Source organism: Poecile atricapillus, chromosome Z, assembly GCF_030490865.1.
Source record: "Poecile atricapillus isolate bPoeAtr1 chromosome Z, bPoeAtr1.hap1, whole genome shotgun sequence".
Classification (NCBI taxonomy): domain Eukaryota; kingdom Metazoa; phylum Chordata; class Aves; order Passeriformes; family Paridae; genus Poecile; species Poecile atricapillus.
The window spans coordinates 67,158,547-67,302,725 of record NC_081289.1 but is presented as its reverse complement, the minus strand read 5'-3'; the positions used below and the strand labels follow the sequence as shown (position 1 = coordinate 67,302,725).

General features: G+C 42.6%; 1 protein-coding gene across 1 annotated transcript; it reads right to left on the bottom strand.

Annotated features, from left to right (window-relative positions):
- Positions 1 to 37,135: 37,135 nt before the first annotated feature.
- VCAN (versican) lies at positions 37,136 to 128,774 on the bottom strand. Its single transcript, XM_058864095.1, has 14 exons — positions 128,692 to 128,774; positions 123,581 to 123,952; positions 113,212 to 113,386; positions 112,544 to 112,671; positions 102,964 to 103,257; positions 89,485 to 92,427; positions 65,231 to 70,768; positions 62,992 to 63,105; positions 61,451 to 61,564; positions 54,256 to 54,414; positions 52,955 to 53,037; positions 40,484 to 40,628; positions 39,811 to 39,993; positions 37,136 to 38,956 (listed from the first exon to the last, which is right to left on the bottom strand). The coding sequence occupies exons 1-14, from the start codon at positions 128,759 to 128,761 to the stop codon at positions 38,826 to 38,828; spliced, it is 10,449 nt and encodes a 3,482-aa protein (XP_058720078.1). The 5' UTR covers positions 128,762 to 128,774; the 3' UTR covers positions 37,136 to 38,825.
- Positions 128,775 to 144,179: the final 15,405 nt, after the last annotated feature.

Here is a 144,179-nt window from a genome sequence, read left to right as displayed (position 1 = left end):
TGAAAGTGGACCATGATCAAGAGGAATATTTGTTATTCCTCCATCCAACCTTCAGAAAATTTGAAAAAAAATCTGTTCTACAGATTTTCTTCTGAAGTTTGGACAGGGAGGTTGTGGGATGGGGAAAGCTGTAGAGAATATCCAAGTAATTACCACAGCTAGATCCAGAGCTGCTGTAAAGAGGGGAGCCTTATGCAACTGGCTCTACCCTCCCCAAAGATCTGCTACACCTGGAGGAGGCTGCATGGTTTTCTTATTGCACAGAGGTGAAGAGACCCTCATGAATTTTTTTTTTTTTTTTGTACCTCTCCAAAGAAACCCCGACAGGGTTTCACCCAGACTCATTTTTATTTCTTTTTAATTTTTATTTTTTTTTGCAGGAATGGGGATTATATTTTGCCTGCATTAAAAAAATAAAATAAAATAAATGAATAAAAATGTACACATCCAACCCACTCGTGGGGCTGGCTGAAGTGCCCTCACTGCTAGACCAAAGGCACTGCGGGAAAGGCCAAGTTCAGCCTTTCACCAACTTCTGCAACGCTCTGGAGATGGCTGGTCAGGTCCTAAATCACAGCAATCTCAGGCTTGCTCTTGTTTTTTGCCTTCTGTGTCCACATCTTCCCCGGGCCGGCCGTGGTCTGGGCGTAACATCCCCTGACCCTCCCCTGCCTCCAGCATCCCCCAAATCCCAGCCCAAGCCCAGGTGGGTGGCTGAGCAGGCTCTGCACCACCCGCCCAGGGGAGAACCCCTGGCTTGGCAGCACCAGGAGGGCAAGGAGGGTGTCCAGAGGGATGCTGGCCACAGGCGTCCCAATTGGGTTTTGCCGCCTGTGAGTTGGCGCTGGAGACGTCGCTTGCTGTTGTAGGGGGTCGGGGGTGGTAATTTTGTTAATTTCGTGTGTGGAGTCGCAGGGTGTGGGCTCACACCCGCCGTGTTGCTCACCAGGAGCTCGGTAGTCTAACCTGGGATTAGGTTTAGGTCTGTGTACTGTGCTATTGTAACAGCTCATCGATTATAGTCCGGTGAAAATGTGTTCGTGTGGGGAAAAAACACAAATAAGTGTGTGTAAAAAAAAAAAAAAATAGTTCTAATGTAAACAGGTATAAAAACCATAAGAAATGTGTATGATTACCTGAGAAGTGGGCACAAATAGACAAAAAGACACGAATTGTATTTATTTTTACAGCTAACGACTCCATTTCCTTTTGTAATGTCAAATGTCAGGATGTTTTTCTTATTTTCAACTAAGCTAGCTAGGTGCTTGAATAAAAACTTCAAAAAGCAGCTTAATAACTGGATTAAAGCCTGTGCTATTTTCTGTTCATGAGAGAATATTGTTAGCGTCGTGTTCTCTGTCATTATCTTCTATTTCACAATGTATCAGAATTTTAATGCCCATGAATTAACAACAATTAAATTGTGTTGTTCTTTCCAATATGATAACTTCTCCTTATTGACTGACTGTTCCACTTCTGTCACAGAAAACACAAATAGGGAAAGGAATAGATCAAAATATGAAAATACTTAGCTTGCCATAGTAAACAACATGATTATAAAACTAAGGGGTGGAAGGGGAAAGATTACACTGTGAATATGATTCACAAATAAAATAAAGAGAACTGTGTTCCAAATCCTTTGGTTTATGCTTCTTTGAAGCATTTTTAAAGTAGAAGTGCAAGTACTAATTTCTTCTTTCTGCTTTCTGCCATCTTCTGAAATAAAATAAGCCATAAATAAAGAAGGTGCTTTTAAAATTAATTTAAAGTTATGGTTGATATGGCACTGTACATCCGTCTCAAGAAATCAGATGTAGGACAGTGTTTCATGTATGAGAAAATTTATTAAACTATTTATATAATCCTCCAGCCTTATGAATTAAAACACAACAAAAAAACCTCTCTTTGTAAAGTGAAACAAGAAAAATTTCCAGCGTCAAACAAGAATTAATTATTCAAAGCACTTGGCCAGCTTTTCAGCTTCTGTAATCACTGTTTCTGCATTCTCTTATTGATCTGTGCCAGAAAAGTTAACCCTGAAACTTGCCTGCACTGCACCACTTTGCTGGGAAATACTAATATTCCATAAAGTTTCAGTACATTGGCCATGTTTAGAAATAGGACAAAGAGAGCAAACAGGACAAAAATTTGGAAAATTTGTCACTCAGAACCAGGGAAATCTGTGCTATCTTGAGTACACAATTGAGAAAAACATCCTTTTGCTTCTAACAATTCTAACAATTTTGTTTCTAACAATTAAGGTTAAAAAAGTAAGTTTAAAAAATTTAAAACTTGCAGCATTTTCACTTCACAACATTATTAAAATTGCCTTTTGTAGGAACAATCACTCAGTGATAAGGATTTTAATTCCCTGCAACGATATCTAGCTGTTCAAAACAGAGTCACTGTCTTCATGCTTGGAAGTGGCTGGATTTAAGACTTGGTGGAAGAACCTCAAAGCCAGAAATGTGAGGATTTTCACCCAAACTCTCAGAAAATTAAAAACACTGCCATGGTGTTTAGCCCTTCTCTCATTTCCCCAGGAATGATACCAGTGCTTTTCTGTTCAACAACAGCCAGACATCCTTCTTGAATGTTTCAAGAAGATGAATTTTACCCATTTTAGCCATTTTTAGCCATTTTTAGCCATTTTCAGCCATTTTGTCCCTTTTTCAAAAGCAGTTACAACAGATTAACAAATACATTGCGGAGCAGAAAAATCTTAATGCCAGATAATTTGTTATATAAAGAGATAAGATTCCTCTGGCTTTCAAGTTATAAGAGAATTAAAACAAAAAATCATTAAAAAAAACAAAACAAACCCAGAAAAAAAAAACCCAAACCAACCAAACAAAAAAGAAACAAAAACATTAGAAAAAAAAAAAGAATGAACACCCACCACTGCTGGAAATTATGTAATGATAACAACTGAAAAATAATTTCTTCTCTTCCTGTGCCATGAACAGTGAAGGTCCCTTTAAAACATGCAGGTTGTTGAATAAAAAGGAAAGAAAACAGAAAGCAATAATTTAGTTCCGGATCTTTCACACAGAATATGTTATATATTGGCTAATAGTAATTATTAGGCTTCATGTTTAACCATATAATTTAAAAAACCCCAACCAGATCAATAGCAAACCAAGAGTTTGGAAGGGATTTTTAATTTTTCTTTGCAAAGCCTCAGTCTGGTGGATTTTTTTTTGAGGGGGGTGTCTAAGAATGTCTCAATCCATAAAGACACAACATTGTAAATTGTAAAGCCCATCTATTTCTTCAATATTTTGCCAGAGGCAAGCACTTGCTTGACAAATGAAAACAGCCCTAACAGAGGCCTCAGCTAATGAATTATTCACTGGTATATTTTCCAGTGCACCCAGTGGGTATTTCATGGATTAATTTTTTTAAATGCCAGCAAACAGACCCAAAATGGTATTTTTTGGTACTGAATAAGGACAGTTTGGGGCTTGTTCTTTGCCTAAAAAGATACATTGTGAGGCATTTCAGCTCAATACTTCCTACACGGATGTTCACTGTACTTATATACATGATGCTGTTTTCTTGCTACTTTCATCCTGATTTCTTTAATAGCTGGGAGAAAATTGAGTTCCTTGTTTGCAGAAAAAGGTCACGTTTAAAAATTTTGGCTTTCCAGCTCAAACACAAGAGAGACAAATTGAGAAACCCTCTTTGCAGCAAAACTGGGCCTGCTTCTTACAATTAACTAGGATAAAAAAATAAAAACAGCGTGAAATGAATTTACATTCTGTGCTAGAAACATGAGCCATCGGTGGCTCTACACTTCCCTCACTTTCAAGGATGCTTTCCATGAGATTTTAGCTCTTTTTTAGTTTGGAATATTTCATTTTCACCAGGAACAAGAAAACCACACCTCAGAAACCAGCGGGAAGGATGTCAGGAGGAAGCCAACATAATTTCTGTCCTGTAGACACTCACACTTATGTTATTAATTAGTGGGAGAAGTACTTAGACTCATTACATGACCCTGCTTAGCCCTTCCTTGGACTTAAACGTCTGCTAGCTAAGGGTTTCTAAATTTTTGATTGTAACAGAAATAGCAGCAATTCCTCTGGTTAGCTGACAATTTAAGTGCTGTGCACACAGGTTGAGGTCAGCTACATTAAATAAAAATCACTGCAATTAACTGAGGGCAGCCATGAGGTTTTGAAGTGCAGCTCCCAATGACCTCCACCTTTTTGCCCTTGGCCTCCTTTTATACAATTTCTGTGATTTAGGTTCTCTTTGGAGGAAAGTAAATATGAAGCTCGGAATGAGGGGGAACATCAAATCCCATCCATAACAGGGGCCGAAAGCAATCCCTGAGCCCTGGGACATCTTCAAAACACATCTACAGGGTGGGTTTGTGTCTCAGGGCCTGAACTAAAATACAACCTGGTGAAAAAAAGCCCTAAAACTCAGCATTGTGCAGATGCAGACATGTCTGGCTGTGGTCAGTGCTGAAGATCCAGTGGCTCCAGTTTGGAGGGCAGCCACGGGACCATTCCCCAGATCCTGCTCTCCCTTTCCAAGCCCTCCCATGGAATTGTGTTGGGGCTGGGGGATGATGGCAGTGCTCAGACACTGAGTGCACCTCAAGGCATTTAGCCATCCACCAGGGCTCCCAAGAAAAATTACATTTTAAAACCAGGGTTTGGTTTGTTTTTTGGTTTTTTTGTTTTGTTTGGTTGGTTTTTGGTTTTTTTTTGCAGCCTGCCAAGAGAATGATACAAAAAAAAACCCCAAAGTTTGAGAGTGACTTTTGGGCTCTCAAAAGTGTCTCAAGCTGGCAGCACTAAACTGCAATCATACCACTTTAATCAAGCCTCCATACCCTAACCAGCTCCAAAGAAAACCCAAGTAATCTGGTTTCTGTCCATTCTTTTGGGGGAAACCAACAAAACATTTCTTTGTTTAGAGACCAATGCAGCAGAGTGTGATTATCATGCACCCAGCGTTGTTTTTGTGCAAAGCCAGTTAAAATAAGATTTTATGCTGTTACTGACTGCAATCAAGTGTAGCTCAGCTTTACTGCATCAGCTTGTCTCAGGGGAGCTTCTTGGGATATTTAGTTCTGGAAAATAGAGTGCTCAGCACAAAACTAACATTTGGGGTATTTTTAACCCCTTTTTTTTTTTAACATTTCTCTGCATCTCAGTCCCACAGCAACACCTTCACCTTTATTACCCCAAGAGGTGGCATCCAAATGCAGAAGAATATCCCCAAAACTCAGAGCTACGGAAAAGGCCTCCAGTTCTCACAGCTTCTGCAAACACTTCTCAAGTTATCTCAGAGACAGTTATCATAAAAGGGCTGCATCAAGGATGGCGCCAGGAAAAACTGCCTTTCCCATTTTTAAAACATGACCTTCAAGGCTGAACACTTCCAGAAAAGTTGAAACCTACGCTTACAAATTTCTAAAGATAGCATATAAGTCTCAATCTTCTCCGTGAAAGGGGATATAAATTGTAAGTAAAAAACTAAAAAGCTAAAGAAAAAAAAAACCACAAAAGACAGACTTAAAAAAATATATATGCCCTGAGAAATAAGCACACTCATAGCACTTCTTTGTGATAATTCTTAATCACAATTAACATTATTTATAGACATGTTCATCTTTCCAATGCATTTTTCAGGGCTAAAGTTTCTGCACTGATCCACAATACAGATGAATTTGGTAATTTCAGCCAGTCCTGTGACAAATTCTTTAAAAAGGCTTTTATTGGGTATGTCTAAGCTGCAGTAGCAAAGCATTCAAGCAATGCAGTAATCATTCAAGCAAGGTTAACTGTGCATGGAATTCAGCAGGGCTACTCACAGATTAGAAGATTTTTTATTTTATCTATATTGTATTTAATTTAGAAATTTCAATAACAAGGGGTTGCTAATGTGTATAATATATAATATTAAAATGTATTACATAATGTATAATATATTATATATTACATAGTATACATTATATATTATATATTATATATTATATATTATATATTATATATTATATATTATATATTATATATTATATATTATATATTATATATTATATATTATATATTATATGTTATATGTTATATATTATGAATATTATATATAGTATAATTGCTCATGTGAATTTTCATTTGGATTGTCTTCTCTTTTAAAACACAATTAGGGCTTAAAATAATTAAGAGCTGATAAACTTGTCATGGAGAGTCACATGGGAACTTCTGCTGCCCCAGGTGGGGCAGTAACAAAAAAAAAAAAAAAAATAAAATAACTGATATGACTCTATGTGTTAGCTTTGGATGCAGATAGAGGATGGTTTTGTTTAAAAGACAACTCAAGCAGGAGGAGTTGCAATGAGCAGTGTGGATTAAGTATTTCCCCACCCGATAGTTTTTTCAATCTCTGATGGCCAATGGAGATTAAATTATAAAAACCTTGTATGAGAGACAGTCATCAAGGCAGTCCACAGCTCCAACACCTGATTTGGTGCTAAGAGGGAACTTAATTTTCTGTCTTTTATTCCTAAAGATCCCATGGAAAAGAGTCAGGGGCAGTCACTCCATCACAAGGGGATGAGGATGGAGATGGCTGAACACAGTCCTGCATGCACATATCGGTAGTGCTCCCTGCCCAGACATTGGACCTGGCCAAAAGACCTTGTTTAAGGCTTGATGGAACTACCTCAAAGCCAGAAATGTGAGGATTTTCGCCCAAACTCTCAGAAAATTAAGAACAATGCCATGGTGTTTAGCCCTTCTCTCATTTCCCCAGCAGCTTTCTGTTCAACAGCAGCCAGTCATCCTTCTTGAATGTTTCAAGAAGATGAATTTCACCCATTTTTAGCCATTTTCTCCCTTTTTCAGAAGCAGCTACAACAGGTTAATGACCTTTCCAAGGTCTTAAGTCAGGGCTCTGTGGCTGCCCCTGGATCCCTGGAAATGACCAAGGCCAGGCTGGACAGGGCTTGGAACAGGCTGGGATCAGGGACAGTCTCCCTGCCCATGGCAGGGGGTGGGCTGGATAAAGGTGCCTTTCAAGCCAAACTCTTGTCTGATTTCAAGAAAAAACCATGAAGAAGATTTTGGGTCAGAGCTGGGCTTGTCAAGCTTCATCCATGGCACCCAAGAGCCGTCCAGGACCTTCCTGACTGCAGCCCCTTCCTCCTGAGTGCAGCCTCCTGCCTGCACGTGGGCTGCAAAACCCTCTGCCCAGAGGGCTCTTTTGGCAAAATTTGTGAGGCCTTGCACCCCACAATCACCACAGAACTGTGATTTGTGAGTATCCCTCACAATGAAATTCAGGCCTGTCAGTGGGAAGAGGAGGCCGTGACCGACCAGCAGCTCATATCTGCTCTTGCATAGCTTTTTAAACTTCATTTCCATTGCAAATTAAGCCATCATTTCGGTCCAGCTTTCACACAGGAGTCCATCTAGAGCCGTATCCTAAAACATAAACACTTTTATCAAAGCCTTTGCCTAAACCTTATTTAGCAGGTTAAAAAATGATATCCAGGAAACGTGACTTAAATTTATGAAGGAGAACTCCGAGATCAAGAATCTGAAGAGCAGTGTGGAATATTTCCATTGTGGCAGGGATTAAAAGTCCACATTAATAAACCCACCACACTTCCTAAATGCAAAGAAACGGTTTATTAATCAGAACTCTTCAGCAAAAACTTGCTGCAATGATTTGTCCTAAAGTTGTAACATTTGCTCTGCTGCTCGAGGATTCCCCATCCATTTGGTAAATGCCTGTCTATAAGCACTAAAAATGCAAAGCAGGGTGCATATTTAATTTAGTGGGGTTTTTTTTGTTGTTGTTTTCTCTGAAGTTGTGGCCCAACTCACTGAGTGAAAGAAAACAAACTCAAGGATAAGGACTCTGAGGTCTTTCCACTCCAGCAGACTATTCCTGCACAAATTACACTTTTAGCAGCCTGTCCAGGCTGGAGAAAGCCATCAGGTGAACCTGCAAGGGTCACATTTCACAGCCCACTTGTTCAGCAGCAGCCCCAGAGTGACACTTTTGTCCCAAATCACTCCCCCCCGGAGCCTTCTTCAGCTCCTGGGTGGATCATTGAGATTTTCAGCCAGAAAATAAAGCATTCAAGGTTTAAGTCCTCAAAAAGTAATTTAAATTTAGCTACAATGAACTGAAGTAGCCTCCTTACACCTCTTCCAGGCTAACACTGCATTTAATCCTATTTCTAGGGGTCCTGATGAGGGATTTTGCTTCATTTCCCTGGATAATTGGCAGCAAGCCTTCACAAGCTGCACAGAGAAGATGATCACCAACCTCCAAACAAAATAAAAGGCGTTGCCTCCTTTTGGGATAACATTATGAACACCCAAGAATGGCTGCAGCTCACAGAGATCCCAGATAGGCAGAGATGATTTAGGGCTCGCTGACAGCTGCTAATTGGCTAATTACAGAGCAATTTAGGGCTGGCTGAAGCAGACAGGCACTCCGGGTTTCTGAAGGGAAGAGAGAATTGCAAAGTGGTGCTTCCCTGAAGATCAGCACATGCAGAGGGTTCAGAAAGGAACTGGTGCTGCCCAATCCTCCCCACTCATCCCAAACCAGCCCACTTTGGAGAAAAGTCCCAGACTGCTGGAAACGAGCACCTCTCATCTCATACTGCTGTGGGCTTTGTTAAAATTTCCCTAAATTTTCCTAAAATTTTCCTACAGTGTTGCAGTAATTATATAAGGCATTAAAATCCTTGGCATGGCACTAAACCTACTGAATTATATTAAAATTCAATTTGCTTACTGCCCAGTATTACAGATTTTTTATTATTATTATTATTATTATTATTATTATTATTATTATTATTTTAATTTTTTTTTTGTTTTTGGCCAAACCCCTCTGTGGGTTGTGTCCACCTCACAGGGCCACCATGAAAATGGTGGTGCCAGGATGAGAAGTGGTGCCTTCATTCCTTTGTTCCTGACTTTCTCAGGTACACAACCAGCAGCCAGAGGCCCTCTGGTAAATCAGCATGATGGGAGTGCAATGAAAAACAGGAGTTCCCTGCCAGAACAAAGCCAAAATTTACTGGTCTTAAAGGATGTCTCTGCCCACTTTCAGGTTTAGATTCAGCATTAGATTGGTGTCCCTGGTTTTAAGTTAGGACAAAATCAATTTGAGGAGGGGGCCAAGCAGTCGGTTGCCATAGCTTAGAAAACAAAACTGGAAGGTTTGTGCAGGACATTTCTTCTTTTGCAAAAATCAGTTTTTATTTTCTTGACTTTCTCTGTTTGTGGCAGTGGGGGCCACATCAAGGAGAGTGCAGGAGAGCCTCAAGGGTTTCCTGCAGCAGGAGAGCAGGAAAACCCTGGTCCAGAGATGTGCCTGACCCATCACACCACATTTCCCAGAGAGGGGAAAACATCACCAGTGCTGGTCCACAGGTGTGGACGTGCAAGAAGGACGAGCCCAGGGCAGGGAGGGATTGGCCTTGAGAGGAATGACAGGTTTGTCTTTACAAACAAGCTGTGGGTCAGTTGACAAAGTGTACTATCAGTGAGAGACGACAGAAACAATGGGATGGATTCCAGTAGAAGATCAAAGGGACTCTAAAAGAACACTATGAATTCTATAAAAGTTAAGAAGGGATTATGCATGGGGGGGGAGGGGAAAGGTATCACCGCCGGTATCAGGCGTTCCGGGAAGCCTGTACCTCTCAAGTACCTCAGCCTATGGGGAAAGAGAGAAGGGACAAGCGGCCGGGAATTAGGATAAAAAGGAGGCTGCGCCCTCCAAGAATTTGAGAGACCCCAGGGGAATGCCCCATGGCCTCTCCCTTTATTCGAATAAAGAAAAAGGACTCCTCTGTCTCCTTTTTGGACATAAACCTCTGGTGTTTGTGGATTAATTTTCCTGACAATTTTTGGGGGCTCGTCCGGGAGATTTCCACCGTCCGGGGCGGCAGGCAGCGAGCGGAGCTGAAGGCGCGCCTCACCCAGTTTCGGTGATCAGCTCCCCTTGGTGGCGGCTGGCACCGGGCGATCGATTGGGTTCCCGAGACTGTCCAGGAGACAGACGAGTGGCGGACCAGGGGGGTCCGTGAAGAGTCCACAGGGAAGGACCACTGAAAATCTCACCGGTGAGTAAAATGGGATCTTCGGGGAGCAAGCCTGGGAGGGCACCCAGGGAGGGTAGCACAGGCAAGCCTGGGAGGGCACCCATGGAGGGTAGCACAGGCTAAACAGGGCACCCAGGGAGGGTTGCAAGGGTACAGCCGGGAAGGGGTCTCGGCAAAAGGGATGACGATCCCACAATACCCCCGGAGAGTCCCTTGGGGAGAATGCTGAGATCTTGGGACAGATTATGCATTCACACAGAAGTAACTATAGAGATGATGGTGAAATATTGTTATTATGTATGGCCAGAGTATAAGTTGCCAAATGGACTTATATGGCCACCTTAGAAAACAGAATTCATTTGTGTTGAGTTCTGTGAAGGTGTCTAGAGGAGAGCTGGAAAAGATGGATTGAAAGAGAATGTGGATTAATGTGGTTTGTACGGGCAGCAGGAGATGGATGGATTGTGTTAGTGTGCTGGAACAGAATTGGTTAATGAAGAGTGTGGAGAGATGTGGTTGAAGCAGGAACCAGGAGTGGAGGAGTGGGACCAGGAGCACAGGCTGGGGGCCTGTGAGGCTGCTGGGACTCAGCACTGGGCAGTGCCTGACCCCACCGGCCCCGGGCAGGGGCAGCAGCAGCTGCCGGCCCTTTGAGGCTGCAGGACGCCCTGGCCGCCTGTGGTGCTGCCGGCCGTGCCCACCGGGAACACTGGAGTGGGGAGGAGCTGTTTGGACAATGTGGCAGGACAGGAACTGGCTCTGGTATTTGGTGTGTGGTAAATAGAGTGAGCACAAGGAGGAAAGGCGAAGGTGATGGCCTTTTTCAGGCCAAAGAGGGAAAAACCGCAAGGTCCAAGGGGTCCCTCGGGACAGAGAGGACGGGATCAGGCACAAGGAAGTAGCAGAAGCTTTCTCTCCCCAGCAGGGGAGACCCAAGCCAAACAGCGGCTGGGAAAAGATCAGTGTGCTGTCTTCAGGGCGTAAGACACTGAAAACGGCAATGTCTGCAAAAAAGCCAAAAACAGCTGGATTGTGAGAAAGTCCAGAAGATAAGATAAATGGATTGTTAAGAGTTTCAAAGGCTCTCATTATATCCACCAACCTAGAGCCGTTGTCAACTTTTAAAGTGAGTCTGGATCGAGGAGAGGTGTGTGTCTTAGTAAAAACAAAGACCTCTCGATTCACCTTAATTTTTATCCCCGAGGGGGAAAATTGTCTAAAGAATTTTTTTGATCGTTCAAAAGAGTTGTGAGAATTGTGGTTTCTTCTGTGTGCTCAGAAGTTTGAACACATCTTTCTCTGAAAGAATTGTAAAAATTGTAGTAAATTAATTTGAAGATTTAATTAATTTGTCTACATGAAGTTTTGTGCGGAATGGCTCCAGTTTGGAGGGGACCACACCCCTCTGCTTTTTGTATGTTTTGTTGTAAAAAGCCAGAATTGGCAAATTTCAGTTATAAAGCCAATGCTGCAAGTCATACCTTGTGGAGAACACGCCCACCACTCTGTAGTTTCTTGTAGCCTTAAAGCAAATTCTGTAGCTACAACCTTGTGAAAATAGTGTCCTATGGAAGGCCTGGGTATTTGTCATGCACTTCCTCTGTGGAAGTTATGGGAAAACTTCAAAGGAAAGTATCTTGTTTCTTTCCTTAATAAAAGTTTTAAATGTTAAAAGTTATAAAATGTTATAAATATTAAAGTTTCCTTAATAGAAGTTAATTTGTTAGTCACCTCCATACACCTAGGATGGACTTGATGCAAAAAATTGAGATGGAGAGTGGTTAGTTACTAAAAAATAGAGAAATGTAATGCAATTAGCTTAAAGCAGTAGCATTACTTGCTGCTGAACTAAATCATGTTTATACAAAGTCACCTGTTTTGTTTAAGCAAACTTCACAAAAGAAAAATGTTAAGAGAGTTTGCTCCACCCTCAGAAGTTAAGTTGTTGCAGTATGTGGATGATTTGCTGTTATCAAGAGAGCAGGAGGAGAAGTCATGCAAAAGGAATTTTAGTTCAAGAGCATGGGGGAACACAAAGACCTGTTGCCTATTTTTCAAAAATGTTAGACCCGTGGCCAGAGGCTGGCCCCATTGTTTGCAAAACTGTGCAGCCACAGCTCTGATGGTGGCTAGGGCTCGAAAGCTGACAAGGGGGGGTTACCTGATTGTTAAAGTTTCACACCAGATTAAAGCTTTGTTAACTGAGAGAGCCTCTAAGTGGATGACCAGCTCTCGGTTGTTACAATATGAGATGTGTCTATTAGAACAGGAGGATTTAAAATTTAAAAGCAAAGAAGGTTTTAACCCAGCCTCCTGTTTGAATGGCCCCGAGGAGGAGAGCCAAGGCAAAGTCCATGATTGTATTCAAGTAATAGATCTGCAGACTAGGGCAAAGATAATTTGCGAGACATTCCATGGCCTGAAGGAGAAAACGTGTTTATTGATGAGTCTTCAAGAGTAATAGAAGGAAGATGGTTTACAGAGTACTCTGTTGTGAATGAAAAGCAATTAAAAGAAGGGGGGAGGTTACCGCCCACCTGGTCAGCTCAGACAGCCGAGCTCTATGCACTCTTGAGAGCCTGTGAGTTATACCGAGACAAGATAGTAAATGTTTTTACTGATTCTAAATATGCATATGGTGTGATACATGCATTTAGGAAACTGTGGGAAGAGAGAGGTTTATTAACCTGCAGAGGAAAAACGTTAGCTCATAAGAACTTAATTTCCCGCCTATTGGAGGTGGTGAATTTACCAAAAAAAGGTAGCAATAATACACATCAAGGGACACCAGGCAGGGTGCTCGGAAGAGGCAATAGGAAACAGACTGGCTGATGAAGAAGCTCGAAAAGCTGCACTGTTGCCAGAAATCTCTAAGTTACTTCCCTTGCTCCCAGTAATTACCCCCTTGCCAGAAAAACTGTCTTTTCCACCAGAAGAACTTGAGATAGTTAAAAAGAGTGGGGCAGAAGAAAGAGGGGGTAATTGGTTTACAAGAGATGGTAAGCAGTGGATACCGAAAGCTTTAGCCTTACAACTGCTAAAACAGCTCCACGAAGGGAGTCATTGGGGCTCCCGAGAGATAGCAGAAACCTTCCTCAAGATGTATGTTGCTGTGGGTCTTTTTGTTCTAGCAAAACGAGCTGTTGATGGTTGTTTAATTTGTGCTAAGACAAATAACAAAGCTACAAAGAAACTGGCCAGGGGTAGAAGGCCTTGGGCCGTACGTCCCTTCCAAAGATGCCAGGTAAATTTTACTGAGATGCCCCGGGTGGGGAAATTTAAATATCTTTTAGTAATAATATAATATGTCAATTAACAGGATGGCCAGAAGCCTTCCCTGCTGTTTCAGCAGCCACAGGGTCAGTTATTAAAGTATTCTTAGAACAAATAATTCCAAGGTATGGGATGGTAGAAGCAATAGACTCAGATAGAGGAACTCATTTTACTGGAAAAATTCTTAAAGGAGTAATGACTGCTTTAGGGATACAATGGAACCTCCACACTCCCTGGCATCCCCAAAGCTCAGGCCAAGTTGAAAGGATGAATGGAGAGATAAAAAAACATCTTCTGAAGCTAGTGATAGAAACCAAAATGCCATGGCTGCGGCTCTTACCACTGGCTTTAGCAAGAATAAGAGCCAGACCCAGGGAAGATATTCAACTATCTCCCTTTGAATTGATATTTGGAATTCCTTATCCTTGTAATTCTCAGCCTGGGGCGGGAGTAGAGATAAGTGATGTATATCTAAAACAGTATGTGGCTCGGATACTGTCTCTTGTGAAATCTCTTCGACAGGAAGCTCAGCTGACACAGACCCTGCCTTTGGACTTTGCTGTGCATAATATCCAGCCAGGAGACTGGATCCTAGTTAAGGAGTAGAAAGAAGCACCCCTGGTGGCTAAGTGGCGTGGACCTTTCCAGGTGTTACTGACTACAGAAACAGCCGTCAAGACAGCTGAACACGGGTAGACACATCACACTCGAGTCAAGGTCTCTAAAGCTCCAGAGATCTGGACATCTCAGCTGGAAGAGAAGGATGGGAAGCCGTGACTGACACTCCGCAGGAGTGGCCTGGAGCAGTAGCTGGTGCGTCGACATCGGGGGAAGCCCTGAGTGCCTACCCACAGACTGCCTGCTGAAATAGTCTGTATGGGCATCCCTACTCTCAAATCTCCAGACACTGAGAGCCAATCCATGCTGTCACTGCTTTCTTTATGCTAAACTGTTTCTGTGCTTTCACTTGCCACAGGTGGTGTAGAAGACAACGTGAAATTGAAAATTAGAAATTAGATTGTAACACTATTAGAATGTTTCTCTTAATAATTTTACCTTTATATTTTCAGCTGGGCAATCTGCAGCAAACCCAAACCTCCAATCCTCTTACAAAAGACCCTTTTACTTTTAAAACAAGTGCTTGTCCTATGATCCCTTATACATCCCCTTTGTGTCTGTGGTGCGGTGCAATTTTTTCCCCCCTTGGATAGGGTATCCTTTCACAATTCTTCTGCTTTCCAGTGAGGAGCTAGGCAAGGACAGCAGGCTTATTTAAAGTGCTCTCCCAAGGCAGTGCAGCGTTTCCTCCTCTCCTTTTCCAGTGGCTGGTGGATAACAGAGACAGTTTGTGAAGATGTAGTCAAAAAAAACCTCAGGGTTTTCTGTGGGGCCGTTTGTTCGATGCAAAACCCACGGCGTGTGCCAAGCCCACGACATGGTGCTCAGAGCCAGAAATTTAATGGAAATTGTTTTAAGTTTTTATTTCCTGCCACAGGCTTTCTGAAGCACTCTCAGAATTTTCCTTTCAGGTTAAGCTAGAGCTGTTCTGTATAAATATTTATGTTAGGGTGTGAAGGGGGAATCACCTTCCGCGCTCCACCCAACAAAAATGTTGGAAAAAATGATGCATTTTTGGTAGTCCATTTCAAACATGTGGACAAGGGCACTCTTTGACTGTACTTTACTTACTTTCTGGCTGGCATACACTGCAGCCTTTGCCAAAATCAAAAAATACAGAAAATATTATATTTTTTTTAGAAGCTAAGGGAGAAAATATTTTTCCCTGATCCCCACACTCCCCCCGCCTTTTTTTTTTTTTTTTTTTTTTTTTAACTAAGTTTAAATGAGCAGCATTCTGTAAAAGCATGTCTTCTGCTCAGGAAGTCAGATGTAGACATGAGGAAAACACTAGCCCAATCAATTGACAGAAAAATGTCTTTCAATGATGTTTCCACACCTGAAAAATAAAATGGGCTGATTCTGTAATGTGCTTTAGCAGCCAGAGATTCCTTTTTTGCCTATTACTCGCTGATTTCTCGGAACATAGGGAGGAAGAACTCATCCTTAGGGGCCACAGGGCCAAGCAGATATATTTTCAGGTAGGGAAGGAGGGACCAGAGGCCAGTTTTGCTTTTTTTTTTTGAGCTTGGGGTCTGGGGAGTTCAGGATCCTTGCATTTCTGTCTCCGTGCTTGATTCTTAACCTGTTTTACCTCTTACTTTCTTTAGGCTGGAAGCATCAACAAAATCATGGTGTTGACTTCACCTGGTGCTTCTTCACCCAACCAGCCAAAAGATTTGGGTCACAGGAGTTCCCACTGGATAAACAAAACTCATGGAACCACAGAGCAGTTTGGGTTGGAAGGGACATTGAATCTTATCCATTCCCACCCCAGCCATGGCAGGGCCAGCTCCCAGTGTCCCAGGAGCTCCCAGCCCCAATGTCCAGCCTGGCCTTGGGCACTGCCAGGGATCCAGAGGCAGCCCCAGCTGCTCTGGGCACCCTTAAAGAAAGGCCACTACTGACCCCAGCTCTGTGACACCCTCTAAAGTAGCCTTGAAATTGCTTTATTTTATTTATAGCAGGGGAATTAGGGAAGAAAACTGTGATAGTTGTGACGGCCAGATGACAGCACCCAGGTGGCTTTGAAGCCCTGTGGTTTTTGTTACCACATTTACCCCGCAACAGGATGAGTTTGAGTTACTGATGTTCAGAATCTGTGGCTGAAACATAAATTTGGTGAGGCACAGGATCTGGCACAGTCAGATTCTGACTGAGCAGAGCTGTGATTTAGTCCTGTGACCTTCCTGAAGGACAGCAGAGTCACAACTGCTGCTCTGACTTTTCCTACCAGACCTGCCCAACATTTTTCCCTCGCAGAGAGAGGGGGGAACACATGTACTGAGGCTAATGAGCAAAAGAATGAATGAAAACTGAGCCAGGATGTGCCATTTAATTCCCACACTTCATTTATTGGCTTAATTTATTTTTGAACTTACACAGCTAAAGCTCTATGCCAGTTCATGCTTGTAATGAGTTTAGATCACTGTTTAAGAACTCACTTTGGACATATTTGAAACTCCTGTTATGTTAAGTTTATATTGAATTAGTGACCAACTTGCAACATAAAAAGTAATTATAATGAAAACCTGGCAGTACACCACCAGTTTCAGGGCAAGACTTCACAAAAGAGGCCATTCATTCTTCCCTAACTTATCCATAAAAACAAATATTAGGCCAAAAAAATTCTGAAGTATTGTTTCAATCAGGTTGAAACCGATGAGTTTGATGGAGTTTGTCATTTGTGGAAGTCCTCCATCAGTTTCAATTAATTTCCTAGCCTTTAAATAAAGACCAGATGACTTCTTAACAAACAGCACTTTACAGATAATTGGGACAGAACTGAAAGCCACTGGGTGAAATTTGCAGTTTTGTGGAGTCCAAGTTCTGCATGAAAGGTAATGGAAATTGTCCACTCTGAATTGCAAAGAGCCCTGTTGCCCTAATGAAATTTATGAAGGCATTCCTCATCTGGCATTTTTCAGCTCTGGGGTTCTCCAGCTCTATCAGGTACTCACAAGGACTAAGTGAAAAATACACTGGAAATCTGCCAGGGCTGGGACACAAGAAAGGCCCTCAGGGACAAGTAAAGTCTGCAGGGAACATTTGCCTTATTAGAACAGGCAATGTAGCTGCTTTCCTGCCCTAAAAGATCCAAAATAAAAGCTTAATTCATTCAGTCTGGATCCATGCTGCCACACCTAGTACAGGCAATTGGAGAATAGGTATTTCTTTGCAATGACTTTTTTTTTTTTTTCCAACCTGCTTCACACATCCTGCAGCACAGAGAACACCTGAGCTGGCACAGTCCAAAAGGGGGAAAATAAAAAAGAGACCATGCAGGGATGAAGGCTCATGAGTCAGCTTGTTTGTTTTTTCGTTTGTTGGGGTTTTCTTAAAAAAAAATAGGAAAAAAGTCATGAAGCCGTTCTTGTTTCCAGGAACAACTGAACTTTTCAGACTCCAAATTTCCCACTGCCTTCCTCCCCACTTAGGGAATTCATCCTAAGGGGGAGAAAGGCTGCCCATAACCTTTTTTTCCAGTCTATTTAGGAGGGTACAAGTTTGCTACAAGCTCATCTGCTCGATGGTGTCTCCAGATTTGTTGTGCTGGCTCTCGCACGGTCCCAGGGCGTGCGCGCATCCTTATCTCTCCAGGGCTGCAGATGATTCCCTCCACTGCCTGCTCCTGCAGAGGTTTGTGCTCCAGACAGCTCCAGGCCTTGAGCAATCCCCATCCCTGTGCCAAGGAAAAGAGGCAGGAGGGAAGGGGCAGGATTTCACATCACATTTTGCAGGTTTTACATCCCTGGCAGGCTGGCTCTTACGTCTGAACCCACTGTTTTACCGGGATGTGGGGGCAAACACAGGTAGATTTTTCCACGTGGCTCTTTCCTGCACCTTTTTTTTGTGAAGGAACAGCCTTGTGAAGCAGCAAAATCTCCTGCTAAGCAGGCTGGTCCTGGAGGGAGAAAGGGAGGGATTCTTGGCCCTAATGAAGAGTGATCCCAAAATGAGCTGTGTCCTCCTGGCTCTAAAGGCCCACCACTCTCAATCCTTGGTGCCTTGCACCCCAAAAAACAGTGCTGCAGGGTACAGCCAGGCTTTGGCATCTCTGCTGATGTGCACCAGCCTGTCTGGCCTCTCCTTCTTCCATGCACAGTGAAAAAAAACCAACACAAAACCTTAAGCTAAACAGTCCAGGATAACTTGTCAGCAGTTTGCAGAATGGCAACACCCTTAAGAGCAAATCCAGCAGAGGAAAGCAGAGTTTTCCAATGCATCCACCCCACAAACTTCATTTTCCTCTTGAATGAATAGAAGTCCTTCCCAGATTCTGCTCTTGGCTGGTTGGGATCTCTGCTGGGGTTTGGGGATGCGCCTCCTGCATCCCAAATCCCTTCCTGAGTGCCTGGACCCTCAAGCCCAGCTGCCTTAAACATGCCAGGCCCAGTTCTGCTGGCTGCACCATCCTTGCTGTGGTCCCCCAAAGCCTCTCAGGCAGCACATGCTCATATTTTACCCTGTCTGTATTTCCAGGGCAGGCTCATGAAGGCTCCAGCTGCACACAGCAGACTCAGGCTACAAAAGCAGCACCAAAAACCTGCGTGTATTTGGGTTTATTTCCTACAGAGCAGGGAGAGGTCCTCTAAATATTTCCATTTAGATGTGGAGTGCCACACGGATCCCTGTCAGGCGCCTGACACAGGGTGTGAGGACCCCTGAGCACAGTCAACAGCAGAAAAACATGTCACTGTGTGGGACACCCGGACGTGTGCCAAGGCCTCAGCTGAGCCCCAAGTGATTCATTGCTCCGTGTGTGTGACTCAGTTTTCGTTGGCACCTGCGCCTGGCTCAGTCATGTTTTGGCTTGGTAGATCTTTTAATGAAAAAGAACAGTGGCAAGTCGCCTCACAGGCTGATTGGGACGAAGAAAATGAGGAGGGAAAGCCAAGGAGAGCAGCACTTTCCGCATCCTTTTGTTAAAAGCCACAGAGACCTCGATTCGGAAGGAACAGCTGCTGAGATGCCACCCACAAAAATGTGGCAGCGTTCAGGAATGGGGCTTCTCTCCAAGGAAGATAACAAAGGCCACCCATGGGTGGAGGAAAACTTGGAAGGACAGCAAATTCCTATTACTCACACCATCAGATCTGGGGCCTGCAGGTGTCTTATCCTCCATCAAGTGACGGCAGAACGAAACAAAGACATCAGTGCTCTTCTGATCCACACAGCACCGAGGGTTTGGGAGATAAAGCCACCACCATGGCGGGGGTGGAATCTGTTTTTAAAGTGTTGCTGCTTGACACTGTGTCAGCCCTGGATAAATTTACTCCAGCAAACTGAATTTGAGACCTCTGGGGCAGAATGTGGGATTTGTTTTGAGCAAACCCCCAGCCAGTCCTCTTCCACAGTACAGAAATGGGCACGTCCAGCTGATGGGCAGGGGACAAGGGACACCAGGTTCCTGCCACAACCCCTAGGTTTGTCCTGATGCACAAAAACAAGATGTTTTTCTTTTTGCCTAAGTCCCTCAAACTCTTTAGGAGCCACAGCTCAGAGTTTCCAGCTGTGTTAATTACAAATATGCCCAAGATTCAAAGGTGTTTGGCCAAGGACTCTCTGAAAGCCACACAGTCCTGGGTTTGTCTGGTATTTTATGGATTTTAGAGGACTCTAGGTCCTACCCATGTCAGACACCTCACCTCACCCATGGGGAAGACACAGAGACCCAGAAAGGTTCATCACAAAGTCCTCACGTAGCATCACATAGAATTTACTGAAAGAATATTTTCCCTGCCTTGACCTGAAATTCAAAACTCAGGGAAAAGACCTCTTTAGGGAGCTGGGGGATGTCTCAAACACAGCACTGCCATGGCATCCCCTTCCCCCCTGCCAAAAACACCAGGCTCCATTGCTCAGCTGCCAAACATTTACATGCTAGCTCACAGCACCGTGCTCCAATCTGCAGAAAGACAGTGGAAGAAATAGTGAGGACCAATATGCAACAAAAACACAGCAAATACCCCCAAAACAGACCACAATTCCCCCTGCCAAATTCCAAACACCACCAATTTCCCTCAAGCTTTGAACATCCTGAAGGAACCTGTCAGGAGGATGACAAGCAGTAAATTTCACTGGAAGCCACCGAAGGAGCACTTCACTTTGGATTGATTTTTTTTGTGATTGCCTCTCACTCAACCAGGAAATCTTCCTCCTTCTTGCCATGAGGCCTCTCCTAGGATGCAGGGAAGGGATTAGTGCAGGCTGGGTTCTGTGCAGGCATTTTGCTGATCACAAAACATCTCACCCAGCTCATTTCTGTGGCTTTGGCGTATGCCACATTAAACGGAGATAATTTTGCTCCCTGTGGGCTGCTATCAGACGTGTGACAATAATCCACAGCCACTCTCCTCTGCTGACACAGATGGGGATAGGATGGAAGGGTGCTAGTCACAAAATATCCCCTAGGATCTTGAAGATTTGTTGTATTTTTTTTTTTAATTTTTCCACTTGAGTGTGAAGGAGAAGCTTCTGGAGGGCCCTTTGGATCTCAGATTTCAGAGGGAGGATCAGGGGCCATTTGGAAACCAGCAGGAACTCGTAAATCAGACAGGAGAGGACCTTGGGCCTGCAGAGGGGAGAAAAGGGAGATCACTAACCCCTTCATCTTGAATGTTGACTTAGCCTCATTGACTGGACACCTCAAGATAAACTGCCAGGCATCTTTTGAAGAGACAGTCCTGCTGCTTACTGCTTCTCGCCAAGAAATTGGCGAGTGTTGTCTGCATCTCAGCTGGAGCTCGCAGCTGTGGTCACAGGAGTGCTGGAAATGTCTAATCCAAATTCTTGTCTCATAATTCAGCACTTTGTGCAGCACTTGATGGCCCCATTTGCTGCCAAGCCTGTGCAGCTACGGCTCCTCTGCCTCACGCCATTGCCATGAGGTGCCCAGGGTTGTCTTCCAGCAAATTCTCTGCTTGTTCAACCCTGTGAGCCACCAGTGCATTTCAAATTGTTCTGTTCTGCCTGGTGGCACTGGACATCACTGCCCTCCCTCGCTTCTTCATGAGAAATGCCCAGTGCTCCTCATTACTTTGGCTTTCTTTCACAAGTACCTGCACAATAACACTCATTTTGAGCAATCATCAATGCACCTCTTTGCTGTCTGAGCCCTGCTGAAGTTTGCCTGTTTCACCCACCCAGTCCCATGACTGAATAAGAAATTGAGCTCATGTTAATCAAATTACGAAAGAAAACAAAAACAACTAGCAAAGGACACACACACACACACAAAAAAAAAAAAAAAAGAAAAAAGAAAAGGCAAGAATCTAATGAAAATAGCTTCCAGGCATTTCACAGTAAACAAAGTTTAGATAAACAAATTTCACTCTGGAGGAGATTTTAGCTAGCAAAAGTAACCTTTGTCTCCAGGAGAGACTGATGCATTTGGCACGCCCAGCTGTTGGGTTTGATCCTCAGCTCTATTTCAACCCTTCAGTCAATGAAAAATAGATGCAAAGCTGACTTGGGTTGCACTAAAGGCATTCCTCTTGCAGGCAGTGTGCAAATAATTGCACATTTCCCATTCTCTGTCAATTTGACGAGTTTTGAGTGGAGGTTACAAGGATGCTGCACTGTGGAAATGAAGCACAGATTCACAATCTTCTTTCTCTTGCAGGTTAAAACTCCAAAAATCCAGCTTTAACAGCAGCCCCATTATTAAGGGAAGAACACTGAATCACCTTCCACAGAAATCCTTTGTTCTACACAAGTGCTGCCTTTTGGAGATTTTTTTTGGAGACGTGTTTTTAGAAGAAATAAGAACCCATGTGAAAGTTGCAGAGGTCTGTGTCACTGACAGAAGAAACTGCACAGATGCCATTGTTGGTATTTTTTATTCTAAGCTGCCTGCATGCCACCTTACTTGGGTAAAATATTGCATTATTTCTAAAATTAGGGTTTGTATCCAACTTGGCTGGTTGGGTGACACACTAAGAAAAAAAGGCAGTATCAAGGTTTCAATAAAGTCTGGGGCAAAGATGAGGGGTGAGTGTGCAAAGAAAGCATGAGGAGAACAGGAAAGAAAAAAAAAACATCTTTCAAACAAAAAAAAATCTGTAAATGAAAGTAAAGAAAAATAATGGAAACATAATGGTGGAGAAGAAGGAGAAGGAGAAGGGGAAGGGGAAGGGGAAGGAGAAGGAGAAGGAGAAGGAGAAGGAGAAGGAGAAGGAGAAGGAGAAGGAGAAGGAGAAGGAGAAGGAGAAGGAGAAGGAGAAGGAGAAGGAGAAGGAGAAGGAGAAGGAGAAGGAGAAGGAGAAGGAGAAGGAGAAGGAGAAGGAGAAGGAGAAGGAGAAGGAGAAGGAGAAGGAGAAGGAGAAGGAGAAGGAGAAGGAGAAGGAGAAGGAGAAGGAGAAGGAGAAGGAGAAGGAGAAGGAGAAGGAGAAGGAGGAGAAGAGGGAGAAGAGGAAGAAGAGGAAGAAGAAGAGGAAGAAGAAGAGGAAGAGGAAGAAGAAGAGGAAGAAGAAGAGGAAGAAGAGAAAATAATTGCTGTTTTTCCTGATGTTAGGCAATTTTTTGTTGCTCATTAATAGTAGGTTGTATTCAAGCTGCAGTGGCTTGAGTGTCTGTCATGTGACCAGACAATTCCCCAAACCAACAAGAGCATTCAGTATTGTTTTTTGTCTTTCTTTCCATTTTACTTTTTTTTTTTTTTGTAAATTCTAGACACAAGGAAAGAGTTTCTACCAAAAAAAAGTGTTCCTTCCCCCTTAATAAATAAATAAATAAATAGAAAGATCCATTTTATTCCTTTAAAATGGAAAAAAAAAGACCCATCTGACTGAAAGTTAGATTTGCTGAGCGATGGGTTTTCAAGCTGGCGCTCAGCTGATCCCACACAGGCACGGGCAAATGCAAACACCCGGAGCTGATCAGAGCTCTGGCCAGCTGACAGCAGCCCATGAAAAGGCTGTTTCTCTCCTCTCTCCGCAGTGGGCCCTCGTTCTGTGACCGTGCTGGGATTCTTGTTGGGACCACAGCAGAAAACAGCCCTGTCCTGGCTGGCATTTGCCCTCGGCCACCGCCGCGGCGCGGCTCTGCGGGGTGTGGGGTTCCAGGAGGGAAGATGCTCATCCCCAGCTGCCTCAGGAGGAGCAGCTCAGGGCACCAGCAAGGTCTGATCCCAGTATTTGGGTGAGGAATAACTGGGAAATCCAGCGGAAGGTCGCGAGTAGCCAGAACCACCATTTGCCCCAAGGGCGTTTTCCAGCAGTGGCTGAGCGCTGGTTGTACATGAATTTCAGTGTTGCACATCCACTCAAACCAAACACATTTGAAATGTCACTGAATCCACTAAAAGGAGTGAATTTGCCACTTAGCTAAAATAAAGATAACGCTCAGGTTACGCAAAAGGCCTCAAATCTTGGCTGATCTTGGAGGAAGACAACCGCCGGAGTACAGCTCTGAAAAATTAGACCTTCCTAAAAAGATCACTCAGTTATAAACCAAATAGAAATGTTCTCCTGCTTCCATTGATCCATGCTGGGCTCTAACGCTGCCCTTTTGCGCCGACAGCTTTATTTCACTCCGAGCAGCGCGCAGCTCCCCGGCGCTGGGATCATCACACGCCGGCCATGAATTTTTTATTTGATTAAAAGGCTGACATTTCTTGGCAGATAAACACATCTGCAGGGCACTCAGGCAAAAGACATTACTGCCTGGCCCCTTCCACAAGACATCACAACTTAGGAGTGACCTTTGTAATGCCTGGTTGTGGAGTCCTGGAGTGAAGGAAGCAGAGCCCAGCTCCTCTCAGTGATGCTCACTGAGGAGGGGAAGCAAAGGGCACAAGCTCAGCACAATAAAATATTTAATTTAACTTTTCAATTATTTTTTTAATTTCTAATATTTAATTTTAATATTTTAATATTTATTATTTTTATTATTTAATTGTGAGGGTGGTCAAACACTGGGAAAAGGTGTGCAGGGAGGTTATAAAGTCTCCATGAATGGAGACTTTATATATAAATATAATATAATAATATATAATAGAACCATAATTGCCAGTCAGCTTGGTCTGGCTGACCCGTCTTCAAGCAAGGAAGTTTGCACAGGCTGACTCCAGAGGTGGTTTCCACCCTCAGCTGTGATTCCAACTAAATGAAGGTGTGACAGTGTCACATCTCCAGTGAGACACTGCAATAATGTCACGAAAAATCTGAGCACAAACTGCTCAGTTTTGCTTTTTATCCTCACACCTTTTTCCCTGAGTAATTAAACCACGCTCTCTGTAAGCTAAAAACCTCCTCCTCCCCCACCAGCACCCAGTTGGCTGTGAAAAGTCACAATCACTTAAGGTTTCAACTACTCCAGTCACCATTTTCTACATAATTTGTGACCATCGGGGGGATGAAAGTGAAGCCAGCCCTGGTGGATACTGACATTCTGCTGCCCTGAGAAAGCCAAACTTCACCAGGTACCGCTCACTCCTGCCCAGTATTTCTGCTCCAGAAGGGTGTCCAGGTCTGCCTTGGCCACAGAAAGACCAGAAGTTCCCAGTGGTAATTGCAGAAATTGTGAAAAACATGTTTTCTTTGTTCTTTCTCTTAGTCCTGCACTCTTTTTTGGTCGTTCCTTCCCACAGTGACCAAACCAGAACACCTGGAGCTTTTTTCCCCCCCTTCCTGGTTTATTTCACCATTTCCAAAAACACTGTAAACTTGCATTTTTCACGTGCTGACCCACAGACCTGGATTGGGGACAGTGGCAGGGAAAGAAGCACACAGGCTGCTGCAGAGGTCTGAGGAACAAAAGAAGATTTAACTCCCTGGAGGAAACCACAAAGATTTTAGAAGCCTGAAGATGGGGAGGACTGGCTGATTTTACACTGTAAGATATTTTCCTTTACACTTTCAAGTTAGCAAAATCTACATTTCTTTGGATCAGATTCTTCCACATCACTGATGTATCTCTCTGTGGACGAGTCAAGTAACAAAAATACACAAAACTTGAGTTAGAGGTTCTGTGTTCCAGGCATCAATTAACCATTTTAAATGATTACTCAGTGATAAAAGCAACCAGTCTGCAAATGGAACTGTAGTGGGAACTGGGCAACAGTGGCGATATTAATAAGAGAATAATATATATATTCTCTTATTATAAGATATATATATATATATACACACACATATATATATATTATGTATGTATATATATAATATTATATATGTATATATTATATTATACTATAATATAATATATATAATATTTATCTATAAATATTATGTCTATATATAATATTATAATAATATATATATTATTATATATATAATATATAGTATATATATAATATTATGTATGTATGTATATAAAATAATATTATATATATACATACATACATTATACATACATTATAATTATATGTATATATTATATACATATAATTATGTATAATTTTATATGGACTATATATTATAATATATATTATAATGAGAGAATAAGAGAATACATATATTGTAATAAGAGAAATAAGAGACTCTGTTGATAGACATTATAAGACAAAACTGTCCCCCTACCCCAGAGTCCTCAAGTAATGAAAGGATTTCAAATAAGATTTGTGAAATTCTGCATGATTTGGGGAAGATTTGAGGCTCATACTTTAAAGTCCAGACTTTAACTAATAAAACTACTGAACTTTACAACCAGGAAGAAAAAAAACAATAAACCTTTTCAAAAGTGCAGTATAAAGCCAACATTTCGTTATTCTTGTCATTCCATAAGATTAAAAGTGAGGGTACTAATAAAAAGATGAACTACCCAAAGTTAGCTGGGGAAACACTCTGTGTGCAGAGGATATTTGTGGTTTATCTGAAGCATCCAGGGCCGGTTTGGGTTCATTTGAATTTCCCACATTGTCACCAAGACAAGCAAGAGCTGGAATTTCTGTAGAAACTTCCACCAGCAATCCTCCAGTATCTGAAAACAAAATTTTAAGTAATATTCACCTTCAAATGGCAGCCTCCCATCTTCAAGAGAAATTAAGCAAGGCTTAATTAGAGGAGAGTGATGCTGAAGCCCAGAGGTCTGGGGACAAAGAGCCCAGAGTTCAGCTGTTGGTCCTGTGGCAGGAGCAAGGGATTATTTTCTCCTTTGGATAACTCGTGGAATGCATCAGTTGTTTTTTGGGGTTTTTGGGGTTTTTTCTGTAGGAACCAGGCTTCATGGAGCTGCTGGTTAATCATGAGCTAACTGTTGTTTTTTGGGGTTTTTTGGGGTTTTCCTGTAGCAACCAAGGTCTATTGGGGCTGATGGTTTATCACGAGTTAACCCACAGGTGTGGCGGAAAGAAGCGAAGACAAAATAAAACATAAAAAGAATTGAAATAAAATAAAATAAAATATAAAATAAAATAAAATAAAAACTAAAAATAAAATAAAATATAAAATAAAATAAAATAAAATAAAATAAAATAATAATAAAATAAAGTAAAATAAAAAATAAAATTAAATTAAATTAAATTAAATTAAAAAATAAAAAATAAAATAAAATAAATAAAATAAAATAAAATAAAATAATTATATAAAAAGGAATAAAATAAAATAAAATAAAATAAAATAAAATAAAATAAAATAAAATAAAATAAAATAAAATAAAATAAAATAAAATAAAATAAAATAAAATAAAATAAAATAAAATAAAATAAAATAAAATAAAATCTCTTCTGGCAGGCTGTTTCCCCGTGCAATAACCCTCCTGTGTGTGACATCTAGCGTTGGCTTGCTCAAAGGACAGGGCTCTGCGAGCCCCGTGCATGCTGCTCCGCAGAAAAGAGGAGGCAGGAGGGGACACCTGGGGCCAGGAGGTGATGGCACTGCTGTCCCCATCAGTGCCACCCCTGGGTCACCCCCTGGGTGCTGAGGGGATCGACCCTGACCCATTTCCTAAAGGAAATAAGGGGGGAAAGAACCTGGAATTCCAGGGTTCATCCGGCTGATCCCAGCCACTCGGCAGTGGTGGGGGGAAAGTGCGTTGTTACGATGCAATTATTTGATAACAGGCTTGAAATTGCTTTATCCAGACGAGCAAGGCTATTACCTGTAATGAACCTGAAACAAATTAACCGAGTTTATTTCATTTGGGGAGCGAATAAAAGGAGGTTTCGCAGGTGCTCTCCGGGTAGTGCAGGAGGTCGGTTCATAACCAGAAATCAGTTAAGGAAAGGAACTTCACAGAGCGAGGTTTAGTGCTCTAATTTCCATACAAATTGCCAGGAGTGCCTGAGTTATATTTCAGATCCTTAATTGGATACGAATGTAATGACCACTGCCACGAGGAGGCATTGACATTTTCAATTCCAGCCCTTGTCAGTGGACAGGTCCAATAAAGTGCAGAGGAGAGGTTTTTTTCAGAGGATCCTGAAAGTATTATAAGGAAAAAAAAAAAAAAAAAGGAACTTGAACGGAAAGTGAACAATTCTTGTGTCCCTCAATCCTCTGGATACTATTGTAAACCCACCCTCAGCTCTGCAGCTTCTTTGGAATACCACTTTTATCACTTATATTGCCAAGGGAAAAATACAAAATCCTCAGGAGTTTTCTTGTTGACTGCCTGATAGGAAGAAGAAATATGCTTTTAAGCTTGTGGTTTTTAGTTTCCATTTGGAACGGTATTTCTGGCTTAAGAATAAATTCGCTATTTTAGCCAAGGCTGTCTAGTAATATTAAAAAAAGGGAAAGGTTATAGGCAGGTAGAGGATTTTTCATTCCTTTAACTGATCTAATTCAGAAAAGACATTTTTACAGGGCAGGGAAAATGAAACCATTTCAATCCTCTGTTTCAACAGAAAAACTAACAGCTGCTGGGAGTGCAGCCCTTTATTTTTTTTTCCCCCTCTCAATGAAGAAAATATTTAGGTCAAACTGCAGAGCTCTGACTTGAATCTGCACATCACCAAATTTTTGTGGCCCACCCATGCACACAGAGTGACCTGCAGCCCACTGTGGTGACACCCAAGGATATTCCTCCTCCTCCTCCATGCGGGACAAAACACATGGCACGTTTTCCTTGTTAAAAAAAAAAATAAATAAAATAAATCAGAATATACCATAAATTCATTGGCCACATGAGGTCACTTTTTCTCCTGAGCTGGGAACATCAGTGGATGGGGTTCCTGAGATTTCTGTTTTGGCCTCTCTGTGCCAGAAGCCAAATCAGATTCTGACAGAGACACCTCATATTGCAGGGGTCCACAACTAATCACAGAGCTAATAAAAATAACTCTGCCCACTCTCAGCTACTAACAGGAAATAAAACTCCAGGGGAGCAGCAGGGAATCAGATGCCTGGGAAACTAATTTAGAAAGTCTTGGCTTATAAAGCACTGATATTTAACTCAAAACCCCTATCACAGTCCTTAGCTGGTTGCACAGGATTAAAAACAAGCTCGCATAATAACCTCAAAGTCTGTGGACACTAATCCTTAGCTAGAATCTGTTAAATCACAAACCCCTGCTAAATCTCTCACAGGAATTTGGTTTTCCTCCTTCTCCCTCAATTCACCTGCACAGATCCTTAACCACACCCACATTTTTATGCTGAAGGGGGAGAGTTTTGTGTGTTCTCTCTGTGTGCCTGAGCTCTACCAGCTGGTCCTTAAACTGGCCTGGTGTTACTTCAGCAAAATGCACAGAGAGGAAGGAAAAATAACCTGAAATTTCAGTGTTGTTGTTGTGTGAGGACAGCCCGGGAGCTGAGAGCTTTACATGTGGCTGCTGAGGAGGAGGCAAACATTCTACCCCCCTGCTTCAAGGTTCAAGATGAAAACTGGTCCTGATCTGCTCAGAAATTCCAGTTTTCTCGTGGGGTAACAAATGTATGAGGATGAGGAAAAATCCAAGCAGCAGTTTCTCTGAAAGCAGACTTTTTAACACTCATCAGTGTGGTCTGCTTTAATAAGGGATGCACAGTGCCACTGTGAAGGCTCAAATAGTGCAGAGAATAATATAATTATAAATAATATTATGTATATAAATATGTATGCAAATATGGAATGTATACAAATAACATATGTAATATAATAATGTATTACATATCATATATATGTAATACAATGTATATTAATATGTAACAATATAATAATATATAATATATTAATATATAATTTATATATTATACATTATCACATAATATATTATTATATATTATATATAATAATGCATTATTATATACTATATAATATAATATAATATAATATATTGCTATATATTATACATTATTCAATTTTGTTATTAATCTGTTATATTATATTATATTATATTATATTATATTATATTATATTATATTATATTATATTATATTATATTATATTATATTATATTATATTATATTATATTATATTATATTATATTATATTATATTATATTATATTATATTAAATTATATTATATTATATTATATTATATTATATTATATTATATTATATTATATTATATCATATCATATCATATCATATCATATCATATCATATCATATTATATCATATTATATCATATTATATCATATTATATCATATTATATTATATTATATTATATTATATTATATTATATTATATTATATTATATTATATTATATTATATTATATTATATTATATTATATTATATTATATTATATTATATTATATCATATTATATCATATTATATCATATCATATCATATCATATCATATCATATCATATCATATCATATCATATCATATCATATCATATTATATCATATTATATCATATTATATCATATTATATTATATTATATTATATTATATTATATTATATTATATTATATTATATTATATTATATTATATTATATTATATTATATTATATTATATTATATTATATTATATTATATTATATTATATTATATTATATTATATTATATTATATTATATTATATTATATTATATTATATTATATTTTTTTCCCTTTCAGTTCAAGAAACTTTAACAGGGGTCACAATGAAAAAAAAATAAATTAAAAGGCACTGGAAATTCCCAAGTCAGTTCAAAATAAAATTATTAACAAAATTCACACTGCAGCCATTGGTGCAAACCTTTATGTTGATTTTTGAATGTGTCTGTGTCTGCCTATCACCAGAGAAGCTCTTTTTTTCCAGTGTACCATGAAGGCATCAGATTCAGCTCCTACACCACAGGCCCTGCAATCTTTGTGGGGTTTTTTGATTTTCCAAATCACTCAGCTATGCAGATTTTTTTGAGAGGCAGGAGTGTTCAGCCCAGCAATTTCCTAGCAAAACCTTAAAAAAAAAAAAAAAATTAAATTAAAACCCAGTAACATTGCAGCATTTCCTTGTGTTAGCAGATTAAAGGAGTGGTTACCATGGGAGGAGAATTGGGAAAAGCCTGAGCTGCAGCCATGAGGGCAGGGAGAATCTCAAGATGCTCCCTGGTGGGGGCTGAAAGAAAAGGATGGGCACAGGAGCCTCCAAGGCCATTTTTACAGACTTAAAAGGAAGCTTTAAAAACTAAAAACTGGTCTGTGCTGATGGCAAACATTTTCCTCATGATGCATTTCCTGCCTGGGTGTTTGATCTTGCTGATGGTCGTGTCCAGAGCTCTGACCCTGTCACTCCAAGCTCCTGAGCACAACAGTAAGAAAGTCACGGAGGTCTCATCATTTGTTTTTGACTTTATATTGGTAAACGTTGCCTCTGGGCCCAGTGTTAACCACACTGCAAAATCACATCCTGTACCACAACCACGAGTTTTGGAGCAAAGCCTGAAATCTCAGGTGCGCTGAAACATTTTCTGTCGGAAATCTGTTTGCACAAGCCCGGATCTAAATGAGGAACAAGGGGTGTGGAGGTTTAAAGTCTTGTAAGACCAAGTTCTTTATGTTAATGCATCTCCCCAGGACCCTTGGGTGTAGGTATTTACCTGCAGGATGATGCTATAAAAAAATATTGCTTTTTGGCATTGCTTGTACACTGATTAGCAATTAGTACAGTCATTTTTTAATCTATTGTGTTTTTTCCTTCCCAGCCCTGATCCATGTCAGCTCAGATTACATAAATCTGGTAATGATATAAAACTGGCATTGTAGCCAGCCAAAGCAATCCTTTCAATAACAGAACAGTTATATTAATTATCAGTGAACAAAAATATATGCTACATGTTTGCAAGACATCTCAAAATTCCACCTCACCTTGATAACCTCCCAGGAATTAAAAGTCTCTTAGTCACTTGGGAATCTATCATCAACAAGGACAATATTTAGGGTAGCGAATTCTCCATAAAGATATCAAATATTTCCTCTGTTCATGTATTTTTCTTCCTCTTGAGGTTTCGGGTGGGGGGGACAAAAAAATCCTGACTAGTTTTCCCTTTTTTCCTGAGTTTTTTTGTCTCACTTTTAAGCTTTCAGTAAGTAATTTTATTTTTAAATAAATAATACAGGGAAGCAAATAAAGGTTTTTCACGTTTCACTCTGTGACTGAGGATATCTCAGATGTTAGGCAGCTGCAGGAAAAGTAAAAAAACAGAGGGGTACAGCCCCTTAAAATGCAAAAATTTCCATTTTGCTACTGTCACCCCACTGGCTGTTTTACCCAGAAATGTTTTGCCCTTGGGCACAGCTATGTGGGTTTAATTTTTCCACATGTGTGGAGTTGAAGGTGTTGTAATTGTGAATAAAATCCATGTAGTTCAATCTTTCCTGGAGTTTATCTCATTCTTGAGTGTGGAGAGGCTGATCTTGGAAGGACACTCACTAACATCCACCAAAACTTAGCCCCAGAAAATGAGCTTTTCATAATCTTTCTCTAGTCTCCAGCTCCTCCTCACCTACTCATGAATCAGATATGTGATATATTAATGGATTTGTATCATCTGATTCTAAAGCTTGTGATAAATGTGATGCTTTTCCCCATTTCAAGGAAAGGCTGCATAAACCACCTCCTTGTGCTTGAATTGCATGATTTCACAGAAAATAGATTTCACAGGACCACAGAGTTTGGGAAAACCCTCCAAGGCCACTGAGGCCAGGCTGTGGCCACCTTTCAGTGAATAAATTGTTCCTAAAATCCCATGCAAACCTTCTCTGGGTGGTGTAATGAGCAGAAAAAATGAGTTTCCCTCACCACAAAATGTCAGGGGTGGGTTTGAGGGAAAGGGGGTGAAGAGGTTTGAGTTTAGACCTTGGAGCTGCTGTGTCCCAAGGTTAATGAACACTGGAACAGCTCCCAGGGTGACCCCAAAACACTGAACAAGCCGGGCAGGCAGGTCAGACTCAGCTGTGGTTGCCATAAAACAGCTCAGAGGTGTGAAACCTGACATTTCACATCCAAAACCAAGTCACTTTTTGGGGCCAATCTAGCTAACCAGGATCCAGTATCTTGACAATCTCCAAAGACTTTTTTGTAGCCTAACCCCCAAATTTTTCCTTAACTTTCACATCTGGGATCTCTTCTTCGGGAAGGATCCCCCACTCCACTCCCAAGAGCAGCATCAAGTGATGCTGGATGTCCAAAGCTCTTATCTTTAGGAGACATTTCACTCCAGCAATATGTTAATGTCACTTCAACTTGAAAAATCCCTTGAAAAGTCCACATAGCCTGTCGTTTTAAACACAAATGTTTGGATTTACAAGTGCAAACAGCTGTTCCTAACAATTTTCAAGGACAGGAAGTGTAGCCCACTTGTGCAAACACGGGCTAAAAGGTCTTGTCCTAAAAAAAAAAAAAGGTCCTGAAGGACTGAAGTAGCTTTTTTTAAAAATAACACCTGTCACTGTAGAGTGCAAACAAAAGCTACCACTAAACCACAAACATGTTTAGGCCAGTTTATCAAAAACTAAAACAGCTGAAGTTTTTTATCATATACAGCTGCTCTACTGATGTGCATTTCCTGGGGGTGTCACTGTCCGGTTGGTCTAAATTTATTGGTATAAATTCAAATTCCTGCCTAACACAAAGCTAGCCCAGACTGATTTTCCATTTTCAAATGCATACCCACAGACTTCTCTGATGATTTTCACCCTTCTTACTCTGCCTCTGGAAAGATCAGCCTGGAAAGCTTTTCCACAGGGAGTGGAAATCCTCACAGGTTGAGGGCACGGGAAGGATGTGGGGGAGAAGGGATCAGAACATGAATATTCCAACTCGTATCTTTTCCCTTAAAGCCTCATCCACTGATCCGTGGGTGATGGCAAGGGGACAGAACTTTGCTCCAGATCCTCTTGCAGGGCTGAGGGAGATGGGTTCTGCCAGGTTTAAGGAAGGGAAATGTCTTTGGGACCATCAATGCCTCTGCCCTGGGTTCAGGATTCTCTTTAAAACCTGAAAGGGTGAGAAAACCGGCACGACCTGATCAGACTGCTGAGAGGAAAACATCTTTGTTTCCCCCAAAAGCAAAGGGGAAGATCTGGCAATTCAGCCTTTTGCCATCGTCTGTTTTCAAGCTGCAGTGATCAGCCTGGCTGCAGCATGGTTTAAATTCACAGAAATCCACACGTTTTATTTAATGTGTTCCTGTGGAAATGCCCTTTCAGGAGACACAGGGGATGCTACCCTGCCATGTACTGAAAAAAAAACCATGTATTTTGTAATTTTTGATCCTTGGTAAGGATTTTTGATCCTTGGTAATCCAAGATCCTTTCAATTCCTGGATTTTGAATCCTTTCTAAGGATTTGAGCACATCTGGAAGCTGTCTGGGTTTAAGCAGAGGTGGAAGAAGTTCTCTTCAGGGGAACCAAAGAGATCCCTCATTCAGCAAGCAAACAGCACCATCAGCAATATCTGGTGCTTTTTCCACCCTTCCCAAACTTATTAAGAATATTTATTTTGACAAAGACATGGTACTTGGCTGAGCCAAATGTTTGCTTAAACTCTGGTAAGAGTAAACTGGAATCCTGCCGCCCTTTGCAATTAAATCTTCCATCACCTGCTTAGAAAAGCCAGTTTTTTTCTTTTCCCTCTTTTGTTTTGTTTTTTTTCTCCAAACCTGTGAAAGCACAGGGCCTTTAGTGAACACCCAGGTCTGCTGCAGATCTCTTTGTGTGACCTCTGCCAAACCTCTGCTTTGCTCTTTTTCCCTACCAAGCAGGAACATTACGTGCAATTATCACCTCGAAGACTGTAAGAATCACACGACCCAAATTCCTGCCATTCTCCTGCTACCACAGACAACCACTCCATTTATTCCCTTCCTTGAAGTGATTGCCCTCCTGTTTCAAAAACGACTTTTACTGCCACCACTGCATGATGTAACTTCCAGAGCTTAATCCCAGCGCCTTGCTCCCTGCACTGCTGCATCCCTGCAGGACCACCAACAGTGTTTGTCTTTTCCTCTCTCCTCCAGCCACCACAGAAGGTGGCTTGGTGGGCCATTTTCAGCTTCATTTCATTTCTCCCAGCTTTTGGCAGCTGGAAATCTGGAGGAGTTTTGGTATTGTCATGAATCCATTCCTGCCCCAGCAATAAATTCCTCACTTGCAGAGCTCAGGGTTCTGCTTCTCTGTTTTTTCAACATTGACTGAGACTCTACAGCACTAACAGCTGATGGCTTCCCCACTTGGAAATATTTATTTGCTATGGAAGACAGGATTTGCCATCAAATGACACTGTACAAACCCTTTAGCTTCCTTAAGTCTGCTGCTGGAGGGCTGAAATGACACATCTTTTTCTGCATGATGTTTCTGTCCTTACTTATTGTCTCTGCCATGCTAACAGCTTTGTGTGGCCTCCAAGCCTCTGTCCATGTTTCCCCCAAGCGCTGTTTGCATCTTTTTCATCATTCACCAGGAAGAACAAAGAGCCCATGGAGTCCTGCACACGTCACTGCTTAAAATCAGTAACACAAGTTGTGTGTTTTCTCTGGAAAAGAATGGATTTGCCTTTTTGCACCAGCTGTTTCAACTCCCATGGCCCAGGGATGCTCTCTGCTTGTGCTCAGGGCAGAGATGTCACCTACAGGAATGAAGAATTTTCCCTTAGGAAAGGTATCACATTGACCTTAGCCATACCCACATGGTGAACTTCAGTGTTCCTCCAGCCACTGCCCTGCCAAAAGGGCAAAGATTTCTGATGCCAAAGCCCTCTTGGCAGCAAATCCTTTCCACTGGGCCCCAGAGGTTTGTGTTTTCTCCCACAGGACTCCTCCATTCCCAGCCTCTGACAAGTTGTGATGTCTCAGGCAGGAGATCCCATTAAACCAAAAGAGGTTCTGCCATCGTGGAGATGTCTCTAACTCCATGAAGTTGTGCATCTGTTAGGCTGTGGCTGGAAAACAGGAATGTGTGCCCCAAGCAGCACCTTCTCTTGCTGTTTGGGAAGGTCTCCCAAAGGAGGTGTCCTGGCTGATCCCTGCCCTGTGTGGGGTCAGACTCCGGGGTGCCCTCTGGGAATTCAAACCCTGTCGGTGCCTGAAGGGACAGGAGGATGTTCAGAGCAGCAGTGGGTACACTACAGACTGTCATGGGCACACAAAATGCAAAATCTGTATTCAGATCATAGAACCATAGAACAGCTGGGGTTGAAAAGGGTCTCGAAGCACCCCCAGTGCCACCCCAGCCACAGCAGGGCCAGCTCCCAGTGTCCCAGGAGCTCCCAGCCCCAATGTCCAGCCTGGCCTTGGGCACTGCCAGGGATCCAGGGGCAGCCCCAGCTGCTCTGGGCACCCTGTGCCAGGGCCTGCCCACCCTGCCAGGGAACAATTCCTGCCCAAGATCCCATCCAGCCCTGCCCTCTCGCAGTTTTGAAGCCATCACCCTTTGTCCTGGCACTTCAGCCCCTTGTGACATCTCTGGTTTTGTCCCCTGTCCATCCCTCCACTCCAACCCCAAGGCTGTTCCACAGGCTGGAGTTCAGGGATGCTCCAGGGGAAGGAATGATGGCATTTGTCACAGAAGCACCCTGGCTTCAAAGCAGAGCCAACCCTGTGACACCAGTGTGGGCATTTTGCAGGGTGCTGGTACAGAAACATTTCGGGGTTTACATCAGTATCAGAAAAATTCTCCAGAGCTGAATAACTTGCCATTCCCTGTCTAAATAAACAAGCATGGGTGACAGATTTTTTTTAGGGTTTTTTGTTGGTTTTTTTTTCTTTTAATAAGGAATGTTGTCAGTCCTACTTTATTATGCGTAATAGAAGGAGGTGAAAAAAAAAAATCAATATAAGCACTGCATCTAACCTAATTAAAACTACAATCACAATGTTATCTGAATGTCTTACAACATTGTTTAAATCCAACAAGTAGACAAGAAAACAACAAATCTATGCAGGGTTTTTTATACATATGGTGAGAAAGTTTGCAAAGTGTTAAAATATATTTTCTGTTCTGTGTGTTTCTGGTACAAGGAGGTGATGTGTAGATTAGTGTATATTTATGAACAGAGCCTTGACTTTTACAAGCAATAATCAACTTCAAAACATACAATGTATATCTTAAAATATCCCCTAAAGCTGCTCATATAAAGTCAAATCCAGCACCTACTAAAGTTCAGCCAGCTGACTCTTTGACTCCAGTGGGCACTTGACCAAGCCCATGGTAATTGTGAAGTACCTGACAGTCTAGTTGTATTCATATGAAAAAAATCACATTGCATAGATTTAAACAGGAAGACATGCAATAACAAGACAAGTCACAGTATAGCAAAACCTTGTTTCTTTGGTGAAACAGAAGCAGATATAAAAGTTACAAAGATTTTAGACTTTCATTCCCACCCCACCCCCCCAAAAAAAAACCAAAAACCAAAACCCAGACATTCACATTATACACTATACAAGATAATAATATAAATAGAGAAAAGTATTATGTGCATTGTTTGGGGGCGAGGGGTGGGGAATGGACCGGCCAACGCCACGAGGGTGGGGAGCAGCCTCTGCCATTCCTCAGGGCCAGGGGATGCTGTCTGAGCTCTGCTTTCAGCTCCCAGCCAGCTGTGGCAAGGTCACTCCATGGGCAGCTCTGCCCTGTTGGCTGGGTTTCCATTCTTCTCCTTTCCCTCTCAGATTTTTTCTCCCCCATTCGCAACCCCAGGCGAACACAAAGGCGTAAACCTGGCGCCTCTCTGTGTTTTTCATGTTGCTTTAAAAGGTACATCCTAAGGAGCTTACTTTATTTTCACTTTTTGTTTTTTTTAATCATCATTGTTTTTTCCTTTTTTAAACTTTTTTTTTCTCTTTTTTTTCTCTTTTTTTTTTTCTCTTTTTTTTTTTTTTCACTTTTTTTTTTTTTTTTTAGTGTTTTTTTGTCCTGTGCCCAAAGGTGTGCAAGGCACTTTTCAGGAATAACAATCCTTTCCGTGGAGAGGCCGTTTCAAACATCACCTCCTACCCTCACTGTACACATCTAGGCCAGTGGTGGCACTGACCAGGGCAAGAAACCATAACAGAAAACTCCTACGTACACACTGCACCAAACTACAACCTAGAACCAATCTGTGCACACACTTCTTCAGAGAAAGCCAAGATCCTGATTCTTCTGTTGGTCACACACAGCTCTCACCCATCTAGCCACAAACAAATGATCCTGCTCTAGCAGGAATTTTTGTCCTCTGGGGAAAAAGAGCAAGCTGAACTGAGAGGTGGTTCCAAAAGTGGAGCTCAGGGGCTAATACTGCACTTGGTGAGCTCTTTGAATCCTCTTTGTATGGGTAAAATAACATCCAATAAATTAAATCAGTATGGCTTACTTCATTTATTTATGTACGCTTCACAGCTGCAGCATTCATACACAAACATTCATTACTTTATAAAAAGATTAAAAAATGGTTATATATACAAAATTATTTATTTTTGCTTTTTGTTTGTTTTCTACAAAAAAAAAAAATCCCCCAAACACCAGGTCTACCTCCATTTTAGAATGCAGAGACCTGTAATATAGACCTTGTGGTTAATATTGTGAAAGTAATTTTTTTCCTTTTTTCCTTTTTTTTGCCTTCTTCCTAAAAAAAGAAAAAAAAAAAAAAAAAAAAAAAAGTGGCCCTGGCTGATAAAGTTAATGTATTAGCACTTGGAATTTTACAGGCTCTCTCTGTCATACACAACTCCTCCACGCAGTCCTTTCTCATGTGTGCTGAAGCCGGAATGGAGAGCAGGAAAAAACGTTCCATATTGCAGTCCCTCCTTCGTGCTTTGTGCCACTTTTATGTGCTCTGCCTAAACTTTTCATCTCATGGGACACAAACTGTACCTTGGGTGGGAATTGGCACAGTTCCCATTCAAAAAAAAAAAAAAAAATTAAAATAACATTAAAAAAAAAAAAAATCATGTCACTTGTGTGTTTCTCTTCACCTGATAACTGCAAATTTCAGTCAGTGAAGTCTTTATTTCAACCATTTCCAGCCTAGGTAAACAACACAGAAACAACGTCATAAACGACTGAAGACCTCTGAGGCCGTTCTAACCATAAATATGCCTGAAATTAGTGTGACTTTTCATTTTATATACACGATTTTAAAAACAACACACAGTCAAACAACATTAAAATCATCTTATTTACATTTTCATTGGTGCTAAAATTGAGCTGTTTAAATATTGCAGAAGGCTGGTACATATCATAAAATGGTCCACACCGATGGCATATAGAAAACTAATAATCTTTATAGGCTGGAAATGGTTTCCTTTTATCCCCATAAGCACTTCTCCTCTTTTTTATTTATTTCTTAAATTTTCTGATAAACACCGTAATTTTTCTTTTTTCCTTTTATTTCTTTTTTTTTAAATTTTTTTTTAAAGTTTTTTTTTTTTTTTTTTTTTTGCAAAACGCGCCGTGAATACTGCAGTCCCAAAAACGATTGGATAATACTCCTATAAGTGATAGAAAAAGGCACAGAAAGTTACGACTTTGGCTGAAATGGTGGAAATCCCCAATTCACCATTTAGCTCTCAGCGCCTGGAGTCCTGCCACGTCCTGATCCAGCGGTGGTAGTGCTTGGACGAGTTTAACGACGTCCCCTTGCCCGATGAGGAGTGTTTGTAGTAGTATTTCTTAGGGTAAGTCCTTTGGTATGTGGAGGCTGCAGAGAGAAGGGAGGAGAGAAGGGGAAAAAAAGGGAGAAAAAAAGGGAAATTCGTTTAAAATGGAACTGGAAATGGGCTGCTGCACTTTGCAGCACAGTTGCATTTATTCTTGGCTAATTAAGTTAAATGATTAACTGGAGCTGTGGAAGTGTTACAGGCACACACAGCTCCAGGAAGAATCACTGGCATTATTAGGAACCTGTTGATATGAGGAGCTTCTAACTTTAAAAAAATCTTCATGCCTTCTGTAGTGATGCCTCAGGATTTTAGCCTTTATATTTTTCAAATACCTGTATTGCATTGGTGCCCAGCTCTGAGCTGCATGCAGAGTGTCAGCCACTGTCCTCACACTTTGCTCACACACAACAATCCCTCTGGGCCCGGAGCTCAAGGACACCCCACAGCCTCAGGCCCCAAAAGCACAAACAAAAGTGACTTGGGGGGAGCAAACTGGGGCTAAATGACTTCATTAGGTGAAGCTGTAATTGCAGGGTTAACCCTGGTATGTGAATGGACCCAACTCAGAATTGTCTGAAAACCTCTCATCCATTTTGGGTGCAGCCCCTGGGAGGCTTCTGCCAGCCCATGGTTTATCTTTGAGGGCCTTTAGTAAAGGTTAAGTTCTTTCAACTCTGTCTAGCCTCTGTTTTAGGCAGCCACTCCAAGGCTACTCCAAGTAGAAACAAAAGAGGAAAATTTCCCATTATTTTTGGAGGCTTGGTGGTTTTTTTTTTGCCATAACCCGTCCCACCAGATTTGCTCCTCTCTACAGATACACATTCATGACTTCTCAATCTCAAATCAGCCCACAGTTTGTGATTTGTCAGTGGTTTGCATTCAGAGAACTCACGATTCATGCAAGTGATTTTGGGCATATCCCATCGTCCGTTCCCCTGGCAGCGGATGGTGGGGATGTGGCGCTGGATGAAACCGTCCTTGCAGTGGTATCTGATCAGCGAGTTGATCTCATAACGAGGCTTCATCTTCCCGAAGGTCTTTGCGTTTTCCACCACAGGAGGCTGGCCACAAGCCACTGGAAGGAGGAGAGAGCATCACCCAAAACTTCAGTTTGAACTGGGACTGGCCTCTCTCTGAGCCCTGGCTAAGGGAAGGTGACAAGGGACCTCAGCTGGACTCCCGAGTGGAACATCCAGACAAGGACAAGGGGATTGGTCAGCCCTGCAGATCTCCAGTCTTGTAAACCAAAACCAATACTGGTGGAAGTGGGAAAATAGCAGATATTGTGGTCAGCATTGCCTTTTTGGCTTAAATTCTAAGTGTAAATTCAATCTGCCAAAAATTTGGCATACCCACACAAAGAGGTTGTTTTTTAAAAACCTGAAAAGCAGTGACTACAAGCATTGAAGGAAAAAGTCCTTTTTCCAGGACTCTTCATGTCATCCTCAATGACAGGCTGTTCAAAGGGACTGAACACTGATGGATCCATCAAGGTCCAGGGAACAGGGAAGAAGTACTGAATGTCAATTTAGCAAATTATGCTTTTGTCACTGCCAAGTTTGTACCTGTTCCTTTCTTGCAGGTGTAAGTAAGGTGATAATTGCATGGGACATCATTCCACTGCCCGTTCTCATGCCAGATTATAACAACACAGTCTTCTCCAGCAGAAAAGAAGCTGTCTGGCTGGTTTGGTCTCCAGTTCTCATATTGCTGCAGAAAAGAGAAGCAAAACCATCATTCCCAGTGCCGGAGAATATTCACATTAACAAAAGAGCACATGGTATCACCGTGCAAGAGCACATGTGGTGAAAAGTAATCTCAACTGTTTGATGCAGGCTGCTAAGCAAAGGTAGATTTTATAATTTCCTCCCACTGTATTAAAGGTTATCTCAAGGGGAAAAATATTCTGGTCTAACTTCTCATTTACTGTAAACTGATGTCAGGTGAACAAAACAAACTTACACAAGGAAAACTGGGTCCCAAGGGTGTTGAAAACACTCTTTCCTACATAAATGCCATGAAGTATAATGCAAGAAAATAGAGTAAATAGTCCATGGCCCTGATCAGTGCACATCTACTAAGTGAGAAATTACAGACTAACTTCCCAGATTTGGATTATTTATGACATTGGATGACTTCATTCAGTTAATGAAGTCATTCCACAGGAGGATGTGCAGAATTAGGTGCAACATAAGCAAAAGAGTCAGAATGTGGCCCCCAAATCCACTGGAAATTGGTGTTTCCATTGAAAATGCTAGGTGGCAGACTGAGCCCAGACAACAGCCTCTCAGCTTTAGAAATGGTGATTCAAATTCTGCCCTCTGTCGAAAAAACCAGCCTCAAGCATCTGTGAAAAAAGATGAATAAAAGCAGAAAGTGCTTCTTCAAAATGCCCTTAATCTTCTGAAAGTAGAAATATGGTTTTTGGTATGTGCAAAACAAACAAAAAAACTCACAGAAAAATCCCCTTCAAATGGCTGTGAAATACCAGCACAATGTCATTTCTGGATGAAAGTTCAGGAGGATTCAGTCTGTTTTTACAATCAATCAGGAGGAAAAGTAGCAAGACTTTTGTCAGACTGACTGAAACTTGTGCAGCATTTCCTGTCAGGGGATATACAGCCTCCTGTCCTGGCAGCCAGCAGAGGTGGGATAATCCCTCACCTTGTTCCCAAAAAAAAGCACAAGATTCTGATATTTGCATAATGTTATGTGAAGAAAACTGAGAAAATATTTGGAAACCACTCCTAACGATTTTTTTTCTGGGATTTCTGTTGTGTCACTCCAGGAAGAATTTAAGGAAGGATAAAAATAGATATCTGTAAGAACTGGAATTCACATAAATGCCAGACACTACCCAGGCAAGCTAGCCCCTTGTATGGGCAAAATGACACCGTTTCTGCAGTGCTTATATTTTCCCCAGTGCTTACATCTTTCTGACTAGAGCTGGCCCATATAAATGTCATAAAAGTTTAGCTTTCTACTCTCTTAACTTTGTGAAATAACCCCTATTCACTGCCTGGGTGAACACATTTTAGAAATAAAGTTAACATACCCCACACAAGTAGTATTTACCTTACAATGAATCAAACTATGAAAGGAAAATGAGTTAAATACTTGACCTTTTCCTACCACGTGTCATCTTACCCATCATAGGTTTTAATTATCCAGGCAATTTAACCAGCACAGTCTGAATAAATTTCTTCTGCACTGAATTTATTACCTCCAATAAAACATCCCCCTTTTTGTCTGGAACTAAATTAATTCCATCTCAACTTTTCAGTGATTTACAGTCCTAAATTGCAGTGCACACCAACTCGTGTACCCAAGCCTAAGAATCCATTCGCTTTCAAGAGCGCGTGCATAGATACACACAAAAATTAAACAAAACTGTAAGGTTAGTGGCAGGAGGTTACATCAATAATGTCCTGAGAGAAGATTTCCACAAGCCTTGCAAGCCTGTTTCTTGTGGAAGTGATACTGCAGAGCTGCCTGCTTCCACAGGGATGGGAGTGTGGGAATGAAGGATATTTCGCGGCTACTGGGGGCGTGTGAGCTGGAGGTGCTCAGCAGCCTGCCAGCTCCCAGCCCCAGCACACAGACTCCACATGCTCCCACTTGCCTTGCCAAAATGACTCCAAAAATTTGTGTTTGCTTAGCTGGCAGGGCTGCAGTGTAGTGGCAGAGTACTACATCTCGGCACTGTGGTTTGTCCAAGAATGTCTGATATCCTCCAGCATGACTTGCTGTTACCTCACATCTGATATCGTCATTGCACAGATTTATTTTGGCTGAGGAGCTCTGATTTTGCCTGGCTCTGGTGCCAGAATTGCTTAGCAGAGGAAGTTCCAGACTGCTGAATTGCTTTCTTAGGTCTCCACCCAGCCCCTCTGTAGTTTTTCAATTCCTTATTTAGACACTGATAATGGGACAATGATACAAGGAGATTCTCACAGTTTGAGTGGAACAGGCTACTAGACAAATAAACTAATATTTTGCTTTTCTCTTGTCATGAACATAGGCATGAATCTGGTTTTCACTAATGTAGATCTGGGTGACTGCACCATCTGCAGTAAACCCATACCAGCAAGAAATTAATGGGAAAGTACCTTTGGCAATGCTCTTAGCTATATCATTCATAAGACAAAACCTAAATAGAATCAAACACTTAGTGAATACATGGAAGAAAAGTTGCAGTTAGGTTTTTAGTCCTTGTCAGCTCTATTGACACTGGGTGATTGCACAGAGTGACCTAAAAACTGTCACGACTCTGGTTTTTAAGCAGCATTAGCACAACAGACACGATTTTTTTTCCTCTGTATTAAAATGCAAAGCACTTCCAGAGTGTCCATTCCTGTACATATCATCTTAATTATGTACAAGACTCAAAATGCACCTCAGAGGAGGTCTGGCTGGCCATGCCTCTCCTCCAGCTGAGGTGGGTGTGCAGAGGAAAGTCCAGAGCAATCACAGAATCTCGGAATGCTTTGGGTTGAAGGGAAACCTTAAAATCAACCTAGCCCCAGGGACAAGAGTTTGGTCCCTGTACCTTCATTTGGTCCTTGAGGAGTCTGCCTGACCATCATTTCAGGATGAAAACTGGAGTTTACACTCTTTATTCTTTTAATAATACTGTAATAATCAGTTAATCTTGTACTTTTTTTGGTTTTATTGTTTAAATCACAGTCTTCTCTGTCACACTGGATTTCTTTGTCCTGGCTTTCTCTGCTAAAAGGCCCTGAAAATTTTCCTGCAGAGTGTGGATGATCCATGGCTTAGAGATGGAGCTGAGCTGGGGTTCAGCTCTTCAGGCTTCCTAGGAGGCACTAGATAATGCACTTAGCTGGCCATTCACAGCTCATAAAACAGGGAAAATGTATTCTCTTGCCTCACAGGAGGAGTTTGGGCATGATGGCTTCAAAAGCCCATGAGGATATTTTATAAGTTCCACATTTTCGGGGAGGATTTCCTTACATGGCACTGCATAAACTCACAGTCGTGTTGGGTGGCAGACTGACTTGTCACATAAAATCAGCTAAAAAATCCAGGCCTACAGCAAGAGCTGTAAAGCAGAAAACCTTATTAGCCTATTTATTAGTCACCACCTATTCTCATTCAGATGGCTGCTAATTAAACAGAAGGAGCATAATCTTCCCATCATGGACAAGATCCCACCTCGTGGGAGATTTGTTGTTTAAACTGTCAGATAAGCAGACTTTCTTAGGGCTCATTTCCTAACTCATGGGTAATCCACTCAGCTCTTCCAGGTGCTCACACTGCCCAGGTGAACCCAGGAGTATCTCAGCTTTGAGACACTCCTTTGGAAATTTCAGCCCTTCCTTTATTTCCCAAAGGCTCATGGAGAGCCTGAGATCAATCACTCGGATTTTGCATTCCAAAATAGCCAGCAAGCATTGTGTCTAAGGAAGCACAATAAAAAAACACTGCTGCCAACAAAACTTTACTGCCTGACCTCGGTATTGTGTAAAGGCCAGTAATCTTCTGCACAGGACTGAATCTAGGAAATCATTTACTTGAAATACATCTACTTAGATGTACAGGTTAAGGCTTTTCCTCCTGGGGAAAGGAAACATGTTTTCAGCATGTTTAAATAAGATGTCTTTACAAATGTGTCTTGGCACTTCTTGGAGCTTGTAGTTGTGATTTTTATTTTCTTTCATTCTGGCTACTTCCCTGTCTGATTCCTCCTTAATGCAAGACTGATGAGGCAAATTAAAGAAAAAACAACAGTGGTTGTTTTTTACCTCTTAAAAGAGGTAAGGACTGGCTGATTGGATACTTTCTGTGCCATTTCACCTGAAAGTGAAGCAACATTTCCTGCCTGGTATTTATCACTAAGCTAAAACCACCACAGCAAACCTTACTATCATCCTTTTTTCCTCCTGCCATAGCTCTGATAAGAACAGGAATACACTTTTTTTCTTTTTTGTTTCAACACAATAGCAGACAAAGTCTTAGAAACCTTTATCAGGAAAGGCCCTGAATGAGTCCCTCACTGTGGGGGTTGTTATAATTGGACAGCTTAAGTAAAAATTACATCTCACTTTCAGTGAGTCTCGGAATTACTCGGTGTCTGAACTTCAACGAGATCAGCACGAGGTTACAACGAGCACAAGCATCAGCCCAGGAAACCCTCATGTGTGACTCATGCTGCTGCACAGCACTGATGCTGTTGCAGGAGACACTTGGAAAGTTTAAACATGATTGGACTTCTTTTCCATAGGAAAAAAAAAAAATCAGATTTCTGTGAAGATTTGGCAATGTATGAAATATTTCCATTAAGGTCACCTAGTATTTAAATGCATTTTTATATGGGAAAGACAATAAGTTATCTTATAGTGCAGTCTGTAAATTCCCTCCAGTCCTGCAAGGGATTTTTCTGTTTAATTTTATGAATGGAAGCAGCTGACAGAAAACACCAAAAATGTTCTTGAGTTTAAAAACTCCATTCAATGAGAGCTTAAGCACACACCTTGATTTAAAGGCAGGGGTCATGCCTTACTGGGGACAATCACAGGAAGATCACATGCAGGATTCAGACAGATGCTAAAATAATTGCCTGAAGGAGAGACCAAGTGTGTGCATAAATCTTTGCTGGGAGAAACTCAAATCAAATTGAAGACAGCTCCTATATTTAAACCTATCTACAAGTACACACAAAAATCACATGTCGTGATCCTGACCTTTTTTTTAGGTTCTGGTTGAATGCCTTCCCTTTAGCTCCTAATCTGAGTTTTATTTGCCTAGGACTTGGGAAACTTGGTTTGGGCCAGGCAGGAACCCAACACTCCCCACGACTGAGTCACACTGTGAGCAAGACAAACTCCCAGGAGGAGTTTGCTAAGTATTTCTGCAAAAGATTTCACTAGCAGGGGTTGGGTTTTTTGGTAACAGAGAGATGGAATGTGTTGAAAAACTTTTTGTGTCCTGTGCAGCAGCTTGCAAAAGAAGAAAGGGCCTCTGGAAAACACACATTTCTGTGCATCTAAGGGTACCCACAAGAGGTGACTGCAGATTGAATAAGCAGGAAAACCTCTGCAAAAAGAAGTTATTTGGGAAAGAAACCTAATGAATTGAAATTCAAACAGTGGAAAAAAAGGCTACCTGACAAAATTGAGACATAAAAGCACCATCAGTCTTGTAGTTTTGGGAAGAAATGACTGTGTAGTGGAGAGGATGACTAGCTCTGGGGTGTTTTTTAAACACTGCCATAGAATGATGATTTTTCCCTTAGATGCAGAAAACTGCTAGTATGCCAGTGAAACCCACTAGGTGACGCTGTCTACTTGCTCCAGAGCTCAGAGTTGCTCCAAAATTACCATTATTCTGAAAAGACACCTCTTTCATTAACTCTTTCAGAGCTAAATGAAGCCATGGACTTTTACCTGCTCTTTACCGTGTTTTGTTTTCAGAATAATAGCTTTCATCACACAGTTCAGTTCTGAGGGTATGTTCTGGGTGATGGACCCTTAGAAGTCACTTCAGCAGCTGAGAAATCATCTTAAAAATAAGTGGCAAAGAAAGCAGGGTGGCAAGTGCTGGTTTGATGTAATTCCTGTTTGTTTTGGAGTCACACTGACATGAATATATATTAGCAGCGTGATGCAAATTGTGTGGGGTGAGATTTAATCTTTTTGTGCACGGCTACCAGGAGAACCACTGGGAAAGAAAAAAAAAATGGAAAATCCTGCACTTTGTCAACAATTACTGCAGCTTTGAAGCTGTCCAAGTATTTTAGCCCAGAGTAACTAGTAATTTCAGCCCAGCAGTAACTGCAGACCCCCCTGGTAAAAACAAGACAAAACCCCACTTTGTCCAAGAGCCCCTCGTTACGACATCCTGGACCAAAAATATACCTGTCATTAATAACATTATATAGTTCTCCTCCATTTAAACTCAGGTCAAATGAGCATCTTAAAAAGAGGCCGTAATGACTGACTGCAGCACAGAACCAAAACATTTGGTAGGTTTAAAATCTCCTTCTCCAAGGATTCTGTGGGACGTGGGCACAATGAGCTTTTTGTTTGCAGCTGACTACAGCACTTTTTTAGTTTGTTTGCTTTACTTAACCCTCAGAGGCAGGCTCCTTCACTACAATACTCCCTGCCTTTTGAAGGTTTTGGGTTTTTTTGTGTGTTGTGTGTGCTCAATGAAGTTACTCTTTCTGAGAGGGGTGCAGTTACAGATTTGCTCAAGTTAAAGCCTTCTGATTCACCGACCGATAAAGGAAGGAAAAGAGAGAGCTTTGCTTTCACCAGAATTAAGTTTCTGGGTTGTTTTCCTTTTTTTAAAATTTTTTTTTTTAATTTTTTTTTTTTTTTATAAATGTAGCTACCTAACACTGACAGCCCGAGGAACCAGCTTTGCACAACACAAAGCATTAAACACCCCTGTGCTGAAGGGGAGGAAAAACCAAGGCAGGGTCTCTGGACAGCTTTAAAAGTGGCAATATGCCCCGTCCCTTTCCTGGCTGGCAGCATTCTCCCAGTGACAGACAATCTGGCCACAGACGCTGGCCAGCTCCTTATTACAGCACTAATCTTATGTAATGGCAGTGAGCTCACCGCCCTACAAAGCACTAATTATCAGCAGCGTTTTCCAGGGGATGTGAATAACCCCCTTCGTGGGGCGGGGGGCCCTGGGCACAGCCCCAAGTTGCTGTATGTGCTTAATCCATAACATGAATAGCTCCAAAGGGCTCCTTGTCTGCCGTGCCTGCTCACAAGGGTCCTTAGCAATCACAAAGGGGGAGCTGCCAAAAGCAACACCAGATTTTTTGGCTTTTTTTTTTTTGGCTTTTTTTTTTTTTTTCTTTTTTTTTTCTGTTTGGATGGGTGTGCTTTACAGCTGTAAAAGTTACCATTCACAGAGCTAAGTGAATTATTTAAATTCGATTTCGCTGGCGTATTTTCAAGCGTCCCGTTGTGTCCTCTCTCCCTTTGATCAATTATTAAATGCCTCCTCTGATAATGCAAGTTTTGTTGTTCTGTAGTTTGTATTGCATCACATTTAAAGCATAAAAAGATCCAAGCAGGCAAATTCCTCTGCTCACACAGTTGTGTGAGTGTTTGGCCCTTGCTTCCTTCTCCTAGCATCACTGGGGTTTTTTCCCAAACCTGTTTGTTATTACTGCTTAGAGCTCTATAGATAATTGTGCGATGAAGATTGTCCTTAATAGATACTTTAAAAGAGCTGTTCACTGTTGGAGAAATGCTGGGAAAAAAGCCTTGCTTAGTGAAGTGCAAGAACAATTTAAGTTCTATAATTTTCTAAATGTAAATAAAGACTACATATAGCCATTTTCATTGCACTGTAGAATGTAAATCAGAGGGAAAATAATGTTCTCCCACACCAAAGCAAACAGAACAGCCCTATAACTACCCTGAACAGAAGAAAAGCAGAGCTATGCTCTAAAAAACTCTATATTACTCTCTCCTGCCTCTTGAATCAATCAATGTAATCATACCTGAAACCTCCTGAGCAGAAACTGGCTTGATTTTCAGGAAGTAATGAATAACAAAGCTCTAAAAGAGCTGGGGTGCTGCGAGTTCTCTGAACACACCTCAAGGCCTGCTCTCACCACCTTCACTTTTGGGACAAATTACCTGAAATCAGGGACCAAGCAGCTTTGCCAAAGTTTGCAGCTTCCTGCTCATGCACACAACCTCAGGTGATGCTCCCAGTCCCAGCCCAGCCTTGTTCCAGTGGCCCCTCATCTCCAGCTCCCACTGAAAATGTGAGGATCTGGGTTTCCTGAAAGGACATGTGCTTTTTCTGCTCCACCAACACAGATCCCAACAACTCCTTGCCCTTCATATAGGAAAAGGTGGCGTTGTTTTGCCCAAAAATTGTTTTTCTGTGTGGCTCATCAGCTCCAGAACATGAATTCCACCTCTCCCAACCAACAGAACCACTGAAAAGTTCTTTCTTTCAAAAAACAGAAAAATAACTAAATAAGTGGAATTAAAAAAAAATAGTAAAAAATTAAATAAGAAGAGCAGGGTCACACTGTAGATGAGAAAAGATTGTTCCCTGACACCCAGGTACAGCAAATCAGAAGAGAACAGACACATGTGAGCAGCCATTGGATCCCACAGCTTACTGCAATTATAGCCTATTTTATTCTGCTTGTTGGACAATGTGCCCTAAGCTTAGCCAAGGAGAGCTTGGAAGATAAGTTCTGGCCTTATCCAAGAAGATCCCAATTTGTTTTTTAAAGAAAATTTAAAAAAAAAAAAAGAAAGACAAATATAAGCAAATTCATCTGACCAAAAAAAAAAAAAATCCTGTAATGATAGGGCAGTTACCTGAAAAGCATTTTCTTTACGGAAAGTGTCACCTGAGCTGAAAATTAAACTTTAGGCCATGAGAGGTGGGACACAACCACTTTATCCAAGTAATTTTGGTCTTCTCTAGCCCAGTCTGTGTTTGGGTTGCAGTGGGTACAACAAGCTGAAAATGTGTGTTTTACCAGCAGATGGTGAGGCTTCATCTGCACAAGACTGTGACATTTATCCTGAAAGGCAGGAAACTGCTAACTAGTTCTGAATTAAAACCACTTTGCAGTTAAGAAATAAACTTGCCAAACCCCTGCTGAAATCTCAGAGATAATGATGTATCAGACATTTCAGTCAGGGAGATCAAAACACCTCCTCAGGAGGCTCTGCTCAGGAGCAGAACCTCCAATATTGTGATTTAGGAGTGGGCCTGTTTCTATTTCATAGGGAAAATTTTTCTTGTCCTAAAAGGTCGGTTTGTTGTTTTTTTTTTTTATGGAAAACAAGCAGACTCTGCAAATATGGACAAAAATCATGTAGGCAGAGAAATAAATACTATTTCTCGCTTTCTCATTGAATTTGATTGTACTCACTTCATTATTCAAGAATTGAGTTTTCCTCTGGGAATTCCGAGGGCCAGAGGGTGAATTTGCAAGATCATTCTTCATCTTTTCCAAAACCTGCTTACTGGCATTATTTTTCCAAGCTCAACATAAATTCCAGTTCAAGCACAAAAAATGTGCACAGGAACACAGGGGTTTTTGGGTTGTTGGTTTTTTTTGTCTGCTGCTGCTGGTTTTGATGAATTGTTAACAGATAATATTTTCTATAGGGGTGAAAAAGGAAGAATTCCAAGGTATCAAAAGTGGCTGACTGTACTTAGTCCACTAATCTTTTTCAGAAGGGCTGAAAGCCTGTCAAGGCTACTTAAGGTTCAGTGTAGGTTTCCCAGCAAGAACCTTAATTCTAGATTCTCATTTACATGCATTGCCCAAATATCATGTTTAATGGTGGCTGGCTCTTGGCCTCAGTTTAAAAAAATCTAGAAAAACACAACTTGTCAGGGGCTGAAAATGTAAAAAAAAATAACAATTTCCTTCCATTGAACCCATTGGTTGGAAAACATTTTAGGTACAAAGAAGAAAAAAGGAATTAAAATGGTATTTTATCCCTTTTCCCAAAATTGCCAATAAAATATCTGGCAACAGAGTTGCTTGCTGTCAGTGTGCTGCATATTTCTGTTGGTTTCCTTGTGTTGGTGGGAAATGAATACCCAAGTAATATAAACCTTTTTCTCTGTCTCCAGTAGTGGAGCTTGTGTTTCCAGCATTCCCAATTCCCAATTCTACGGGTTTGTTTTGGTTAGGAAAGAAAATGCATGTGAAAGAGAAGCTTGTCACCCACAACATGCCTTGATGTTGTAGTTGTTGTTATTTTTCTTTTTCTTTTAAGTCTACAGAGCATCAGAACTGTTAGGGGTTTCATTTTAATCCATAAAACCTCACAAAGTCCTGCAAGCATGATTTTTGGGATTGAACCAAGCTGTTATTGGAAAAAAATCAAAGAAGTATCAAGATAAAGATGAATGTGCACCACTTGTAGCTGCACAATCACTTTTCTGATGGTATCTCCAAGAAAACTGATATCAGGGGATGCCCAGCAGGCTTGACAAATTTTCCCCCATGCCAGAAGTGTTGACAAGAATTGTGGATAGATAATATTCTTTTGGAGAGTGCATAGAGTTGGGAAACAAATTTAGAAACAGCCGAATACAGATGCACCCTGATACACAAAACATGACAAGGCTATTTAAATTTTGGATATAAGAAAGATAAGCATCTCTAAACTCAGAGATTCAATAAGCACCTCTAAACTCAGAAATTCAATTTAGAAACCCAGGTGTTGGTGTAATAATGCTGATTTTTATGATCACAAATTATGCTAATGCATTCCCAGACATCATGAATTCTGCTTACTTGCACAGACATAAAAGAGGCAAATTTTCTACCTGCATAGTATTCAAATTCACTGCAATTTTAGGAGAACATCAGGAAAATAGATTGGATGCATATATTTAATTATGTTATCATTCCTATTAATTACTGGAGAAGTAATAAATCACTGCAACAACAAGAGTGGTTAGAAAGTATGAGAAATAAGTTAAAAGTCAGGGAAAAAGGAACAAATGAGGCAGCTGCTGAGAACCATGGGACCCAGAAACCATATGGAATAAGTTATGAGGAAAATCTATTGGAGCAATGAACATAAATGATTTCAAGAGACACCTAAATTGTTTCCGAAGGAAGAGGCAGAGGGAAGTTGTTAAAAATGAAAGAAAAATAAGGTGGGAGAAAAGATCAATCAAAACAGAAATCTGTTGGACAGATGGTACCACTCTTTTCCTAGAATATCTTAATTCCTTAAAATTGAAAATTACAGTAAAAATATAATGTCCCATTTAGTCAGTAGCTTGAATAAAAAAAATAATAAAAAAAATAGGATCTCAGCTCTAATTTTAATTTCCTCAGATTCATAGAATCGTAAAATGGTTTGGACTGGGAGGGACCATGGGCAGGAACACCTTCCACTAGACCAGAGTGATTCATCAGTGGCACAACAGCTCTGTCTTTGGAATATATAGGCATTTATCTTTTTTTACACTTGGTGTCTGGAATCACCAGTGGGTGCCTTGGTACCACCCCAGACGCCCTGAGCCACCAGTGAGAGAGCAGAAAGTTCCACAACCATTTCCCACCCCTCCTTTGCTCTCACCTGCCACACACAGCCATGTTCCCAAGAAATGTCTCATTTATAAACCATTCCAGAGCACTCCAAGGCTCTGGTTATTTACATGGAATGGCAATAAATGAAGCCTGCCTTGCCCCAGGTGTCTTTCTACACCCACTGCAGCCACATGGTCTGCAGCAGCAACAGGTGTGTCCTAATGCTCTCTGATTTAAAAGTTCACAACTGGAAGGGAAAATAATAACTGCTTTGGGATTCTTCTGCATGCAGGGCTCTTCACTGGGTGCTCAACAGCAAATACATCACCTGTTCCTCCTACAGAAGAGATTATTTTGAATGGGGAAGGGTTTGATCATTTCCTATGTCCGTCAGCTCTTTGATTTAGGTTTGCTGATGGCAGGTGAAGATGATTTCCTTCTCCTTTGGCTGGTAGTACTTCTGGTTTTAAGTCAGCAAGTGCTATCAACAGCATCTTAAAATTTTATGGGTGAATTATGGGTTCCAGGCCTCCTGAACCAGGCTAAGAGCTGCCACACAGGGAAGGTTGCAGAAATACTTGTGAGACTCCTCTGTGCACCCCAGAGACGCAGCAAAGGCATGAGCTTGAATGCCAGATCATCACCCAAAAATGCATCCTGAGTGAGTGAGAATTGCCACACATAGCCTTGCACAAGGCAAGAAGATCTCAAACCAGCTCCAGCAGAGACCCTTAAATTACCACAGTCTCAGATTTTTGAGTATTTCTGTTTGAAACCTTCAAGAGTTCCCACACATACAATAACAGGAACTAAGAACATGACCTTAGAGCTAAACCACAAAATATTAGGTGTTCCAAAATGAATTTACTGCCTGTTTGCTTGGGTCCATATTTAGTGACAGGGGGGTTTTTGGCTTTTTGGGGTTTTTTTTTCAGCTTCCCTCATTGCTAGTGGGAATTTGATAAGCCACCACAAAAAGAAATGAGTGAGTGATTTCAGCTTGAAGGCATCTTACCAGTGGGCTACCATCAGTCCAGCGGAAATCACGCTCAAACATCTTGTCATTGAGGCCAATCCACTGGTAGTCATGGCCAATACCTAGGGAACCAGAAGGGTATTTTTATTAACCTTCCCATAAATGGAAGAGATTTCACCAGAGAAAATAATTTTATGTGGAATGAATCAGACATCCTGTTCTTAAAATTGTCCTGCTCTTCGTGCTAATGACTGGTTTAGAGGCTCTTTTTCAGCTTTTTGGTTCTAATTTGGGATGTGTATAAAAATGCAGATTCTCATCTAACAGTTTTAAATGACCCCGTCTCTTTACTCCCTGTGATGTCTACCAAGGCAAAGAGAATTAATTTCCTACCTGAGAGCATATGAGGAGAAGAAAAGAAAAATATTAAAATCACATATTCTAATCCACATTTTTTTCAAGTTTTGGTTAGGTTGTGATCAGTGTTGTCTAAATTTCACAATACAACACAGTAGCTATTTCTTTATGCCTAACTAACACAATATATGGTGGTATTGGCTTGATGTCATATGCAGAAAATACCTTAAGTCTGTGGAAAAAAAGTGCTTCAAAAACTTAATGCCAAAGCGAAAGTTCCTCTTTTCATCCCTCCCCCACAAAAAGTATTTTCTACTTAACAAATAGTAACTTAATAGTGATAGAGAACTTGTATTAACTGCAGAAGCAAACATTTATAACACAAAGTGTGCCCTTTAAACATTCTAGAAGTATGTTTTACGTTGGAGATGTAAAAGCTGAGTGGTGAGGAGATCTCACCATCTCTGAACCCTCAGTGATCTGTCTTGTTTAGAGTCACAGAATATGCTGACTGGGAAGGGACCCACAGGGATCATCAGTGCAGCCCCTGGCCCTGCACAGACACCCCAAAACCCCACCCTGGCCATCCCTGGAGCGGTGTCCAAACGCTCCTGGAGCTGCAGCAGCCTCAGGGCTGTGCCCGTTCCCTGGGGAGCCTGGGCAGTGCCAGCACCCTCTGGGGGAAGAACCTCTCCCTAAAATCCAACCCAACCCTCCCCTGACACAACTTCAGGCCATTCCCTCAGGTTCTGTCCCTGCCACAGGGAGCAGAGATCAGAGATACCCCCCAGAGGATGTTGGGGACCACAACGAGGTGTGACCTCAGTCTCCTCTTCTCCAACTGAACCACCCAAGTGACCTCAGCTCCTGCCTAGAGCCTTCCCCATCTCCACTCCCTCCTCTGGACACTCCCTGACACCTCCAGATCTCCCTGGCGTTGTGGCAGCCGAGGTGTGGGGCAGAGGAAGGCCGTGGGTACGCACGGTTGACGAAGATCTGCTCCTCGTGGGACAGGATGCTGGTCAGGTGCGCTCCCTGCAGCCGGCACTCCCGCTCCGCCGTGTCCCACGTGCGCCGGTGCGCGAAGTACTTGTAGCACTGCCCCTGGAACTTGTGCCAGCCGTAGTCACAGGTCTCCGTGTCTGCAGCAGACAGACAAAGCACAGCGCTGTCAGTGCACCAGAAATGATGCCTTAAGTTTCACCTTTCATGGTTCCCAGGTTGTGCCCTGCCCTGGTGTGTGACTCTGAACTCCACACACAGTGACAGCAAGCTCTCCTCACAGCTCAGGCACACACAACAATCCTTTCCCAGCCCCACAACCAAGGGCAGCGCTGCAGCTTTGGGCCCAAAAAGCACAAGCAGCCCCGAGCTGAGGAGAGCGAGCTGGGAGGATGGGACTGCATCCCCTGCAGCTGCAATTGCACAATTCACCCCGAGCTGGGGATGGACCAAAGTGATCCAAGGGTGAAACTCCTGAGCCACCTTGGCTGGAGCCAGGGCCGGGCTCTTGGAAGGGCTTTTAATGAATCCCTGCTTTGTTCCTTTAACCCTGCCCAGCCCCTGCCCCTGGAGCCTCTCCAGGCATCAAACCCAGGCACATCTGATTAATCAACCAAAAATACACACGTTAGACTAGTGCACCAAAACCAGGTACATTCGGTAAGTGCACCGAAACCAAGCACATTTGGCCAGTGGACCAAAATCAGGCACATTTGGTCAATGAACTAAAACCAGGCACATTTGGTCAATGCACCAAACCCAGGCATGTCTGGTCTACACCAATGGTTTTTCTGTGGGACAAAGCTTTGAGAAAAACCCATCTGTAAAGGCATGCAAAATCAAGCACTCGTTGAAACCTCATTTTCAGGTACTTCTGCTTACCCAGTTTTAGTACACCCATCCTTGAGACCTCACTTTCAGGCAGCTCTGTTTACCCACTTACAGCACAAACTGCAAGAATATTACTTATCTAAGGCATATAATAGCCATTGGAAACTTTGTGGTTTTCTGCTGATTGAATTAACCTGAATCTGGGCAATTTCAGGGGGATGTCTTCATTCATACCCCTGGGTGGGTGACATGCCTGGATGTTGGACTGCAGTGAACCTACATTTCATCAGTTTTCTGCGCCTGTACGTGGGGATGGGGATTTTTACTTGCAAGGACAAATGGTTCTTCAAGTGACTGTACAAACTTAAGTTTGGAAGAAACTGATAACTGAAAATTATATGGAAATTATTGTGATTGTTCAGTCTGCAGAAGCAAAGCTGCAATATTATCTCTCTGAGCTCACACCTCCAAATCCTCCCCCAAAACACATCTTCCTCCATGAAGTCAACTTTAGGCATCAATTTGTTACGAGGTTTGCAAAGCTGAGCTACAAAGTAATGAAATTGCAGGTTGTCTGCGCTTGCATGAGGCAGGGTGCTGATAAGAATGCATCACAGAGAGAATTCACAGCAGCCACTATATCCTTTCAGCTCAAAGAGAAATAAATACAAGCCTTGGAACAGGAACAACCCATGGACTTGACGTTAATTATTCTGTCAAGGTTAGGCAGCTGTTAACAGAATAGATAGCAAAAAACAAGAGTTTCGCTTCCAAGTTTGCTTCTGCAGGGATGAATCACAGGAAAAAATCAGCGTTAATAAGATGGGAAAGAGAAGTGTGATGTCTGAATGTGTCTGGGCTGTGCTTGAGGACGGGAAGGACTTGCCAGTGATAAGAGGGAGTTTTAGGGAGGAGTGGGAGAAACAAGAGGGGAAAGGCAGAGTTTCGAGCCATGACAGATGCAATGGCACCATAAAGGACATTTCAGCACAAGATTACAGCCACAGCTATCTCAGCATGGGATGGCTCACCCTGAGGGGCCTCAGGATGCTGAGGAACAGAAACACAAGGCCTGGCCTCCCCCACCCCACCCACCCAACAGGAATCGCTCACTTCCCACCAAATTTTATCAGTCCCCTGAGCAAAACCGTGTCTGAAGCCAGCTGTTCCAGCTTTTCCAGAGTTATGGAAATGCTCTGGGCTGGAAACCGGATTTCCCATTTTCAGTTAGTCAGTGCAGTCAGTGGTCAATGACATGCTTTGGCCAAAAGGGCTCCTTCTGCCCGAGTACAGAAACAGCCAAATATTGCAGTATATGCCAAGGACTGATGGCCCTTAACTAAGGGATTACGTAGGTTTGAGCTGCTACCACCTAAAAAAACCCCAGTTTTTCACAGCACAGGTTCTTAATTCACAGCAGGAAGAGGCCATTTCCATCCTGACACACCAAATTGTCTATTTTTTTTTTAAAAAAGGGTTAAAATCTCCCACGGCACAAACTAGATTTCACATGTAGATAAATGGATTTCAAAGTGCAAACATGTCACATCAGAGGCTTATCAGAATTTCTCTGACACTAATAATGTAGTCATTATCTTAGTAGTCTGATATCAAAATAATTTCCCAAAAGTCAGCAGTATTGACATAAATGCACCAAATGCAAAGACATAATAAAGCTTACACTGATTATCTCCCTTCTATTTCCAGGAATTTGAACTGCAGAAAACTGCTTGTGCCTTGAGTCATCCCAGCTATGAGAAAAAGGAATGTAACCTACATAACCAAATTGTTAGTTTTTTATCTTTTCCCTCTTTGTATTCTGTGTGAGGTGCAGGCTGCAGGCACAGCTTTAATCTCTGTCATCTAGGTAATTTTTGAAGTTTAGTCTGCCTTGGGCTTTCTAGAACATTTGTTTAACCACATGAGGCTGACTAACAGACCTAGGTCCTTTGTGAAGGCACTTAAAGGTTTTATTATTTATCCTGTTCAGGGACTCCTTTGTCCCACAGGAAACAAGTCAGATAATAACAAGGAGCTGAGAAAAACATGGCCAGAGAGGATTTTCAGGCTATTCTAATCAAGCCTTCCCTGGCCTCTGCTAGGGAAGAAGTGAAGGATTTGAGAGAAGATCTGCTGAAAGGCACATTGGGGAGGCAAAGAGGATTGAAAATACAAAACTGAGAGGACTGTATTTACAAAGTTAGATATAATGGCCTGAGCATGAATTATAAACAACACAATTTCTCTTAAGGCAAAAGGTGCCAAAGGGAAAAGTAACTTCTGCACCTGCGTGTATTCCAAATCTAAAAAAAACCAAAACAAAACAAAACCAAACAAATAAACAAAAAAATACCAGAACTGATGGTTATAAAATGCATGATGTTTTTAGATGGCGGAAAAGAGGATTTTTTTGTTTGGGGCTTGGGGAGTGTTTAGGGATTCTGGAGTTTTTGATGAATTTAGATTTTGGTGCTTGCTGTTGTTGGCATTTTTGGGGGCTGGTTTAGGTTTTTTTCTTTAGAGGAGAGGTTGATGAGAGGAGGGAAAAAACAAATGGGGAGAGGAAGATTCAAGATGGTAGAAGATGAAAAATGCAAACCAGGCAAGTAAAACTGTGGGGGCAAGTTCATCTCTGCAGAGTTTTGTCCCCAGTGTGAAGCCCTTACTCAATGAAGAAAGCTGAAAGGGAGACAAAAAGGCAAAAGTGTTCCATATGGGTATAAATTTTTAGTGCCTTTACTGAACCAGTAGACACAAATTGCAGGTGGCTGTAAATTTTCTGACCCAGCCCCACTGAGCAGAGTAGGTGCAAGCACTTACTAAGAATGCAATACTTCACATCCATTGTGCACCCAGACACAGATTTCTGTAACCTTATTCCAGCATGTGATGGAAAGACTGAAGCACTGCTCACCCTATTTGTGGTGTTCTAAAACTCCTCTGGGGTTTATGACAATTTACAGGAGGTTTCAGTGGTGTGTGCAGGGAGTCGCTCTCCCAGCTTCTGTTCTCTGTAACCACAATTGAATATGTGTAACAACATCCCTAAGCACTGCCTTAAAAAAAGGGTTCTCTGTAGGTTTGATGCATAAATAGGGACTGCTTTTTTCTGTAGCTGCTGGCAATAGGTCCATTGTCTTTAAAGAAATTCCAGAAGAGGCTTAAAGCAAATAGAGTGACACAGGTACCAGAACATAATGAGAGTCTTAGCTGTGAATTTTATCAGTGACTCTCTGTCTTCAGCTAATGAGGAAATGCTAGAGGCCACTTAGCCCACACATCTTGAAGAGAAACCCATTTCTCTAGTAAATATCCAAAATAATCCCTTTTCAGCTGATAGACATCATTAAGAGACCATCTGTTTTCAGAAAGTTTCCCTGAGCCCTTCTCAACTACTTCAACACCAACCAAGCAAGCCCTGGGAACAAAGTGAATTAAATGAGACTGGAGTAATCACAGGCATTGAAACAATGAACAAAGAACACACGATTCCTGATAGGGTGGTTAAAACCCACAGTTGTTTTGCTTTCAGAACCTGGAAGAAAGCAGCTAGTTGTATTATCCCAAGGAGGCACATTCTGTTACAAACACACGTGCCATTTTTGCACTCATGTCCAGCTGCAAGCAGGCCAAACTCTAAGCTTAAAAACATTCCTTGAAAGCAGGTAGACACCAGCTAGAGCAGAAAAAGGAGAAAAATAAAAGGAAACTCTAGCCAGCCAAGGAAGGAAGAGGAAAATCCACAGAGGTGCTCATCCAGTTCTCATAAATTGAGGTTCAAATTGCAAGTCTCTACCATTTCCTGAGAGTTGTCATAGGGGCTTTTCACTGAGGGATGACAATGGAAAGACTAATGGATCTGCTAGAATAAAACTCACACTGAGATTTACTGCAGTCTCCTGTCAGTCTTTGGAAAAGTGTTTTGGGGATATTTATGAATTTTAATGGGTTATGTTAAAATGTCAGCAAGTGACAAAGGATATAGGTGGTGGGCAAAAGAGGATATTGTCCCTTTTAATCTCACCTGCACCAGAAGTCATGCTGCCTTAACTTAAGGCAAACTTTTCAAGGAGCTTTCAGCTGCACTATTTCTAACATCTGACAAATTCAGTTCTCTTCAGGAAGATGTTCCCGCGCTCAGATTGCTGAACTCTTTCCACCTGGCAAGAGGAAGGGCTGTCAGGGAGCCAGTTCCAGCTCCCTGAGTCTCAGGACTGATTTGTCTCAGCCTGGATTAGATCACCCAGAAGGTTCCTTTCACTTCACCACCTGCCAGAGCTCCCTGACATGCAGCTGTGCTGTCCTCTGGTCATGTCCCCTCCAAATGCTGACACAAGCATGACACCCCTGTCGAAGGTCCCTTAGTCCAGAGCAGTCCCACAGGCACATTTGGGTGAAATTCTGAGCTCTGCATTTTCCTCTGCACCAATGCAGTGGGTGTAGATGTGGTGACCTCCTACTCTGAGCTTCATTTCCAAGGGCAGTGCATGTTCCCTGCTCCCATTTCCTCCCACAGCATTTTGAATGCTCAGCACTGTGCCTAAGAAATCCCTTCAGCCTGATTTTTTTTTTTTAAGCTCTCTAAAATGAATAGTAAATTTGAAATCAAAAATTTAAAAAAAAAATTAAAAAAAAAAGAAACTAATGAGATATAATCTTGGTGTGCTGAGCTCCTCCTTTCCTGTGGCACCGAGGTGCACATTTTGTTGACCTGACTAGTCTTTAAATCTAGTGAGGTCAGGACTGATGCCTTGAAATAAAGCCTGCTTGCCAGACAACCATGTCTGAATTGCCAACACAGTTTTATTTTGTCTGGTGGAGTGGAAATTTGGCACTGAAACCTTTTCCCAAGTCCCAAACCACTGCAGGACTTTAAGTGGAGGAAATTTAAATTCCAAAGCTGAGAGAGCACAGCTCTGGTTCTGATTGACAAACTAGGAAATGTTCCCACTAACCACCTAAAATTCACTCTCAGGTTGGTCATAAAAAGCAGCTTAAAGCTACCATGGCACTCAGAGCCACTCACTGCTATGGATTTGCTGGAATGAAGGGGAGGAGGAAGGGAGTGAGAACATTTATTTCTTTTGGTGTGAAAACACTGCCAATTTTAAATTTGGGAGACAAGATTCAGAAAGCCTTCTCAAGTTACAAGGTTAGCCTGACTGCTGAAAAGGTTAAACAGTAAAAATGCTGGAGCTGATCAGCTCTGAAATTTTTCATCTCTAACAAACAGATCTCTACAGGTTGAGCTGGAGGAGTTTGCAAACTGCTCTTCACTGAAGCTGAGAAACAAACATGAAAATACACAATATTAATTAAACAACTCCAAAGGCTTAGTTCATTCACCTGTGACCAAAATCAGCTGAAGGAAAAGGGAAAAAATATCTTCATAAGTTTAGCAAGCACATTGTAATTCACCATTTCTTTAATTTCTTTTTCCCACGGAAATGCCTTCATTAATTTTATTGACAGAACAAATGTTGCTAACCTATCCCTCCTCCCACATATTGAGTAAGCATCTTGCTTAATGTTTCCTGTAAATGTTCCCTGTAAATGCAGTGGGGTTTCTTGCAGACAATCTTCTAACAACTACAGGCTTTGGACAGTCAATCTTATTTCAGCTGCCCAGCTTAGAAAGCCTTTTAAAATCTCCTTGTAGTGATAATCTTGCACCTACTCTTCCTAAAATAATCCCAGAACAAATAATTTAGAAAATTGTCGGATGAAATCACCAAAGCTGTGGTCCCCAGTGGATGAATATATAATCTGTCTTAGTTACTTATTTATATTCCTGCATCTCACTGATGCTTTTTGGATGTGATGGGTTCCGATACATCTTTCACACCACATGTAATTTTCTAAGAGAAACTCAGCCACAAAGTAGCTCTGCTGCCACTCATTAAGCATCACTGGAGTAATGAGAGAGCCTTGTCATCCCTCATCCCAGCAGTTTGCAAGCCTGCATAAGCAAGGAGGCTTGGAGCCACCTGAAAATTGTTGTTGAAAAGCAACACCTGAGAGCAACACCTGAGAGCTGTTGTTTTGACACAACTTTTAGAAATTACCCCATACATCAGTTTATATTTTGTACATGGCAACATGGCTTCCATTCAGGTTAGTGTATGGATAGGGCTTGTGCCAAGTGAGAGATGGGAAAAAACCCTGAACCACAAGTCAGGGAAGTCTAACAAAAATCAGGAGCTCTCCTCATCACCGGTGACTTCCCGCAGATTTCTGTCAGTTTCTTCCACCTTCTCATTTTCAGGAGGCTTTGCCCTGTTACTCCAGAAGGATTTTGGGCTGGAAATGGGTGTCCAGCAGCACAGGTGAGGGAACAGCCCTTACCTTGCTCACAGAGAGTCCCGATGTAGCTGGGCAGGCACAGGCAGGTGAAGGTGTTGAGGCCGTCAATGCACGTGGCTCCATTCCGGCACGGGTTGGACTGGCACTCATCGATATCTGCAGCAGAAAATAAAAGTGGTTTCATCACCCACCCAGCTCCCAGGAGGGAAATGTTCTGCAGCCTTAGTCAGGCTGCTGACTGGGACCAGCTCAGAGCAAAAGAATGAAGCATTGCAAAAGATCCCAGTGGTCCCTGTGTGGTTGAGAAAGAGGAATGCCATGCAGCGTGATCCTGGTGGAAAATCTGACTTGTGTGTGTGACCCTGGCAAAACAGAAATTCACATTAACCACCAAGGACCATGAATATCTTCACAAAACTCAACACTCATTAAACAGACTGCTAATTTCAGTCTGCAGAGCAGCAGGCTCTGGAATCTCATTGGTTTGCATTTCTCATTTCTTTCTCGTCCAATCTTATCGAGACAAGGACAGAACATCATATCACTCATGGTCTTGCACAGTAAAAAAATAACATCAGTCCCTGCCTCCTCTAGCTGCTAAAATACCTTGTCTTCACCATTGGAATTGGAGCACAAGTTCATTTTATATAATTAGTTTCAGCACAGGTTGCTTTTGCACAGGTTATAAGCTAGTGTGTCACTTTGCAAAGATCATCTGAAGTTTCCTAATGGGTGCTATTCCTCTGAAACAATCTGAGCATAAACTTCAATACAGATTTTGCAAACACCTCCATCCAAAAATGAACTGCTGGTTGTGGTTCATTCATTAAAATATAAGAGAGGAGCTGGACATATCTACAAAGCAACAAACAACCAGGAATAATTGCTGCATCATGTAGAAGGCTTAAAAAATATACATTTCTATTTTAAAATATGCTCTGGTCCAATTTTATGCTAGGTCTTACTTGTTCCAGTCATTTTATCATACTTTGGCTGGCTTTCTGGAAGGAAAATTGGTTATTCTGAACCACATAGGCGAGTCTCTTGAAATCTACAGTCACAGGAGGTACAGAGATGTCACAGGCAACTGGAAGAGGTTCCTCAGCTACAATTGTTACCAAAATATTTATTTGTATCAAACAAGCATATGATTATAATAATATTTTAAATTTCCTGCAAGAATTGTCAAGTTTGTGTTCAGTGCTCAGCTTCCCATTCACACTTGAGATCAGTTTATCTTACCAGCCCTTCAAATAACCATGGGAATCTCTTAGGGATATATCCCAAATACTAATCTCTGTTTTGTTTTATATGGTGTGGTTTTGAGTTCACTGCTGTGAATTCCAGCTCCTGCAGTTGGTTTACATCTCCCTCAAACCCTGTGTGTGTGCACAAATCTCTGCACTTCATGGGGAGAGGGAAAAGTCGGGAGAAAATGGGGAACTCTATATTTAATTGTCCCGAAGTAAGGCCTCGGTGTGGGATTTTTCAGATGTCCATTTTTTCGGCTTTGAAGCACACCAGATTTCATGTGCAAGAGCTTTAAACTTGACTTAATCAGCACCCAGATGGCACCAGTTTACCTAATTCACACTGCTCCCCGCTGAAACCTGGCAGGCAGGTACAGATGTAGAAGGAACCACGTGGGTAGCAGGTACCACCATTGAGGCAGGGGCTGCTCTTGCACGGATCTTGGCCTGTTAAACAAGTAGAAAAAGGAATTTTACTCCCTAGTTCGAAGGAAATGGTGCATTTTTGATTTTCAGGAGAAAAAAAAAAATCTTTCTTCATTGCTGCATTAGTGGTGCAGGCTTAACTGTAGTTACAGAAACTCTATTTAACATACTCAACTACTAAAAATAAGATTTATAAAACAGTAAAGCTGGTCTTCAAGCATTACTACTTTCAACTTTAACAACAATATGGAATTTACTACAAACCAGTGTAAATTACTCTTGGATTTATTTTTTTTTCCACAGCAATTTATACTATATTTGGCAGTCATGATACTCTGTTGAGGATTTAGTTTGCATGACATGGCAATTAATTATAGCTGAAAACAGTTAAACATATGCAAAATGAATGGAAAATGCTTTTTTCTTGAACAGGGTTAGTTTATGCAGAATGACAGGGTACACAGAACATACTGACTGGCTGCTTATATTTAATCAATCAATGCCCACAGAATCTTATTTCTTTTCTCACATGTGTGTTTCCCACCTGCCTTTCTTAAAAATGCATTTCAAAAATACAAACAAAGGCACTAAATACATTTGTAGCTGGACTGAACATTAAGATAAAAACTTACCTGCTGGGAAATCCTCAGTTGTTAATGGAGTTAGCGTTTAAACACCATTTCCTTGAAGAGCTTTATGCCTTCCAGTGATGTTTATTTCCACTGAGTTTAGATACCTGGGTATTTGCATTTGATTTCATGCCTAGGAGCACCCACTCACACAAACAAGTCCACACTAAACCATTTCTAAGAGTTAGTTTCTCACAGTGAGAGGGAAATCCTGAAGACAGTCCTTCTGATATGCAGAAATAAAGCCCTGGCTTTGAAAACTTACAAAATGGACAAGAGAGTTCTGTAAATCAGAAGCATGAGAAAAACTAAGATTTTTTGGTCGTGTTTTCCCAAAACAATCTGACTACAATTTATCACACCAAAAAAAAAAATTAAAAAAAAAAAAATCTATTTTATTCTTGCAAGTTAGATTCAAAGTCTTCTTACAGTACCAAGTTCCCTGTCTAGGCAGGGAAATGCAGAAGGTCCATCTGAAAACCTCCAGAAGAAAATCCTACGTAAAAAAGTTTAGGATTGTAATGAAGTAATTAAGGATTTCACCCTGGAGGTTTTGGAAAGGATCTAATCCCATCTATTCAACAGGGTGCTTGTTTTTGGACTGCTTCACTGAAAGTCACAAAGGAAGGGCTCCATTTAAGCACCTTAATGGTGTTTTTTGTGTGTTTGCTGTCTGTCCTTCTACAGCCTGGATATTTCCACTGTAAACATTTTCAGATTGTCAGCTACCTGGATTATTTGAGGAAAAATAATAGTAAACTTATAAAATCAAACAAGTCCAGTTCTTTCCTCGGCTGTGTCTGGACAAAATATGAATTGAAGTGACACTGCTGGTATCACCCATGTACTTGATGAAATGGTGCCCAACACTATAATGGGAAACAAAATACTGTGGCAAATGTTGTCTAAACAAAAAGGTCTGTAATTTTTAAGAGACTACACCGTATCAACCACTTAAAGCTACAGACAGGCTGAAAACAAGGTCTTGGTTTTCTCTTGTGTGGAAAGCTATCTTGTATGTCAAGAGAATTTCACTTTTATAAAAATGAACTAAAATGCACTAAAATGTGCGCTGTTGCTTTCTAAGCCAACTGCAAGATGATAAAAACAACCCTTTCATGGAAACCAATTGTATAAGAACTATCACCACACTCACAAGAAAAGCCATCAGGTAAAATCATCTGTTGTAAACTGGCAAATGAAATCAGCTGATTTCCCTACCACAACCAATGCTACCTTCCTGTCTTTTAGAACTGGCTGGTTACCTCCAGCCTGATCCAGAGCTCCACGATGCAAACACCAATGGAAAGCCACTGGGCTTGGGATTTTTTGGCACCCCCATCCTCCTCCACTTTGTAGGGGTCACAGCCAGGCTGATTTCTCAGCTGGAGGGTGACGAGGTCCGTTGTCATTTCCCACAGAGCTCAGATTGTCACACCTCTTACCAGAGCCCAGGCAACACCTTCACAAGTACCACAACACACAAAACACGACAGGGATCATATTTGGGAAGTTACCTGGAATTTGCACTGCTGTGCCTTCAACTGAACCCACACTGGTGCCAATCACAAAATCTGATCCGTTCGTGACTTCCGGAAGGGAAAATGACGAAGTTACGACTTCCACAGTGTTTGGCTCCTCAGAGCTCACTGTTGACGGCTCATTTTGGTCGGGGCTGTTTCCAGGGGCAATGCTGTTTGTTGCAATGTTAGAAGAGATGGTTGTGATCTCCCCCTGACCAAACAAAGCTGACTGTGTTTCTGTGCCTCCATCCAAAAGCTGGGAAGGTGAGGTTAGCATTGTAACTGCTTCCTGGCCAGGTTTAAATCCTTCACTTTCGATGCTGTTGGGTGAGTCTGAAACAGTTGTGGACAAGAGCCAGGGGTTCTGTCTCTCAGTATTCCTGTCTTCCTCTTGGAGGGGATTACTGACTCTCCCTGAGGAAGCTTTGACTTTTGTTGTGCTGACTTTTGGAACATCTGTGCTCACTCTTTCTCCAAAACTCAGAAAAGCAGTAGGCAAGACATGTATTGATGGAGAATCTCCAGAAACAGCAGCTTCTTCCTCACCAGCTAAATCAGTTACAGGGGTTTCTGTCTCCTCTACCCCAACTGTTAGAAGCCTACCAAAGTGGGGAGTGCTTTCTGTGCTTGTGCTGTCTGAAACAGGCTCAGGAGAAAGCTCCAGCAGAGAGGACTCTGTTGTGTCAAGAAGATCAGTAGTGGCTGGTTTATACGTTGCTGTAATATCAGAACTGACCTCTTTGAAGATCCCTCCTGATGAATGATTGGACTGATGTGAATCCTGTGATGATGATGATGATGATGATGATGATGATGATGATGACGACGATGATGATGATGATGATGTGCTTGTAATGATTACCTCAGGGTACTCAGATACTCTGTTTACTAAATGAACAGTTACTGAGGATTCAGGAGTTTGAGGAACAGAATAAAAACTCACTGGATCTGTTTCCTCATACTCTGCTGATGCTGATTTTGTGTTTGTGTACACCGTGGGACGATTCCCTGCGCTCTTGGTAGGTGACACAGTTGTCAGCTGGGATGTGGGCTGTGTGCTGACAGCACTTAACTCAAGCTTGCCAGTTGTCAAAGCCTTTTCTGGCTCACCAGTTACAACCGCTGCAAGAGAAGGAAACACAAGCTGATTATCAGCCAGTTCTTCTTGGCCCATCCCAGAAAAGCCAGAGATTGTTTCACTTTGATCTGCTATTACTTGATTGTTTGCTGAAGTACTTGGCTCATAGGTGTCTTCTGTGGGGAGGGTTACAACAGGTTTAGATTCATGAGGCACCTGAGGGCTTGCCAGAGACGACACTGTAGGAAGGAAAATGCTCAGTTCAGAGAGTTCAGTGGTGGTGAGAGATTCTGTTGCAAAATTCATGTCATTCCCAGAACCCAGTTCCATGTCATCTGAGGTTGGTGTGTGCCCAGAAGTCACCAACTCTCTACTTGGTGGACTGGAAGTAGTCAGAGGAAGATTATCACCAGATCCAAGTGTCATTTCTTTGGCTATGGAAAACTTGGGAGTGGAATAATATTTCTCCCCTTCAGCTGTCATGGTATCATCATAGCCATATGTTGACTGTGTAACAGGGTTTGGCATCGTCTGCACACTTATTATATCCTCAGGCATTGATTTTGAGTGATCCATGTCTATAATGGTTGTTTCTTCTGGTGGGGTTTGCAGTCGTTCTTCAATCAGGGTGATATCACCATAAACAGAAACATTCAATATAACACTTCTTCTGTCATCAATCATGGGAATAATTTTTTCATATAATCCAGTGTCGCTTGTTAGTTCTTCTGAAGAAGCTGTCTTTGGATGAACAGCAGATGGATTTGCCACAACCTCTGTTTCTTCTGTAAAAAGGGAGGCTGGTCTTGTGATTGCAGTCTGTGATCCATCTCTTGGTGCCTCTGTGGTCATAACTTTGGAATAAACATGTCCAGGAACGCTAGATGAGACATTTAGTTCTACTTTGGACACAGTGGGTATTGAGAAATGAGTAAACATATCAGGGGAAGATGAATCTGAAACACCAACCCAGCCAGATCCTTCCCCAGAACTCTCAGGTAATACTCTGCCTGGTGTTTTTACTGTTGATGTTACAAGAGATTCCTCTGTTTCAGGACTGGGAGTTCCACTCAGTATAACAGATACAGGAGTTGTGCCACCTTTCATCAGAAAATATGAATTTTCCTCTTGAGAAATAGCCTTAGAAGTGGGTGTTGTCTTATCTGTTTCATTTTCTCCTCTCCTATAGTCAGTTTCCTTTTCCTGAGGTTCTTCATTTGCAACAAAATAATGTGTGGTGTCTTCAATCTCTTTAGAGATGAAGCTCTTGGAGCTGTCTTCTGCTAGAGCTGGGGAACTGGGGAACGTGGAGGTGGGGAATGGGTCTCCAGTTTCTGGCAGCAGCTCAGCTACAGCACTTGTGACTTCTTCATTAACTTCAACATTTGCTGGAGTGCTTCCTCTTTCAAAGTCTTGTGTCATGTCAGTGGAAGGTTCAGGTTGTGTATTTGCAGGGGGAGAAGTCTGAGGACCTGAGGTACTCTTGACTTCCTTGACAATAAATGGCACTACAGAAGGATAAACAGCAAGGTCGTCTCCCGACCCCTGTCCTGAAAACAGCGGATCACCAATGAGATCATTACTTGACAGTTTCTCTTCCTTAGGTGTCAGGAATGTTCTGGGAATATCTCTTGTAGGGAAAATGTTTTGCACCAGCTCCTCCTCTTGCTCTGTAACTGGAGAGCTTATGTATTTCCTGTCAACTGTCACAGGCTCGATTACTCTGTCATCACTAAATGGCAAAAGTATTTTTTGAGCAGGTTCAGTTTCTAATTCCTTTTCTTCCAGATATGGACTGAGAGTCGGAACATTTAAAAATCCCAGATGCTCATGGCTAGTCTGTGTACCTTTAAAGAATGGGTCTGTTGTTGCTCCTTCAGAAGATTCCGTAGCTTTTGGTGAAATTTCACTTGGCCTCTCTTCCCCAGAGTGGATCTCTTCCATCAAAGGAACCTTTGTAGAAAAAGTTCTCACTGTCAGCTCATCAACTGTTTTCTCTTCAGTTCCCATGTCCTCTGCAGTTCCCATGGAGGTTACCTCGTGTTCAGAACTCGTGACCTGCTCATCAGGATCTGTAGTGAGGGCAAGATCCAGAGATGATGTGGTGATAGCTTGTCTGTCATCCTCTTCCCACGTTTCTGGGCTCCCACTAGGGGCAACTGCTGTTTTTGCAAACAATCCAGTGGATGTGTCTGGTTCTCCAGATCCCTGGTCAGTAATTGAGAAATGACCTCCAAATATTTCTTCTGTAGGCCCATTAGACATAAGTTTTGTGGCACTGCTGTCATCTTTGAATTCTTCTCCAGAGCCATGCTCAATCAGGAAAATCTTGCCCAACGAGACTGTTGAAGAGCCAACTTTTGCATCTTTGCTTTCTGTAGGTTCAGCTACTGCTTTTATACTGCCAGTACCATGTGTCACCACGTCCTCACGAGGGCTGTTACTGACCACTGATCCTGGAGATGATGTGGCCTCTTCACCCATTTCTGAATCTCCAGTTTCAATTCCCGGTGCAGTGTGAGATGTTACCTCTTTTATAGAGCCAGATTTTATGTCAGAAGGAGCTGTGTAGGTTGGTTTTGTTTCCACATTTGGTTCTCCTGGTTTTTTTGTACTAAACATATCCAGAGACATCTGACCTTCTACTCCAGACCCCTCTGTGAAGCTCTCTGGCCCAGTACTCAAAACTGTAACCGCAGATTCATCTGCTCTTGCATGTTTTTCATATTGTGTTGTCACATCCTTCGGTGGAGCATCATCTGTGCTGTAAACTGTTCCTTCATACCCTTCTGTTTGTGTTTCAGTGACAGGCCTTAACGGAACCGAAGTCAAAGTAGGAGACTCAAGGATAAAATCTATGTCTCCAGAACCTGGATCAATAAACGGGGAGCCAATACTTACCACTTTGCTTGTGGGACCCCCTGAAAATATGTCTGCTGGCTCTTCTGCTGATCCTTCAATTACAAAAAGCTTCTTCTCTCTCAAGAGAGGAATGGTGGTGACCTTTTTGATTTCAGAACTTATGGTACCTGGTACTGTTTTTCTGAGTGGCTCTTGACTCACAGTTCTGACTTCACTTGTAGTGCTCCCAAGTTCATTCAGATCCAAATTTCCCTCTGCAGCAGTAGCTGAATTTTGGTGACCTGAATAAACAGTGGTGTGTATTTCTTTTTCATCATCAATACTCTTTTCAGTCACAAGAGAACTGGCAAACACTTTTCCCTTAACAAGCTCAGACACAGAGCTGGTGGCAGCAGTTACTTCAGGACTTTGATCAAAAGGAAAATAAGCAGTACTTATAGCTCTGGGCAAAGCGGAGGTGATTCCTGAATCAGTTACAGAAGATTCTGTCAGCAGTGCTGTGTTGGAGCCCAAAGATATGTCTTGCACTGGAAGTGTTTCTGTTACTGCTATTTCCTCAGTCACAGCTGAAATTACAGTGATGCTATCTTTCACATCTCCAGAACCTTCCAGAACCATAAAAGAAGCAGCACTCATCTCGGGCTTTGCTGTATGACTTGTTTCCAGAATATTTTCAACAGGGGAGTTTGCATTAAGTTTAACAGTTGTTTTGTAATGGTCTCCTGGAGCAGGGGTTGCCTCTTCTGGAATAAGGTCAGTTACACCTTTGTCTACTGTAGTAGGAATAAAAACTGCCTCCAGAGAAGCAGTTATAGCAGAACTTTCCACAGTAAATGCATCAGGAGAAGATGTTATGCCAGAATTTTTTTCATCATCTTCCTTTCTTGACCCTGTCACAACCTCTAAGAACGAAGTGGACAGATCAGATTCAGTGGAGCCATCTCCAGAGGATTCACTAGAAATCAAAAGCAAGTTTTTGCTGTCTTTAGTAGAGTTTTCCTCAGTTCCCTGACATGTCGTGGTCTCTCTACGGTTTTGCAGAGACTGCCCCTGTGAAGAAGTGGTGGCTATTGATTTATCTGTTGTAACAACTTCAGACTCCCCACTATAGACAGGTTCTAACATTGCAGCCCCTGAAGTTGGTTGTGTAACCTCAAACGCCCCTATTACCTCTCCAGCTTTGCTTGGTTGCATGGTACCAGAAGCTTCGGGTTCATTTATTATAAATGTGTTTGTCTCATTGATTTGGGAAAAGGTAACGTTTTTGGAATGTGCAACGCTTTCGATTTGGTCACTCCTGGCTTCCTCAGCTTTTGTGCTCTTAGGAGCACTCGTGACTTGTTGCTTCCCATTGATGAACTGCAAAGCTGGGGGAGTTGTAACATCAGTAGTATTTTCACAGTCTTCATCTTCTTCAAACTCTGCATAGTGTGGAAAGAAAGGATCCAATATTATATATTCAGACGAATCCTGCACAGAGTCTGAAGTACAGGGTTCAGTCTGAGCTGAGTCTGCATCAATGTGGGTTTCATCTACTGCATGAGGAAGCATGTGGCGATTGAACAGATCCAAAAATTCATTCACCGGGTGATCTGCAAGAAAAAAAGAGCTTTTCATAATCCCTAAGTGACATAATCCCTAAGGCACATGAAGCACAAGCAATCCATCGGAGAAAAAAATAAACCGAAAGCAAAAAAAATACGAAATTCAACAACTTGTTGTAAATTCAGTGTGTTTCTCTTTGTTGATTGATGCATGCCCTTGGTGCCAAACCCATGCCTGAGCTACCTTCTCCTACATTTTCAGCAAATAGGAGTAATGGACAAGATGAAAACCATTTTTCAGACCAACCTGCTGCAACTGCTTCCACAGATTTAGACACTAATTAACCTTCACTAATAACTGAACCTAGACAAAGCTAAGCAAGGCGAAGTCTAAAACAAAATAAGACATGAAATAACTCCCTCTGCATCCCCATTTTCCTTTAGTACAGAGTAATTCAAATTACTAGGAACACCACAGCACCAACATCAATCACTCTTCAGTAGACTTGGACCCTAAGTCAGTGAATAAAGTCTTGCTTTACAAAGTTGTTGCTATTTGGAATTTTAAAGCATTATGCAGGAAATAAGAAAAAAATATCGCAGATTCAAAGGTCAGTTCTCACTCAGAGGGTATCATGACTGAAGTCCAGTAATTTTCTTCTGTTTACACTCACTCTGAATTATTTACACACTCCCACAGGTTGAAAACCTCTCAGTTTTCCCCTAGGTAGCCAGGCAGATAAAGAGGGGGAAAGAAGATCTAAGAAGGCAAGATTTTAGCTCCAGAAAGCCTCATGAATTCCTCCAAGATTTATGGCCCCAGATTCCATAGACACTTTTTAAACTTGTCCTTTCAGCACAAACATTACTTCAAACCTTCTGTTCCAGACAATGGAAGCTATCCTAATTAAAATTAAATTTAAAAAAAAAAATTGGAAAAGGATACAACAGACTGAGAAAAAAGCCCCATATTTCAAGCTTGGCCAACTGACTTGAAATTGGAAACCTTGTGCTGAAATACTATTCCGTGAGTGCTTCTTTCTTCTGGATCTATGTTTATAACAAGTTTGGCCAGAGAGGATTACTTTCTTGCTGGTACAAACTGGTATGGCCAATGGAGTTTTGACCAAATCTGCCAGGACAGGATCTGACCCAATTAAGAGGACTCCTGCCTTAAAGCACTGTCAGCAACCTGAAAAAATTGCTTCCTGAAAAATATCTGCGGTATGTGACACAGCTCAATTTATAAATCAAATCTTCCTCACTAAAACTATCTGAAAGTGACAAAACAAGGAGAACCTGAGGTGAAGCACTTCATCAATTTAAAGTAATTCCCCTACCTATGAAGATCATTTAACCTCTGTGACTACTGAGTCCTCAGAGTCATCAGGTGATCATTCTGGAGAAGAATGCTTTCAATCAAATTAAACCGACACAGAGCACTACGAAAGGATTGTGATTCCTTGGGCTGGCTTGTGTGTGCAAATTGACTTCAATTTGGTTTTGAAAAGGTCACTGCAACTCCATTGAGAATTAATGTTCTAACATCTCACACTGTGTTTACAGCTAAACTCATGAAGTATTACTGGATCTCAGCTTTGCTAAAGCTCCAGCTGAAGAATGCAGAGAATAAATCACCTTCAGCGTTGTTTATTTCAAATACAATGTCAAGTCTGTACAGCACTAAGCTCAGCGCTCCCTGTGCAACAAAAAAAAGGGTTTTTTTTAACTTTGTGCCTGTTTGGCTGTTGTACATTGCCTAGAGAAGCCTGGTGTTTACCCTGTGCTATGACAGCTCTGTTATATGGCTACAGAACTGAGATTTCTTCTCTCTCCCTCACGTGTGTTTGTTGGGAGTTATTTTATGCAATGCTTGCAAAGAATGAATACTCCTCCCCAGTAAATCAGAAATATTTACAAAGGCTGCCCAATGCTGCAGGAGAATAAATTTTCTGCAGCCATTTATTTAAGATTTCCCAGATTTCCCTTTCAAATTTTGTGAAAAGCAGGAATGTGGTAATCTCTCCAAGACTGACAGTATGACATTGAGGAGCATGTCTAATACACATCCTTTCAGAATCCGTGAATTTCAGCAAAAGGCCACCCTGGACATACTGAGCAACCACGTCTTCATAAAGGCAGAAGTTTCAATTGAGACAGAATTTCACAACTCCCTTTCAAATCTGTGCATGCAAAAATCCATGGGAATTCAGTCAGTGAGAGAGGAATGGCAAGACAAAGATAAGGAGCTCTGAGAGTTTCTGATTTTAGGTGAATTCACTATAAAATAACTGCACCCACACACAGAACCAGAGAACTACACACAGAAATTTGAATGGCCAGACAGGATGCCTTGTGCTGTGTGGACAGCTGAAGAAGGGACGTGCATGAACAACCCAGTGTATAGACTGGTGTGCCACAAAAATTAATTATGATTTCACACACAGCAATTAGGACTGTGAAAGAAAGAGCGCAGCTTTGCACAGAAATTGTACACTAAAAAAAAAAACATAAATAAAAAATTATAAAGCCTGGATAGGACTGGATGGGCTGTAGTTTGTAGGAGGGCACCGTGACTAACAAGTTCTGACCAACAGTGCAATATTTTTGCAGGAGTGCACACCTGGGAGTCCCTCAAATTAGTAGCTCATGCTAAGTCATTTATGGTAGACAATAAATTTAGTGAACATCATCTGTTCCAAATTCACCTAGAAGAAAAATACAAATTTTTACACATGCAGAGATCTCTATCAGACCCTACTTTTACTTTGTTAGCTTTTTCAAGATCTCACATGCCACAGCAATCCACATAAAAGAACCTTAGCAAAAGGTATGATATTCTGATAATATACTTTCAAGGGGCTCTTTCATTAAAAAATAAGTATCTTTGGGTTTTGGTGGGTTTTTGGGGTTTTTTTCTTTTTTTTTTTTTATGTTTTGTTTTTTCCAAAGAAAAAGTAACAAGCTTTTCAGGAGATAGTAAAGAATGCAATTGATGTTTTTATCTTTTTTTATTAGAAATTATTTTCCTTCCTACAGGTTTGATTATTCAGTGCTAGCATTCAGGTTTTTCAGGGTTAAGAGCTATGAAAAAGGCTCTTAAACTCCTGAGATGGCAAATAATCTGCATAATGATGTGGCTCATACATCCATGTCAACTGGGCATAAGACACTGGGATGAAAACCTACTATAAAATATGAATAAATAAAAAAAGGTATTTATCTGTTGAAGTGGATTGTTAGACCCTGAGGGCAGAAACACAGACACTTGAATTAGTTTTAAACAGTCCAGGTGTCACTGCCCCTGTTTATTTCACACCCATTCCTGCTGCAGGTAAACACATACAGACCAAAGATTACTGAAAAAGAGATTAAACCAGGACTTTAAAGGGAAGGAGTTTGGCTATCAAATCTGCTTATCAACAGCTCATGGGAAAGAAGCCAAAAAGAGCCCTTTTTCAAAGAGGTGCTTTGTTATTCTGGCTCCAGGAGGAGGAAAGTGAAAACAAGTAGCTAGGAAGGAGCAAAGCCACGATTTGTCAGCCCAGAGTGCCAACCCAAACAAGTCCTGGGAGAGATTTATCAGCAAAGCCTCTCTTGGAGGGAAGTGATGAGGTATGCACTGAAATGGAGATGGAAAGGACAGGTATATCCAGCCTAGAGTGTTTCTTAATCCATTTAATACATCTAGATATTCTAAATGACCTGCAAGGAACAACCATCTATCTCAGAAGGAGTTCTTACAAGTAAGAAATGGAAATCTCTTTGGCTACAGGGTGATTTTAGCCTGCTACTGCACATAACCACGGAGCCACGGACCAAGGTGTCATTAATTCCCATTACAACTCTTCCAATCCATCACAGCTGGTTCCAAACCCATGTCAGTTTTTCAGTGCATCAAACAGAAAAGTTGTTGCCTCCCTGTTTCTGCTGCACGAGATAACGTTTGCACACATCCAAAAATGTGTAAAGTGCAGCAATATTTCTTTTATTCAGAAGACTTTTAATATTCTACAAAGGGCTTTTCCCAGACCATCTCTGAGGGGGAAGGCAGTAAAAGGCATTTTCTCTCTCAAAATCCATTAGATAAGCATCTGAAGAAGAAATAACAGCGAATGAACCAGAAAGCATATTATGATGTTTTCCAAACTTCTGAAACACAAACTATTTCATTCAGAAGACTTATGGTTTTGTGAAGTCCCTTTCAACTCTTAACATCTAATCTGGCATCTTGCAGATAATGGAATTTCACACTCCTGCAATTTGTCCACTTACTTCTTCAGAGCCACATGCTGAGTTATTTGTGAGCAGTATTACATTTCAATCTTTTGTAGAAGACTAGAAATCTGACAAAGCCATGAAATTCACATAAAATGTTCTGTGGATTTTACATCAGGCCATGTATTTTGACTAGAATACAGGTAAATTGGAAACAAAAAAAGAGATTTTTAGATAGCAGACTAAAACCATTTTGGACTCAGTTTTGAAAGTACTTCATTGTATAATGTGAAACTAACACAAAATCCTTAATGTTCACCATCAAGAACTCACAACCACGAGAGTTTTGCGTGAAAAATCGAAAGAGTTTGTATTAGTCAAATGATTTCCTGCACTTGACAATCAGAATTTTTGAGGGTTGGCTTCAATAGAGTTATATCAATATCCAAATATTGTTACTGTTGGAGAGAGCCCAGAGGAAGCTCCAGGATGAGCAGAGGGACGGAGCAGCTCTGCTGCCAGGAAAGGCTGCCACAGCTGCCATTGCTCAGCCCGGACAGGAGAAGCTTTGGCCTCAGCTCCCTGTGGCCTCGCAGGGCCCAAAGGAGCTGCAGGAAAGGTGGAGAGAGACAATTGCCAAGGGCTGCAGGAATTGCCAGGAGCCAGGGAATGGCTGCCAGTGGCAGAGGGCAGGGCTGGATGGGATCTTGGGCAGGAATTGTTCCCTTGCAGGGTGGGCAGGCCCTGGCACAGGGTGCCCAGAGCAGCTGGGGCTGCCCCTGGATCCCTGGCAGTGCCCAAGGCCAGGCTGGACATTGGGGCTGGGAGCTCCTGGGACACTGGGAGCTGGCCCTGCCATGCCTGGGGTGGAATAGATGGGATCAAAGGTCAGTCCCAACCCGACCCACTCCATTTTCTATGGTTCTATGAAGACATTGATAAAACACATGTATGGATGTAAATGTTTTTAATGAGGTGTCTCAAAACCCCTGCACATTTTTGAGATGCTCATGGCGGGATCACAAAGGTTGTGATCCCATTCCAGAGAGAGCCTATGGACAGCTAAAATCCAGACTCTGCTTCACCTGGAAGACAACGAGGAGTCCTCAAAGCAGAAGAGAGGGGAGATGGTTCAAACCCTGAGAAAGACCAGTGAAGCCTCACACCCGGCCTTGGGAGAGGATCTAGGATGAGGAAAGACTTCACCTTTATTTGTGTCATGCACTGATTCCCCTGAACCTCAGCTCTGCCAGGAACCTGATCTGCAGTCTGAGTGGATTCAAGCAGCTTTATGACCGTGGCTTGCTGAAACTCTTACAGCAAGAAAAAAAAAAAACCAAAACCTCAACCAATTCCACAGGAATGTGTCAGTTTAATTGAATATATTCTGTTTTAAAAGCATAGAGAGGAAATAAAAAGGGGATTGGAAAAGCTGTCCCAAATACAAAAAAAAAAAAAAAAAAAATCAAAACCTTTCTATTAAGTAGGGTGTTCATTCCCCTTAAGATATTACATTCAAATTGGAACAAAACCATTCAATTTCACAGAAATAAATCAATCTGATAACATCTTTTGGGCTGTTTTGTTTCACAGAAGAGGTTTGGGGTTTTTTTAATGTATATTGCTCTTTTCATTTAATTTCAGAAAGAAAAAATAAAGGGAGATTTTGAAATACAGATATTTCCTGCTGAACCAAAATTACAAGTGTCAGTCTTTGGAATATGCAATTCCTCTAACTTGTGCCATCTTGTAGTATCATTATTCCACCTAAGCATGGTCAAAGTGCAACAGTGCTCCAGGCATATTCCTTCTCCTCTTCAGGAAAAAGTAGGAATACTGCCAAGGAGCTAGTCTAAGGCATTAAACAAACTGGCTACTATTATGCACAGCTAAGTCAAAAGATTTTAAAAAAACCCAACAAAAACTCCAGAAATAATTAAATTTTTGATGCTTTTAATCCTTCTACCTCACATCAACATGACTAGTACACATGATGAGGTCTAGTAAAATCCAGCTCTTGATTACTGTTCACTCTAAATAAACAAAAGGTTTTATTTAGTTCACTTTAAAATGTTTCCCAGCTGGACATATATATTTCTAAAATTTTGTTAACTTTGGCTCCCTTTACAAATCCTTAAGGATGTAGAGCAGGTTTCAGTAATTTGGGGTTTGGATTATTTCGGGTTTTTTTTTTTACCTTCTAAATTTTATCAAAATTTATGTTTTGTTATCACTCTGAGAGTCAAAAGAGATTATTACATTACACACATACATATAAATTTACCTTGCATAAAAGTCTCAACGACTCAAGTAAACTTCTGGAAGAAAGTAATTTTAAGGAGTGACTTTTGCACAGCTGGCTGGGCAGGAGTTGAAAGTAATTCAAGGTGGGTGGTCAGTCTTGCCTACTAAAATTCACTTATTCAGTCTGTCTACTTTACCATATTTGGGTGTTTTCATGCAAAATCCATGAGTATCAATTTCTGGCACGTTCCTGCCCTGCAGCCTTTTTGCAGCCATGCCAAGACCCCAGGCTGGAGCTGCTGGCCACAGCCAGAGGCACCTGTGGCAAGTGGATGTCACTTAGGTGGACATCTGTTCTGCACAGGGCTCACTCACCCCTGCCAAACTCCAACAGACAGGATGATGCAGAAACCATGTCAGAAAGAAAGGAACTGTTTTATTATAAAAGCATATCGTGGAACCCTCTGGCAAACCCCAGCGTTTCCTTTGTTCGTCTCCCCCACCCGACAATAAAAAATGTTAAAAAGAAGCAGACTGAGTGAAATGTCTAGTTGTTAAAAATGGCAGCTTTGCCATGTCAAGGCTGAGCCCCAGCACGGGCAGGATACAGCTCCCTGGGTAATGCCTGGATATTTGTCATGCAGTCATTCCCACTTCCTTTCTGCTCCAGTGTGTCACTAACAAAACACGACTCCAGCCCCTGGTGCCTCCTCCTGAGCAGTCCTGGGCGTGAGCATCCTTCCAATGACAACATTTCACTCTCTGCCTACAGAGAAGACAATTCTAAAGCTCTGCAGGGCTAAGCAACCCCAGCCCAAACAATTGCCACGCAATAAATCATTTTTCTGCAGATGGAACCCAAAACAAAGCAAGGAGTCAGACTATCTGACTTAGCTGGTGTGTCTGGGTGTGTGTAGAGGGGAAGTCCAACTCTGGAGGAAAAGTTGGTTGGGAAAGAGCAGCTGCGCACCAGAATGACTTCATCCATTATTTCATGTGTGATATTCCACGACTGAGGTGGAAACGCTGAGGTATCAGTGAATTTTGGGCTTCCTTTTCCCACTTCACCACCATTCCTTCGCTACATTTACATCCTGCTAAATGGGAGAACCTCAAATGCTTCTGCCATGATGCAGCTGGCACAAGAAAGAACCAGTTCTGGCCCTGCCAACAGGGAGACAGTGTCCCCTCCAAGAAGAATGAAAAACTGACACACCGCAACATAAATGAGGGCAAAAGTCAGAATACTACACTTAGAATCTCAAAGCGTATGTCCACCCTTTGTCTGCTCTTGTGACTGCTCAGGGCCTCTTCCTTTTCCCAGTAATGCCAAACCAGTTGGCTTCAGGAAAAAAAAAAACCTTACAGTATACTCCTTAATGTGGCAGTTTGATAAAAAAAATAGGTCGACCCCAGATTATTTTAGGAGTAATAAAGGCTGGTTTACACACTAGGCACGCACTAAAGTTTACTTTCTTGAATTGTCTAACAAGACAAACTTTATGTGGCAAAAATAAAGCCAGAAAATATTTTGCAGTTCAAGCTCTGATATAGACAGGAAGGAAGGAAGGAAACAAGGAAGGAAACAAGGAAACAAGGAAACAAGGAAGGAAACAAGGAGGGAAGGAAGGAAACAAGGAGGGAAACAAGGAGGGAAGGAAACAAGGAAACAAGGAAACAAGGAAACAAGGAAGGAAACAAGGAAACAAGGAAGGAAACAAAGAAAGAAGGAAAGAAGGAAGGAAGGAAACAAGGAAGGAAGGAAACAAGGAGGGAAGGAAACAAGGAGGGAAGGAAACAAGGAGGGAAGGAAGGAAACAAGGAGGGAAACAAGGAGGGAAGGAAGGAAGGAGGGAAGGAAACAAGGAAACAAGGAAGGAAACAAGGAAGGAAACAAGGAAACAAGGAAACAAGGAAGGAAAGAAAGAAGGAAGGAAAGAAGGAAGGAAAGAAGGAAAGAAGGAAACAAGGAAGGAAAGAAGGAAAGAAGGAAACAAGGAAGGAAACAAGGAAACAAGAAAACAAGGAAGGAAACAAGGAAACAAGGAAGGAAGGAAACAAGGAAGGAAACAAGGAAGGAAGGAAACAAGGAAGGAAACAAGGAAACAAGGAAGGAAACAAGGAAGGAAACAAGGAAGGAAGGAAACAAGGAAACAAGGAAGGAAACAAGGAAGAAACAAGGAAACAAGGAAACAAGGAAGGAAACAAGGAAGGAAGGAAACAAGGAAGGAAACAAACAAGGAAACAAGGAAACAAGGAAGGAAACAAGGAAGGAAGGAAAAAAGGAAGGAAGGAAACAAGGAAACAAGGAAGGAAGGAAGGAAGTGGCGGAAGGAAGTGGCGGAAGGAAGGAAGGAAGGAAGTGGTGGAAGGAAGGAAGTGGCGGAAGGAAGGAAGTGGCGGAAGGAAGGAAGTGGCGGAAGGAAGGAAGTGGCGGAAGGAAGGAAGGAAGGAAGGAAGGAAGGAAGGAAGGAAGGAAGGAAGGAAGGAAGGAAGGAAGGAAGGAAGGAAGGAAGGAAGGAAGGAAGGAAGGAAGGAAGGAAGGAAGGAAGGAAGGAAGGAAGGAAGGAAGGAAGGAAGGAAGGAAGGAAGGAAGGAAGGAAGGAAGGAAGGAAGGAAGGAAGGAAGGAAGGAAGGAAGGAAGGAAGGAAGGAAGGAAGGAAGGAAGGAAGTGGCGGAAGGAAGGAAGTGGCGGAAGGAAGGAAGGAAGTGGCGGAAGGAAGGAAGGAAGGAAGTGGCGGAAGGAAGTGGCGGAAGGAAGGAAGTGGCGGAAGGAAGTGGCGGAAGGAAGGAAGTGGCGGAAGGAAGGAAGTGGCGGAAGGAAGGAAGGAAGTGGCGGAAGGAAGTGGCGGAAGGAAGTGGCGGAAGGAAGTGGCGGAAGGAAGGAAGGAAGGAAGGAAGGAAGGAAGGAAGGAAGGAAGGAAGGAAGGAAGGAAGGAAGGAAGGAAGGAAGGAAGGAAGGAAGGAAGGAAGGAAGGAAGGAAGGAAGGAAGGAAGGAAGGAAGGAAGGAAGGAAGGAAGGAAGGAAGGAAGGAAGGAAGGAAGGAAGGAAGGAAGGAAGGAAGGAAGGAAGGAAGGAAGGAAGGAAGGAAGGAAGGAAGGAAGGAAGGAAGGAAGGAAGGAAGGAAGGAAGGAAGGAAGGAAGGAAGTGGCGGAAGGAAGGAAGGAAGGAAGTGGCGGAAGGAAGTGGCGGAAGGAAGTGGCGGAAGGAAGGAAGGAAGTGGCGGAAGGAAGTGGCGGAAGGAAGTGGCGGAAGGAAGTGGCGGAAGGAAGGAAGGAAGTGGCGGAAGGAAGGAAGGAAGGAAGGAAGGAAGGAAGGAAGGAAGGAAGGAAGGAAGGAAGGAAGGAAGGAAGGAAGGAAGGAAGGAAGGAAGGAAGGAAGGAAGGAAGGAAGGAAGGAAGGAAGGAAGGAAGGAAGGAAGGAAGGAAGGAAGGAAGGAAGGAAGGAAGGAAGGAAGGAAGGAAGGAAGGAAGGAAGGAAGGAAGGAAGGAAGGAAGGAAGGAAGGAAGGAAGGAAGGAAGGAAGGAAGGAAGGAAGGAAGGAAGGAAGGAAGGAAGGAAGGAAGGAAGGAAGGAAGGAAGGAAGGAAGGAAGGAAGGAAGGAAGGAAGGAAGGAAGGAAGGAAGGAAGGAAGGAAGGAAGGAAGGAAGGAAGGAAGGAAGGAAGGAAGGAAGGAAGGAAGGAAGGAAGGAAGGAAGGAAGGAAGGAAGGAAGGAAGGAAGGAAGGAAGGAAGGAAGGAAGGAAGGAAGGAAGGAAGGAAGGATAATGTTTTTTTACAGCTATCTGGAGAAGTTTATTTCAGTTATCATGATGATTTTCTGGCATTTTACTATTCCTGCTATTTCTCACGCATTTCTTAAGTCTGTAAGCTCCCCTCTCCTGCATCTGGAGTGACACAAATTTCTCTCCACCAGACACAATCTCAAACAGTGCATACAGATCAGGAGTGTTTGTTTAACCACAGAATCACACAATTTTTTTCTTTTAATAACTTTGTTCATCTCAGTTTTCTGCTGTGTTTTGTTTTTCCCTGACAAAACTGCAACAATTGTTCTGTAAAAATATTAATTTGTTTTTAGAAACACTCGGGGGTTTTTTGGAAAAGACATTTCTGTTGGACAATACTTGAGAACAGAGGTTTTGAACCAACTACAGCTAAAAACAGATGCCTTGCTGTGGTAATCTTACTGCACCACTAAAAATCAGCAGAGGGAGACATATTTTTGACTATAAACTACTGCCACAGACTCCAGCCTGTGCTAGTAAGGTGATATTGCTGCAGAATTAGTTCACACCTGACAGGTTCTGTAAATGGTCAGAATAAACTAAGAAAAAAATAATATATATATATACACACATATATATATATAGGTTAAGAAGTCAAACAATTCAATTAAGGTGTGAACAAATACTTGTCTGAAGAACATTATGGGTTAATCCTTGGTCCTGTCAGTTGGACCGAGTGTCCACAGCATTTCCCAAGGACTCATGAATTTTGCTTCTAATGTTCAATATTTAAGTAGACATGTGGCTGGAAACTCACTGCAACCCAGGGTAGTGAATATGTAAGAAAGCTGAGAGTCATTTTGATCACCCCTTTCAATAAAAGAAAAACAATGGTTTAGAAAAAAATCCCAAATGAAATGCAATCAAAAATCTCAGTGCTACTCTGTGTACATATAGGCACATTCCTTGCTGCTATTTTGGCAAAAATAGCAAAAAAAATTACATCAAATATGTGGAAATTCTTTTTCTAATGCCAAAAAACCTCCCACAGAAACTATGGGACTCCTGCTTGATGAGGTGCTACATGTAAAATCCAAGAGAGTGGTTTAAAGTTAAAAATTAATGTTTCTTGTGCACTCTTTGAGCTAATGAAGGGTATCAAAATGGTAATGAAGTGTAGCAGAGGTAATGCCTAGGCAGGCAGGGACTACTGGAAGACTCTCCTGACCAGGAATAAAATCCCAACTGCTTTTCTCTTCCCCAGGAAGTAGAAACTTTTCATACTGGATTCTCCTCATTTAAGAAAAGTGGTAATACAAGACTTGTCAGAAAAGTCCTAATGCACTGAGCAGCTTGGAAAACAAAAGAAATTAGTCTTTAAAGAAAGACCAATTGATAACTTCAGCAACATGTTCCCAAAGACAACACAAAATATGCAACAGCCACTCTGCACACACACATTGTGGCAGGAAAATATTCTGAAGGACACCAGTGGGTATTTTGTATATTATTGATCAAATTTATCACTTAATCACTTCAAAAAATGAGGAAGATTTTAAAAGACTGGCTGGATTGGCAAGGATTAATCCACTCATTAAATGACTAAAATGTGAAAATGTGCAAAAACAATTGCAAAAAGGGACCAATGCAAATTCCATACTAAGAAAGTTAACAGTCTAGTTAGATAGTTAGAAATCTGGACACATTCAGAAAACTTTGGTACAGAAAACCACTTTCCTCAAAAAAAAAATTAAGTCATATTGCATCACGTGTAAAAGACAGCTCATCTTTTCTGCATTAGGATTTCTTAAGGCTTTCTCCACATGTAAACAAAACCTCTAAAAGGATTCCTGTTTTTCACAACAGAAGTATGAAAAACTACATTGTACCTATGAATAAAATTCCTTCATTTCTCTCATGAATAAACAAAGAGCTATAAGAAAGCTGGAAATGTGTAATCCCTGTGTCTAGATCTGAGACGTCTCCTTGGATACAATGCAAAAACAGCAGGGAATGTGTAGGCATCCTCTGAACAGTATTTAATGTGAGGGCACTGTTCCTTGTATCTATGGAAGTCTAGAAAGGAACGTGGAAAAATAAATTATTGTTCTATAATAAGTCCTTCTTCAGGAAGAGCCAGCAATAGTGGCCTAAAGACCATTTGTTAATTCAGTTTTAGCTTCTTGTGAAACTTTCTAAGTATCAAGTTTCAGCTCTGTTGGATATGGGGCTGGTGGGGTTGGTTTGTTGGGTTTTTTTTTCCTTTGTTTTAAGAAAAGGAGAAGTACACAAAAAAGCTTGAATTTATTAAAATTACGTGGTTATTAGTTTTGCTTTCATACAGGCATCACTGCTGCTCCATTTTAAATACAATTTACATGGGATGGTGGACAACCTATTTTAAAAATCCTCCCACATCAACCATCAAAAAAATTTAAAAGGGTATTCCAATATAGAAAAAAACCCAACTGGTTTAATTAAACAACAGATCTACCACTTTGAATTGAACTCAAATGTGTTCTGAGGAAAAATAATCACCTAATTATACCATGACCCAGGAGCTACAAACTGTTATGAAGACATTGTGATACCTACTATCCCCACATGCCCACAACAGTTCTGCTCTCCATCACCTCATCGGAATTACTGTGGTGTAATCACACTGGGGAAGATGATATCAGGATCTGGCCACTTACTCAGCGTTTAACACTTCAGTTACTCCAGGCACAGGAAGGACGTGGCCATCTCCACTGCGGGTTTTACGAATAATACAGAGAGCTTGGTCATTCAGGATGTGAAAATTACTTCAGTCTGACCTGCTTCCCTGAGAGATCAACTTTAAAACATTACAATTATTAAGGAGACAAGCCCAGCCCTCCATTAAGGGAGGAAAGAGAAAAAAAAAATAAAATTCTGCATTTAATAAGGTGGGAAATTGGTCCTGCCCGTGTGAGGCCATTTTTGCTGTTGTTTCAAGATCCCACCAGAAATTAATTCAGGTCAGCCTAGCTGCAGGACAGCATCTTTCCTTACAGTAAACTTTGGTTTGAAATAGGTCCTATAAAGAAACCATAGCTCTCAGTAGCATATACCCTTCCTTTGGGGAAAAACAAACGGTGATTTCAGCACACAAAAGGCAAAGTCTCTTCCCCTTCAGCAGAAGTCTCTCTAACACAATAATTAGCAAAAAGGCCCACCAAAAATTGCACCTAGCACATGTGTGAATACCACAAATAATTGTGCCTAGAGAGGTTATTTGCCAGTGGGCACAAATCTTAAAGGAGAGCAGCATGGGTACAGATGAAGAGAGATGCAAACCTGGATGCTGCAGACTTTTAGGTTGTCTCTTGCAATGTCTGGAAGAGCCAGTGTGAGGCTTGCTGCTCCTGTCCCTCCTCTTCTCTGGTCATCCCAACACCCCCAGTGCCTGGGACAGGGCCAGCACCATTCCTCCCTGCACAGCACCAGCACATTCCCACTCTCCCATGCACACACCCCCCTCAGGAGCTACCTAAAACCAGAGCTGAAAAAGGGGACGTGGTCATTCTCTGTGACTGAGCAGAGAAATAAAAGTATCAAGGGATAAGTGTCAGGAAGAAAAAGGACCTATTCAGGCTAAAGACAATGCTGGCAAGAATGAACATGGTATAAACTGGCTGAGGAGAAAGTCAGGCTAGACATTAGAATCAGGCTTAAAGAGAGCCATGATGATCTTTGACAGCCCTCCAGAAGGAGCTGTGAAGACAAGAAGATTAAATGAATTTTAAGGCAAGGCCTAAGATGGACCTGAAAAGACTCTATTCTGCCTTCTTTGTTAAGGTTTATGACTATGACTCATTACCATTCTGCATTTCATTCAGACTTCACATGCCCTCTCACACTGCAAAGACAGAAATATGCATGTCAGAGAATTACATGTTGAAACACAAAGGTTTGTAACCTCTTTCCATGAAATTCCACATCTACAAAGCACAAGTTCTTGCAATTTCGTTCCCTTCAAAGCTGGAGGGGACAAGAAACCAGTCAGAGCTGGTGTGAGTCCCAGGGTCCAACAAGCATTTTGAAACATATTCACTAAGTAAAGACTTTTAAATGTCTCCAAAAAACGCAGGTGTGCAAATTACTCCTGATTCAGACAGGAGTTATGTTTCCAGCATCCCCTCAACCACTGTTAAACAACACCCCCACAAGCATTTTTCAGTCTCATAAAAGCTTTATGAGCTGAAAATTTCCTTCAGGTTTGGTTTTTCTTTTTTTTTCCTTTCCCAGCTGCTAATCCATGACCTTCCAGGACCAGCAGCAGCCCTCACCAGTACAAAACATGGGAGCTGTGAGGACACAACGGGGCACAAGGTGGCAAATTCTGCATCCTCACAGCAAAAGACAAAATCCTGTGCCCCATCAGGTGCCATATGCAGGTGGTAACACTGCAGGGGTATTTGGCTTCCTCACTCTCATGATTCCGAGGGAAAAGCTCCTGGTTCCACTCCAGTGGATGAAGGTCCCGGGCCCCTTCCATTCTGAAACATCTGCGTGGTCCTTTCTGCAGCATAAAGAGGGATGTTTCCTCAATGTGCAAGGATATTTTCCTCATAAATTGAAACACCCCCCCTAGATCTGCCCACATGGGAGTGTGTGGATTGTCTGTACATTTTTCTCAATGAAAACTCCTGTATTCCTACACAAATAAGCAGCTTTATCTGTTTAGCTCTGTGTTCTTTCTTAAAAGCCCTAGAACACATCCTCCGGAATTTAAATTGAGCTTGACCTTCCACCAGGCCTCCAAATTATTTCTGTTTCCATGCCTTGTTTTGTTTTGTTGTTTTTTTTTTAAATCTAAAAGTAAACTTCCTTTGCAAAGTTTTTCATTCACTGCAAGCATGCATTTTAAAAGCTAGGAGCAAAGCTATTTACCTCTAGGATGAGAAAAGAAGTCCACTAGGAGAACCTTTTTCTGATCTAATAAATGTAAAGTCTAAGAAATGATAATATTTATAGCACCTTCCAGTTATATATATTGTACTACTTCATATTAAGGGGGATGGGTGTATGAGACAGAATAGTATCCTTGCCACTTTATTTAACTGAGTTTAACTCAACACCCTTTGAGTGCAGCTTCAGCCTGCAATAATAATGAAGAATAATATCCTCAAATGCCATGCATCCATAACACATTCCATGTATCAACAGCACATTCCAGCCCAGAGAAAAGTTGGTGCCAGCCTGGTGAGGGTTTGAGAAAGAAGAGAAAGGGATAAGGAATCACTCCTACCTCTCCTTCCACCTGTGCTTGGCCACAGGTGAGCTCACCTGAGCCAGGGCTGCTCCCACCACCACCACAGGCTCTCTGCCCTGCTTGATGGAAACTGCTAAAAATATCTCAAAATCTCAAGAATTCACACATTTAGCACCACCTTTCTCTTCCACGTGGAATGTTAAAACACTGCTCCTGCCTAGCAAAGCCTAATGGCACCTCCATGGAGCATTTAAATACTATTGTGCCCACGCTGTGGATGGCAAATGGAGCTGCAGGGAGCAATATTCAGCTGTGTAATAGCAAGGTTTTTATTGTAATTGAGTGATAGGAAACAAAACATGGTGCTGAGTTTCTGCTGAGCCCTGCCTCCCTGTTAAACTGTTGCTTCTGGCAAAAGCTGCCTAACAAGGAGGTGAAGAATGAGGGGGAGAGAATAATCTCATAAATAGTTCCAGCACTTCTGCAAACACAAAAAGGAAAATATCTTCATTTATAGACAATGCCATTTATATATAACCTCTCATTATTATTCCTATTTGAAACAGTTATTTCTTGACGGGCTTCAGTAAGCAAGCTGTCCTTTCTTAGGGGGCACTTTTGGACTCTTGACTTGAAATTCAGTGAAGGCCTCGGTTTATAACCCTCACAGATTAACTTTATCTAAAAATGCTAAGCTGTATTACCTTGAAAACATGCCAAAGGAGGAAAAACCTTTGTTTTATCAGAGATGAAATGAGGTAAACTGGATTTATAGCTGCCAATCAGCTGAGACTAAAAAGCCAGAGGTTCAGTTTATGTAGTTCTTTATGCTAGTGGATCAATTCTCAAATAAGGAGTGATAGAGTAAGTTAAACTACATCTTAGTGAAAGACATATGTTGGTAATATTTGCCAAATTCATTCCTCTTCATTACTCCCTATACACATTTTCTTCAGCACAAAGAAAAGTTTATGGACTAAGGAACAATGAAGGGAAACTGGGCCTGACAGGATTTGTCAGATGCTGTCCCTCATTTCTGTAGCAATAAAAGAAACCAATCCAAACACTCAGAGAGAATAAATCTTTGGCAGTTCTAACTGAATTTGGGGCAAGCAGATAGAGGGTGCCTTTAGGATAGCTAAGTGGAAGAATTCCCACTGCCAGGGCCTGAAAACAGAAAAATTAAAACTCCTTCTTAACCTTGCACTAGACATATGATGAGGCTGTCTGTGTTTAAAGAGAACACAGAATTTAAAAATATACCAAGAAAATAAACTTCTTTCTCTCCTCACAGACTAGATAATTCTTAAAGGCAGATTTTTAAGGATTTATAACTTTAAGTCTGCTTATAAACACCCAGACACATATCCACATCTATACCATGCATGCACAGCTTTGAAAGTTTGTGAAGATGAAGAAGACAAACCATAAAAAGAGTTTGCCCTAAAGACATGATCACCCAAGACAGAGTAAGAGCAGCTGTGAAGAGCATCTGCACTCTGATCCACTGTCCTTTAGATAACTGACTTTGAACCAAATCCTAATTTTATGAATCACAGTACCCACATTATCCTGAAAAAAACCCCAAACAAAACCCAGAGAAACAGCAACAACTAAAAAAGGTGTAAAATAAGGCTCTTCTTGATGTATATGCAGAGAAATCTTACATCCACACCCTTTCAGACCTTCCTACTTCTTTCCATCACCTGGAACACACAGCTGCCCAGCACAACAAACTCTCCTGTATGGTATTAACTGCAGCATAACTCAAAAATCTAATAGGAAAAACAAGGTCACTATTACCTAGTCCAGCTACTCATTATTAAGTCAAATTATTTCCACAAAGGACTTAATAGATGGGTGAAGTCTTGTCTTCAGAAACTACCCTTCTGCTCTGACTTACTGGACTTGTATCATTTAATGGAGAATCTCAAGGCACTGGTAACATGTAAAGTCAAAATAATGATAATATACTACAGAAATGAAAGTTTCAGAACTACCATTTTCTGAAATAGAAGGCTAAGCTGCAGATTTGCATCCTGTAAATATGAAGTAGGCTAATAAGCATAACGTGAAGAAAGATACCAAGCCAAGGTATGAAATGTCCAGCCAGGATATGGTACATCTCAAGGGAAAAACCACCACTGATTTTTGATTTTTGGATAGAATCCTACTGAGAACAAACCTGACAAAACCATCCAAAAGACTCCCATAAATTATGAATTGTGCTGGATGAGTTCTTCAGAGGCATGGAAGCTACAGCCAAAAACCAAAGAGAAAACAGTTTCTGACACAACCACTCAAAAGCCATGCATGTAGTTAAGGTATATAAGACCAAAAAATATCCATTTTTTACTGTGTTCCTTAAAAAAAATAAAATAATTATTATACAACCACAAGACAATTAAACACAATAAAACATTGAACCTAATAGAAATTCTGTGCTTTGTATTGCGTGTCGCTTCCTTTACTTTTTGTTTCAAAATGTAATATTTTACCATGACATCTTAAATAACAGTCAGTTGACAAGCTTCTTTAATGTAAAACTGCACCCCCTTCAACATTTGCATTATGGAGACATATTTATCATCAACCCCAACAGTTCATTGCTACTTTAGAAGTTTCTGTTCTGGATACCCATGGAATTGAAGCTACATACACATGTACAGAACCATCAGCTAAAAAATGTGGCAGAATTAAATAGTGCATCAATTTGCACCACATATTCCCTAAGATGGATTTAACTATATATTATTAAATTATTTTATATTATTATAATGATATATTATTTTTTAAAAAAAAATTAAAAAACCCATTCCTCCAAATCACAGGAGGCAGTAGAGAGCTTTAACCATTTTTTAGCTGACTACACTGTACATGGCATTGTTAATTGCTACAGACCAATGGAATGTTAACATAATCTAGTGCTTCATTTAGGACTAGTAATGCATGGAATGGAAGCTGTGAAATTAAAATGTTTGTTTCACAGACAGCTGGAGTTAAATTGGTGACTTGACAACATTAAAAAAGAAAACTGGACTGTAGCCATCATGACTTTTAAAAAGAAATAAAACAGTTTCATATTCATTCTTGCATAGAAATCATTCTTACCACACAGCATATATAAAATACATTTCTGAGGGGCTTTTAACAGACAGAAAAATAGACCTACCAATATTCAGTAAGCTGCTGTCTAGGCAAAAGTGGTACTTTGCCTCCTTCAGAACCTTCAGGTCCTTCAGATCCAAGCAACATCTCCATCATATTCTAAAGCACACCTGTTTGTCATGACAAACTGTCCACTCTGATGGACTATGGGTCTAAAAGGCAAAATCTTACCTGTGTCATTGCCTGTGATTTGAATAACATACAATCTTATGTCATTATCAGGGTGTGAAGTAGAAGGAGACACCTCCTGAGGTTGCAAGGCCTCTGTGGCCTCCTTCACTTGGGGTGGAGCAGTAGGTCGTGCCACTGCCGTGGCGGTTGATGCTGTGAAATATTCCTTATCAATTTCTGGCTCTAGCATCTTTCCTGGCAGATCATCCTCAGCAGTGGCTTTGCTGGGAGAAACAGATTCATCAATTATTATGATGTCATGGCTTGTTACCTCCTCTTCCTCCTCAGGAATGATGCGTGGAGACTTTTGAGTGACAAAAGGCTTGGTTGCAGATGTAGGCTGAGTTTTGTCTACAACACCAGTGGAAGGTGTTGTCATGCTGCTGAGAATGGTTGCCTTATCTGTTGCAGTAGCTGCAAACACAGTTGGCATGGTTTCCTCAGGTTCTGTGGTCATTCCTGAACCCTCTGTAGCCTGGCTTGGAGAAGCTCCCAGAGTCAGGCCAGTAATGCTTTCCACAGTGGAATGTCCTGCTGGCATCGTATGGGAGGGTGGCACAGAATCCCAGCTCACTGCATCGTCTTCCTCCCTGGTGGGGACACCTGGGCTCTCCTGTGTCTCTGCTTCGGTTCCAGCAGTTATGGGCATCACCTCAGTGACCTCCTCATCCTGGTCAGGAGCAGTTTCAGCTGTTGGAGTCACTGTCAGGTGCAACCAGGTGCTGGTTTCCTCGGGTCCCAAGACTCCTCCGTGGTCCGTGAACGTCATGGCAGGCACAAGTACCTCTGTGGCTGGGAACATCTCATCATAAGCTGAGCCTGTCTCATCCTGTGTCTCCTGAACTGCTGTTTGAGGCCATTCAGATCCTGGTGACATCTCTGGTTCACGTGTGTGGGCAGATGTCTCAGCAAGCGTGGGCTCTGTGGCAGTTCTTGGTTCCAAACCATGGTCCAGTGTGGAGAGCTCTGGGAACACCTTGATATGTTTTGCAGTTGTTTCTGTTGCTTCTGTATGAAAGATATCATCAAAAGGAGTCTGATCAGTAATTGGCATATCTCTAGTGACCTCACTGTCTACAGTAACTGGAACTAGGGAAGCATCATACTCCTTCTGTGGAACTGCAGTATCTACCTTTGTTACCTCTGTAAATTTAACAGTTCCCTTTGTCCCTGATGTCTCATCTCCTCCATGCTCAGTTACCCCCACAGCTGTGGGCACAGCACTTGGCAATACAGTTACACTTGAGGAGCTAAAAGACCCTAAGGTGGCACTACTTTCTTCCACTGGTATTTTGGATACTGTGGTCATTTCCAAATCCAAGGAGCTGCTCGTGTGGGATACACTTGTAGTGTCTCTACTCTGACCAAAATCAGCTGATACCACTTCTTCATCCCTTGTGGTCTCTGCTGGCTCCCTGCTCGTCTCAGTTGCATCTGTAGCTGCTGAAATTGGAGCTCCTGGATGCCCTGTGGATTCCACAATGTGCCCTGGAAATGATGTAGGCTCCGTTCCAGAGAAGCCATCCTCTGTAGCGAACTCCATCACTCTCCCAGTGTGAGAAGACTCTTCTGTCATATACCCCTCCTCTCCATCTGTTGGCAGCCACGTGCCAGCACCTGGGGGGGCCTGTGTGATCTTCTCCCTTGCAGAACATCCCTCAGATTCTGCTGTAACACAAGGAGGAATGGTGACTGTGGAATGAGGGACCCCCACACCTGTTGTCCTCATTTCTGGTTGTTTTGTTTTCTCCTGCTCCTCTAAGACAGCTGATGTTTCTGTCTGGTGAGATGAGGGGATAAGAGACACGGTGCCTTCTCCAAAGCTTGGCAGGGAATCTGTGCTTCCTGAGATGGCCTCAGATTCTGTTTGATCAGCAGCTGACACAGAAAAGGATACAGGTGTCCCAGGTGCCACGGTGGGCTGCCCATCCCTCAGGTCCTCTCTGCTCCCTTGAGCTGAGGCCTCGTTGTCAAACGCTGTCGCAGAGCTAAATTTAACCCACGGTGTTGACTCTTTTGCTGCAGAAAACTGTCCAGTGGTTACTGCGTGCTCATCTAGGAGTGTCTCTGATGCAGCAGGCACTTCTGATCCTGGGGCATGACCAGCAGCCACCCCAGAATCTCTGCCCGGCACAGCGGTGTGCATGCTCTCACTGCCCTCCCTCTCTGCAGACTCATCAGGGAGCAAAGCTTTAGGGATTACAACAGTTGTAAGATTCTCGTCAGATTTTGCCTCCATGGATTTTAGTGTGGGTGCATTTGTGAGGTGGGCACTGTGAAACACATTCTCTTTTGCTGATGAATCTGAAGTCCCTGTCCTGGCAGCCTCTCTCCGAGAAGTCTGTAAGAAGCTATCTGTAGCTGTCCTCAGAGGACCCACTTCTATTTGCTCAGTCTGATTATCAGCATCATGCTTTTGTGCATCTCCCGTTTCAGCATCTTCCCAAAAACCAGTGGAACTCTTAGCTACAGCTGTGCTATCCTGAAAAATTACAGAGGTCAAGAAAGCGTCCTCAATGCTTTCAGACCTACCTTGTTCCTCGGGCAGCTCTGCTTCAGAGTAAGTGTGATCCAGTTCCAGATCTGGGGACGTGGTGTCTGTTAGCCTGGGTGAGACATCGTATTCAGTCCTTCCCAGTGTATCATAAGTGAATATTTCGCCGTCAGTGACAGTCTGAGGTAGAAGAGTGGTTAACGGAATGTTCTCCATGAGCACCTCCATCTCCCTTTTCTCCTCAGCCACATCAGTAGTCATTTCTGTCTCTTCTTCAGACTCCGGGGTTGTTTCCTCCAAAGAAACTGCTTGGGTGGCAGGCGCTTCAGTAAGTGGGGTCTCAGAGATGGGAGGTTCGAGGGGAACTCCAGCAGGTGACGATTTCACGCTCTCAGTTCTCAGGGATGTCACAGGCTCAACAGTCGTAGGCTCTGTTGTGACTTTTTTAGCTAAAAAAAAAAAAAAAAGCAAAACAAAAAAAAGGGCACAGTCAGTACAGAAGTCACTTTAATTCATTAGTTTGAATGTTCCAAACAAAAACTAAATGCCATGCTGAAAAATAAGTGTAAAAGTTCAAAGGCTTTAGGCAGTTCTTTAGAGCACTGAATGACATGCAGTAACACACTGTAAAGCTGCAGAACACCTAACCTGAAGTCAGATGAAGTGGAAAAAGCAACAATATTCTTCATATTTGTGGTCTACATAATTACCCCTAGAAGTCCTTGTGTTACATGGGTGACCATCAGCCAGCCAGGTATCTGATTTGGGGACATAAAAGTTTATTTCAAGATGTCACAAATGAGCAGAGGTGTGGGTTTTCTTCAAAGCTTGATGCAGCGTCCAACTCAGATGTATAAAGGGAGTGAAATAATGCTTTCGTTTATTTTCAGCCCATAATTACAAACTGCAAAAGGGAATCCTCACTGCAGTGAGAGTGTGCTCAAGCAGCAGGATCAAGCATGCCACTAGAAAATACTGCTGCTGCTGCCCTGCCTTTAAATTCTGCTGGGAGAAATTTATTGTGGGGAAAGGCGAGAACGTTGAACCATAAGATCATAAACTTAATGCTACTAAAATGATGTTGATCTTTGGAAAACACTTCAAAGATGCACGTCTGAAACTCCTCCACACAGAGAAATGCTTCCATGGGAGTGCTGAACATGCAAAGGCAAGGTGTTGAACCCTCTGGATGATGCGAGAGGTAAGGGAGTTGCTATCCTGGATGAACAGGAGGCACAAAGAAAGGTTCTTCCAGTGAACCAAGTTGTGATGTTTTAAACAACCTGGCAGCCTTGCTGTTTGTCTGCTCCATGTAGCCCACAATCCCATGCCATCTGAGGAGGAAATGTGTGCCAGCACTGCAAGGTGTGTCAGCAGATTCTGAATTCCTGGAAAAAGTGAGTGCTCAGAAGAGGTTTTCCTCAGGAAAAACCCAGGTTGGAAATCTTCCCTTCTGCCAGTTTTTCCAGGTCAGTAATCTTCTGAAGGGCAAGGAGCAGATGGGTGGAAGATGCAAATGTCTTAAACCAATGCTGTTAAACTGCTAAGTGACTGAGAATCAAAAGCCTTATAAGGATGCAAATAAAGAGCAAAATACAGCTTTTAAATCACACTAAGCATATGAAGAACGCATTAAGCAGTCTGTGCTTATGAGGACTCACTGTTTACCGGACAGATATGACTACATCTAGAACTTCTTGCAAAATAAAATCTTGCTTAGCTTGTAATAGATCAAATAAGTCTCTTCCCCTCACACACAGAAATCAAAACAGTTACATTATTTCACAGTTTATACTCAAGCATAAGCAGCATGCATGCACAAATCAGTTTTTTTCACACACCCATGGCTAATTAGGTGCCCCTTTGATAGCTGCAGATATGAATTCTGCATGTGCAAGCCAGGGTGACACAAATATTTGTTCAGTTTCACGCACTCAGCTTTGAAAATGCCACGTTTGCAAGAGCCCCGTTGATGCGCCCTGAAGCAGGAGGGACTGGTCAGAGGATGACAGCTCAAGATTTCTAGAAGAAGGTGTAGAATTACAGAGCAGCAACATGAGGTAAAATGATTGATATTTCAGCTTTCCTGAATGAGAAGTGAAAGTGAAAAGGAAATTGTGAGGGCAAGAAAGTATGACGTCGCTGTGTTTAGAAGGGGTGGCGTTCTTTGCCAGCAGAGAGAAAAAAAAAAAAGGGGGAAGCAGATTCTTCTCCCCACCACACGTTAAAACTTTTTGTGGTTTTACAAAGAAGACTTAGCTACATATTTATTTATTTGTTTGCTTCTTTATTTTAAGTTAAAACATTTGGTTGAGCAAGAAGGAGTAAAGTTCATGAAACCCCACTAAGAAAAGCATAGCCTGAACTTGAGAGATTTTTGTGTTTGGGGTTCCAGAGATTGGAGTGGATGTTTGTTGCTTTTTTCAATCTGTGAGACACGATCAAGAATCACTGAATTCCTGCCATTTCTTCCTCCCTTCTCTGCTTGTATGGGGATGGTTTAAACCACACAAGTTTGGCTGCACATCTTGGGAAATGAAGGATGCACACAAGTGGCGTTGTTGCTGCTGAGTGGTAGCTGTTAAATCTCTACCAAAGAATTCACCAATTTTCCTCAAAGGCTGTTTTTTAAAAAAAAAAAAATTGGCAAAATGGAAAGGAGGCAGAAAAATCTCGTTCTAATCACAGGATCAGTTTCCTGAATGTGGATGGAATTGGCTTTGCAGCCAACACAAACACTCACTCAGGCCACAGCTGCCATACTTCGAGTGACCATCAGGATCACCCTCTGAAAGAATATGAAAACGTTAATACCCTTTAAAAGAGCTAGACAAAAATGAAGGCAATGTGGATAAATTTTTAAAATCAGTGGAAAAAAAAGGTAACTTCATTTCATCACTGCTGGGAAATTGTGTACACTTACTCACAATCACTTACACAGCTTCCAAATTTCCAAGAAATGCTTGGAAGTCCCAGGAGTTCTCATATTTATGCTTGGGATGCAGATATTTATTATTCAAGACTTATTATCTGCTAATGACTTGACAGAATAGGTACACATTTATTATGCCAACCTGAAAAAACACCAAGCATATTTGGTTTGCTTATATGAATAACTGAATCAATAAATATTACCTTTATAGAGTGTTATAAGTAGAGCCCATATTTTTTAAGAGTTTATCAATAAACAGCCAGATTTTCTCCCATGGAAACTGTGTGCAATTCAGCTCTGGTTAAAATCAACAATAGTGTCTCTAAAGTCACTTTGTCAAAACAATTATATATGAGTTTTTTCACTCACATCACTCAGGATTGTAAACTTATTTGAGTGGATAAAAAAAAACCTGACAGCACTTCTTCAATGAGAAATCTATCCATGTTATACTTTTTTTTTTTTTCTGTGTGAAAAGGAAAAAAAAATAAACAAAGGGAAGGTTACTTTTTTAATAGACAACACCAGTTTGAGCTGTCCTCCACTCCACCCAGATGTTTTGCATTACTGTACTCCTTGCATCATGCATGCAATATGCTATCTCCTTTGTCCTCCTTCTGGTTCAAGACATGAGGCAGATTTTCCTAATAAAATTCATGAACATATTAGCAGCAAGAAAGCAAATTATCTCACCAACAGCTGCTCATATCAAAGACAATTTTTTTTTTTTAATCGATTCCTTCTACATTGAACAACATGCATGAAGTTTATTTTGGAAGGGCTGTATGACTTTGCAGAGATGCTACACTTTTTCACTCTCCATTTAATTATTTTATGCTTTTACTGCACAGCACTTTTTTCCTCTTCTTTTAAACAAGGATTCAAAATTATGGAGCAATATTGAAACTTACTATTTTTTTAAGGACATCAAACTACACAACTTCAGACACGGTTTAACTTTATAATTACCAGATAAGGATTTTAGTATGTGTAATTCTAATAATATGCAATAATTTAGCATGTGTAAAGTGTACTTGATGGAAGAGAAATGCTTATTATATAAATTATATAATTTATATACATGGTTTTTCAACATTACCAGATCTACCCATATACCTAACTTGAGCCACTTAAGCAATTTTTCTGCAGTCAGAAATACTGTTTATCTGCTTACATTTAGGTGTGTACCTAAGAAGCTGGAAGAACATAGACCCTATAGGCAGAGATTGTTTTCAGACACTGCTAACAGCCAAAACAACAGAAAATTGCTTTAAGTTGGAACAAAAGCTGGAAATAGTGAATTCTTTCTGTGAATTACAGCCAAAATAAATTATTACAAAATATAAGAAATGTTGAGACACTCAAAATTAATGTTTGACATCTTTGAGCCCAATTTGAGCATGATGACAATGCAGAGAGCTGCTCTGCTTAATTTTTACATATTTTTATATGTTAATTTGTTACGTTTCTTCTTGGTGTCTGTTCCTTCCCTGCTACCAACCCTGGCAGAGAGGACAGCCTTGAATGTTCCCCTGAGTCCAAAAGTTTTGCCAGCTGGAGTTTAAATTACTGGCAGAACCTTCCAAGATGAACAAGACTAAGATTAAGAACAGATTAAAAAAAAAAAATAAATAAAAAAAAAAAGAAACAAAAAAAGGGAAAAAAATATTGGTGCTCTGATTTAGAGACTGAGCAAGAAACCTCTGATCATGGCACTGATCCAGTACCTGCTCATTCACGCCTTTCCAGAAGCAGTGGTGCACAGGGGATGTGGGACTTTGTTCATAAATAATGAGACTTTTGGTAGCAGAATTAAAAATCTGACAGTGCAGCTGTAGGAATTTCTCTGTAACTCCAGGTGTACACTCCCACTCACCTACACTCTGTTTTGACATCAAAATCAAAAGGCAAATGTAATGAGAAAAATATGAAAATCTAAATGCAGGATTAGTGCCTGTTTACAAAGCATGTGCTGTATCAGAGAGAATCTTAAAAAAAATAAGAAATTCGAAAGCTATCAATCTGTCTTATTTGCATGAAAAACTTAAAATGAAAATTTTGCATCCTCCTCACACCACTGCCCAAGGTCTTTTCTTCCAGCTAACAAAACAGCAGAGGCAGCAACCCTCTTAGCTCTGTGAACACAAACACTCTTAAGTAAAACCACTTGCTATTTCAAAACTTCTAAAGTCAGTGGTTGAAGGGGGAAAGATATGTTACGTTATCTCCTGGTTTCCCCACATGCAAGTGTAGTTCTGTGAATGAATTATAACCTGCCAATCTATCCACAAAAGAACAATAGCAAACAGTATTTATCTTTCCACATTTTTTATTATGAAACTGCCAAAGAGGACAAAAAGAAAAAACCAAAACAGTAAGCCTCTTTAGACAGCTCTTCCTAATTAAATCTGTAACCCAGCACCAAATAAAAGCAATAATCTTTGCTTTGTGACCACAAAAAACAACTGAAGAACAAAAAGGACCAATGCTGTCACTTGGGTAAACCTGACAGCAGAATTCTTCATGCTCTGCTCCCCCCACCTGGTGTGAAAGGTGAAATCACCCCTGTGTGCCATGGGTGATACTCAGACCCCACGGCAGTAATGGAGCAAAGGTGACAGAGCAAAATCAATTAATGTTTTCTGCACTTGAACACTTAAAGGGGGGGGGCCTTCCACTTCTCACATTGTTGTTCCTGATCCCATCCTTGTTACCTGACCCATCCAGAGACCTGAGGCAATGAAAGGAAAATGCCTCCAGCTATGTCTTCTCTTTCCTCTCTCCCTCTGGCCACACTTAGAGGTTGTTCTTAAAGCAGCCAGTTTTGAATCACCCAGGTAAATGCAAGTTCCCTTGCTCAGGCAAAAGAAGCATCTCTTCCCCTGCACTCCATGGTGCTCCAAAGAGCTGCTCCTCATACATTAGTCAGGTTGATAAATCTCTGTTCCTACTTCATACACCATTTAAAAGGCTGAGCTGCACCACATCCTTCTCCTCCCTCTCGGGGTGAGATACTGCTGAGATGTACAGCACGGGCTGGTTTGGAGTGGATTGAGGTCCTCTTGCTGCTTCCAGCAGTCTGGCTGAGCTCTCAAACCCCAGAGGCAGAGTGGGGCAAGGAAGGAGCTGTGGTGGCCACCATGAGCCCAGCAGAGAGAGGTAGGGATTTACTACAGCCACACCTGGGCCAAGAAATTACTGAGGATCTCTGCAGCTGTGCAGGTCCTGATAAATGGCATATCTGAGAGAAGAACATAAATCTACTTTCCCAGGAAAATAATAAAAGGCTGGAGAACAGTTTTCTGGGGATAATCTCTTTGCACAGCTTCACTTTCCCAGGGAAGCAGCCTGAGCAGAGCCAGCAGCCCTGCACACCCTGTGGTCAGTGCCCTGACCTTGGGATCCTCACCTGCCCAAAAGCATCTGCCCATTCTGATACTGAACTCTGACATGCTGGAGCACACTGTCTTTATTATGGCCAGCACTATACTGTGCTTCTTCTGAGATAAATTTCTTTTTGGGTTGCTTTTTTTCCCCTTCAGATTGGCAATTTTGCTCCTCCTGTGTCACCACGCCCTATGTCTTCATTATTCTGCGTCCATCCCCAAACTGATCAGAAATCCACAGACCTCCAGTAACACAGCCCCTGACATCAGGCTGGAAATTATTCCCTCATCCAGGAAATAGCTGGGACACGCAGCTACTGACGGTTGCTGTGGAGAAGGACAGAGCTGCCCAGCTATTCAAGGTTTTCCAAGCTAAGTCACATGCAGCAGAAGGGGAAGACAACGTTTCTCCTGCCAGTTTTCGAGCTGTGCCTGAAAGTCTTTATCCTTCCTGCTGCTGGACAAGAGGAGCGGTGTGGGTCTTTCCTGAGGCTGAGCCTGCCATGGTGGCGGCTCGTGCCTCAAAACTCTGTGAAGGTCCTAATTTCCTATATTTCTTCTCCGAAATCGTGCTCTGATTTTGAGCTTTAGATGGATGAAGCATCAAAGCAAGAGGCCCTCAGTCCCAAGCAGTGGCAGACTTGGATCCGCTCTCGACGGGGCTGTATTGAAACAATCAAAGCAGCGTGGACTCCATTCCTGAAGGACACACATGGCAACACCATCCCAGAACTGGAATTTTCCAATCTCCAGCTGAAATTAAATCGCCATGCCAAACCAAAGTGGTATAACGAAAGAGAAGCAATAAAGGTGAATGAAACAAAGTCAAAAGGAGAGAGGAAAATGAGAAAGAGAATGGACAAATCCAGAGCGAAACAGTCAACACGTGTTTTGAGTCAAGGAAAAAATGTTTTGCTGAAAGATTCGCCAAAACCAATACAGGTCTATGAAAGAATTCAGCTTTAATAAATCAATGTTTTTCAGCAAAAAGGGGAATTATGTTTCAAAAAATTCAACCATCTTTGTGTATGAAGCACATCAAGTTCAGCTTTGTTGCAGGTACGTAAGTTAAAAACATGAATGCATTTTGATTAGTAGATTTATGGAGTGCAATTTGTTCTACAGGTGCTATGGGATAAAAAGGCCCATCCAAAGTCACCTGAAGTCTGTGACAAGATTTCAACAAAGTCCAGTGAATTGGGCCTGGAGAGACTGGGAGGCTGAAGCATAGGATTAAATAAATCCCCTATAGCTCTCTGAAAGAACTAATTGTTAAATATAGATAACTATTAAAAAGGATTTTCTTAATGATAAAATGTTTTCATCTCTTACAAATTAACCTAAGTGCTCAGCAACAGCTGTTTTTTGGTTTGTTTGTTTGTTTTTTTTTTTAATTTAAACATGTTAATATAAGTCCTATATGTTAACACTTGAAAAACTTTCCCTCTGATGATGGCCTCCAAGGAGCTGCAAGCACTTAATCATGTTCCTAACCTGAAACCTTTTCAGGCCCTATCAGATAACACCATTAGGTATCTCTCAGAGAAAAAAATAAATAAAAAAGAAAGTAAAGGTCTGGCAAAAGCCTTGGAGGCATGAAATGAAACACACAGATAATGTTTCAGAAATTTAGACCCATGTGGTTTTTGAAGAGTGAAAAGCACTTGTGATCAAAGGGGAGAAAGTTTCAGGGGTTTTTAACAAGACTTTTAGATTTTAAATCATGTATTATTAGTCTGGGCCACTCTTATTTTCATAAAGTCAAGACACTTCATACAATGTAATTCTGTACCCATAACACTGCTGAAGTTAAAATCCTGAACTTAACTGTACTTTAAAAGTTGTCCAGGTTGGCTGCTCTACTGAAACTAGTGAATATCGTTTTTAAATTGAATTTACTCCCTGTGTTTTTCATGCATTTCAATAAATACAATTCCTCTTTAAAAGCAAGCGAAATGCTCAAAATACGGATTGAGGTTTCTTAAAACCACAAATTAAAACTAATATTTTGAGATTTTTCACCAGAGAGACTCATAATCACGAAACAGGAGTGAGGAGCCTGGGCAGGGATGAGGAAGGAGACCTGCCCTTTCTCAAATGCACAGTTTGTCTTTGTGAGGACTGAAACAGCTGCCTGGTTTGGCACAGATGTGCAGTGTCCAGGTGAGGAGGGAGACTGAGAGCCCTGGTCCTGGGCAGGACAGTTTTGTTGTCAGGCACTGTGGGAATAGCTGGGTGAAATCTTCATGTCAACCCCAAAGCAGGGCAGAGCTGGGGGACAAGGGATTTTGTGATGGAACGAAACTTTGAAACTGAGATAATGGGAAATTTCAGAAGAAACTTCCAGACAAAAGATGATTTGAAACAAAGGGCTTAAATTCAAGCCTTCTGCTCTCATGCAGAGCCATTTATATTTTTTTTATCCTCTCCCTTTTTCTTCTCCAAAGAAGGAACTGGCTCCAAGGCCCCAGTGGGAGAGAGTGACTCACTCTAAAGCCACTGCACCAGGCAGCTGCTTGAGATGTGGAGGACCAAGATGCTGGGCAGGGAGTCTCATTACTCACCAATTGCATAAATCTTTTAGCAAAAGCAGTGAGGAGTCACAGCTGGTTCCTGTGGGATCCCAAGCACCTTCTGAGAGGGAGAGAGCTTGCAGTATCTTCTGAAATTTGTGGCATCCTGAAGGAGGGTGCAGCATGACATCCCTCCATTTCCCTACATAAAGCCAGATGTATCTAGAAGACCTGAGTCCCCTCGCCAGCAGTATTTAATTAATTCTGATGCTCTGTTGTTTGTAATTAAAAGTGCTAGAGAGCCGCTCAGTCTCTACCAAGTTGTTTTTGTTCTGTTTAGTCTTATTTTCTCTTGTAAAAAGTTTGATGGTCCTGAACTGTCTATTCCTGGGTTGCAAAGTGATGAAATATTTATTCTTTATATACCAAGGGCAAGACTTTGCAGGAAAAGCCTTTACATAAAAGGCAATAACCCAATACCTATCAAGGACACTCTTAGAACAAATGGTGTGTTACCACAAACGGTGCTAACTAAAACTTCTGGAAAGAACATTGTAAAGGCACATCTTGCTTGAAAGCGGCGAAACTCAGAAAAACAAACAGCAGGTTGGAATTCATCCTAACTAAAGATTAGATTACAGGCAAAATGTTCAGTTCTTATCCCAGTCTTTTAGAGGGACTTATGAAATACACCCTCATTAAAGTCTTTTTTATCCACAACACTTGAAACAGGTCATAAACAATTTGGAGTAGGAACAGAAGGAGTGATATGACAAAATGCTGCTCTGCAGACTAGAGCACAGACTCCTGAACTTGAGTCCTTTTTCCTGTAAGCAGTTCCATTAGGACTATTTCCACATGCAAAGTTTTGGAACATCATACCCACAAACTATAAAGGAAAATTAAAACAACAAACCAACAGTGTCTGAGTACAGCCAGACCATAATGTTGCAGCAGATGTCGGGATTTGTTCTCAAAGAGTAAGATTTGCTCATAAATGGGTCTTCAGTGCCTGAGCTGGAAAGATCTGCAGCTGCAGTAAGTTCATCATCCACGAAAATGAGGACAGTACAAACTGCCCATTTCAAGTAGTTCTGAGTTACAGTCACTGGACTGAGTCCAAAAAACCTAAATATTCATAGTTAATGACCAAGTTCTGAACTTTTAACTCAATAGAACGTTAATATCAGTCGTGGTATTTGCAACAGGGAACTTCCTTGGACAGAGAAGCCTGCAGGGAAATAGTTGAGCTGTCCAACCCCCCCTGTGCTGAGGCTGCAAGTCTCAGGGAAGCAGGACATTCAGCTGGGAAGCTGGTGAACCTTTTGGGACAACAGGAACTTATGCAAGGAGAGGCTGCACCATAACAGCAGAGCCAGGCAGCTGGCACTGAAGACAGATGAGGTTACAGGGCAATATTTGACCCCAAAAGAAAGCTGGCAGGTGTGGAGGACATCTGGTTTAGATTGGTGAAGTCTACCATGTGAATGTGGCAAGCACTTGAAGTGCCTGTGAAAATACCAAGAGGGAAACAAACTGCAGTAAGAAAGGAAATTTAGACCACCGACTGGCCCATGAAACACTGAGTTTCTAAGACAGAGAACGAATGTGATGGGACAACCTGCGTGGGATCCAGAGATACCCCTAAATAACTGGCATCTGAGAGACTTGAAAGTGACCAGCCCTGTGGAGAGCCCATGAACAGCTACTGCTGCTGACATCATTGGAGACAGAATATCCATTGTTCACCTTTGGGATATTTATCAGAACCACAGAATAGACGTGGTTGGAAAGGACCTCCAGAGATCATCCAGTCCAGCCCCTTGCCAAGGCAGAATCACCTGGAGAAGGTGACATGCCCAGGTGGGCTTTGAAAGTCTGTCTTGTGTCCATTGTCAAGATGCAAAAGCACCAAGGTGCGCTCAGGCAACAAAATGTGGAGCACCTACAGACTCACGGTCAAAACACTGCTCAGGCTGAAATCTTACCTTAAAACTCTGCCTGTCTTCACCTGCCAGTGTTACTTAAAGGCATTCATTTAGGTTTCCAAAAACCCGCAAGAACCGAAACAAAACGCGCGGTTAGAGAAACCGCTTCCCGCGGCAAAAGCATGCTGGAAATCGCGACCGAAAAGAAATAATAATAAATGCTTACGTTCATAGCAGTAGGCATCAAACTTGCTATCAGGGTAAGGGAAGCCTGTTTGGTTCTCATAGCGATACAGGGTTCTCACCCCAAGTAAACCCCCGCCGCACTGGGGCCGCGCCACGGAGGCCGGGTACCGGACGCTGCCGTCTGCCAGCCACCCGTAGTCACACTGGTCAAAGCCGTTCCTCCAGGCCACGTAGAGGTTCCCCACGGAAGCCAGGACACCACCTCGCTCCTCACACAGCTGCCTAGCTTCCTCAAAGGTGAACTTCTGGGGAGATGAGATGTGGACCACTTCATCTGGAGGAGGAAACAAAAGGGAAAAAACAAAAAAGAAAAGGCTGAGTAGCGCGTTCCACCGTCAGTCAATTCCCGCCCCTTCCTGCCCCAGAGTCCTGCGAGGTTGGGGCTTTTTCCCAAAACACAAGTATTTTTTTCCTTAAAAAGAAAAATAATCAGAGAGCTGTAAACCAAATGTTCCAGGCTTGAATTTGAAAGTTAAACTGCCACAAAGCATGAGCATTTATAAGCAAGCTTTATGCCATGAAGTACACTGCGGCTGGACACCGAGTCCCTTCCTTGACCTCCAGCAGAGGTAGCAGCAGCCCTGAGGCTCCACTTTGACCCCTGTTGGAGTAGATTTTGCAGCTCAACTGAGTTAATTAAATCCAGTCCATCAGAATTTATTTTTTCCATAAAGCAAATCTTCCTCTTCTGCAAGCCTCCTGCCTGGCCCTTTTAGCCATTGCTAGAATCTCACCCAAAACCAGGAAATATTCTTCACTGCCTGCTCTAGAGCAGCTTCTAATGTCAGATTTCCATCAGTCTTCATCTTGCCCCATGTGGAAACACAGGTGAGGAAATGCACAAGACATGCACAAAGCCCTCTTTGTGTGGAGAACCTGCATTAGTCTAGAATGTTGATAATGTAGTTCAGCTTCCAAGGAGTAACAGCTTATAAGTAATAGCCATCTAGTTGGAAACTGAAACAAAGCAAATAGCACATCTAATATTTTGCTTCCAAGGTAAATCTCCATTGTGCAGTTGTCTGGGTTGCCTCATTCACCCAAACACTCTAAAGTCAAGCCTCTCATGTTCATGTCCTGGGAATAAAACAGTGAACTGACCGTTTTCCAGGTTTTGCTTAGACTTCAGATAAAACCAACCAGACCTAAAATGAGTGTGTTCAAACCAGCAGCACAAATCAAGACAGCCATGCCCTCCCTCAGCCACAGCAGGCCAGGACACAACAGCCACTCTTGCAGGAATACACTGCTTTTCCACACTGGCCATGCAACCACCCTTACCCCTGCACAGGTCTGAAGGGAACACAGAAAAATGAGACAAAATCTGCATCACCCCGAGCAGTTTCATTCACATCAATATGACGCTTGTCTGGGGACTGAAAGGAATGCAAGTGTGAAAGGAGGCAAGGTGCCAGCTTTCTTTTTCCTGCTAGGTAGAGGCTCTGATTTGTTATTACAGCTGTAGCACCGAGCCCACAGTGTAACTTGCTTCATACACATTGTGTGCAGCTTCCAGCCTGGAGGTAGAGGGACAGAGCTTGTCTATTGAAGAAGGACAGATAAGGAAAGACAGGAACAATTCATTCTTAGAATGGTTCCTTCAGCTCTTCAGACCACACAGATAACGAGGAATTTTTTGTTACATCCTTCTGCATCTGCATGCCAGCTCTGGTGCCACGTGCAGCAGAGAGTGATGGATGCAGTTATCACACAACCCTGTCCCAAAAGCAGCATCATGAAACAGGGGAGCAAAGGAAGGCCTCTCCAGAGCAGCCTGCTCTGCTCTGAGGACTGTTCACTGATCCTCTCACAGCAGCTATGATGTATACGAAAATCAGTAGTTAAAATGCAATTCAATTGCAATTATGTAGCAGGTATTGGTCCAGTTAGATGAGGAAGTGAGAAAAGTGAAGAACAATGAATTGTCGTGACTTCTGTAAACAGAAGACTAATTGCAGAAAATCCTACAATATTCCTTCTGAGAGAAACTTATAGAATACCACAGGAAAATGGGTAGACAGTGCAAGATTGCTAGGAAAGCAGTTTTTCCATCAAGTGATTTGGATCACTGGCTCCAAATGGAGCTTGTACACAGCATCATTAAAGTCAGTGCTATTTATTCCTCTGAGCTGTCACCCAATTAAGGCAGAGAAACATAGTGAGGGGTTATGTCTTGGTGTAAGATTTCAAAATGTTTTTCTTTAAGAGAGGTCACTTTGCAGAGAACTGACTTACCCAAGCTGCACTTTCTGGGCAGAAGTCTGCCTCAAATTTGCCTTGGAGTATGCCTATATCTGCAATAGTGATATTCCTGCACACTTAAAAGATGGGTGTCACACCTTTCTCTGCACTGAATATATTCTACTGACCCCACATAGGCTTCTTTTGTTCATCTCTTAAAATCAGCTGCTGTCAAACAGGTCTTTGTTAAGGATTGTTTTACAAAAACCAAACCAAACCAATTAAAAAAAAAAAAAGAAAAAAAAAAGAAAGAAAAACCCAGAGAAACCTCCCACATATTTGAGAAAAAACACATCTTAACCGAAACAATCTAATAAGTGAAATCCAAAGTATTTGACACCTATTAGGTATATTCAATAATTTGTGACAATAACCTCACAAAAAAGGCAAAAAGGCAGCTGGGCAGTCTACAAAATTCCATCATATACCAAGTAAATGCACATTTATTTCAGGAATGCTAGTAATAAAGTACAGGGCAAAGATGTTAAAACATGTCATCTTGTCATTGCTCTAGTTAGCATTTTTCTATGCTCCATTTCTAGAGCATTTTCCTATGATTCCACAATTCTTATTTTTAAAAAAGTCAAGTAGTGGGCAAAAGTCATATTGCAAATATGTAGAGTAATTTACTCTAGGAGCTATGACTCCTCAATTTGTCTCTCCAGTTTGAAAACAGATTAAAATTCTCTATGATTACATGTACATTTATTGTGCTTAATAATTTTTGGGACAAAATGTGAAAAACAAAGGAAGAGTTTAATAAAGGCCTTGCTTGATATATGAATCCAGAAACACTTGAAAGTTTGTTCTGCTTCTGCAAACTTCTCAAACCACCTTACCAAAAAAAAAAAAGTGTAAAATATGGGGGTTTTCCTGGGGTTTCTTGATCTCATTAATTTCTGGCATGTGGCTAAAATATCCTGATTCCTTCAAAGTATCAAAGAGAAAAGGACTCAAGCCTTGCACAGAAACTTCTTCTAAAATGCAAGAAAAGTAATTCTGAAGTTAATTAAATGTATTTACTCCACGCAGTCTCTACAGCTTACTCCTGTTATTGAGAGCACAACAGCTTCCATATTTAACAAGAGGACTGATCCCACCACACTCTTACAGTGCTTTTATTAAGATTAATGGATGTTGTATTAAGATTAATGGCAGTTTCCCAGCCAAAACACCGAAAACAAGGAAATTAACAGGGAAAACTCATCTGCTCAACAAACAAAATGACATGGCCACCAACACCAGGCAGGGCAAATTCAATTCTGTGTGTGCTAAACAGCCATTTTTTATACATACAGTGCATTGTTTTTATAGCTGGAGCATTGCTGAGTAACTCAGCAATACTGTGCAGGCAAAGCCCAGGGCTTTTCCAGCAGATGAAGAAAAACTGGTTCTGCAGTACCAGGGGATGGGGTGGAGAACGTGACAGTGTTTAGGCTGCAGACAATAATGTAATGTGTGTTATTGCTGGCTCCTGTTCCAAACCAAGCTTCAGGATGAAGGAGCAGCCTCAGAGGCCACAGCACTCCAAGAATCCCCAGGATTTTCCTCTTACATGTGTTTGTTTTGCTTGGTCAAAAGAGATACCTGATGAAAGTCAGGTTTTTTCCATCTCTTTCCAAAATATTGGGGCAGACAGAGAAGTCAGATTTTTCTCCTGAAGGCAAAAGTTGATTCACCTACAAACCCTCAGGAAAAAGTTTAAGTTCCACAGGAATCAGTTCTACAAATCTTATCAGCTGATTTTATAGGAAGTTTCATTGCTTTGATTCGATTTCTCTCCTAAGGAGATGTCTTGGTGAACTGGGCATGTTGGTAGATGTGAATGTCATGAATCACACAACTTAAAAGCAAGGTGGGAAGAAGGGCAGGCTAGAACCAAAGCCAGGGATCAACACACAGCCTGTGTTGGCTGGGATAGTGGTGCTGGGTTGATGGCTGGACTTGATCTCAAAAGTCTTCTCACCCAGTCCTAATGATTCTGTGATTGTGATTATCACATCTGGAATTGGGTGCTCATGAGCTTTACCTTGTGGTCAGGTGCTCAGATTCTACAACCTCCACAGTAATCCAAAGACAGACATTAGAAAATGAAGAGGGATATTAATTATACAAACAGCTAATCATTCCCATAGGAGGAAATGCTTAACACTCACAATTTAAACAAAATAAAACAAAACAACCCGAAAACAAAACAAACAAACAAAAAAAACCAACAAAAAAACCCCAAAACAAAACCAGAGCTTTCCAGTACCTTAATTCACTTTAGTTCAGTGATAGTTTTGTTTGAGGAAAGGAAACACTATCTCCCACTAAGAATTTGAGAGCTCCCTTTTTTCTTTATTTTTTATAGCATAATGTTCCTGTGGTGAGCTCCAGACCTATTCATTTGTTTCTGAGGGCTGGAACCCACCAAGTTTATCAAACAGAGATGTCCTTTGGGAGTGTTAGAGCTCCTGGACTCTGTGACTACGGCTGCAGATCAGGGTGCCCTGGGTCAGAGACAAAAGCTGGCTAAGAGTGACAAAATTCCATCTTTTCTGATGTAATATAGAGCATTCTAAGGGCATTTTCTCACCTGCACCTGTAACCTGTGGTCACTGCTCCTCACCTGGACACAGCCAGCAGGTCAAAACACAGGCAGTCATAGGACACTGCCATCACAACTTTATTTTTCTCAAAAACATGGAATCTGTTCAAAACTTTGTTCCTGGGACATAGTAAAGTATGTAAAGAAGCAGGAATACCATGACCACTTGCAGGACTGAAACATTCACCCTTGTGCCTTCAGGACCAAGAGCTCCCATGTCCCCCTACTCTCTTTCTCTGCTGTTCAGGGCTGGTTCTCTACACACCAGAGTAATAAAGAGATGTCCTGAACAAATTCACTAATTACCAAAACCACTCTGCAGGGCTGGAAAACCACAAACATCTAAGCAGCTTGGTTCAACTTTAAAGCAGGAGGCTGGAGGAGATGAAGTGTTTTTCTCCTGCACGTCAGAACAAGTCAGTTGATTCCTTCTGATGCACAGCAGCAATGATTTAACTAAACTTTCCTGAGTCTATACTGTGCAGACCCATTGGCTGAACAGGAATCCTCTTGAGAACTTAACCCTTCATGATGTCACAGAATCCAAGGCTGGATAAGTGTCCAGAAAGGAAAGGCTCATAATTCTATCACAGACCCTGAACCAGAGAAAAAACATGCTTTTCTCTCTTTTTTTGTCCCAGTTTTGAAACCTAATCTAGCTGTTGCTCCAGACTCAGAATAGACTCCAGAGAAGATCCTTAGCTGCCCAAAACACAGAAGAAACTTCTCACCTGAGGCCACATTTTAGACCATGATTCCTTTAATTATGACTATCATTCTCACTGAAATTTCCATGACAACAGCAAAACCGCATGAGACTAGGTGGAAAGTATTCAAAGAACATCTGGTTTTGGTTTTTATCCTTCTTCCCTGCGCTCACTGTTGGGGGGAGATGGTGCATGGGAGTGAGGCTGTGCAATCTTCCCCACAGACACCCCAAAAATAACTCTGAGAGCCCCATCTGCACGTGGGGGAGGCTTCTCAGGCATACCTGGGTTCTGAGGGGGCCTGGCCAGGAGACAATCCTGAGGGGGTGGCTTGTGCTTTGGCTCAGCACAGCCCTCACTCCGCCAGTGGGCTTTGGTGGTGGTTCTATCTCCATCTCTGGCACGGCAGTGCTGCCAAATTAATCACACTGCTTCTCTAAGGAATTCAGTATCTTCCTCACCCATCACCCATCTCCATCCAAGGGATTATACCACAGGAGACACCCCTTCAGCTGGTGGTGTTAAGAGATCCTCACCCAGACCTTTGCAGCTCAATCATTTTAAGATTTTTAATCATAAATCACTTCCTGCAGTTAAAAGTACCCTAAATGTATCTGTTAGTGCTTGGTACACTGAAATAAGTGATGAAATATGAGGAATGTAAAACAGTTTGTAATAAAACACCATGCCTAATACCTTTTTAATGACACTTTGACTCCAGGTTCTCATTTTTATCTCCAGGAGCTCAGAAATTTTCAGTCTTTCCCACAGCTATTCTTCTCACTGTCACAGCAAAACTCATACTATTTAAATTAGAATTGTGCAGTCTTTAATCTCTCTTTCTGGCTAATCTCTATAAATCTGACTTTCCTCAGAACAAGGAAATGGTAAGAGTTAGCCTAGATAACTGGTTTCAATTTAAGCTAATAGCTAGTGATTTAAGGAGAAATCCACGTCTCTGGCTAATTTCCTGATTCCATATGGCCAAGAAGGAATAAAATCGAGACGGAGTTGCTCCTACAAATCCTCAGTGCAAATACCCAAATTAGTACCGCAAATTCAATGCACATTTATTTTAAAATGTATTGCAAGAATTCCCACCACCATTTATGGCCTTCTGGGGTAACACACCAACAGCAGCCAACAGACCAATAAGTGTTCAATGACTTCCATGGTGACATCCTCGTTATAGCCCAAATTTTGATATCATTAGTCAGGCTTGTGCCATGAATAGTCATTCCACTGACACAGACCCTCCAAATAAGGACCTCTTTAGTGCAAGCAAGTCTAACAGATTTGGCATTGAATCAGGGCAGGGTACACAGATATGAGCTTTAAAATTCACATGGAAAAAGTTGTATTTTAGCCCACCCTAAGTGCCATGGATTCATTTTGCTATGAATAAAGTCATGAGTCACACCTTGCAGGATCAACCTTTGGTGAACAGGGCCACCAGAAACCTGGCATAATTTTAGCTCTTGAACTCTAAGTTTCCTACCAACACTGCAATCTAGTTTAGTTTGACTTTCCAGTAATTCTATTGACATTCTGTCTAAATTTCCATCTTCCGTAGGTGAGCTGTTCTGAAGTATAAACTTGTAGATGCTGTGTACATTCTAACAAGCTCCTCCTCCCTTGAAATTAACCTCTGTCCCAACAGAAACTGCTCCTGTGGCACAGACAAAGCCAGCTTGGCTCCTCAGCCCCGCTTGAAAAAGGGAGTCTGGCTCAGAGGCTCAAGTTTCTGTGAAGGCACTGAGGAATGGTTTATCCTGCAGTATACCACAATGTATACTGCATATGTATACAACGTATACACCACATCTTCCTAGCATGTGTCTGTTTCTCCCCATCCAAAGAGAGTGATTTAACTCCTCTGCAGGTCAGCAGAACCTACCTGTACTCTTTCTGTGCCCTATAAACCCCTTCTCATACCCATGAACTCCCCTGGATGTCACAGAAGATATTGTCACACTCCTGATCATTTTAAAACTCTCTCATTCTGAGAGAATGAGCAAATAATAAAATCTCTCTCACGTACACACACAAAAAAACAACAAAAGAACCAACCAAAAATACCCAAATCAAAATAAAACAAACAAAAGGAACCAAAGGGAAAAAAAAACAAACTACAACAACAAAAGGGATAAATTGGGGAGTGTCTTTGGCTAACTTATAATAATCTGGCATTAAAGTTGTTCAATATAATGAATGTAATATAATGAACCAGATATCTACAATATTGTGCTCTAGATTATGCATTTGTTAAAATCTGGATGTTTCGTATGCAAGCAGATCATGTCACCACAGCTAATAGGCCACAGAAGTGGCACCCAAGTGTGGATGCATCCAGAGATTTATGACCAGGTTATAAATCTTGGCAAATGAAATTTTATAACAAAGAAGAACCAACTAATGTCCATGAGAAACTGAGGACCTGTGCATTTTCATCCTTGAGGACTGTACAGTCACTGCAGCCTCTTTGAACCACACAAGAGTCTGGTTCCAGGTTGTTCCAAAGCAAAGACCATCAGCCTCAGTGAAAAATGCTTCCATTTTGATTTAAGTTTTATTTTTGAAAGTTTAGTGATACCTTTTGACCCTGAGAAACTGCTGGCTCACATGCACCCAGGACAATCATCTCTGTATTAGTTACACTTCTCTGTCCTTGAAGAGGGAAAAGAACAAGGGATTGTCCTTCACCCAGGAATTATGCAGATTGGGTTTTTGACTAAACCTTATTTTTGTAAGCTAGGAAAGACACAAACTGAATTTAAAAGCATTGATTTAGAGGAGATTCAGAATCCAATCCCATCAACGACTGGTGGAAGATCAAATGTCATGAACTGTAGATGTTCACAGGTGCTGCTCACTGACAGATGTAAATGGGACATAACTAAAATTAGGACAATGAAAAGCACCAACAAAATTCTGTCACTTACTTTTCAAGTTCAAGTTATAAATTCTCAAGCATATATGTTTTCTGTAAGCTTGGCAATACCTGTGTTGCCTGAATTGTATAAATCTCCAAGTTGCCTAGGATCTTCAGCTACTAAAAATAAAAAACCTACTGATTTCAGTAACTAAAAACTCTGTCAGTCACCAGCAGGAAAAAAATTTGCATGAACTAACCTATATCTTATCTAAGACACAAACACTGAGCACATGCATTTTGCAATTGCTTTTTAAAAATATATATACACCTACAAAGACAGCCTTGCTCAGAATTGATTTATTGTTCTGTTGATTTGTTGTTCTGCTGACTTTTACAGCACTAAATGGAATGTGTTAACAGCCAAGGATCACCCCTAAAGATATTTAGTTAGGAATTATCAGGGAATTTTCTATAAAGGAACTGGCATGGAATAAAAACCTCTCAAACAGTGTGACACACTTAGGGCACTATAGTAAGTGGAAAATGTACTTTAGTCCTGGTTGCAAAGTATCTCTGTAATAATTTTACTAAAAAAGACACAGAAACTACAAAATTGTTTTTCTTATTTGTTTCTTTCTGAATCTGAGATCACCCATTATTAAAAAGATACTATTAAACATAGATGGCAATTCAATAGCTGTCTAATTTTATGCCATGGACATATAAAAAGACTTAATTGCATACTTTATGAACTATAATAGAGTTAGCACATATACTGTATCTATCTTTGTATATACTTATTTATAGCATATATAGTCCCTCCAGCATTAAATGCATTTCTTTGAAAATACTTCTATATAACATTCAAAAAAATAAGATGCTTCAACAGCAACTTTTGTGAGATCTACTGCACTAACTATAGGCAGCTTGAACCCTGACTGCCTCTTTGTAGACTCCACTGGCCTTTAATTAGGACCTGCAAGACCACAAACTATATGTTCCCTCCATTTGGAAATTCCTGTCACATCCAGAGCAGCCAAAACTTATTTTAAATGGAATTTTCTCCTTCTCTGCTCTTCCACATTAGGCTCCCCAGCCACTTTTTAAGTCTTGCAGTGTGTTTCCAGGCTTTGCAGACCCATCTCACCTTCCATGCGCTCCACGTAGCAATAGACATCGTAAGTCTCATTAGGGAAGCGGCGCCCGTATGTCCTGACTCCTTTCTTTCCCATCTTATCTCCAAAGCAGCCAACTCTTGGATGTCTAATTGGGTACCTGGAAATGCAGAAAATTTATCATTTTGAGGCCTCAGGATTTTAGCTTTTTTATGTTTCAGCTCCTGCAGTGCATTGGTGCCCAGCTCTGAGCTGCATGCAGAGTGTCAGCCACTGTCCTCACACTTTGCTCACACACAACAATCCCTCTGGGCCCAGAGCTCAAGGACACCCCACAGCCTCAGGCCCCAAAAGCACAAACAAAAGTGACTTGGGGGGAGCAAACTGGGGCTAAATTACTTCATTAGCTGAAGCTGTAATTGCAGGATTAACCCTGAGATGCGAATGGACCCAAGTTAGAATTGTCTGAAACACTCTCATCCATTTTGGGTATAGCCCCTGGGAGGCTTTTGCCTGCACAAGGTGCATCTGTTGAAGGCCTTTAATAAATATCCACTTTTATTCTTTTAATCTTGCCTGACCTTTGTTCCAGGCAGCCGCTCCATGGCATCAATTATGGCAAGACAGCAGTTTAAGTCTGCACAGGCGAGGCACACAAATTTTGGTGAAAAGCGTGAAGAGGGTGTTTTGAAAGCCTCACCTGACAGTCTGGTCGGACACCCAGCCAGCATCACACTGCTCAAACCCATCCTCGTAGGCTGCTTTCAGCTGCTCTGGGCTGGCCATGACGGCGCCATTGTCCCGGCAGGTCTGGTGGGCCTGTGTGAAATTCAGGGTGTACCTGCTCGTGGCGGCCCGGTAGTGAAACACAACACCTGAGAAGGCAAAAAAAAAACCCCTTAGTGGCACATTTTGCATTGTTTCTGCTGCCATGATCCCTCTGTAACCAAAAACCCCCTATCAGTTGCACATTTTGTCTTGTTTCTGCATCACCGCTCTGCAAACTTACCCAGGTGTTGTCACAATGCTGAAAACCGATGGGTAGAATGAAAAATAGTACAGAAAGGTGAGATATTATGGTATAAATGATTTTCCCCCTCTAGTGGATGCTACCAGTAATGACAAAATACCCCCAAAAATGTGCTTTTTTGACTCAGATTTGTTAATCAGTGATGGGCCTGGTGGCAGTTTCTACACACCAAATATCACTACAAATATATCATTTATTGCTACATGGACTGTGGTCAACTTTCCATAGCCTTATTTTCCTGCACACACCACAAATGGTACAAATAAAACAGAGCATGATTTTTTTGGGGGGTTTTTCTAGTTCTGAAAAGGACAATTTCAGCAGTTTCTGCAGCACGTCAGACCTTTGGAGAGGGAGGCCTGGTGTGAAGATGGTTTTGTTTAGAGCAGGATCTGTCTAGAAGCCACATTCTGTTTTCTACACACACACACAGTTCCCACTGAACTGACAACAGCTAGAACAAACCATAAAGGGCACCAAAGTGGCAGAAAACAGCCATCCCACCTTACAAAATCATTTCCCTCGATTACCACTGTCTTTTACAGTTTACCATCAAAGGCTTGTCCCTTGCAATACGCAACTAATTTGCAATACCTAACTAATTGCGCTCTAAAATCCTCAGAAGCGTTTCAACACCATAAAACATCCACAGAATGGAAACAAAACAAAGCAAAACAAGCCCCTAAACCATTAAGTGTTCCTTTTCTCTGATGGTTTTACTGGAGTACTTCATGATGAGAAAACAACATACTGTAATACGGTTTGGGAAAATGTTGATACTGTAGCAATAATTAATTTTAAAACAAGTCTTCATTACTGGAGCATTGTTGAAAGATAAAGAAAGTCTGCTAGTTTACAAACAAATAGAAATACAGGTCACTTAGCAAACTGCTGATGCAAGAATTTCCAAGTTGTTTAGAAATCTTTTTTTCATGCAAATTAACTAAAATTTTGCCAATCATCAAAAATCTTCATATAGCCAGCAAAGCAGAGAGTACACATTTTTCTTCTTGTCATGATTCACTAAGAAATTAATACAGAAAATATTATCTGAAAAGTACTCAGCCATTAGTCATCATTTTTTATCAAAGCCACTTACAGAGAAACAGGAAATAAAAGAGGAAAGGCTGGGAATCCCCATATTTCATCATTTAATAGGGAGTCACACACCAGCTGCAGCCACTAACTGGGAGCTTGCAGACCACCAGCATCCCCATAAAATGCTTTTCAGAACTGACAAAACCCATCACAAACAGCTTCTTCCAAGCAACAGTGTAATTTCAGCTTCAAACGGATCCAAGTGTTGTTTGGCAACAGTGACAAGTGAAGAATACACCCCGGAAAATTACGGCTGTGTTTGTATCATTACATTAAACTTTCCAGGTGCCTGAAAAATCAGTCATTAAGGGTGTTAAATTGTTAGGTTGTTTCACTGCATTATTTGGCTCAGGCCCCACAGCATGGTTCCAAACAATTTCTGGGCAGATTTCAAGAACAAGCAGAGAACAGGGACAGCTTCCAAAGGGCATCTCCATCCTGTTCTGGGAGCCAAAGGAGAGTTTCAGTGTGGATGGGGGACAGCCTGCTCCCCACAGCCTCACTGCTAAACCACCCCAGAATGCAGAGTTAGGCAATGTTGGCATTTAAACCTTAAAATCACAAAAAAATATTATCTGGAGATTTGTAATTTTTTTTTTTTTAAACATGCAGTATGCATAAAAGTATTTATTTTAATATATTCAGAGTTTAGTAGCAGTGGTTGGAACTGTGTGCAGAACACCTGCTGGTATAAATTCAGATTGCTGTATTAGTAGCATAGTAAATAAAAACAGGAGTTCAGGTGGCGTGCTTGGTGTCCTGGATCTAGAATTTAAAAATGGGCAGCTTTTACAGAGCTCCCAACTGAAGCAGATAAAATATTTACCCTGTTTCATAACTATGAACCCATAATAATATTCATAAGCTGTGCATTTGGCTTTACTATATGTTATTTTTGAACATATACAAACACTTTAAAACTTTTTTTTTGTATAGCATTGGTGTTTCTGTAATAAAGAATATTTGATGCAGCATCAGAAATGCCCAAGTATAGGAACCAATTTGTTACTTCAGTTTGTTGTTTTAATCGTAATTAAAATGTATTTTATGTGAATTTGGACTAATTGTCTCTTTTTTATAAGTTTTTTCCAAGATTGCTTAAGTGATAGTATATGACTTCAAACTGGGCTCAAGAGTTTCTGCTTCTCAGTACAGCCACCAAAATGTTTGTTACCTTAGAGGGAATGGCAACACACACCTCTAAAGCTGTATTTTTAATTTATTTTTTTTTTAAATCTTCCTGCTACTTAAACATATGAGTGCATTTTCTACAATCAGCTATTTCACCTCTCATTCCTTCCTCTTTTTTTCCCCATTTGGAAGCACCACTGCCCTTCCTACCCCGGCAGAGCCGTGTGACACCTGAACAAGGCAGGACTAAAGAGTTAACATCCCAGCCAATTTAAAGTGGATTTCGGCACGGAGGCAAAGAAGAGCCTTTGGTCATTTGTAAATCCTGGAAAGGAACTCGGGGAATGCTTTGTTCTCCTCGCCCTGATCCACAAGGTAAACTTCACCTATTCTCAGAGCTGGAGGCTCCTCCATTTCCAGTGAGGAGCTAATGGACATGAAAGAGCCTCGGAGATGAATGGGAAGGAGGACGTCACTATGCATAAGCCTGTGCAACAGCTGCAATAATTAGAAGACCCCTGGGGATAAGAAGATTAAAGTGCAGGACTTTCATTGTTTCAGTTAGACAGAGAGAGGGGCAAAACCCATTGTCCCGGCCTTTGCACTTTAAAACATTTGTAAAGGATTTTTTTTTTCCCCTCCTTTGTCTATTTCCTCCCTGAAAGAAAAGGCAAGAAAGGAGTTGTCCTAGGAACAAATAAAGCAACTGGAAAACAGACTACAGCGGTATAATGTTGTCACTGAACATCTGGCAAACAAAGTCAGAGTAATTACAGGAAGGAGTAGCAGCAAGAAAGAGCACTCATAGGAAAGCAATTTGTAGTATCCAAAATTCACTTCTGTCAGAGCAAGGGTGAACGTCTTTTCCTTGTTTATCTCACGTCTTAGACCAGAAAATAAAAATGTGAAGTGTTTAACTTTTAACAAACAAGGGTTTCCAAGGGTAAGAGCCTGGTTCTGTGGTTACACCCCTTTGGGTTGCAGCTTTATTGTGCATCATGCATCAAAACCCTGTGGAACTGCAGGGGAAGCTAGTTTATTAGCTCCTGGTATGGCTAATAAATTATAGTTCACTTTCACTCGTGAGCTCACGCTGCTGCCACATGCAGTGTTGGATGTGGAAACATAAAGCCTCAATCTCAGAAGTTGCCTCACCCATCAAATACCTAAAGGGAAAAGATTATGATGGCAGTGCTTGTTAGCCTGTTAATTTTTGTCTTCAGACCTCGGACACTGTGGGGCAGACCCCTGAAATAACCCTCAGCCCAGTGCCAGAGCTGCCACACAGTTCAGTTCATAGCTCAGATCCCCCCTGGCCTTAATGCAGAAAGCAATTTACATCACAAATACACCCCAAAGAGATGGGTTACAGGACAGAGCACTGTGTGAAAGGAAGGAATAGGGCAGCATGTTCACTTCTCCACATGAGTAATTCGTTTGTGTCTCTCTCTCTAGGCTTTGCACCCATCTTCTGACCCCTGTCTTGGGCTCTGGCAGCCTGAGAAGAGGCTTGCCTTGCCAAGAGCTTCAGAGAACTCAGGGTGGGGAGGGAAAGTGCCTTCCCCCTGCCCTGCCACGGCTCTCCAGGGACAGACACTCCTGCAGCAGCTCACACTTTGCTCCCCTGTGCAGGATGTTTATGTGCATCCTCAGAACATCAACACGGGACTCCTCTGAACAGCTCCAGAGAACGAGAGGAGGGATCAGTGCTGAGCTCCAGCTGTGTTTTTAGCCCTTATTACTCTCCCACCACAGCTCCTGCATCCAGCCCGGAGCAGAACCACCCCAGCCTGTGCACCCAGAGGCTGCCATGCTCCCAAACTCTACCAGAGGGACACGGCAGCTTGGCCAGAACATTTCCTTCCCTCTTCCTACAGGCTTTGCATGTAGACCCTGGGTCTTTATCACCCACAAATTAATTTCCCTTTGCCATCCTTTGATGGCTGCTACCAATGGTGCTCTTCCCTTGTCAGGAAGATTCCTCAGGATCCATCAGGCAGGAGAGTAAAACAGAGCTGAAAAATGCAGCAGTGCACGATAATTTACACAGAAGTTCAACATCAAGAGGTGGTAAGGTTTCAAGACAGGTAAATCCCAAAGATTAGGTAAAAGCAGCTCTTCAAATGCCTACTTAAGAGATTAAAGAAGGGGATTTCTGCTGCAGAGAGAGCAGATCAATTAGGTTGTCAGCACACAATCTCCCAGGGCTAGCAGCATCACCGAGTGGCAGCGTTCCCACTTCGGAAACAACTTTCATTTATTATCATTATAATGCTTTGCAGGAAAGACAAGTTTGCATAAAAAGGAAAATGTGAATTACCATCTATGCTGCCTCCCTAATTCTTGTTTCTTTCCATTAACAAGATCAGTGTCTCAAGCTTGGGATTGTCTTTTAAATCTTTAAAAAAGAAAACATACCAAAAAAATTTGAGAGGGAAAAAAAGATGACTTTCACATTTCCAGAACCAACCAGAGACTGAGAAAATGAGGCCCATGAAAAGAGTGAATTGCCAAAATATCAATTAGAAAAGAATAAAGTGCTCTCACTTATTGACAAAAAAATATTCACTGAGACGCTATGACAAAAGAGTAAGTAAACTAGAAGGATCCCATTTGCCACTTTGATCCTTTTAAATCCAATTATCTCCAAGGAGAAGAAAAAAAATCGGGTCAAATGAGTGGTTTATTCAGATTTCTTACTTTTGAATACTTTGGTTTATACATGTTCTTCTTAATTGCCCAATATCATAGCACCACACAAGTATTTCATTAACTATTCAGAAATATTCCAGAATGAAAGTACTGTGTCGTTTCATTTCTAGGTCACATTTTTACAAGGTGGCTCCAACGTTTCTTATAAAAGTGGACTTCATTACAGCTAGAGAGAAGGAACAAATGTGGACACAGAAAGGTACAGCAATATTTTTTATAAAATCCTTTCTGGAATTCAAATCACCCAAGGTAGCTCTGTCTGAAGGTTACAAGTTGAGTCTAAAAGAGCCATCTATAGATCTCCCTTAATTGGTGACCAGGGATATTTGATGCAGAGAGCTTACCTCACCCAGAAATATCCAAAAGCTGAAAGGCCAAGGACTCCCAGTGTGAGACAGTCTGAACTGCGGGCTTAGTAACACCAAGAAAGGTTAGGAGAAAAGCACAAAACACTGTAGAGAGATTAAATTACAGGATCTGACAAAGGAAGGGTTGCTCCTGAGACAAAGGGAAAATTTTGGAGGAGCATGCACAGAAGGCAGAGAAGAAAACACATGGAAGTGAAAATGAGTATGAATGATTTGTTCTGCATATCCAGCACTGGACTAGCATGATTCTAGTGGGTCCCTTCCAACTCAAAATATTTTTAGATTCTTCATTCCTCTCCTGGTGAGAAGCTGAAGCATCTAACACTGCCATGCTGTTAGATCCATTTTGAACACAAAATATCCCTGTTCTGGGAGGTCAGTGTAATTACAGCAGCAACCAGGATGTCAGGAAAGCATTCTCCATGATTAATAACAGGAAAGGGGCTATCCAGTGTGAGGAAAGTGCCCCTCCAGTGATCCTGCAGAGCTGCCTGCCCCAAAGACAGCCCTGCAGGCCTGAATAATGAGTGAGGCAGGCACCTGGCTGCCCCAAACTTCCTGCCTGGGCTGAAATTAAGTGTTTCCCTTCTCCCTCTTACATCCTCACCAAGTGCAAAACACAAAACAGTAACCCTGATCTCAGGGGTGAAGTGTGAAGAGCACCTGGCCCCGTGGATGGGTGTTCTCTGCTGGGTTTGGGCACATGGCTCAGCACATAACCTGGACACTTGCAATGCCAAAAGAAAACTGGATCCGGCAACCCAACGTGTCATCCTCCTCCTACACTCTGCTGTGCCTTTCCCAGATCCCCAGGGCTGTGCACACAGAGCCACCCCAGCCAGAGCACAACTGCTCACACTCCTAGACTTAAACAAACATTCAAGCCAATTCAGGTCTTTTGCTTTAAGATGAGACATTTAAACAGATATTCAGATCAAAATATTTGATCTCTGTTTGATGCACACACAGCCAAGCACTGCTCAGCAGATAAAGGATCCCATGTGAACTCACAGTGTCTTGATGTTGTCTCTGAGACAGAATTATTAAATGGTTTGGAATGGAAAGGACCTTACTGATCATCTATTTCCAAATATAAGCAGCTACTGATACCCAAGTAGGTGGCATGGTTAATTCCTATAATCGAGGCAAAGGAAGGCCACAGAATTACATCAATTTCCAAGATCCTGTCATGGTTTAGAAAACTTGTACCTGTCAAAAAAGGATGTAGCAGAAATATGCACTGCAGGACAAAGGCGTTACGTGTGATGAAAGGTGTCTTCCTTGTGAATGATCACTAAGATAAGCAGAAGTCCACCCATGGATAATGAAAATCTACAGACATTCAAAAAACAAATGGGAGAAACCAAACCCGCATCTATTCAGAATACAGAATATAAAATTCAGAAAATAGAATAACAAAAGTCTCTGTGTGGGTAATTCCATTGGTGACAGGTCTTTGACAGCAACAGGGTACATGTTTAATTTTGCTCTTTGGTATCAGCTGCTCTCATTGGAATAGGAATCTGGGCGAGCCAGACCTTTTTTCTGAACAGTTTGTTGCTAATAACATATGAATCTGACTTCAGAAGTTCATTTGGCATCTAAAACAGCAAATTAACTGGATATTTGCACACAGTTATCAAACTTGTCTGTTGTGACAGCTAAACAGGAAAAAAAAACAAAAAAAAACCCACCCAGGTTCACAGTTACAACTTTCGGTCTTGAGCTTGAGACCCAGCCAAAAGAAATAATTTGGGCATTAGAAGTTCTGCTTTCAATGACTAATACCCACTATTCAGCTTAACCTGGGAAAATCTATATGCTACTGAGAAAATTATTCTTCCTCAGAAATCCCATTTTTCATTCACAATACATTCCATCACTGGCAAAATACTTTTATTTGATGCACAGCGTGTTCAACAGCAGCTCTGTATTCCCAGCACACCTAAAGGAGAGAAATGGCAATTACAGTAATTTTATTCAAGTTAGCTCTCCCAGCTATCTATTATGCTACAAAGGTTAATTTGAAAAACAAGTAGGACAGCTGTCTAATCTTATCTTCCACCCTATCTTATGGCTTCATTGATACTGCATTATGCTTTTTGTTTGAAAGTTTAAAATTAGGGAGTGTCCATAAAACAACTGGAGACCGTTAAAAAACCTACAGCAAAAGTCCTGAATTGGTTTAAAAACACCCAGAGAAGCATTTAAAAAAAACCCATAAATTCATCATAATGGCAAAAGAGGAATTACACCTGCTTCAGCAGAACTCTGCCAAAGAGTTTTGGCCTACTTAATTTGAGCCTAAAATGAGCAGAATAAAAAACCCGGTGATAATTTTCGCAGAGCTTCAGCAGCCCCAGCTCCACCCAGGAGAGCTGACCAAAGCACAGTGCTGAACCAGGCTATCCCTCAGCTCTGGAATTCCCTGAGTCAACAGGGAAATACCTCACTGCACCCCAGCTAGGACAGGCAGTGCAGAATGCACAGAGGGGGAGTACAGGGGATTACATCTTTTCAAATGGTGTCACTTTGGAGGTCAGGTTCAAAAAGAAACAACGGAGATCATTTGTATTTGGGACTAACATTTCTTTTTGGTTTATAAATAAAAGCTGAAATCATAAGAAACCACAAAGAACAGAAGAGCAGAAGATTTGTGCAGCAACATTCACATGAAGTTCTTATGAGTCTTATAAATGCCATTTGTTTACATAATGGAGAAAACTGAGAATGGATAGCACAAATGACAGTCTAGCAAACCAATTTTCCATTTGGATCAAGACTTAGCTTTTTTCCTCTCCTGACATTAAAGTAGTGATGGAAAAGAACAGTTGCAGAAAGAAAATGAAGTGTGTGAAACTTTCACTGAGGTAAAATCGTAAATCTAAGCAGTTCAACACTTTGCAGTGTTTTTGCAGGAGCAGCAACTACAAAAGCTACAGTATCACCATAAATCATCTGATGTTTTATTGTCATAAACGTCTGCTGTTCCTGGATATAGATACGTAGTCAGCAGAACACTTGAAAAAGGGTAAGGAATGACAGGTACACTCGTTATGAAAAGTAATGCTCAAAACAGGATTTCTTTTGCTTTTGTCATTAGGACCTAACAGTTTATGAAGTTATGCAGACATTAATGGCTACACTGATTTATTGTATTTCCAAATTAAAGCCACACCTTCGAATCCTTTTGTTGAATCAATGCCAACAGACTGTTCACATTAGGTTAGGGAGGTTGGAAGAACAATACAGTATTAAGCTCACCAAAAAAGCCTTAGCCAAAGCCATGGTTTCCAGCAGCAGATATTAATGTTTGTTTTGGGATTCATCCACCTGAGTAAATACTGAACTTCCAAAAAACACCAAGCTGCAAAGGGGTGTGCAAGGCAGGGCCCAAAGCAAGGTCCATCCCCACATCTCAGTGTTGTTCTAAGCACAGGCAGAAACCTGGGTCCAGAACTTGCCTGTGCATGGCACAGAGCCTGAGTTGATGCCCTGTCTCTCAGCACAGCCTGTTAGCTCAGGCTCAGTGCCAGCCCAACAGGGCTCTGGAGCAGCCTCTGTGCCATGCTCCACCAGCAGGTTCCGAGGGCAGAAACACCCACACATCACATGTTCCTTTGGCCACTCACTCTTTTCTTTTGTTTAAACCCATTCAACACTCCAGGCTGGGGGAAAAGTTTCTGGCAAGCTGGGAAAGGCCCTGGGGGTGCTGGTGACAGCAGCTGGAGCAGGGCAGTGCTGCCACTGCTGAGGCCACACTTCGAGTGCCGTGTCCAGCTCTGGGCCCCTCAGCACAGGGAATGGAGGGGCTGCAGCGTGCCCAGAGAAGGGAATGGAGCTGGGAAGGGGCTGGAGCCCCAGGAGGGGCTGAGGGAGCTGGGAGAGGGGCTCAGCCTGGAGAAAAGGAGGCTCAGGGGGCCCTTCTGGCTCTGCACAAGTCCCTGGCAGGAGGGGACAGCCGGGGGGATCGGGCTCTGCTCCCAGGAACAGGGACAGGAGGAGAAAGAACGGCCTCAGGCTGGGCCAGGGGAGCCTCAGGGGGGACAGAAGGAAATAGAACTTCACTGAAAGAGTGGTCAGACATTGGAATACACTTCCCAGGGAAGTAGGGGTGTCATCATCCCTGGGAGAGTTCCGAAAATGTTTGAGTGTGGCATTTGGGGGCCTCGGTTAGCAGTGAACATGGCAGTGCTGGGTTAATGCTTGGACTTGATAATCTTAGATGTCTCTTCTCCAACATCAATATTCTGAAACTCCTGTCTCTTCTCTCAACACATGGACTTCCCCCTCTCAAAATTTCGGAGGATATTTCCTAACAGAGATGGCAAGCAAACTGTTATCACTGCCTGCCCCATATTTAGCAAACACCTCCCTACCTCTTTTCTTGCAGCTCCTCCCAGGTGAGTTTTCCTTCTGCCCGTCCAAAATTTATTACTGGCCAAAAAGAAGCACTTCCTTCATGCTTGATGTTCCTTTCCCAGAAAGAGTGGCTCCCACCTTTGATGGCATAGTTTGGGACATCAAGACAGGCCAACTACAGCCTCAATGGCTTCTTTTCATCCTAAGTTTTCATCCTTTCTATCATAAGTTGCTTCTTTTCACCCTACTCAAAGGGCAAATCGCTAAAGACACTCCTTTAAATCCTCTCTAGTTTTGTGTTAATTACTAAGTTTCGCTGATTTAACTGGATTCACTGTTGGCCACAGATGAAACAGACAAATCCTTACCCTCAACAGCCAGAGAGATGATGCCCTGTGTGTCCTCCACGCCATACATGACATCGCAGCGATAGACCCCGGCATCGCTGGCGCGCAGCTTGGAGAAGGTCAGCGAGGCGTCCCCGCTCTCCTCGGAATGGCTCGGGACAGACACCCTGTCCTTGTAGCTCTGGCCTATTTTGATGTTGCCATTTTGGGCCACCAGGACCGTGGTTTCCTTGGCGTCCTTCCCGCTTTTGTCCAGTTCCACTTTGGACCACTTGATCCGGAGGTACTCGGCGGCGTAGCTGGAGGATATGGTGGGTGTGGTTGAAAAGAAGCATGGCAGGACTGAAGTTCCAGAGAGAGATCCCTTGACCAGGGTTTTTTTTTCTGCTTTAACTAGAAAAAAGAGGAGAGGGCGAGGAGGGAGAAAGGAGAAATCACATTAGTGTAATTTGTAAGAGCAAAATCAGAAACAGATATATTTCATTGTTAAGTAATGATTCACTAATGCAAAGCTTGAAATCCATGGACCTTAGCTGATTTGTAACAGGACTGGGGAATATAAACTGAACAAGAGTTTGTATCAATCTTTGTACACCTTAGGCTGATGATGGAGCATATTTCTCTTTGGGAAAACTTCATTCTGACTTATTTTCTCCATTTGTTATGGTCACCAAGTAATTAACCTTAGGAGACTGGCCTGAAATTTTCGGTGACAGATGAACTGTAAGAGCCATTTCTTCAATTCACAGGGGGAAGACCACTCTGAGTGAAAAATGATGAGTTACCTCACTGGCCAAAACCCTGAATGGAGGGGGGCTGCTGGAGTTCACACCTTGCCTGGCCTCACAGCAGCTGTTCCTGTCCTCAGAAGGAAACACAGCCCATGGCTTTGCACCCCTGTCACCCCTGACCCCACTGTTCTCTCAAGGGTTAATTCTTTTTATGTGCCGAGACAAAAGCCTTTCCAAGTGAGAGTCTCCCAAACAGTCACTCTTTCAAAGTTGTTTTCCTTGTAGCCTCAGGGCCTTTAACACATCGAAGAAATGAAATATTTCAGGATGTAAAAGCAAAGGAGGAAGTAAAGCACACAGAAAGTCCCTACTTGGCTGAGACTTGACATGATCAGGACTTTTATCATTTTTTATGTCATCTCCAGCTGCAAACATTTCACAGTGAAATGCTTCCATCTGACAATATCCTGAGGGGAAAGTTGACTACTATTCATCCAAGCTGCACACTGCAACTGAAGAGAGGGTTTCTGATGGATTTACCTTTTTTATCTGATGTTACTTCATGACACATAATGGCTTAATGAAGATCAAAAGCTGATGCACAACAATGACTATTTTACCACTTTCACAGTCCTTCACTCTAACATTTTTGAAAGGTAGAACATGATCATTCATTATTTTGAAGTGAGCCAGGATTCATAAAATTTAGAAATATAATAACTTCAAAATAGCCATCAAGAGAGTGATACAAAAAACAGGAGACACCAGTAGATGAAAATTATCTGTTCATCTATAATAAAAAATATCACCTCTCCATAAAGAGTAGAAGATTGAAGGGTGGGATGGAAGGGTGGGCAGAGATAATTGAAGAAGAGGAACAAAAAGGGACAAGAAAAAAAAGAAGGGGGGGGGGAAGAAAAAAAAAATAGAAAACATAAAAGAATGGGGGGGGTGAAGGAAAAAAAAGAAAAACGGAAAATTGTCCATTAATCTGATTATTTTTATCAGAGACAGATGGTTTTCCACAGGACAAAGTCTTAATGGTATTATCTCAAACAGGTTTAATACAAGAGGCATCAGCTTAATGCCCAAGCATTTCAATAATAAAGTGCTAGCCAGAAAAAGAGAAAAATGGACTGACAGGGAAGACACAGAATTCTGAATGGAAGTTCTTGGGTCCATTCCACCCATGACTACCAAACTAGAATTCCTTGGGCACACAATTCAGATAGAGTCAAGATGACAGCAGCAAAACTGATGAAACCAGAGATCTTTTATATCACTTTATTTTATTGAAATCTAGCCACAGTTACAGTGGTTAGAGATAAAGAAACAGAATGAATTCTCAGTTCTTTCAGTTGTGATGGAATTCCTGCCAAATTGCACAGGTGGGAGATTAAAATCAGTCTCAAAATATTTAGAATTTATTATGATCTCTTGTCTTCTATACACCTTACAGGAACTTTCTTCTTAAATGAAGAATGACTTAATTATAATTTTACTGACTGACAGAACTTTAATAAGCTTTTTAAGAACATTGTTTCTGATTATGAGTGACCTGGAATATCAGCGCTGAACCCTGAGGAAATTTCCTCCCTTTAAAATTCGTGTCTTCACATCAGCCAGCTGGAAGTCTTGGCAAACAACACGTATCATCCTGATATGCAGACTAGATCCAGCCTAAATTAATTCCCAGAACAGAAGATTCTGTGTAGCTGCAGTTCTGCCCAACTGTAGAAAGCATTATATCACACTTTATAAAAAACTATTTGCTGTGGTGAGGGGAGGGAAGAAGGAGAAGACAAGAAGGAGGAGGAGGAAGAAGGAAGGAGGAAGAGATAGTTTTTCCCTACAGAAAAATAAAGTATTTGGCTGACATAATATCTGAAATACAAGATTAAGTGATGTTCCTGCACAGTTCCAAAAAGCCTGATTTCTCGCAGCAGTCCTAATTAATGTTAGTTTGGCAGAAGTTACTGACTAATGCAGAAGCTGTCAGTATCTTATATTAATCCATATAACCCTTTTTTTTTTCCCTTTAGCATTTTTGCTAAGTTTATATTCCATGTCAGCCCCTATCAATGGGATGTGGTAAACCAAAGACACATAGCTGGGTGTCTTCCTTTTGAGGCAGGAAGAAAGGAATTCTTGCTTGAGAACAAAGTCTCTTTTCTCCAAAATGTGTTCACTTGTTCTGTGGTCCTACAAATCTTAAAGTAGGAGTCTAGATAATTTTTGAAAAGAACAGAATTCTGCCCTTCTGTATCCCATTAACCACAATGCCTAGGCCAATACATCTGCAGTGGACAAGGAGTCTGAAGAAAACAGTGCCCTGCATGGTGTGACACTGCTTAGAGGAGTGAATTTGCCACATAATTGAGTTTAACTGAACAGAATGTTGCTGCTGACTATGCAGACAAATCCCACATGCTTAAAGAATAAAATATTCTATTTATTTTTAGCTAAATTTATGGGGGGAAGAAAAATGTTGCATCTCATTTTTCAGTTCATCAGCAACCTGCTGGGACATATGGTACATTGCCCTGTCTAGCAGCAGAAATAGAAAGGATCAGTGAAATTGTGTGTTTTGTCAATCCAGCTACCAGCACTGAGCCTAAGAGAAGCCTTTTCATTAACCACAAGTCTTTTGGTGAAGATAATAATGAATTAAAATGAGTGAAACTTGTAGGAAACGCTGGCAGGTAACAGACTGAGACCCAAAAAAACCCCTTCCCTGAGTCCTTTACCAGGAGGTTTGTGGTCTGAGCAAGCAGAGTAAGAAAAGGACGTGCAGAGTGATGGAGAACTACTTTTATACTCTGCAAGACACTCACAAGGAGCCAGGCAAATGTAAATCTCAGCTGCAGAACTCTACAAAATGCCACAAATGGTCACTCAAAACAGGTAGGAAAAACTCCAGCGTTGATTATAGCCACAAGGTCCAGGCTGTAAACCACAACAGTGATAAGCTGGGAATTGGTGTTTCACAAAAGATTTAAAGGATTCAATTTTAAATCCAAGTTAAGGATCTAAGAACAAAAGGTTAAAACTTAGGGTGTATATCCCTTCAGAATGCCGAGATACATTTTCTTTTTAGAGTATTTTTAAGCAAAAGCCATACTTATATAAAGATTGTGTGTAGTCTTCTAACACTCAAAAATATTTTTGCACCAACTGACTTTTCAACAAAACATAAAGACATGAGTTGATCCCACAGATTCTTTGGGATCATGAATTAGATCAATCCACAAAAAAGGAAAATTTTTTTTCATTCTTGTTCTCCTCACTATGGGCATAGCTTGAAAATGGTTAAGACTCTGTAGGGCAAAAGAATGGCCCCCAACTTAAAAAGGAAACTCCACAAAGTTCACAGTGTGTTCTGGGAACATCAAGGTCTTTCTGAATTTCTTCGGAACAATTTTGGGCAAATAAGGATGGGTCACAACCTGGTCTACATTCCAAAGAATGGGACATTCATAAAAAACTCCTAAGTAACAAGAATTCCACTCTGGAGATAAGATGAGCCATTTAAGATGTAATAAAAGGTGGAGTAAGTGAGAGGACATGTGAGGATGCCATCCCACGTTCTACAGCTCCGAGGATCTGTGTGACTCCTCCCCATGTACAGTGCTGCCCTCTCAATCCCTGTATCCCTGAATTCTGCATTTGTGCAGGGCAGTGAGTCAGGTCTGTGCTCTGATCCAGACCTTTCTTCCTTGTAGCCAATGTAAATCTATTATCTTTTTTTTTTTTTTTTTAAATTATTGGTTCCACTCATGAACCAGTCCTTTTCTTTATCATTCAGGACTACTTAAAGATGCTACTAGCAAGTGGTTCCAGCTAGGTGGAAAAAAAAAAAAAAGTAGTAAATTCGATTTTCCCAAAGGCTAAAATCAGTTTGAGGAGTTCCTGGAAAGAAAGGGGAAAGAAAATAAAGAAAATCTTTCTTTGAGACTTGGGAAAGCTGCTTGCCCAATTTTGTGAGTCTGCAGCAGCTGTTGGGACGTTTCCCTTACTGGAGGCCTGACCCAAACTTTCAAATAACCATGGCAACCACACATGGATACATACTCTAGCTTTAGCATGCAATCACCAAGAGAAGTAGTAAGGGCTCCTTCCTTTCCACCCAAACCTGCAGCTGCCCTAACACCTCCTGTTTCCAGACCCCAGCAGCCAAGGAACCTGCCCCAGCTCAGCTCATGGCAGCCCAAGCACAACAGATATAAATCATCACCGCCTTGTGGAGGACACAGAAATGAAATTGGTGACACAGTGCAGCATGGCAGAGACAGAGACAGTCAATTTCCTGAGTTTGGGCTGTTTCCTCAGTCCTGTGAAATGCCCTACCAATTAGACCACTAAATTAATTTTAATGAAACGTTCTGTGTACAGAAGACTTACCTTTAGGTAGCATATATGTTATAACTAACGTAGAGTACATCCATAAGATACTTTTTATACTTAACAACATCTTGACCTAGAAATGAAGAACAAAGTAGTAGGTGGTTAGTATTGCACTGTGTCCTTAGCAAATGTCATAACTCAGCACATCAGTATTTGTCACTGCTATCAGAAGCAGTCCTTCCTCCTTTCAGGGCATCTTCATTTAACAGTTTATGGCAGAGATTTATTATAATGACCATGTGCCTCCATGGAATAGAGATTTATAATTCTCTGACATGTCAGTTTCCTTTGGCTTGCTTCTCACTTTCCTTACAGGCTCCACCTTCCAACAGCTGGAAAGCTCTTCACATGTGTCATATGCATGCAATAACAAATTGCATGTTCACAACATTATTTCTCAGTTTTCATTTCAGTTCAGTAGTTACACATGTTGAACCCCAAAATTACAAAAGCATTGCAAGACACACAAACAGCAACGACTACAAAGGGTTTATAAATAGTCCCTCACCCATACAGTTACACATATGTGATATGAACATCCCAACATAAGAAATTACTTTCAGCAGCAGTTTGTCAAAACGCTGACAAATTTCTATCACGACCTTGATTTTCCTGATATTGCTGCAAAATCTGCAACCTGAGCTCTTCTCTTGGACAAGTAACCAAGCTGACAGGTTTTTTCCTGTTCAAGAGAGCTTGCAGTTGAACTGCCTTAAGGATCAGTGAAGCAAGATATTTAACAGATGTGTACCTGCACTGCACACATGTACAATTTAAAACTTCCACTTTTAAAAACTCCACAGGCTGCACCGAACGTGACAGCAAAGACACATGAAGAGGCAGCTTCAGAGAACTCCTGGTGACGTGTTCAGCCTCAGGACGGTTCTCTCCACAGCTCACAGCTGCAGCCCAAGGTCCACATGAGTCTGTGTGAACTGGCACACGTCCTGTAACGTCTGAGCAGCACGGGAAAGACGCAAAACATCTCCAACCAAGCCTTTCCAGTGAGGCAAGTTAAAAATTCCCACCCAACAGGGCTGAAAACCCCAGAGCCTTTCATTCCCTGTACATGGATGGCGAGAGCCAGCTGGTTGTGCTGGGAAACATGTGCTACAACCTATTCCCTGGGTGTGGAGGGAGAAATGCAGCTGCTTTACACAGAGCAGGCTGCACGCTGCCAAGGACGCCCCATCTCTGCTGCAGCTATTCAGGACAGCTGAGTGTAGAGTGTGATATCACTTATTTTGCAAGATGAACTTCATGGAATTTGCACTTTTCACAACTGGGTCCCAAGCTAGAACCAGGACTTCATTCAGTTTAAGCCCTACATGCCATAAAACTTCTCCTGAAGACCCTAACACACCTACCCACCCCTCAACACCACTCAGCCAGACTTTTATCTCTTCCTAAGTTTACAAGTTGCACGTGGAGAAAACAAAAGTGGCTATTTATTAGCTAACTTTAAAATTCTATACCGTGCCCCAGTGCAAACTCCCTATACAAAGTTGTTATGAGTGAGGAGGTTGCACAAGATCAGAGCTGCAGACATCAAAGTCCTTTGAATGCAATGGACCAGCTCTGAAATACAGTCACGTGCTTGTTTAGATAAACACTTAAATGATCCTCATTATTACACAACAATTAAAAGAAAAAGTAGTCTGAGCCTACAGATGTCTGTCAGTCTGAGCCTACAGATGTGCAGAAAGACCTTCAAGCAACCCCTGTATCCCAAAAATGCTGGAAGCCTCAAGCACCAAAACCACTGGAGTGAAGTTCCTATGGTAACACGAGAGCTCTGATGAGAGCATGAGAAGACTGACAGAATTCTCCACCTTCCAAGGTGCTGAGTGAAGGACCTGCCTGCAAGAAAGTTCTGGCCCCTGGGAGAGCTGAGTGGCTCCAGACCTTTGGAGATGTTCTGCCCACATGTGCTCCCATGCGTCACACACTGGCCACATCCACAGTGAAGCCAAGGTCCAGAACAAGTTCAGCTCTCCATGTTTACCCATAAGTTTTATCTCCCTCCTTCCCCTGAAGGCAACCTTGCCTTTTGGGACCAGAATCAAGGCAATCAAAGAAACCAGACAAAGAAAAGAACAAAGTATTTTCTTTTTCCCGACAGTGGGGGTGTTGCACCTAAACATTTTGCATTTTGCAACCACCTGGCTCACTTCCCTGGCTCTGACCTGGCGTACCTGGGTGCCTGGCATGTGTCAGTGGAAGCCTGTTGCCCCTGGAAGTTCACTGCAATTGCTGTCATAACACAACTGCTTCCATGTTTGGTAAGAACACAAACCCTGCTGCTACGCTTCCAGTCACCAAACACAACACACACAGCCACAGGGATAGATGGGAACAGAAAGGCAACTGTGGAAGGGCAATTTTCAAGGTATCCATGGGAACAGAAGAGAACATTCCTGGCTGTGATGGCTCCTAGCCTTTTACTGAGTAGGGCAGTGAATTATACCTGCTGCACCAAGCGCTCAGATAGTTCCAAAAAATTGCACTGTTTGAGCACGCTTAACACGAGACTCTTGCCAAAAATCACCACTTGACTTGGAAAACCACGACTTTACTTTTTATAAATATTCTTTACCCTAATTTGCTCACTTAACCAATGAAAAACCCTGGGAGAATGGTCTGATTTTTAGCCCTTAGGGTCAGGAGTGTGACTCCCACACAACCCCTCCACTCCTGAGGGTTGGTTTTCATGCTCCAGGCCTTGGTGGGTTCCCATAAAAATTCCCAGGGTGCTGAGTGCTGCTCCACTCCAGCTGCCAGAATCAAAGGTGAAATTACCCCTCCCACCCTCTCCAAACATGCAACCCACAACAGCAGCACCTTGCTCAGCCCCACAGGGCAGCCTGGCTTAGGAGGAGACAAAGCTCTACAGGCCTGGTGCCAGAAGTCCTCCTCAGGACCCACACGTGAGGCAGAGGTTGCTGCTTACACCTCACCCCGAACTCCTGCCCACATTTCCAGGCTCTTGGATGTGACTGCTCCTGCCCCTCTGCTGGCAGAGGCTGCAGCAGGCTGTGCTCTCTTGTAGCCTCCAGAGCTAAATCCCTGCTCTGAAGCAGGTTTGTGTTTCCCATTCCCACACTCTGCAGTTCACAGAAGTCTGCTGCCTGGCTGCTGTAGTCCACTGCTAAGTCCACTGCAATTAGCCAAAATCCATCTAACCATACCTTTTTCCACAAGATTTTTTTTTTATCCCCCTTGGTGTCACTACACCCATAGTAAAAGAAATCCATAACAGGATGGACACAGTGAGCAAACCTTGCCAACTCAAGCTGCAAGTCTTGAGTAAGTGTTTAATTTCCACCTCCTGCTAAAAAAGTACCTCACTTGACGTGACCAAACTTGGGTTGCCCTGCTGGCTGGTTTCCAACTGGGTTGATCCATTTTATTAGGAGCTACTACAGGCAGATGGATCTACAGTAGGAATTTGTGTTACATTTCTAAACGAGATGCAACCCTGAGAGCAGCATCCTTTAACCAAGAGATGCCAAAGTCCTGGACAAACTTCACATCTTTGAAAACTAGGGGTTCTCTCTGTAGGGAAAGAGCATGGCTCCTGTTTTTCCAGGCGCTGCTACCTTCCCTTACTACAGCAAAAACTCAGAGGAGCAGTAAGTTCTGACCAAATTCCAGCTTGTGTTTAGTTTGCAGTGTAAGCTTGATCTCACACCAATGCTATTTTAATTTAATCAGATGGGAGAACATCATGTCTCTCTTTCTGTTTAAAACTCCAGGTTCAGAAAGTGAATTGTCCTGGTGTGGAAGAGACTAAAGCTTTGCCATACAAAAATACTCCTGTTTTTTCTGAAGCTGAGACAATGAAGAATTAGCTATTTTCACAGAGGTAACAATGTCTCTAAAATCTGCAACTTCTCAGGTCACACTGAGATTGGTTCTGCACATGCTCTGCAGCTGCATTGTGAAATCTGGATATGTTCCTTCAACACGTAAAAAGCAGCCTCTGCCCATCTGACCCTCATAGCGAAAGTCAGAATGACATAAAAGATTAAAAGCATAAAAAAAAATAAGAGGGTGGGACCCAACAGAACACAGCACTAGAGAAGATAAGGAAGGCTGCTCATTCTAATGGGTAAAACAGTAAATTACAGTTTCCAGTGGAACCCGAACAAGCTAGAAGTGACCAATCCCAGTCACAGCACATCCCTTGCTACCTTCCAAGCTCTGAAGGCTTCACAGGCGCCATCCTTCCTCAAATGCACACATTCTGCACTTTTTTTTTACTTCTGCAGTCCTTTGATCCTGGTACTGTAAATTGCTGGCATGTATCCACCTCACCATCAGCAATGCCTACTCAACTTTGGCAGCTTCACCACCTCTCTGCCGCGTGATAAATTAGCCCACTGTGCCAACACATGGAGCATCAGCCTGCATCCGATTCATCAGTGGCCCCCACTTGGCCCGTTACCCCTTGGAAAGGCGCTCCCAAAGCCTCGGAGGAGGTGTTTGGGGTGTGCATCACCCCTTCCTCATCACCTCCAGCAACTGGGGCGGAAACTCCTCCAGGCTGAGCCTTTGCGGTGCTGCCTGTAGGCTGGAGCACAGACAGGAGCAGTGACCAGAGCACAGTGTGTTCTGGCGCTCCTGGCTGCAGCAGCTGCTGCCTCGGGACATCCCTCACAGCCCTGTGCTTTTATGCCAGGAGCAGCTCCAGGCTCTGGGACAGCCACGCAGAGACACAGTGGAAAACTGCCAGAGGCAGCGCGTGGAGGAGCAATGAGCACACTCTGCTCCTTCTGCATCACCCCAGCTCCACCTTCTCGCTCCTGCCTTCCAGAAACACTGAATATCCCGAGCTGGACACACAGGCATCACCGAGTGCAGCTCCTGGCCTTGCACAGGACACTCTGACAATCCTCTGCTGTGACTGAAAGCATTGCCTGAGTGCACCTTGACCTGTCAGGCCTGGTGCCCTGATGAGCTTGTTCCAGGAGAGCTGAGGGCTTCTCCTGCCCATCTCTCTCCAGCATCCACACTGCTGAAGGGAGCAAGAGGTGGAAACCATGTGAAGGTGTCACTCGTGGTGCCCAGAGGTGTGACCCCACACTGCTGTCATGCGGTTAGGCACTAGGACAGCTCAGTGGGCTCCAACACAGTTCCTCAGCGCCTCTGGGGCTTCACCCAGTGCCACTGCTGGGCACAAGGGCAGCCGTGGGTGCCCTCAGCTCGCTCTGCCATCCCCACAGCCCTGCTCCCACCTCACACCTCCAGCCCAGGCACTGAGGGGCTGCCCAGAATCAGAAATACAACAGTCCCACCCCGCTGCCCATTGGGCACTGGCTGCTTCTGTGGCACAGAATCAAAGGATGGTTTGCATTGGAAGGGGCCTTAAATATCACCCATTCCCACCCCAGCCACGGCAGGGCCAGCTCCCAGTGTCCCAGGAGCTGCCAGCCCCAATGTCCAGCCTGGCCTTGGGCACTGCCAGGGATCCAGGGGCAGCCCCAGCTGCTCTGGGCACCCTGTGCCAGGGCCTGCCCACCCTGCCAGGGAACAATTCCTGCCCAAGATCCCATCCAGCCCTGCCCTCTGCCACTGGCAGCCATTCCCTGTGTCCTGTCCCTCCATGCCTTGGTAATTGTCTCTCTCCACCTTTCCTGCAGCTCCCTCGGGCCCTGTGAGGCCACAGGGAGCTCACCCCAAAGCTTCTCCTGTCCAGGCTGAACAACCGCAGTTCTGCCAGCAGAGCTGCTCGATCCCTCATCCTGGAGCCTCCTCTGGACCCACCTCTTGTGCAGAGGACTCCCAGGGTCAGATGGGGAGTGCGACGAACAGCGGCGACAGGGGCTTTTTTTAAGGGGGCGTTGAGTATTTTAAATTATTTTATGACGGCGGTAATCTGGGGAGTTTTTTCCCCTCACGGAGCCGGGCCCGGAGCCCTCTGGCGGGAAACCGGCGGCCGCGGGGCTGCCATGCCGCCGCTCGCCGCCCGGGGGCGCCGCGGGGCCGCCGCGCCCGCCCCGTTCCTCGACAGCGGCCGCGCCCCCGGGCCGGGACCGGGCCCACGACCCCACGGCGGGACCGAGCCCGCCGCCCCAGAAAGGTACCGATCCCACCACCCCAAAACCGGGACTAAACCCGCGACCCCCCGGCGGACACGCGGCACGGAGATCCCCCCACAGCCCAGCCTTGCCACAGGCTGCCCCCGCCCCGGCAGCGCGGGACCGCGCCCGCCCCGTCCCGGCGAGCCCCGCCGAGCTAACGCGCTCCGTGTGGGGGAGGAAACTTCCCCCTTCCCTCAGACCGAAAGGGCAGAAAAAAAAAAAATTATTTAAAAAAGCACGGAAATCAAGGCGATCCCTGAACCCACCCAACATTTATGCTCTCCCATCCTGGGATGGGTTTTTGGTGGGGTTTTTTTGTTCGTTTGGGGTTTTTTGTGGTTTTGTTTTTTGGTTGTTTTTTTTTTTTTTTTTGGTTTTGGTTTTTTTTTTTTCAGCGCGTTTCAACGCTCACGCCTCAATTAACAAAAAAAAAAAGGAAAGAAAAGAGGGGGAAAGGTGGAGGGAGGAGAAGCAAAAGGGGTGGAAGGGAAAGGAAAGGGGAAAAAGGGGAAGGGAGGGAAAAGGGAGGGACAGGGCAGAAAGGAAAGTGGGGCAAAAACGGGTGGGGAAAGGGAAGAAAGCGGAGCGGGGCGGAAACAAAAAGAAGGGGAAGAAAAGGAAAAAGGGTAAAGAGAGAAGAAGGGGAAAGGGGGAAAGGAAAGGGGGGAAAGGGGAGAAAAGGAAAGAAGGAGAAAAAGAGGATGAAAAAGGAAAGAAGAGGATGGGGGAAAGGGAGAAAAAGCGAGCAAAACGGGCGATAAGAAGTGAGGAGGGGAAAACAAAAAAAAAAAAAAAAAAAAAAGGAAAAAGAAGAAGAAGAAAAAAAAAAAAAGCCACGGGGGCTTAATCCCGAGAGCCGGTGCAAGGAGGGAGGGAGAGGGGGTGGCCGGGAGGACGTGACCAGGGGGACAATGAGGGCCGGCCCCCGCCCGCCGCCCCTTTGTGTGGGGACGGTGCCGGGGGCCGGCGGAGGCTGCCGCGGTCCCGCTGCCGTCCCCTCACACATACACACACACACACACCCGCTCCTTCCCGCCGTCGGAACTCCCTGCTTGCCCTCCGCCGTGCTCTCACTTTTCCTTTGTAACACAAAGGCGAAATCCCGGGCAGCGGAGGGGGAAGGCACAGCCCGTGCCCCAGAAACTGGACGTGGGTGTAAGAGGGGGCGTTTTGCTCCACTGACCTTGCGATCCTCCTCACCCACCGCCCCCCTTTCCGCAGAGAAAATGTGGCTCGGGGCACGCTGCTCTCTCCGGCTCCTCCGGAGAGATGCTGAGCACCTCAGAGCCGCTCTGCCCTGCGAGCAGCTTTCCAGGAACGTCAGGGGAAGGGATTGGAGAGGGAAAAGAAAAAAAAAAAAAAAAAAAGGATGTGGGGAGCACGCAGGAGTGGAGGATACAGAGCGCACGCTTTTCCCAGCTCTAGGAAACTGGTGGCCGGGGGAGAAAGGTCCGTTCTCGTCGCTCCTGCCACACGGGCGCTTTGTGTACTTAACACCCATAAGGAACAGCTTCCTCCCCTCTCCCTCCGGAGTCCCGTCTCACGCCAAGGTGCGGCTCTACCTTCCCAGCCATCCAAACCACCAGCACCGAGCACTTCTGTCAGGGCTCCCAACCCAAAGTCTTCTATTCCCTAGTTTTCTTTGTTCTCCTCTTTGCACCTTTTTTTTTCTTCTTTTTTCTTTTTTTTTTTTTTTTCGGTGGGTTCCCGAGCATCCCTCCTTCTCCTCTTCCCCCGCGTGTCGATGAAGTTACCCCAGGTTGTTTAAATTCACCAATCATCGCTATTCCCTCCCGCTTAAGATTTGCAGTTCAAACTCTTTGTTGGTACAAGCAGTAAAACAATTGTTTTAAATCTTAAACTAGGTGTTTGCTGGCATTCATATCTATAGAAAAAGGGAGCGGGGGGGAGAGAAGAAAAAGAACCCACTAAAAACTAACCCTCAATAAAAGAGTTACAGTTACCTTAAAAGGTAGCGTATTGCAGAGATCGCAAAAAATCACAACGTGGTGGCTGGGCTAGTCCAGAGATCCCAGTGGCCGCATGAAAGAGTAAATCCCCTCGTTAGTGCTGGAAGGAGCCGGTGGTTCCGGGGTCTCCCCTTGTGCCGGAGCTCGGTGTCCCCTCCTTCGCTCGCTTCCCGCCGGCGAGCACCTGACTCCGAGCCGCGGAGCCGGGACCGAGCAGTGGGCACAGGGAGCGAGCCTGCAAGTTCAAATGCGAGCCTCAGCCACCCATCATTATTATATCGTTGTACCGTCAGCGCTGCAGAGGAGGGGCGCTGGCTCGGGGAGAGGAGGGTTCACAAGCTCTGCGAGAGCCTCCTTGCAATTTCCAAAGCTCCCGCAGCTGCTGGGCGCAGGAGAGCCCCCAGCGCCTGCCTCCGCCGAGCGGGGCCCCCCCGCCCCCGGCCTCCCCCTCGGGGCTCCCCCCGGCCCCCAGACCCGGAGCAAGGACCCGCAGCCCGGTGCGGCGGGACGGGTCCCTCCGAGCTCGCCCGGAGCCCTCCGCAGAGGGGCAGGCAGCTGCGAGAGGCGCATTGTTCCCCAATTAGACAATTAACCGGGAAGAGAATGGAGAGACCTCCTCCACCCTGGCTCCCGAAGCCGGTTGAAGTGGGGAAAGTGACTGGGACCGAAATGCCTTTTTCCCCTTTGCCTCCCCAGTCTCAGCGGAGGTTGCAGGGAAAGAATAAATTGGTGCCGGTTCCAAACTTCCCCTGCCAATGCCAATTCACAGGCAGCCTCACATCGGCAGCCGCCCGAGCCAAGCTTCTCCACCCATGCATCTCCAGCCACTTCTTTTTTTTCTTTTTCTTTTTTTCTTTCTTTTTTTTTTTTTTTTTTTTTTTTAAGATTAGACTGCATTTGCTGTCCAAACCTCTCAGAGATGAAGTCATAAGCAGAACTCTAAACCACCCTTTTGCAAGGGATGTTCACCAGTTAATAAAGGACCTGGTGTGCTCTCCAAGCAGCCCCCATCCCAAAATGTACCAATGTCAGTATGTGGGAGACATTTAAGGCACAAAATGCTGGCAAGAGCAGGTCCTCTGGCGTGCTCCCTCTCAGAGAAGCAGATGCCAGAAGTCCCCCTCCTCCAGGAAGGTGTAAAGCTGGAGCCAGAAAAGAAAAGCCTGGAGAAATAGGTGTGTCTGGTTGCACTGCTCTGGGCACGTTTTTGGCAGCCCCAGGTACAACTACTCGGAAGAGGCAGAAGAAGTTTTCCTCCAGCTCCTCTCGCTGTTACTGTTCCAGCTGCTGTGTCCCCAGAGTTACACTGACGGAGGATTTCAGACAAGCCCTTGTTTCCAAAGACAGACCTCAGTGCCAAGTTGGAGGGGTGGGAGGTGGAAGAGATGACAGCCAGGCAGGGAGAAATGGAGACCAGGAGGCTTAAACCAAATCAGCTTTGTGTGAGCCGTGGCCTGGGTGAACAGGGCTGGAGTGCTGGGTGAAATCCTTATCTCAGCTTGCAGAGCTTGTTTGTTTTTCCTCCTTAACACGGAGTAAACACACAATTGCCTACTTGGGATGTTGGAGAGAAGCTTCTCTTCCACCACTGCCAGCTCCCAGCAGCACCAGTCCCCCCAGTTCCTTGTGCCTGGGTCAGTCCCTGCACGGTGCATGTGCCTCCTGCCACACCTAAACACGCCGGAGCTGCCCCACGCTGGGACGAGGTTTACCAATCCTTGAACCTCCTGCGTCAGAAGAGCTGACAGAAATACAACGCTCTGTTTTCAGAAAGGCACTATAAACAACCGTGGGCACGTCTTTTGAGGGTGTTTGGTGCAAATTCACACAGAGAGAATTTGCAGTTCCTGTTTTTGGTAGCCTTGCCTGCCTTGCCATGTGCAGTGTCACTGCTGAGGCAGTGCACGCTTCCTCTGCACAGTGTTGTGATGAAAGGAGCATACTGACGTTGAATCTCTCCAACACTGGTTCAAACAAGCCTCTTCTGCCCCCCCAGACGTAAGGGGGTTGGGTAAGACACACACTGAGAGCACTGTTCCCTTTCCCCATACAATCTCAGCCTTCCCAGGCTGCAGACAAACCCTCTGAAGACATATTCCTAGGGTAGGAATCTCTCTGGCCCACTCCCTTTTCTTGGGGTAGAGGTGGGAGACCATCCTGCTGCCATCCCACCCTCTGGAAAGGAGAGCAGGACATCCCCCATGGCATTGGGTATTTCCCCTCCAGGACAAACAAGGAACTTCTAAATGACCGAGCACCACCGTCAAGCTGCCCCTCTAGCCTTCAGTGGCCACAACTTGCCAGCTTCACCTGTTCCTGCTCTGCTCCCTGCCTCGGTTTCAGGCGGGAGGGGTGACATTTAACGCAGCAGGAGCCACTTCTGCAGCCCCTGCTTCTTCACCACCCCTTGACTCTTGTCCACTGCAGACTGAGCAGCTGCTCCTGGCGAAGGATGGGAAGAGAAGAGGGTGACTCTGCTGGCCTGGCCCTGTGGAGATCTTTGCTGTGGAGCATCCTCTGGCAGCTGTGGCTGCAACAGCGCAGCTCCACGAGGGGAAGCTGCAGCTTTCTGCTCCCACTGGGGCACCCACTGTGCTGGTGTCCAGCTGGAGCACTGACCGCCTCTGCAGGGGATGGGGAGATCCTGGGTCTGACCAGAAACCTGAGCAGGGAGTAGGGCTGGGGGTTTAGAGCTGCTTCCTGCCCTACAAGCACCAGCAAGGAGCAACCACTAGTTATAGCCCAGGGCTAACCAGCTCGCTGCTGGCACCACTCGTTTTTCTTGTTCACGATGGGAAAGAAAATAGATAGGTTTTTTTTTAATTTTTTTTTTTTTTTTTTTTTTTTTAAGCAAGAAGACCCTTCCCCCCTCCCCTTTCCCACCCCCCGATTGCCGGAGCTCTGATGGGAACCGGCCGGCCAAAGCCGTTCAGTCTCGGAGCTGGGAAGAAAGCGGAGGATGCCGAGCCCACCCCTTTCCCCCTTCTCCCCAGCCCGCTGCCCGCCTTCCTCCTGCTCCTCCTCCTCCTCCTCCTCTTCCTCCTCTCCGCCCGCCGCGGAGCTCCCGGAGCCCCCGCGGAGCCTCGGGGCCCCGGGGCTGGAGGCGCGGAGCCTGCCCTTGCTCACCCTCCCGGCGGCGGGGCTCGGCGCTCCCCCCAGCCCTCCCCGCGCTGGGATGGAGCTGTCTGGGCACGGGGGAGCCTCTGGGGCCGGCCAGACAAAGGCACGGGCAGAGGTGGTCGCAGGGCTGCTGTGGGGCTGGGGAGGGAGGGATGAGGAACTCCTCCTGGGCACCCCCAGCCCGCCAGGGAGAGAAAAGCCCGGAGGAAGGAGGGTGTGTCACACCGGAGACCCTCGGGGCTTTTCAGGATGGCTGGGGAAAGTGAGGAGCGGATCAAGCTGGAAAAACAGACCGCTGCAACCCCTCGGTGTTTTCATCCCACTTTATTTAACCCTCCCCACCTTCCCCGGCAGCCAAGCTTTTTGCACTGAACCAAAAATCTGTCCAGAGAGGGGATCTCCTTTCCTCCTCTTGGAGACCATGCAAACTGCCTCCATGGGTTATGTCAGGGGCCTGAAATATTGTCTGATTTACTGTGAATGTCAGATATTTTTCTTTGTAAATATTTTAGGCAAAGTAGAAACAGTAAACCTTTGCTCAGGCTGCCAAAAGCCTCCCATGACAAATCATTGTTTTCAGATGTTCGGATTTGTGTGAGAAAACCCAACAAACAGGAAAATGTTTAGGCTTTGTCTCCATCCTAAAGCAATATCACTCGAGAAAAAAAAATAATCCACCCGACTACATCTTAGTCCAGAGATGAAGAAAAATACTATTTTCATTACACACTTCTTAAGCACAGGTTTTATGTTACTGATTCAACAATGATTATCATTTTAAATGTGAAACACAGGCCCTAAATGGTTCTTTATGAGAAACCATTGTTTTCAAATATCTGAAATTAATTAGACCATGGCTACAGCCAATGTGCAAATATCAAACTGAACATCTGTGGAAAAAAAAAGCTTCCCGTCACTTGAAAGAATATTGTGGATGTGAAACACAGTCTCTCAAGGAAAAAACTAATTTCTCTCGTATAGGCTTTCTTAAGCCATCTTTTGTGGCTTCACAATCACCTTTTCTTTGTCTCTTCTATGCTTTTTTTTCCTCCTGAGCTGCTGTGTGTGAAAAAAAAAGACTTACATAAAAGTAAAGGAAATAATTAATGTAATTTACATGTCAGCAATACTAAGGTCAGTTCGAGCAAAATCAAAGATCTTTTCAAAGTTATTCCACCTGGTCAGTGGCTGTGAAAGTCCAGCTTCCCACTCCCATTGACTTGCAAAGGGTTGTACCATGGCAGCTGTGCTGAAAATGAGTCCATTGGCCCAATTTTCCTCTCAAAGGTACAGATATGTAGGCTGCTTCTTTATTCTGCAGTGATTCAGTTATCTGAACCCCAGTGTGTTTTCAGAGACCACAAAATCTCCTGAAACAATAGACTTTTTGCAGGTTCTCAGATTCCACGTTTAAGAAAAGCTTTTTTTTTTTCCCCAGAACTTCTCTTTCCTACGACGCTTCAAGTGAAATATGTTTTCAGAGGCAAATTAAAACTCTCCAAAGGAGTCAGGCTTAGCAGCAGTGGTAACCATAGTGTACACAACCACTTTCTCAAACAAAACACTTGATGGCTTATGTCAATGTTTCTTTTGTGGCAAAACCCTTCTCCACCTATTTTTACTCCATATTTCTTCAGCGGAGGGGAGAGCACTCAGCTACAAAAAAACCATGAATAGAGTGTTTCATTTGGTAGCAGAACAAGCCACAATTGATGGTTAGGTATTATTTCTGCATTAAATGTAATGATGCAGACACGGCACTATCTGCACTGAGATAGTCAGTTTCCAGGACAGGATTTATCAGGAGAAGGTCCAGGCTTTCAGCAGCACTGGATGATGATGGCAGAGGCAGTGATGTTTTCCTCCTGTGTTCTGATGCTGCCTTCTGTTCTGACTCAGTGTTTCTGCCTTGACTCCAAGGACAAGGGGCCAGGCTGGGATGTTTTATGTTTCCACGGCTAATCCCCCCAAAAGCCGTGTCAGGAAGCTGGTGGTGTTTGGTTCTGGCTGGTGTGTCAGGCTGTGTCTCCAGGTCAGGCTGAAAGAGCAGCCCGCTTCCCACAGCCGGGGCTGGCTCCTCAAAGAAAGGCTGCTTTGTGATTTTGGGGAGGAGTGGTCAGTGTGGGCAGGTCACCACCAAGGTCCTTCTCAGGGCTGATCCTAGTGAGGACCAAGCGCAGTCAGGGCAAGAAAGGGGGAAAGAAACTAAGAAACTTATCAGCACAGAGTGGCCTGAGCCATAGTCAAGTGTTGTGCTAATCCGTGCTGTCCTGGGCTTCCTCTGATAAACTCCATCCTGGGCACGCATTATTTTTGTTTTGATAACTCTGTGGCTGCATCATAAGCTTGAGTGCAGAAGTAATCCTGAATAATCAAATGTGGGTTTGTTCTCTTACTGTTACCAAAAGAAATGACTCTTTCATACTCTTTTTTTGTTTTGTTTTGTTTTTTTCTTTATGATACAAGGGTACCACCATTGTGCAAAGAATAAACTCGCTGGGTCTGGTTCCACACTGATAGGGCAAACTCTTGAAATGGATTAAGAGAGATTTTCTTAACTAATCTCTTCTTCCTGGGCCTTCTCATCCTTGGCTAAAGCAATAACAAACATTCGCAATGTGATTAATCCAAAACCTACTGAAGTCACTGGAAAAATCCTGCTGACTCCACAAGTGTCAGTCAACAGCTTCTTCTCCTTGGCTGTGAGTGAAGGGGAAGCTAAGGAATTAAACAGATCAAGAACACCCTAAAAAGTGGAGGAAAGAGGGTGTTTAGGGTTTTGCCTTGCCCCTCACCCCCCCATGCAGGAAAATCTCTGCTTTTCTTCTCTGGGGACTCGTTTTTGTTGAGCAAAATGGAAAGGTGGAAATCTTGGTAGCTGTTAGCGGGCAAGGAAAGGTGAAAACATCCATGTCTACAGGGAGAGTCATAGCCCACCTTGAATGAAAGAGTATAAGTTTGGGTTGAAAATCTGATCCTGTCCCGGCATCTCACAGCTTGTGATTGGCTCTCAGGCCAATAAATAATACTTGTCATTATGTCATTTCAAACAAACAAACAAAAAAAATACTACATAAACAAAAAAAAAAATCGGGCTGCAAATATATCTTGGCACAATTTATAAGACTCTTGGGGTAGATGTAAACATTTGCCTCCTCAAAAAACTTACCACTTCCTATGAAGGAAATGATAGTTTTTTGTTCAGTGGGGAGAGAATGGGTATGAGAGCAGAGAGAAAAATTCTGTTGAAAACTACCCTACTTTGTTGAATGTTCTCTGATTTTTAATGATCTTTTTTTAGTTTTTTGAAGGCCTCAACTTAAGGAAATGTAGCATTCTTGAAGCTCGTTTGAGTTTCACACAGAATATGAATCATGGTGGGAGCAGAGAAAAGTTTGTAAAGAGGAAGTAACTTTGCCCTGAAGACCTAAACACCACATAAAAATAATCAGAGACAGAAAAGAAAGTGATTTGCCAAATAATCTTCCAGTTTTTGAGGAAGATGGGCTCAGTGTTTTGGGAAGCCCAGGACTGTCAGTGAGTGAGAACTGATTTGTGATGTACACCAAGAGCTTCTCAAGCTCCATGTTCTCCCCACACCATTCCCAGGTCTCTGCTATAACTTGGTCTTGGCCACCCCAAGACCATCAAGAGTTTTCCACCAAGTTTTGGTGAGACACATGCCGTTTTTATCCTCTGTCTGCTAAAGGAAGGATAAATAGAAGTGTTTCTGGTATCCAGAAATTCAGGTTTTCTCTGTTGTGGCAAGTGGGATCTCCCAGGGTGAGAGAGAATGGGAACAATATTAGCATTCATTGCACTGGCTGTAGGAGCTAAAAGATGCCTCTTTTAGTATAAAATCAGACAGAAATGCCATGAACTTTGTGATACTTTTCCATACTAATGCAAGGGGACCAGCTCTTGCTCTGAGTGCAACAGAGGGGTTCTCCCATGACCTGGCTGAGCACAACCCTTCAGCACTACAGCCCCAGAAGCTCTGGACATTTCCATGCCCAAAAGTGGTCAGAGAGCAGCTGCTGATACCTCTTTGGGGTGGTGGATCTGCAGATGGGGTTGGTGATGAGCAGATAAGGGGCTCTCACAGGGTGGAACGAGGTCTCCCCGGGACTCCCCAAAAGCTGCTGCCGTATGGAAGTTTTGTGGTGGCTGCTGGTCCTTCCCAAGGGTCCTGTGAGCCAAGAAACCATAAATATAGATAACACCACCTGGTTGGTGTTTGATTTTGAAGGGTGAGAGGTGGTGCAGGTCTCCTCAGACGTGGAGATGATGTATTTCTTTTTGTCTTTGGCCT

Excerpts from the sequence above, each read along its gene's own strand:
- VCAN (XM_058864095.1), bottom strand. The coding sequence starts at position 128,761 with ATGTTGTTAAGTATAAAAAGTATCTTATGGATGTACTCTACGTTAGTT. Across the intron at positions 40,629-52,954 it reads GGACTGATGGTAGCCCACTG|CAATATGAGAACTGGAGACC; the intron begins GTAAGATGCCTT and ends TCTTTTCTGCAG. Across the intron at positions 38,957-39,810 it reads CAAAATCACTTGCATGAATC|CCTCCACATACCAAAGGACT; the intron begins GTGAGTTCTCTG and ends TTCTCTCTGCAG.